Source organism: Meriones unguiculatus, chromosome 11 (genome assembly GCF_030254825.1).
Source record: "Meriones unguiculatus strain TT.TT164.6M chromosome 11, Bangor_MerUng_6.1, whole genome shotgun sequence".
Lineage (NCBI taxonomy): Eukaryota > Metazoa > Chordata > Mammalia > Rodentia > Muridae > Meriones > Meriones unguiculatus.
Genome location: NC_083359.1, coordinates 53633584 through 53775789, shown reverse-complemented (window position 1 = coordinate 53775789; position 142206 = coordinate 53633584). Strand labels below are relative to the sequence as shown.

Sequence of the window (142206 nt, the reverse complement as noted above, 5' to 3'; positions counted from 1 at the left end):
TGGAGTGGCAGGCTTCAAGCTCTCAGCCAGTTTGTGCTGGCTGTGATCAAGATGTAGAACTCTCAGCTCTTTCTCCAGCACCATGTCTGCCTGCACGCAGCAATGCTTCCCACAGTGAAGACAATGGACTAAGCCTCTGAACTGTAAGCCAGCCCCAATTAAATGTCTTCTTTTATAAGAGCTGCTGTGGTCATGGCGTCTCTTCACAGAAATAAAACCCTAAGTCAAGAGGGAATGTTAGTAGTCCATGGGCCTCGGACATGATGAACTCTCAAAAGGAGGGGCAGATGATCTCAGGTAAAGGATGGCAGTTTGGCTCAGAGGACAGACAGCACCTTACATATTCCATGAACCACACTGAGGTATTTCATTCATAGTCCATCCTCCATCTCATGAACTTGAAAGTGGCACAATCCTTCCCCATCCTACAGGCTAAGAGACAGAGCCACAAAGTAGCAATTTATCACACACACAGACTGGAAGCCACCAGAGGGATTGCTTGAGCACACTCATGTGTGGAGGAGGCTCTCTTTAGATGAGCAAGTCACTTTCCCTGTATTTCATATGTCCCTCTCATAGTCTCTGGAATAGGTTTGTGAACTCTGTTTGCTGAAGTCCTATCTGGAGCCCTCCTACAGCTTAGAGTTGTAACATTCCCCACCCTTAGGAGGTAGGAGTCTGGATTCCCAGGAGAAGTGCCCCAGGCATGCCATCTTGGCCATTAAGTAAGTAGCATTTAGTGTCTACTAAGGGAAGGAAAGGGGAGGTGGAGAGAGAAGCAGGTAGGCCCATCCCTGTCTCCAAGCTGGGCCATCTATACAAAGCAATGTGTATGCTTGTGTAGTGCTGGGGTCCCATGGAACTCAAAGCCTTCAACATTCTAGGTGCATGCTCTACTGCTGAGGCACACCCCAGCCCCAAAGGAGATTTGGACAAAACTTCTACAGAGCAGAGCAGGAACCATCGGACCTACTGACTAAAGCCCCCAGATGCCTACCCAGTATGTCAGAAGACACAGGACCACTAGTCCTGTGGGGATTGGGGCAGCGGTCTGCTAGCTGAGTGACTCAGGCTTGAGACCTGGCAGTGAGGAAGAAGCCATTGAGTGTGAACAGGATGTTCCCACTGTTGGCTTTGTTTGCTTCCTCTTCAGGAGATGGCCTGGGAGGCTCCTCCTCCTTTGCATTCAGGCGATTTAGCATCCACAGCACTCACAGTTTCCTCCCCTACCCTCCATTCACCTCTCAGACTTGCACTCAGGCTGCTTACTCCACACCTGCCCTGGAAGAAGTCATCAGTGAGGTGACCAGACCCATCTCATACCAGGACTGGGCAAGTCCTGGGCAAACTGAGACAGCAGGCCACCCACCCAAAGCTTCCAAGTTGTCAAGTTCAATGCTGCTTTGTCTGGACCTCCAGCTCCTCCTGACTCCCTGTTCCTCACTACTTCATCTTCTTGGCTTCTGTCCTACCTTCCCCCTTGCTCCCCTTCTCCAGTTAGCTTCTGTTCTTTGGTTGCACCATCCTGGTTCTCCAGACTCTAAAGAATCCCCAATTTGTTCTGCACTGGACATTGGGATATGATGGCCCAAGCCATGGTTCTTTGATCTTAAGAAGCTCACAAGCCAGTAAAAGAAACAGACATAGAGACCCCATGCTTGGAAGAGATACAATGAAAGCTCTATATAGAGTGCAAGTGCTTTAGGCTGAGGACCTGTTCAGACAGCATCAGGAACCATGTATATCAGGGAGACAGTAACTGGGCTGGGTTTTGATGAGTGAATAGGAGTTTACAGGGTTAGAGGTTAAGGAGAAAGGCTCTCTAGTGGGTGGGGATATGTAGGAAGAATGAGAGTGTACACAAGAGAAGTGAATGCAATTTGATGCAAGTGGACATAGGCCATAAGGGGGAGAAAGTCAATATGAGTTGATGAGGAAGGCAGGGCCAGGTCACAAAGGACCTGGTATGTCATGCCTCTATGACAAAGGTCCTGCTTGAACCTACTGCCCCTAAAAATGAAAGAAAAAGGCTGTGCTTATGTGAGTTTGATTTTGGGAACAGGGTCACCAGATTCCCAAGGCAGACTTGGTGACTCCAAAAGACACTGTTGGGAACTACTGGAACAGGTAAAGGAGCTCACTGTCAGAGCTCTGTTTTTATAGTCTCTGGTGGCCAGCTGAAACAAGAGTTGTAAGAGGTGAAAGTCAGGGTCACTTTCCCAGTGCAGCCAGTGAGTTTCAGCCTCTCCAGGGCAGTGTGCCCCCTCCATCGGTCCATCCCCTAGCCTACTCTCCTGGACATGTCCATATGTTCTTATTCAGATGTTCTCCTGGTCGCTCTCAGTCCACCTGACTACATCTGAAACAGATATCTGGGTTCTTCACAGAGCAGACCACTGAGCAGATGTTTTCCACTGGATTTGAGGTCAACTCTACAATGAACTTACAAGATGAGTTTTAGGGTTTGACTTAGGACTTTCTAGTGATCAATCATTTTATCCAACAGTTTCAAATTTCTTAAGGTCTTCTGAGAAGAAAATCTATTGCTACCACCCTCACTGGTCAGTTGGAAAGTGATCGTATGCTCTGAGCACATGCAGCAATACAGGGACAAATCTTTGACCCCGTTCCAAGGGTGAGCCCCACTTTCAAGAACTGTTCTCCCTGATCCTGCCAGAAGATCCTCTCAGTGGCCTGCCTGCCCTGCCAGTCTAACCAACAACCTCACCAACCACTGCTCCAGTCTGGTTGCTAAGGGACACCTTCCCATTTACTCAGGCTCTGTGGGATGGCTTTGTTGCCATGGCAATGCATCAATCTGGAGAGGGAGAGGGAGAACGTACTCTTGTGTGTGGTAAGTATTGGGACTACTGCTGAATGCAGGGGTGGGGTTCTAATTTGATGATTGCCAGGGTCAACAAGACAGGTGTGTCTACTCTGTCTTAAAGCCCTCAGGGGATGCAGCTGTCATTCCACTGAAGTCTAGAGTGGCTATGCAAGGTGTGTGTGTGTGTGTGTGTGTGTGCACGAGCGCACACACGCGTGCTCACACACATGAGCACACACACATGTCAGGACATTTAGCACAACAGGAAGGCAGGATGAAACTCTTGGTACAGTGATAAAACCAAAAATCCTGAACTCAGCTATAATCAAACTGGAATGATGTTTTTCTTCAAATTATTCCCCATCTGTATACATCATTGGAAAACAATGGTCAGGGTTTAAAATGGGCTCTGTCCAGCCAGGTCCTGTTGTCCCCACTGATTATTAGACCTGAGACCACTTGGGCTAAAGCAGGTCTATCCTCAGGTCTCTGCAGTCCATCTCTGTCCTCTTTGCCAAAGACATATCTCCTCTTAGAATAAGCAGCTCTGATTGTCATTTCTTACTTCTGAAACCTTCACTGAACTCCCAAGCCTCCAGCAGATGGCTTTGCAGCTCACCCAGCCTATGGGAGTCACAGTCCTTTAAATCCTGATGTCCCAGAACATGGACATTTGAACTGTCCATTCTGCTGAAGAGAAAAATTGAGACTGAGACCTGGATAACCAAAGCAATTCTTGCATCTTCAGAGAAGACTCAGGTCTTCAGCCTTCCAAGGGTCTCTAAAGTGCTTCTGGAGACCACCTGAGAGAGAGAGAGAGAGAAAGAGAGAGAGAGAGAGAGAGAGAGAGAGAGAGTGTGTGTGTGTGTGTGTGTGTGTGTGTGTGTGTGTGTGCCAGAAGAGCTTCACAGCTGACTAAGCTTTGGCTGTTGGAAGATGTAAGCCTTCTGGGGAAAAAAGTGGAGCAAGCTTGAACTTTGGGTTTACAGAAATTATTCAAATGTGCTGCCCACACAGTCTGTGAGGGAAAGCAGTTTCCAGATTCCCCACTTCTCCTTCAGGCACCTGAGGATGCTATCCTATCTGCAGAGCAGCAGCATGTTGCTGGGAACAGAGAGGGAGGGGTTGGTCTGCTCTTCACCTTGACCCTGTGCTGCTCAGATCTGCCAAGAATCATGGCACTGCAAGGACCACTCTGGCCTCCCAGGGATATTCAAGTTCCCCCAGAATGAAGAAAGGGGATGCTGAAGGAAGGACTCCAGGAAGGGGCTGCCAGGAACACACCCATCTGAGAGCCTTTTGCTTGATCTTCTGCAAGGAGAGGGGTAAATGGGCTGCAGGGAAGGGAAGGAGCATTGATAGGCGCCAGATTTACATCTCAGAACTCACAGCAGCACCGTGAGAGAGGGGCTGTTACTGTTCCCTGTACAGACAGAAAACAAGTCAGAGCTAGAACAGGCCAAGGTCACACAGAGGTCTTGATCAGAGGGTAGCAGAATGGACGTCCCGTCTTAGCAGGAGGCCCCAGATAGTATTGCAACTACTGAGTTGTTTGGAGAGATATGTGCAAGAAAATAGGCATGGTTGAGTTGGGGATACCAAAGAGTTTGGAAGGATAGCTTTGAAAGTACACAGATGTGGAGCAGAAAAACGATACCTCAAGCTTCACATACCACTTCATATGCCCGAATGGGCATCAAGTGCCCACTGCTTACTCATGACCCAGCTGGAGCCCTGCCTGCATCAGACCATCACTCTTGCTTAGCTGACCCTTCTTCCCATTTACCTTACATGCCTTTTTCTGGGACTGTCAAGGCTCTGTGTGCCATTCTCTGGGCTCCACATAGATACCCATCTGCAGCCATTGATGCGTTTATGTAGGTTTTGTTTTGTTTTGTTTTGTGTGTGTGTGTGTGTGTGTGTTTTTTTTTTTTTAAACAAGATCTCACTAAGTAGTTCAGGCTCACTAAAAAGCCTCCAGCTCATTTTCCTCTTGCCTCAGCTTCCCTCCCATTGGGATTACAAGTGTGCCACCACACACAGCTAAGACAATGCCTCTATTTAAATATATACCACTTATTATTGGTACTGGGAATTGAACCTAGGTCATTGTGCCTGTTATGCAAGCACTCTGCCACTGAGTTACACCTCTAGCCCTTTGTATTATTTAGATACCCCGATGTGGACTCCATATGTAGACCAGACATGCTGTGAACTTTCCACCCTTATGCCTTGGCCTCCTGAGGAGCTGGGATTGCCCCCATCAGTCTCTCTAAAACACTGCCTTTAAAATGGAGTGAGTTCAGAATTCTGTATGCAACATCATGATGGAGATGGAGTGATTTGATAGTCTTGGGCCAGATAGCTGCCCTTATATTGTTTACACAGTCCTCTGGCCTCTGTGAAGTTGTGCTGGGGCAGAATAAGGCTTCTGTCCTCTGCCCCAGCCAATGTTGTCTTGACATGTGACAGTTCCTCTGTACACCTCCCCCACCCTGAGTCCCCCGTGGACAGAAAGCTAAATGAGAACAGGGGCTGAGCCCAAGGTTCCAGGATCAGTGGCATACAGCAAGAGCTTTGTAAATGTTTGTTGGGTGGACAAATGATGGTAATTATCTCCACTGCTTATTGAGTCCTTGTGAGCCAAGCCCTGGGCTAGGCCTTTAGTATATATTATCTCTGATATGCACTACAGCCACAAGAGATTGACATTAGTGTCTTTGTCCTGTAGGCTGCAAAATTAGCTCAGAAAGGCAAGATCACTTGCTGAAGATCACACAGTAATAGCAGAGAGTTCTGGGTAGGAAGACACACTTACAAAGCCTCAAGGCCCTGTCCAGCCTCGTACACTGTTCCTCCCAACCTTGGCGCTCTTTGTTCTCTTTTTTTCTGGTGGTACAAACACAGAATTCTTTGAATGTTCTAACCATCTCTCAAATCAGGTCCCTCCTCTCTCTGCTGCTGGGGCTGTCCAAGACTGCATCACTCTTCACTAGGATTGACCTCTGACTGGGGTGGATTCCCATCTCTGGCTTTGCCCCCTCCAGCAACCTTCCACTCAGCTACTGGAGAGAGCGTCCTAAGGTGAGATGCTCCACGCTGCTCCATGCTGCTCCATGTCATCCTGGTTCTCTTCCAGTACTCTCTGCTCAGACAGAGCACAGGGACTGTCCCTGGGCCACCCAGGCACTGACCTCTGCACTGCAGTAGTGTCACAATGGGCCGTGTTCTGAAGGCTCAGCTGCTATCCTGTGGCCACACTGCAGGTGGCAAAACCCTTAAGAGTTAGGGCCTGCTGGGTAGCCCCAAGGGAATAGTGGGACCTCAGTCCTATCCTCTTCTTTCTGACTTTCAAGCCCTGAGATGAGTGCCTTCAATCTTCTGCCAGTTCCCAACCATGACATAGCTTCAAAAGCAACAGTCATTTCTTCATAGACTGGAACCTCCAAATTCATGTTGTCTCTCTTTTTTTTCCATGTTCTCTTCATAAGCTGGTTGTCTTGGGTATTCATTAAAGCAACGGAAAGCAAATTTGAACATCCTCTTTGCTTTCCTTCCCCACAAGCTCCTGGAGGGTAGGGTCTGGGTTTTATTTATCTTTCTGTGCTTAGAAGCCTGGTTACTGCTTGACATGCAGAAGGTGTTCAGAAACTGTTGAGACCTTTTGACCTTACCCCCTGGCTCTCTGAAACACTACCCTTTGGCCCCATCCTCGCCAATCCTCTACATAGCCATAGTCCAGCCCTCCAACTCTCCCTCACCTTGACATAGCCTCTCTGCTCCCTGTCTTTGTCGTTGTCTCCATCCCCCTGACTCTACCTCTCCTTCTCCTACCCCCTCTCCCTTCTCTTCTTCTTGAGAGCTGTCTCACTATGTAGCCTTGGCTGGCCTGGAACTCACTTAGGAGACCAGGTTGATCTTGACCTGATCCTTTGGCCTTTTCCTCCTGTGTGCTGGGTTTCCAGGCCTGTGCCACCATGCCCTAACCCCAGGTGTTATTCACTCATTGAACAGGACAGGTATCCTCTGCCCCAAATCCAGAGGCTCTGGCTGTAAGGCACTCTTTGCAGCACTTCAGTTTGTAGCAGCCACGGCTTTATAAAGCGCTCATGCCCTGAAAAAAAAAAAAATCTATATGCCCTGGGAGAGAAGGCAGCAAGAGTGGGAAGGCCCTTTGTGGGATGTCAACCACCAATAGGTCACACTCATATGGTTGTTACCTCAAGCCTGTATCTTTCAGAAGAAAACTGTCTTCTTCCCAACATCACATTCCCAAGACAAGAGTTTGATTCAAAGCACCCTTTTCAAGGGCACCCAGGTTGTAGAAGCCATGTCTGCTAGCAGGACAGAGGACAAGTGCCTCCTTGATGTAATCCCTGCTGAGCACAGGATAAAAGGCTAGAAGGGCCCTTCATAAGAACACTGTCCTTCAACCCACCCCAGCTTTTTGTTGTGTGCTTTAAAAAAATTATCTATTTTTAGCTTATGTGTGTGTGTGTTTTGCCTGCATCAATGTGTATGTACCAGATATGTTCTTGGTGTCATGGAGCCAGAGGAGGTATCAGATCCCCCAGAAAAGGAGTTGCAGGTAGTTTTGAGCAGTCATGTGGGTGCTGGGAATTGAACCTGGGTCCTCCACAAGAGCAGCACCCCTGCGGGGGAGGAGGGTTGACCCCTGAAGTTAGATAGTGTGGGTGGAATGATGATTGACCTGGGTTCTAAACCTGACTCCCTATTGATACCTTGCAGGATTTTGGGCCTCTTCAGTCTACTTCGTGAGACTCGGTTTCCCCTTGGGTGAAATGAAAACTGAATTAGCATTAGCAATCTGGAAAGCTTCTTAGATGACTCAGTTGGCTAAAAGGACAGAGATCCTCTTCACAATGAAAGTGGGGTGCTGTGTGGGAAGGAACTCTCCCTCCAGGCTATGGAGAGGCAGAGTTGGGGGAAGGGGTTCAGGGAGATATTATCAGGTAACTGGCAATCCCACACTCCAGAAGAGAAATGAGAAGACTAGCCAAGCCCTATGCCCTGTGCTTGCATATTAGCTCTTAGGTGCTAGGCGCTGGGGGCTCGAAGTGGCACTCAGTAGGTTGGGTAGGGACATTCAGAGACCTGTCCCAGTGTGGTCCAGACCATAGGACCTCCCCCTGTGCTCTGGGCCCGCTTATGCAGGGAACAGGAAGAAGCACCGGCCCTAGTTCCCAGAGTGGGAGAAAGGGGTGGCCACCGGGACAGAGGGAGAGCAGGGGATTGGCAGCGGCTGTGGGCAGGGCCAGTTTGGACAAGGGCGGAGTCAACTTGTACACGTGAAAAACTCTGGCTGGGGCCCGGGCTTTTGCCTTCCTCCTCCTCTTACCCACCTTCCAGCACCCCTCCCTTCTCCCTCCTCCCGCAGCTCAGGTTGCCGCTTCTTTGGGGGCAACTGCTCACCTTTCCAGAGTCGGGAAGAGCCAGGGTCCCAAGTAGGGACCCCGGCGGGGCGCTGGGCGCGGGGCAGGGCACCCAAGCCTGGTAGGGCGGCCGCGGCGGGTGAGAGCCTGCTCGCCACGACCGGGACACGAGCAGAGTCCAGGCGGCGACCGGAGAGGGGCACCGTGCCGGGCAAGCTGAGCAAAGGTAAGCCGGCGGCCCTTAAAGGGGCCGTGTGCCTTTGCGCTGGAGGGAGACATTTGGGCAAAATTCCCGAGCTGCCATAGGCGACGGACAATCGACCGGTGCGCTTGTGTTTTGGGTGGGGTGGTGGGGGTGGTGAAGGATGCCCTGGGAAAGCCACTCCCAAGTTCCAGGTGCTGAGGCAGAACGCGTGCCCCGCGGGGACGGTCGGTCGGAGACTCCCTTTGGCCCCGGGCTCCATGGAACCCTACAAAAGCAAAAGTTCCCACCCAGGCACAAGCCAGACGTTAAGTGCCTTCCTTATGGGAAGGACAAGGGTCAGGAGTCCGGATAATAACGAAGGGACTCAGAAGTGTAGGGCCACATTGCTACCTCGAAGGGCTTGCTGGGCTTTAGTGAACTTTCCAGCTCCACAGGCCATTGGTAGGCCAGAGACCTGGGGAAAACTGAGGACAGGTGGCAGTCCCAGCGTTGGCTCTGTGGTGAATAGGGTCGCTAGGGAATGTATCTCTTCTCTCTTGGGGAATGTCCAGAGAAGCAATGATCCTCCTCTCTTCATCAGCTGTGGACAGTGGCTGATAGGGTGTGGAAAAGAAGGGTTGGTGGCGTGGTCTCAGAAGGCATGGTCTGACTGCTGTGTTTGGAAGACACAAATAGGACTCTGAAAACAAGGTTGTTCAGTGGCCCTGTTCCACCCTGTTGGGGGACAGGCCCCTGGCATCTGCAGGCCTTGTGGTTGTTTTTCTGCACTGAGGGGTCAACACTCCTCTAGGCCCAGTGGGTAGAACTGTGGGTGAGAGGTAGTCCTCAGAACCTTCCGAGCTTGGGCTGGCTGCTGTCGCAGCCTCTCTTTCCCATCCCAGCTCGGCTGTCAGCACCCTTCCCCAGCTTATCCAGCTGTGGGTTGTGGCCTGTGCCCTGTGATTCACAAACACTACCTGCTGACTCCCACTACTTCAGATGAGATTCAGCATAGACACACAGTACATAGTGAGGTGGGGTGGGGGCCTGGGAAGCCAAATCCTTGCATCCTAAGAACTCTTGTCTTTATCATGCCTTGGGCCTAGATATATCTTCTGGGATGTGACCAGCAGTCAGCTGTGGCTGTGGGCTAGAGAGAGGTTCCCTTTGCCCCAGCCAGGCTCTGTCTTCAATCCTTGCTATGCGCCGACCAAGGTGTCATAATAATGTCATGATATTCCATGCGTGTTAGCATCACCATTTCACTAGCCAGGGAACAGACGCTGGGATGAATGTTCCCAAGGTGATGTCAAGGTGTGACCCAGTCTACTTCTATCTGACCCCAAGCTTGCTCTCAAGCCCTGTGCCATCTCAGGAAGGAAGGATGGGGCTAGTTCTCCCATGTAATCAGGCTTCCCAGTCCTGTTCCAGGCCGAACCAGGATTTACAAGAGGGACAAATATCTGGGAAACAAGTAAATTCTTAGTCTGGGATTGTGCAGGGAGGGGATCCCTGCCCTGGGATCCAGAGGGAATGGGGCCGTGTGTCTCTACAGCCATGTGTTCTCTGCTGGCAAATCCATCCTGCTCCCGGGAGGAGGGAGGAAGAGGCCTCACTTTGTAAGGAAGAGCCTGCCTTGGGTCTTTTGATTCCTGCCTTGCTCTAGCCTTCCCTTCTCCCCCTCCTCTTTCTCCCCTCCCCCTCCGATTCCTTTACTTTCCTAACTGAGTTTGGAACCTGGAGGGAGGAAGAATAGCCAAACCTTGACCATTAACTTGAATCCACATCCTACTCCTGTTGATTCTGTGGCTCTCAGCAAAATCCTGAACTTCTTCAGTGTTCTGTGTGGAGAGGAGCAGCTTCTGATAGGGAGGGCTGTTATTGTATAACACATGGAAGCTGAGGTAATTGTGGGGTGGTAAGGCAGGATTGGTTGGGGAAGGCAATGTCTCAGGGATGCTGTGGGACTAACTCTGGGATGGAAGACAGTGAAACCCCATTAAGCCAAGGCCTTAGCTAGAAGTTTTGTCTTTGGGTGGAAAGAGAATGGGGAAGCTGAATGGAAACATGGCAGGAGGGACCATCAGTCTGCTAGGTTCACCTTTCAGGTACCAATGGGTTAGGAGCTGCAGGACTCTAGCGCTTTGGCAGGACCCTGCCCTTGGGATGAGAGGACCCTTTCCTGCTACTTAATTATTTGCAGTTACTGTTCTGCTCTGCTATCCATGAGGGACTGGCTGGCTGAGTTCCAGACCTACCTGCTTAGCCTCACTCCTTCGGGAGTAAGTCACATTTCTTCCCCAGCGTTGTGCGTCCCCCAGTTAACCCTTTCCCTCTTCATCCCTGGACCCTTCACCTTCACTCTCTAGGCATTTGCTGCTGAGCAGGCACTTTCCCATCTCAGAGGGTAGGAACATACCAAGGTTAGCACTGCTCCTACAACTGCATATGCTCACGTGCACACACACACACATACATACATACACACAAACACACAGCTCTCTGGTGGCCAGAGGCCCAGGATTACTATAGGTCTGGTGGCCAAGCCTGGCAAGAACCAGCCTGTGGTATAGCATCAGGGGGAAGGAGGGAAGATGTGAATGCATTTCAGCCTGATCTGGCTGCAGGAGCCATGTGCTTCTGATGTTCCCAAGGCCCTGTCTGCTGAGGAGGTAGGGTCAGGAGGCAAGTCTAGGTTTGGCTCTGAACTGAAAAGGCTCACAAAGCAGGACCCTGATAAGTCAGGACTCTGCCATGAAAGACATTGGCCCAAATTTTGAAAGGGACTGTGGTGATACATACCATTTTCCTGGGTAGGCACATGCTGAATATACTCTGCCCCCTTTTGATGCAGGGTCTCTCTACATAGCCCTGGCTGCCCTCAAACTCAAAATGTAGATCAGGCTGGCTTTGAACTTACAGAATTCCACTTGCCTCTACCTCCCAAATGCTGTGACTATAGATGAAGGTTCCCATGGCCAGCTGACCCTTCTTCCTTTTTTTTTTTTTTTAAAGTATGTGTATTTAAGCCAGAGATTGATATCATCAGATGTCTTCTCTATCATGCTTCACTAAAAACAAAAACAAAACAAACAAACAAAAACCACTTTTCTTTTCTTGAGACAGAGTCTTTTGCTGAGGCTGGAGCGCAGCCTTTTCCCTGTCTTTGGATTTCCCTGTTTCTGCCACCTAATGATGAGGTTAACAAGGCTGCACAGTTGTGCCTGGCTTTTCTATAGATGCTGGGGATTTGAACTTATGTCTTCTCTCTTTCCCATGAAACAGGTGAAGTAGAAAGAGTGGTCCAAAAGAATTGATTTATTTTTCTCCTTCACTATTTATAAGCACATGTCTTTTCTTGGCCGCTGGTAGAGGCCCAAGCTCAGTGCATAATCCTGCCCCAGCTCCCCATGAGCTTCAGCCTACCAACTTTAAAATGGTTCGTGTGGTTTTGAGGGTTGCAGTGAGGTCATGTCTTGCAAATGCCTTCGCCTCTTGCCTGACCTGATGTCATTATGGAGGAGTGATGGTGCATGGAGTTGCTAGACCTGCCCTTGAATCTTTGCTAAAGGCAGGATCTCAGGACTCAGTCCTCGAGGTAGGAGGAGGATTCTCTTAGAGTATTCCTTGCCTCACTTTGAACACCTGCTCTCTTATTATCACAAGATTTTCTGAGAAAGCTCCAGAATGATTTCTGCCTATACACTTTAAACCACTCCCTCTTCTGTCTGGGGAACCAAGGCTTCTTTCCTCTGGTACCAGCCACCCAGCAAAGAAAACTGTTGCAGGGTATCTAGACCTAGGGGACATAGCCATCCCTTCTATGTGCTGGTGAGATTCACTGCCTGGAAGCAGGCATGTGGCTGGAGGACAGGGTCTCCAGCCTAGGTATGGCCAGCCAGGAGGTCACAGAGCCTTTTTCTGATCTAACTGTTGAGTTTATGTGGGGTGCTGCATTCTGAGCTGATTCCCTCATGAGGCCTCATCGACAAACAAGGCAGCCAGAGGGGGACCCTCTGGTACCCAGTATCTGGTACCCTCTGTATCATGAGCTCACTTCTAGTTTCAGCTCTGCCTGCCACTCTGAGGAGTCTTGGGCAGATAAGTTTCTTTCTTAGTCTTATCTTTTGCCTTGCTAAATAGAAGGGATTTCCTTTTAAAAAATATTTATTTATTTTTATGCATGTGAGTAATCTGTTTTCACACACACCCAGAAGAACTCAGATCTCATTACAGATGGTTGTGAGCTACCATGTGGTTGGTAGGAATTGAACTCAGGACCTCTGAAAGAGCAACCAGTACTCTTAACTACTGAGCCATCTCTCCAGCCCCAGACCAGGGATTTCTAAACCCCATCAAGCCTGCTGTCTTATGCCTTCATCTTTTGTGGGTAAGCTGTGTTGTGGGGTTCCAGGAGACTCTTAGCCTTGCAACCTTCCAAATTTCATAGCTCAGAGGCTTTGCCCCACTGAAGTCTGTTTGGGCACCCAGCCCAGACTCAGAAGGGCAAGGAAACTCAAGGCCTCACCCTCAAGTCAGGTAGGAGGAGAAAAGTATTACCAAAGAAATGCTACACAGATACTCAAGGGCAGGAGCTGTGAGCTATGGCTCCTTTCAAATCTTGCCTGATTTTGAATGGTCTATGAACAAAGAATGGTTTGTTTGTTTGTTTTGAGTCAGGGTCTTATGTATCCGAATGCTGGCCTCTAACTCACAATATAGCCCAGGGCAACCTCGAAATTCTAATCCTCCTTTCTCTTGGCATGTGTCACCATTTACAGTTTCTGCAGTACTGGGATTGAACCCAAAGCCTTATGCACACTAGGGCAAGAACTCTACCCACTGAACTATATCTCCAGGCCTGCTTTGGCTTCTCAAGACAGCATCTTGTTATGTAGCCCTGGCTCTCTGGGAACTTGCTATGTAGACTAGATTTGCCTCAAACTTGTGGTAATCCTCCTATCTCTCATTCATGAGTACTAGCATTAGAGGTATGCACTGCCACTCCAGGCCTAAGAGTAGCTTTTATATATATTTTTTAAGTGGTTGGGGAAAAAATATTCTTCTCCAAAGAAGAGAATAATATTTTATGGCACTTAAATTTATAAAATTGAGATCTTAGTGTCTTTAAGTAAAAGTTTCCTAGAGCACAGTATACTCCTTCCTTCACTAGGGTGGCATTACACGGCTGCCGAAGAGAACATAACCCATAGGCCTGGGGATAGTGGCTTTTTCTTACGGGAAAACCTTGCTGACCCTTGCTCAAAGTAATCATGCTGTTCTCTAAGCCTTGCACTAAATCATTCTGGAATCTCAAGCTAAAAATACTTTTTATTTACAAAGAGATATTGCTGCTTTCTTACAAGGTAAGCAGTAAGTGTTCATTATGGAAATGTTAGAAGGCACAGATGAGAAGAAATGAAAACCACTCACAACTGTAGAGCCCAGCTGACCACCGTTGCCATTTTGACCAATTGCTTGATTTCCATCTGCTGTGATGATGTTTACATGTACACGCCGGGGTGATGTTTCTGTACCCTGACATGCACCGTCCCCAGGTTGTACACTGCTGCCCTTTTCACTTGAAAATACCTCTCTAACTAGACTCATGGGAGATATTCGGCCAGAGGTTCCTGGTACATAGCTGGTCCTGCGTACCGGAGGCCCAGGGTTTGGAGAGTCTGAGAGTCATCAGCACGCGGGTTGTGGTTTCTACCCCAGGAGAGGATGAAATCACCCAGGAAATCTGTTGTTGAGGGGAAGAGCAAAGGGCCAAAGAGGGAACTAAGGAGTGTGCTGCCATTTAAGGACAGGTGAAGAAGTGAGTTCACTAGATGTGGGGAAGGGAAGTTGTGAGGGGGAAGATGTGAAGGAGACCCAGGCAGCTGAGTAGTTATTGAGACCAAGCAGCAGAGGCAAAGGACAGGAGAGGGCCTGGAGCTGAGCATGTGCTTGTGAACCCGGTGAGCAGAAGGGAGCCCTCAAGGGGCCATGCCCTGGCTGGTGAGTGATGCTGACAGGGATATTTAGAGAACAGTGGAAGAGCCAGGGCTGCCCAGAGGGTCTCTAGAAGAGGCATGGAGGAGTGGGAAATGGCCCTAGGTCAGGGTGGTCACCCTGGCCAGTGTGGAGGATAGGCCATGTGGAATGCAAGGAGAAGAGAGGATAATGTAATTACCCAAAGCCTGGGCTAGCCAGGAGAGCCTCATGGAGTCAGTGGGAGTGACACACTATTGTTTCAGACCAGCCACTCCGATGGGAACAAGGAGACTGGAAGAGTGACCCGGCAGAATGTGGCTAGGGGTTAGTGTGGGCCAGGCTGGTAGGACTCTGGTTAAAAGAAGTCAGGAAATTCCCCTTATACACACACTCCCTGTTAGTTGGAACTCTGAGGTCCCCTGAGACACTAGTATTTAAAGGCCCCTTCAGTTCTAAAGTTAGGCATGGATACAAAAATGTGAGATGTGACAGGCTACCACAGGAAGCTGAAGGGGACTGAACTTGTCCTATATTTCTGCTGTTTGTTGTGACGGTGGTGGCACAGTCTGCATGTGGAAGTCAGGGAGACAGCTTTCAGGATTCTTTCAGGATTTAAGAAAACCCCAGATAAGGTTGTAGAATTTAGATATTTTATTTTTATTTTATATTCCTTGGTGTTTTGCCTGCCTGTATATCTGTGTGAGATATTCAGAGATATATAGAGCCCTGGGACTGGAGTTACATACATGTGTGAGCTGCTATAGCAGTGCTGGAAACTGAACCTGGGTCCTCTGGAAGAGCAGCCAGTAATCTTAACCGATGAGCCACATCTCCAGCTCCAAATTTAGATTGTTTTAAAATATATATACAGATTTCTTTTTAATTGGGTAATATGAATTGGGCATATTTTGAGGACACAATGTGATGTTTTGTTATATGTATACGTACACATATACAGAAATAATGATGGAATCTGGGTTTTATCATTTACTGTGGGAATGCTTTGCAGAGTTTCTCACAGCTAGTTCTAGTCTCCATCCAATGCACAAAAGCAGGATCTACTCATCCCGATCCAACTCTGTTCTACTGGCTCTCCTTTCTCCTGTTATCCCTCTCCCAGCCTCTGGCATCCACCATTCTGTTGTTTGGTTCTGTGAGAGCAGCTTTCTGTTTGTCTCTGTGCCTGACTTAGTGCTCTGGCCATGATCATATCCACTTGGTTTATTCATGGCATAAATGGCAAGGTTTCCTTCTTATAGCGTTCCCAATAAAAAAACCATTCATGTGTCCTGGGTGCTTGGCTGTCATTTTTCATGGGCGTTGAGAGTAAGGCTGCAGTGAGGTAGCTCTCCTCAGATTTTCCTTCCTCTGGGTATATGCACAGGTTTCTGGTTGCCTGAAAGATGTAGGAAGGGTACCAGCCCTTGACTACCTGTGGTAGAGTGTACTGGAGCTCAGAGTTGACCACAGTATTGTCTTTGTCCTTGAGGAGTCTAATGTTTGTGTATATCTAAGAAGAAAGACGCTTCAAGCCTCTGTGAGTGGATGGCTCAGTGGGTTCCTTGGCCACTTGTTTATTTTTCCTGAGGAGTTGCCGAGTCTGGGCACTGCTGTGTGTATATAAGGCAATAGGTAAACACAAAAAGTTAGGTCCTGTTCTTTGTCCTGAAGGATGTCAGGTCTGGCTCCGAGTATGTGCGGCGGGAGAGAGCCTCTCATTTTACCTGGAGGAAGGAGGTGTGCTCATATAAAGCTTCCCCCGTGGGTGGCATCAAGGGGAAAAATGAGGAAGGACATTCCAGAAGGCTCTGTGTGCAGATCAATGGCGTGTGAGTGTGGCAAGTTCAATCAACTGAATAGCTGATTGAAGGGCTGAGAGATGACTCTCAAAAGACAAGAGGGTAGCACACAGCTTTGATCCCAACACTCAGGAGACAGAGGCAGGAGGAGCTCTTGTGAGTTCAAGGCCAGCCTGGCCTATATAGTGAGCTCCAGGACTGCATAGAGAGACTCTGAAAGAAAAAAAGGAGGAAGAGGAGACAAGGGATCCAGAAACCAGAGGCCTGTACACTGGACCCTGGAGTTTGTATTTCCTGTAAGGGCTGAGCTCACTTGAGGGATTTTCAGCATGTTAGGGCATCATGTTAGAAGCATAGTGAGGTTGAGCAAAGGTGCCCATCACCTTGGAGCATTACCTCTACTTACAGGCAAGACTAAGACTTAAGGTGCCGTCCAGGTTGCACTGCCAGTATATGTATGTTCTTTGACACAGATGGCGAACTTGGTTAGTAGGGCTCATGCATGTGTCTGTCACCATAAGATCTTTCTGATCAGAATGAAATGCTGTATACTTGGCCACTGAGCTACATCTAGCACCAAAACAAAACAGATGATGCTACAGGGCCCAGAGCCCAACACGTGGCCTGCTGACCTGGCTTCCTGTAGGTTTTGCCCAGCTTGGCCCCAGAAAGCCTTCTTCTGCTTCCTGCATTCCAGAATCTGTAGGAATGTTCTCTGAGTTCAGTCATTGTCCACAGCATCTGTTCCTTGGCAGGGTGACCACAAGCCTGTCTGTCCTCCTCAGTTCTGGCCATCCTGAAGGCCCCAGGCCTACAGCCTTTCTCATTCAGCTTGGACACGGTGTCAGTGAGGAGGGTTCTGGCTGCTGCCATTGCCCCAGGCAGCAAGGGCAGCCAGCTTCCCTGTGCCCCATTCTCCAGCAGGGTCAAGTGGCGGGCAGAGGCAATGAGATCTGCCAGCTCCCTAAAGTACAGCCTTCCTTGAAGGTGAATGTGTCTGAGGCCCTGCTTATGACGTCTGCAAACTTGGTCAGCCATTGCCTCTAGTTCTTTGAAATTCCCCCAAGGAACACAGTGGCTAAGTGCCTGAGCTAGGGACAAGATGGGGAAGTAGAGGGTATCAGGGTTGACAAAACTGAACCCTCAAGGTACTGAAAGCACTGCACAAAGCCTGCTAAGTGTAGAGCCTTATGGAGCATGGCAGTTGAGATGGAAGGTCAGTCAGGAAGGCCTAGATATCCTGACAGGCTGAGTAATTGCACTGATGTTCAGGTAGGAGGCCCCAGAGTGCCTGGAAGGAGTTTACAGAGAGGATTCTCAGGGCTGGCCTCTGAAGTTAAAAAGTGATTCCCACCCTGCTCTCAGCTTCTACCTAGAGCCCTGTGTGTTCTGCCAACCACCTCAGCCTCCATGTTCTCCAGGCCATGGTGCCAAGCTCAGGACACAGATAAAAGATACCTGACATCGAAGGATAATAGGTTAAATGTACCCTACACTTAGACCATGGGTTCCTGCAGCTGGCCTGAGCTGCTGTGTGACACTTGCTTCCTTCTAAGAGGGACTTAAGGACTGGAGAGATGGCTTAGAGGTTAAGAGCATTGGTTGTACTTCCAGAGGTCCTGAGTTCAATTCTCAGCAACCACATGGTGTCTCATAGCCATCTAGAATGAGATCTGGTGTCCTCTTCTGGCATGCAGACACATGTGCAGGCAGAATGTTATATACATAATAAATAAATCTTTAAAAAAAAGAGGTGCATAAGACCTGTCCCATCTGGCCCTGCTCTGTGTGACCTGCAGAGCTGTCTAAGGCAAGACCTGTCTCCCTAGTTTTCTCTCTCTTCCAGTTTACTGAGCTGCCTGCCCCCAATGCCTGCCAGGTTGTCCCAGCGGCTGGGCCAGTGGGGAGAGGCAGTGGACGGGGCTGTGCTGAAGCAGCAGCACTGAGTCGCTGTGAGTTGCACCATGTTCCATGAATGATGCAGAGCCACTCAGACTCTCCACTCAGAAGTCATCTGATATCAGCACTCACCCACTCCATCTAACCTCTGGTGTTTCCACCCAAAACTAAGTTCCCAAGACTCCTATACCTGCCAGGGACTTCCATGCTTCTGACTGCTCAGCCACATGTCCTTGACTGCTTTCTCACCCTCCCAGCCACTACTTCCCTCCTCCACTGCCGCCATGCCTGGCCTAGACTACCAGTTCTCACTTGAGTCTCTGCTGGAGCTGCCTGACAGGGATACTTGCCCACATACAGTCTGTTATTAACATGGCAGCCAGAGGGAGTCCAGGCATCAGTGGGATCTTGCCACTCGTCTGCTCACACCCTCCCCTACACTGAGATCCCAGCATGACCCCCCCCTCTAATACTACTCAAAAATTGAGCACTCAGGTCTGTGCCCCCGTCCCCATCTGCTCCCGTCATACTCTGCTCTGAACTTCTGAGGTTGGTTCCACTTTCTTAGGGAGCTCTTTCTTTTTAATAATTTATTTTTTATTTTATGTGCATCCATGTTTTTGCCAGCATGTACGTCTGTGTGAGGGTGCCAGATCCCTTAGAACTGGAGTTAAAGACAGTTGTGAGCTGGCACATGGGTGCTGGAAATTGAACCCAGGTCCTCTGGAAGAGCAACCAATGTTCTTAATGCTGAGCCATCTCTGCAGCCTCAGGGAGCTCTTTCTGATCACCCTGTTTAAACTTAGACCTCTTCAGCTAGCCCTCGTCCCACTGGATTCTCCTCCTTTATTGCACTTGTTGCCATCACCACCCTACCTATTTAATGGCTGCACATCTTACCCAGGAGAAGGTACAAGGCTGACGTGTGGCTCAGTGGTAGAATGCTTACCTGACTGTTGATTGAGGTTTTGCAACCTAGGTTTCAGCAAGGGGACAGTATGGGGAAGGACCTCAGCTAGAAGGGAGAGGTGATGTGGTCATCATCATGCACTCGACAACTTGGAAACTTCTGCCTCCATTTGAGTAGGTTCATCCCTTCTTGCAGTCTGTGGGTACTGACTAAAGCTCTCTATAAATACCATTCCCTTCCTCACTGGCTCCCCTCTGGCCTCAGAGTCTGGCCTTTCTTTTGTTCTCATGGTATACAGTGGCCTAGCAAGGCCTCTCTATCCCTCTGGCTCCTCCTCCCTTCCCCTGTGACAGCCTTATCTCTGGCACCAACAGGAAGTGCTGGCAGCTGTAGTGTGCCTAAGAGACCAGGAGGCTTTACCTGAGTAGGAGGTAGGAGGTGGGCTAGATAGGGTCTGCCCACTCAGCCCACAGCTCTAGAGGGGCCTCTGCTGTGATCTCCCCCATGCCACCCTACTGGGTGGCACCCCTACTCCACACTTCTCTTCCCCTGGCACCAGTTGCACGGGACAGACCCAGATGGCTCTTTGGTCTGGGGACAAAGGCCACACTGTGCCTGGCCCTGGGCGGGGGCCTCAAGCTGGGTCACACTGGGCCTTTCTGTCCCTAGTTGGGGATGACAGGCAGACAGCACCAAGGTGACAGGCCCTTTTCCTGTCACCCTTCCCCCTCAGCCCCCAACTCTGAGGAGCTGATTCTCCCAAGGCAAGAGTGACAGAGCATCTTGTGTCTTGAGCTGGGGAACAACAAACCATTCACTGCCCCGACTGCCCTGTCACACCCAAGACCCTATTGGGTTCAATGCCCTAATTGTCCCTAGCAGAGAGACATAGCCACTCTCTGCTCTGGTCACTATTTCTGCTGCCTGCTCTCATGTCCCATCAGGAAGTCTATCCTTACGTCCAACCTCCATTCCTCATGCTGTAGTGACAACCATTTCCTCTTGGCCACTTTTCTAGCAGAGAGAACATCTGGTCACTCTTGCTACGCAGTAGCCCCACACAGACTGCTCAGGTCAAGCCTTGAGCCTAGAACCTGGGTTCCAGTCTGCATTTCTAGTGTTTCCTCTCTGTTCCTCCCTTCATGCCATCCTAGGCCAGATACTGGCTCTTTGCCCCTAACTGATCCCTAGAGCAGATGGGATTTTGGCTCGGTCCTTGTCTTGAAGAAATTATCCACCCTGAACAAAAAGCCAGGGTGTAAATCATGGCAGCTCCTGAGGGGTCCCTGAGCCAGCTGCCCATCACACCATTCCATAAACCCACACTGTAGCATGGTCTTATGAGAAAGCTGTGTTCTAAACACGGGGCTGGTCCCCTCCTAGTAGAGCTGGAACTATGAGCAGCCAAGTGCGTGTGTCCCTTGCGTTCCTAGAATGTGCCCTATGTCCCCTCGGAAAGCTGCGGTGGTGCTCACGGACGTGAGTACCTTGTTCCCCTTGGCTTGCGCCTAGAGCTTGAGACATGTAGACATGTGTTCCCCAGTCAGAGAAGGTCTCCTATGTGGCTCCTGCCACTGGGTCTGTCTCCTTCCTGCATCCTCTGAGCTTCGAGGGCTCCCCTTCTGGCCCATAGGGCAGTTAGGAAGGATGGTCTGACAGTCAGCCCTCACCTGAACCCCAGATGTTGGCAACCATATCTCCACTTGCCGATTATTGGAGACTTTGTTTTAAAAATATATCTTCTTCCTGTCTTGAAGGGACAGGCCTGTAATCCTAGAAAGACTGAGGCAGGAGGACTGGAACTTCGAAGCTAGCCAGGGCTACATTGAAATACCTATTGCAAAAGAAGAACGAGCTAGAACCATGACTTGCTGCATGCACTTCCAGAGGGCCTGAGTTCAGGTCCCAGAACCCATTTCAGACACCTCACAAATGCCCTGTAATTTCAACTCCAGAGAATCCAACTCCCTCTTCTGGCCCCCAGGGGCACCTGCATACATGTGACATATATATATAATTTGGAGGCAGCATTTCCCTTGCCTACCACTTGCAAGGCCCCGGATTCAATCCCAAGTAGTTCCCCAGAACCCAGTTCCAGAAGCTGGCAGTTTGAATTTTTTCTGATGTTTCTGGTCACTCCAGCATTCGGCACTCCTGGACAGCAATGAACATGCACACAGAGTGACTGCTGCCCTCCACTCTTGCTGGGAATGAGAGTTAGCAGACAGGATGTGACAAGTCTTCCTGTCACTGGACCCATCTGTCCTGTTACTCTCACAGAGCCTCTGTGGGTCCTTTCAACTAGATGCCATACACAAGGGCATGTAGCAGGGTGGTTGTCTTCTGGGAGCTCCTTGGGAGTGGGGATCTTGCTTAGTTACTGTCACCCAGTATCCAATACCATGCGCTCCACCCTAGGTATGTCAGGCTGAACTGACTTGAACTGCAAGCTCCTCAGCAGAGGAGGGCTCAGCTGGCAGCATAGACCAGAGCCTTCTGCTTGGAAAAGCACAGGCCGGAGTCAGGAGAGCCTGAGGGCCCAGCTCAGCTGTGGTAGGGGCAGCTAGGAGCATAGAGCTCCAAGGAGCAGACCTTTTCCAAGCTCACGGAGGACGGAGGATATGATCATTAAGCAAAGCAAACATGTTACTGACCCATAATCCTTTAAACCAGGAGGATTCAGGAGGGGCCTGGTTGCCTTGGCAACTGGGTACTAGCCAGCCACAGGCCTGAGCATCTTCCAGAAGTGGGTTATAAGTAGGCCCGGGGAAGGATGCACATGGCCCCTCCCAAACAGGGTTGGTCCTCCTGATGCCTTTCTGGCCAGGATGGGTACCTAAGGGGATTATGTAGACAGGGTGTGGTCTCTGTAGCCCCACTGCAGGTAACGACAGTGGAGGGCCCAGCGGGGTGGGGATGTGGCTGTGAATGAGTGCTTATGAAGCCCGTGGAGGGTGAGGACTATGGGGAAAACATGGTGGCACAATCCTTTAATTACAGCACTCGGGAGGCTGAGGCAGGAGTATCTCTTGTAAGTTCTAAGCCAGCCTGATTTATAGAATGACTTCTAGGCCAGGCAGAGATAAACAGTGAGACTCAAAATAGAGATAGAGGAGGGAGAGAGGGTGGGAACGAAGCACCCACCTGTGGAAAGCAGCTGTAACATTTGTGGTGCCACCCGGAGGCCGGCACCTAGAGGGCAATAGAAGAGGGCAGCTCCCACCCCACCCCACTGTGTCCTCAGCCCAGGGCACCCAGGCCTGCTCAAAGGACTAAGGCAAGGGAGAGGCCAGGAGCTCAGGCTTCCCTTTTCCTGGGCTGGCTGTGTTTCCCACGCTGTTCCTGGCTTGTACACTGCAGCTGGAGCAGAGGTAGGGCTGAGATGTGTGCTTGTTCTCCCTTGATCTCCTTCCTAAGGGTCTGGGATGAGCCACAGAGGGGAGTGCTGGTAACTCAGGTACCATGGAGTTTGAAACCTGTTGACAAGTGGCTGGTGGCCACCCCCCAATTAGGCTCTTTCTAAAAGAGCAGATGTCCTGCTAGCAGAGGCCCATCTAGTTCTGGAATCCTGCTCCCTAGAGATCTCCAGATCACCCCACCTCCACCCCAGCTGAAAGCTGAATGTCTGGAGTGGCCTCTTGCTAACCTGTAGCTGCTACACCCAGGAATGCTGTGGCATCAGGGGAGGGAAGATTCGCAGAAAGAAGGTAGCTAGCTGACTCACTGGAGGAAGGAACAGAGTGCGATCCTGCTATCCTGGAGCTGAGGCTCTGGTCAGGATGACCTAAGCGTGCCATGGGCTGAGCCTAGCTCCCATGGTTAATACCATGGAGTGGTCACATCATCTGATTGTCTCCTCTCTGTCCCAGGACCTATCAAGGGCCCTTGCTGATCATGAACAAGATGAAGAACTTCAAGCGAAGGCTTTCCCTGTCTGTGCCCCGCCCAGAGACCATTGAGGAATCCTTGGCTGAGTTAACCGAGCAGTTCAACCAGCTCCACACCCAGAGGAATGAGGGTGAGGGTCAGGCCCACCTAGCTCCTTCCCACCCAGACTCCCTGTGACCCCTGCTGACTAGCTGTCCATTCCATTAGGGAGAAGGGCCCAGGAGCCCTGGGCTGTCAACTGTGGAGTGGGAGGTAGGGACTGACATCTGTCCCACCCAGACATGCCACTCAGTTTTGTGCACTATAACCAAGCATGTTCTCCCCCACAGATGGCCAGGATGAGCCTGGGCAGCTGTCCCCTGGCATGCAGTATCAGCAACGGCAGAGCCAGCGCCGCTTCTCCATGGAGGTGAGGGTGCCCCTTCCAGGCTCCATGGTCAGACGTGTCCACAGCATTATCCATAGCAGGGTGATTCCTGTAGAGCCTCCCACTCAGGGCTCAAATTGGAGCTGCTCATTGTAGGGTTTCAGAGAGAATATATATCAAGTGCTAGAACATTCCTGATTCTTGTTCACAGACAACTTGACTGTGCCAGGTATAGAAAAAAAAATGTGCTTACAAAATTACATTGTCTGTAAAAGCATGACATTCATGTTCTAAAGTGAGTGCTACAGTGGCCCAGAGAGGTAAAGGAACCTTCTAAAAGTCACATGGTAATCGTCTACCCTTCAGGTAGCTGTGAGCCTGAGATCATGACCTGTGGCTTGGCCCTACCCTATATGGACCGTAGATCCAGAATGAGAGACAAAGGCCTTCTGGGGCCAACATGGAGTTTTTCCCATCCCATCTGCTTCCTCAGGACCTCAACAAGAGGCTCTCTCTACCCATGGATATCCGCTTGCCCCAGGAATTCCTGCAGAAGCTGCAGCTGGAGAGCCCAGGGCTGCCTAAGCCACTCACCCGCATGTCCCGCCGTGCCTCCCTGGTGAGTCCAAGGAGGGTCAGACTTTGCTGAGTGTGAGACACCAACCAGTATGTGTAGAGCACTGCTGCCCTTGCTCATTCTAGCTGAAGTCTAAAGTAGTTTCCAGAAAGATTCCTATGCCTCTAGCGCCACCTGCTGGCCTCCATGGATTCCAATAAATGGTCTTTCAAAGTCAATGACACACCTGGGTATGGGGCTAAATAGCCCCCAAGTCCCCTGGGAGCGGGGCTCCCAGGTTAAGGCCGATAAAACAGTGTTATGACTCATGTCTGTACTCCCAGCATTCCTTGGGAGGCTGTTACAGGCATGCCAAGAATTCAAGGCCAGCCTGGGCTATATAGTTCCAGGCCTACCTAGAATATACTAGAAGATTGTCTCAAAAACAAACAAACAGACAGACAGACAAACAAACAAACAAACAAAAACAAAACCCCAGGAGGATCCAGATAGGGTTCAGGTTGTGTTTCACTGTACAGAGATGTGGTTCAAGATTCTCCCTGGACTTGCCATTGTAGGCATGTATTTAGTCATCCCCAGATTAGCTGCTGTGTACATCCACAAATTCACTAATGGGAGCAAGGGATAAAGAGTGGTCAGACTTCCCTACCCGTAGGTTTTGATGGACAGAGATAGGCACAACTGTGGAGTCAATCACAACTATGTATCCAGGGGTTTGGAAAACACTGATTAAGAAAGCATTTTCCTAGTTAATGAGAAAATTAAAATTCTACCCCCTAGCCCTCCCAAAAACATAAGCAAACCAAAACTCTTAGCTATGGTCATCTATTCCTGGTAGAAGGCCACACGAATGTTATATAGCACACGAATGTTATGTAATGCTTAATAAAAATGAAAGACCACCTCCCTAATAAAACAAACAACAAGAAGCCAACAACAAAGAAACAAACAAAAAGACCCATCAGCTGCTTCTCCCCAGTCACATATTTCCAGGTCCCAACTACCAGTTTCTAGGAGCCTCTCTGGTGGCTGGGTCTCAGAAGTCTAGTTAACATTCCTCCTATCCTGAGCTAGAAGAAATGAACCAATGAGAGACTAGAGAAGTGGACTCTTGAAGTGGACCCCCACATAGTGCAGAATGACAGGCCCACCCTGAAGGAACCAGTTACCTGAGCAAGTGAGCCAAGCAGGCAGGAAGGTGGGCAGCGGGGCAGGCAGTGAGGTGAGCAGCAGGCAGACAGGCAGGTGGGCAGCAGGCAATGAGGTTGGCAGCAGGCAGGCAGTGAGGTGGGTACAGTGAGGTGGGCAGTGGGCAGGCAGTGAGGTGGGCAGCAGGCAGGGAATGAGGTGGGCAATGGGCAGGCAGTGAGGTGGGCAACAGGCAGACAGTGAGGTGGGCAGTGCAGCTCAGCATGTTCATTTCCGACTCACGGAGGAAGGAGCTCTGTTTCCAGGGGACCCTCAACTCTTACAAGAATGAAGGGAGAGGAGAAAAAGAAGGGTCTGATGCTCCTCACTGGAGCTGATAGGCTTGGTTCCTCTCTGTTCTTTGGGGGTGTCTTATTTCCTAAAGACCGGGAGGGAACATGGACTAGAAGGCTCTGCCTGGGCTTCGCATCTCACAGTCTCCCGTGTCTCCTTCCCAGTCAGATATCGGCTTTGGGAAACTGGAAACATATGTGAAGCTCGACAAACTGGGGGAGGTAAGAGACCAGTGTTGCTCTCTGGGCAGCACGTGGGGTGGTTTTGACTCTGTTCTGCCAGTCACGGTTCCTAATCATAAGAGTCACACTGTCCTGCCAGGCAGCCTGGCCTAGCCTCCGGCAGCTGCTGTTAAGTTCCCTGATCTTGAATGAGGCCTTGAGGACAGAGGTCTCTGCTCAGAGTCTAGTCTTTTCTTCCCCCTCTTTTCAAGTAGTTATGGCCTAGATTTGATTCCTAATTCCTCCATTTGCTAGCTCCATGATTGTAGCACGTCCCATTGACCTCTCTTTAGTTTCATTCTCTGTCAAAGGATGAAAAACTATTCTATGGTTGGGGGGACTGTGGGGTACCAGAGGAAGCTTGTGTGTAGTTCCTAGTGCCTGGCACAAAGCAAGCGATATTAAAGTGCCTCTGCAAGCACTGTGCCAGGCTTTGTGGCCTGGGGTGGGTGTGGGTTTGTGAAGGGGAAGAATGTCATCTCTCAAGAGCCATATCACCGTGATCTAAGAGCAAGGCTGTGTTATAAATAATCTTAAGAGGAGCAGCAGAATGGGAAGAGAGGAATGAGCAGCCTGTTCAAGCTAGGGGGTTGATAGGGATACTTCAAGAGAAAGCCAATTTTGGAGCAAACAGAATTTGAACAGAGGGAGTAGGGCACCCAGCTTGACTCCTAGCCCAAGCAGAAACATAAAGGGTGGGGCTGGGAGGAAAGGATGAGCAGGATGCTTTGGGACTGACCAGGTCTGCTCTGTCCTAGGGTACCTACGCCACTGTCTTCAAGGGGCGCAGCAAGCTGACGGAAAACCTTGTGGCCCTGAAGGAGATCCGGCTGGAGCATGAGGAGGGAGCACCCTGCACTGCTATTCGAGAGGGTATAATGTCCGGGTCTGCGCCCTGGGCATCTGTGATGAGGGGCCTCAGCAACCTGAACCTGGTGGGAGCCTGGGTGGAGGGCCATTTCAGGCCCCAGGAAGGGATAGCAGGAGGTATTGGTGGGCCTGGGGACCTAGGTGGGCCTGTCTCCCCAGTGTCTCTGCTGAAGGACCTGAAACATGCCAATATTGTGACCCTGCATGACCTCATTCACACAGATCGATCCCTCACCCTGGTGTTTGAGTACCTGGTGAGCTGGACTGGGGCTAGCAGCCTCTTCCCCTGTGGTGGGTGAAGTGGGGTAGGGAAGAGAGGGAGGGAGGGAGTGGGAGGGTTGGGGGAGGCAAGGGAAGGACTCCAGCCTTTGTTTGTCCAATTAAGTTCTGATGCAGAAGTGGGCCAAGGGTTCAGAGCCAGGGCCTGTGCCACCAGCAGGCTCAGGCTCAGACTGGAGAGGACTTCCTTTCAGCCTGGGTCTGGACCACTGGCCAGGCAAGGGAGAGGACTGAACTGGTCTGTCTGTTCCAGGACAGTGACCTGAAACAGTATCTAGACCACTGTGGAAACCTCATGAACATGCACAATGTCAAGGTGAGAGGCTATAGGGGAGGGACCTCATCATGGCAGCCATCTGCCATAAAGCCCAGTGTCCGGATGCTCTTCTTGCGCACTGGCTGCCGAGGTTACTTGGAGCTTCAAATGCAGGCAGGAGGGAGAGGCCACTCTGCCAGTCTAGAAGCCATTCTGAGAACCCCAACCAAGAACACAGACTTAACCGTCCACTTCTGTCCAGCTACGGGTACAGAGCCTCCTCTAGCTCTGAACATCAAGGCGCGTTACCTGCCAGAGTGAAAGGAGGCTTCCGGGAAGCCGGGAGGGTAGATGACCAGCTCTGGTGACTAAGACCCAAGCACATACTTCCCTCCTACGGGACCCTTACTTGTCATACCTAGAGACTGCTCCAGCATCCTGGCACTCACAGCCTCCCCTCTCCATACCTGGCCTCTGCCCCCATATGTGGTTCCCTGGGGTGTACAGGTCCCAGGTGGCCTGCAGGGTGGGCAACAGAAGCAGGCAGCTCTCCTAGGGACTTCCGCCCCCCCATTCCTCTCCAGCATGAGAAAGAGACGCAGGGCCTCCCACATGGGGTCTAGTCCCACCACGCTTCTCATTTCTGTTCTCTTCGCCAGATTTTCATGTTCCAGCTGCTCCGGGGCCTGGCCTACTGCCACCGCCGTAAGATTCTGCACCGGGACCTGAAGCCTCAGAACCTGCTCATCAATGAAAGGGGCGAGCTGAAGCTGGCTGACTTTGGTGAGGCTGGTGCCAAGGTTAGGGAAAGGGTTGGCAGGTGGCTCTGACCCTTGGGTGCATAGCCTCCTCAGGACATAGGGATTCTGGGGAGAGGATATCTGAGCACCTGACCCTTCAGGACCCTTCGGCAGAGGTTCAGTGACATGTCTGTTCCTAGGCCTGGCCCGGGCCAAATCAGTGCCTACAAAGACCTATTCCAATGAGGTGGTGACCCTCTGGTACAGGCCCCCAGATGTGCTGCTGGGATCCACAGAGTACTCCACCCCCATTGACATGTGGTGAGTGTGCAGCAGAGAGGAGTAAAAGAGGCTGTCCATCCATATCTGTATACTGTCCAGGGAGAGCCTGGCCTTGCTCACAGCTCCACTGGCCCCTGCTGCCGTGTGTTAGCAAATTCTCCCTCCGAGCTTATGGCGCCTCTGATGCTATACTTCTGAAATGCTTCCCCAGGGGTGGAGTGGGACTTACCAGAAGGTAGATGAGTCCCCTCCCCTAAAACACCTCGAAAGGACATACTATTTTGTTGTTAAAATTGACAAATGTATGATTTGCTGTAAAATGAAAACCAACTCGACTTTAAAGCCAGCATGAGTGTCTGGCTGAGCCCAAGGCTCCCCAGAGAGAGTAAGTATCTCTTCCTGCTTAGCAGAGTTAAGAGGATCCAGAGCTCGCAAAGAGGGTCCTGAGTGGGAGTCTGGAGCTCTTTAAGCCCCAGATGTGACCTCTCAGGTTGTGTTAGCGTCTCATTGGATCCCTCATATAACAGCCTTGGGGTAGGTAGTGGGGGATGCGCCCTGGAATCACCACCGCCCTTGCTTCCGCAGGGGCGTGGGCTGCATCCTTTATGAGATGGCCACCGGGAAGCCTCTCTTCCCAGGCTCTACTGTCAAGGAGGAGTTACACCTCATCTTCCGGCTTCTGGGTTAGTAGTTTTCTTCTGTACGCTCCACCTCGCCGTCAGGGGGCGCCAGAACTCTGTCCAACCAGGAGCACCGAGGCCTAGGCAGGTTGGGGACCAGCTACTCTCTATATCTGCCTCAGCCCTTCACTCATACTTCTTACGCGGCCCGTGTCTTCTGTAGGGACTCCTACAGAAGAGTCATGGCCGGGGGTGACATCCATCTCCGAGTTTCGAGCCTACAACTTCCCCCAATACCTGCCACAGCCGCTGCTCAGCCACGCTCCCAGGTATTCCCTTGCCAGAACCCCTCACTCCCTACTGTGATCTCCCTCCCAGAGGTTCGGGTCCCTAGCCTGCCCCTTTCTGCGCCTGTGCCAGCGCCTCCTCCTTGCAGGTTGGATACTGAAGGCATCAACCTCCTGACCAGCCTCCTCCTGGTGAGTTTCCTCCCATCCTACCCAGGGAGCGACAACTAAAGCAAGCCAGGCCGGTAGCACAGATACTGCCTGCGATTCCAAAGCCCAAGAGGGGTACTAGTCTCTGTGCTTGGCACCCAGGGCCTGGTTGGGCATTTTCTGGGGACAGAAGGCTCAGTTTTCTCAACTGTATAGTGAATATCAGTTCATTTTTTAGATGATGCTGGAGTACACCAAGCTTATGGGGGTGGTACAGTGTCTACGTGGGAGCAAGCACAGGATAAAGGGCAGCTAATGGTGCTGTCTGCTAATAGCACTGATAATTCGAGTGATGATTGCCATGGCCCTCTCAAGTATACTCATCCCAAGATGCAGTCAGTCTCCCAGGAAGCTCTGGTGTCTGAAGCCTGGTATCCTAAGGCCTGAGAATGCCTGGTTTGGGTCAGATGGGGCCTTCTCCCACCTTGGCCATCTAACTTAGCACAGGAGTCCCATTTTCTAGAACGTTCTCCAGCAGGACCCAAGAGCCTACCCTGTGCCTTTCAGTACGAATCCAAGAGTCGCATGTCGGCGGAGGCAGCCCTAAATCACCCCTACTTCCAGTCTCTGGGAGAACGTGTACACCAGCTCGAAGACAGTAGGTGTCCAAGGGGTCAGCGCCGGCCGGAAGCAGGAAAAGGGTTAGGGTATAGGTGGGGCTATAGCAGAGGCTGCAGCCTTGCTGGGGTGTCTTGGACACTTGGCTTCCCCTTCACAGTTCTCATTTGGAGCTAAGGAGGTAGATTCTGTCTGAGGTGTGTGTTCTTCCTGGATGAGTCTTGACTGGAGGGCACCTCACCTCCAGGGATTTAGTGGAAGTGGGGATGGTGGGTACAGGAGCAGAGTGACACCACCTAAGTCTCACTGGCCCTCTTCTCTTGCCCAGCTGCCTCCATCTTTTCCCTGAAGGAGATCCAGCTCCAAAAGGACCCAGGCTATCGTGGCCTGGGCTTCCAGCACCCAGGTAAGGACCACATGCCCTCCCTAAACCCTTTGCTAGAAGCAGCCAAGCAGACTACCCCTTCCCCAGTAGGGACTTTCTGTTGAGAAAGAGATGGGCCTGGGGTTTGCCCTTGGGATGGGGAGTCAACACTCCCACATACACCTTATGGGAAGGTCCTCTCTCACCTACCCCCACCCAGGTGAACACTGCCTTTTACAGTTGGTCCTGGCAAGGGTGTGTCCCATCCCTCATGTAGTCTCTGTAAAGACCTTGAGCTCCTGGACAGTCCAGATGATTTTGTCCCCAGCAGAGCCAATAGCCTTGGACCCGACAGTAATTCCCGTCCATTGTCTCAGTAGTTTTTAAAACACCCTGTGATGTTGGTACTATACCTGTCCTCTACTGAGGCTCCTAGAGGTTAAGTCACAATTTCACGCAGCTCTCAAGCAACAGAGATGATACCTGAATGCAAAGACATGCTTTTGCTCCTTGGATCACAGCTTGTGAAGGACAAGTGTCCTATCCCTCTATTCCTTCCTGTTCCCCATCTCCGTTCTCCAGGGCGAGGGAAGAGCCGGCGGCAGAGCATCTTCTGAGCCGTGCCCACCCTGCTGCAGCTCAAGGGATGAGAGGCCACGAGGAACACAAATTCAGGAAGTATGGGGCCTATGTGGCCATCAGAGGGCTGAAAAATGAACGCCTGTGGCTAGTCTGGAGGAGCACTTGGCAGCCCTGTTGGTAGCACTTGCTTCCTTTCCTTGCTTGCCACACCTCTGTGATGGCCTCTATCTGGACACCAACCCCTTTGTCACCCTTGTGGAATGGAGGCATGAGCTGCTTCCCTGAGAGGAAGGGAAGGGAAAGGAGGGACCTAGGACCCTTTCCCAGCTGAAGTGCAGGAGAATGTTGGGGTCCTGGATGGCTCATCGGCTTGACTGACCCCTTTCTTATCCCTTGGATGTTTGCTTCACCTTCTTCCCCTCTAAGAACAAGGGATACGGCACCTTACCTGGCACCCTGGAATTGTGCCCATGTGTGTGCTAACCCTACACAAAGTCAGACATCCCTGGAGTATCAGGAAAAGTAGTATCCCATCTTGTCACCATCTCCACCATGCTATGGTCCCCTCCTTGCCAGAAGCCCTTGTACCCTCTGGCTTGAACCAAAGCTAAAAAGTCAGCATGCTGCCCATGCAGCAGGAGGTAGTCTGGTACTCCCAGATGTACTCCTGCCACCTCAGCTACCCTCTGCCCATCCCCCAGTCTGGAAAGGGTTGCCTTAAACTGGCAGGTGGTAGAACGTACACTGTCCTTGGAGCTCTGACCTAGTACCTATGTTCTTCTTCCCTAACCACTCCTGCGGGTGTTATCATCCCTGAGGGCTGATAAGTCAGCCCTGTCTCAGGGTCCTGAGGCTGGCACTCAGATATGCCAGGTCACCCTGACACTGGTACCAGGGTGGCCTTGGGTCTTTAGGGCTCGTGCAGCCTTTTCCCCATCCCCCGCCTCCTTCTTAGCCCTACCCACTTGACCCTGGCACCAGCCTTTACAGAGGGGTTCATGAGAGGAAGTTGTGTTGGCATCACAGCCTGAGCTGGAGAAAGGTGATGGCAACAGGTCTGATACTGAGAGCACCATCCTGCATCCCCTGGAGAAGACACCTTTCCTCAGCACTCCTCTCATGTCTCCCCAACACTTGGCTGAACTTGAAGGACAAAGGCCAAGGGGAGGTCAAGCCCATGTTTTCTCCACAGGTCCCGTGCCCATCCCAACCCCTTAGAGCCTGGGTTTTCCCTAACCCCCTTCCCCACTGACTGTGAATGTCCTGTGACTCAGAGCAAAGACAGAGAATATATTTAATTCATGTTGTACAGAAAGCCGTGAGCAGTCTCATTCAGAAAAGGTGACTGACAGAACAATGCCAAAGATAGAGGGCTAAAGACTCTAAATGTCTTGCTTATACATATATAGAAACCATTAAAGAGAGACTGGTCTGCACATCTCTGAACATGCCCTGGGCTGGGGGTGAGGGGATTCTGGTACCTTCTCTGCTACGTTTGAGGCTACATCAACTCTGGTAAGACACACTAAGGGTCATGGGTGTTCTGTGTCAGGTTGTGCCTGTGAGGTGGAACCACTGAGAAGAACCCAGAGAGTCCTGAGGGGCGTGGGCTCTGGTTTCCATGGATCACTCTGCTTTGCCAAGACTACATGGTTCCTTGACTTCTTGGGATGGGAGGACACACAGATAAAAAAGAGAGCTGGGCAAGATATAGTGATGTATGCCTTTAATCCCAATACTAAGGAAGCAGAGACAGGTCTATCTCTCTCTTTTTCTCTCTGTCTCTACTCCCACATACACCTCTGTGTGTGCATATGTGTGAGTGAGAGAGAGAGAGAGAGAGAGAGCGAGTTATAAATTGGTATTGAAATGGCCAAGACCAGAGCAATGGCAGGTGCTTACCTAAATAATTCTTGAAGCCACCGCATGCTGCTCTCAAACGCCTCATATCTGGCCTTCCTGTCTCACAGATCTTAGAATGCTGAGACTCCAGCTGTTCTCCAATTCATTGCTCAAAATTCTTCCAAGACCAGACAGAATGCCAAGCCCTAAGGAATGCCCCCTGGCCTTTCCTGTTCTGTAGCCTTGTACTTGAGGGGGTTCCTGCTTCCTCACCAAAGCCATGGAAGTTGGGTGGGCCAGGGCTTGGTCCCATCTCCTACACTGGTCCCTATCAATGATCAAAGTGCAGAACCTTTCAAATAACAGTTACCACTTCCTATAAGGGAAAGGCCAGGAAACACACAGGCTGGGATCCAGTGAGACGGTGGTGACTACATGAAGCCTGGACACTAAGCTGCCTGCCCTCTGCCCTCTGCCTTCTATCCTCTGCCCACCTGCAATGCCCAGACCCATCTCAGCAAATCTCCACCACAACCTCTCTCTTTGATCACATATGTAAACAATGGAGTCCCCAGGGATGAAGTAACTGGCCTCAGGTCACATCACAAATTAGAAACCTAAGTCTGAGGACGTGGCTTAGTGGCAGAGGCCTAGCCTACCATGGCACAAAATCCTTAAGTTCTGTGAACCCTGGCGTTCTACCGTCAGAACAAGAAAAAACAAATCAACAACAAAAACCTTCCTAGAATTCCAGAGCCCTAGGTCTTTGTGCCACCCAACCCTCCTTGATTCTTAAAGAGAAGAGGGTAGAGAGCAAGGAACAGGTAAACAGGCCAGTGTAGATGCAGCTTCCTGGAGCAGCACCGTAGAGGTCAACATTTGTCACACTGTGTGGGCCTACTGTGTGCAAATGCCCCTGCATCTTCCAGAACCCTCCTGTGCAGCTGTCCTTGTGCTGTGGCTCTGGTTGTGGAGATACAGGGAGAAATGTCTGGGTCAGGGAACCTTCACACTAGAAAGCTCTGGGGAGGGGGGCCATCTACACTCAGCAGGACAGAACAGGCTTAGGTCAGCTCAGGAGAGATGGTGGCTCTTGAAAGGAGAGCTGGATATGGGAGCGAGGCAGGGCTGAGTGACAAGCTATGAGATGCCAGGGCTGATGGGCTGCAGGAGCCACTGCTAGTGCCCTAGGGACCAAGCTCGAGTCACAGGCCAGCCCAGGCCCTGGAGCTCTGTTTCCTGGGTACCCAGAAGTCATTTCCTGATGATTTGCAACTGTCCTAAACAGAAGCCTTTCTGCTGGAGTCCCTGCTGAGTCATTGTCCCCTCTGGCATCACATTTACTGTCCTCCGTGTTGGGTCAGGAATGCCCAGAGCCCCATCTGACCTTCCCTTCCCCATGCCCACTTACAGCTGCTAACCAGAAGGTCCCTGTTGATGGCTGCAGTGCAGGGCCCACACGCTCACTGATGGGACCTAGGGTTAGCTCTCCCTTGTCCCACTCCTCCAGGTACCCTGGACCTCTCCCATAGAATCCATCTTCAGGCCCCATCAGCCTTCTAAGCCAGAAGCCTCTTGGGCCTCATTCCTCCTCACAGACTCAGACACCCTTCTTCTTCATGTCTTCATAACCACAATCACAGGGAGGTTCTAGAAGATACAGGTGCTCCTGCACCTGGTCCTGAAGTCTGGAGCTGGAGGTCAGGGCTTAGGCCTGGCAAACCACCCTTCACTCCTCTTGAGCCTTTTGGCCAGTCAGCTGTCAGCACTTTTGTGAGACATTCCTGTTGTATAAAATTAAAATGAGTATTGGGCTAAATAAAGTTTATTATTATTTTATTAGCCCTATAATTATTGTGCCAGTATTATTTAACCTGATATCACAAATAATAAGACACAGACACCTGTTAGAGTTTATAATTGCCTTATTTAGCTTGGGCCAGCCAGATATTTCACCTATGCTGTCTCAATAACCTCACCGTCCATCTCCCAGCTCCCATCCAATGCCATCTGCCTTACTCCTTCTCATCTATAATCCCATAGTACTTGCTTATATTCTTCATCTGGGCCTTTTCACACCATTATTGGAGTCCTTCCTCTCAGGCCACATGTTTTTTTTCTCCACACTAACTCATCATGGCTTCCTCCCACTTCTCTTCCCATCTGTCTGTCTCCCATGAGTTTCTTGAACCCAAAGCCTGGGAACCTTAGGCATGCCTACCCAACTCTGCCCTGCCCAGGTATAGGCCTTTAATCAACGAATCAGGTATGTCTTTGGCTGGTTTACAAAACAAGGATAGGTGCAACTAGATCTTGAGGGCCAGCATTAGAATTAGAACCGCCCCTCCCCCCACCTGCCCCTTCTTTCTTCTTTGAAGCAGGTTGACTGCTTATGCTCCATTTTTCTTCACCTTTCTTTGGACACTTGCTTCCAATTTGAGACTGCACAACCCCCTTTTAGCTCTCTCTGTGCAAAGCAAATCAGCAGCAAAAGCATTGCTCACAGCCTCCATGCCTAGCCCTGTGCTGGGTACCAGGACAGGTACAAGACAATCCTCCTTTCTTCTGAAAGCTCAGACCTGCAGGCAAGGCCAAAGTAGCCTTTCTTCAAACACACTTTTGCCAGGCACTGTGTGCCAGGCAGTGTGCTTGGCTTTATACAGCAGTGAGCTAACAGGGAAACAAGCTTTGCCCAGCTGGACACAGAGGCCAGAAGTTCAACAAGATGACCTAAAGCATCATCAGGAGATAGGAGGTCAGGGGCTGTCATGCTAGAGTGGCCAGAGGTCTCTGATGGAGTTAGGGTAGCTAGGAATACTAAGGGAGGATACCACGTGGACGATACAACTATCAGCTCAGGATGTAACCTCTGATTGGAGGTTGGGGGGAGGCAGGGTTGCCTTCAGGACACCTTTTTTACTGTCCCATTGCAGTGCAGAAGTTGCTCTTCAGTGATGCTGACCTCTAACAATTACAGCCAATTTCCCAGCCCCAGCCCAAGAGCTCTCCTGTCTTGAGAGTTTCTCTGTTAAACAAATTGATCCATTATTTTTAAATTCAATTTCATTCAAGTTCCTGGGAAATAGGTAGAATGAAACCAGATTCTGGGCCAAATATCACATGATCATCAGTCCAGCTCCCGCTGCAGCCTCTGTCCCTCTCAGAAACCTCATGAGCTGGGCCCTCCACTGCCAGAGTTTCTGTGGCACTCTTGTCTTCCATGCTCCCACAAGAATGACCCACAAGCTCTACTTCCTCCAAGTGAGAGCTTTTTTAGCCCAAACTTTCAGATGGTTCCATATTCCTCCCACAAACAGTTCCAAAGGCGTAAGAACCGCACAGTCAGGCTCAGCACAGCAGTAAGCACACTTCTCTATATCAGTTTTCTGTCTTAGTTTCTATTCTCATTGCAGTGGTAAGATACACTCAAGCACACCCACACAATAGTAATAATTAACTTGTTTAAAGTACCCTGCCAAAGGAACATCAATGAGGAATGGATTTTATTTCTGCTCACAGCTCAAGGACCAGTCCAGCACAGCAGAAACCTGGAGCAGGCTAGTCACATCCCACCCAGTCATGAAGCTGACGATGAATGCATATGCTCACTTTGCTTTCTCCTGACTATACAGTCGAGCACCCAAACTCTTTTTTAGGATGGGTCCTCACACCTCAGGTAATCACAGGTATGCCTAGAGGCTAAATAATCCCTTGAAAGTCTACCTGGAGGCTTGCCTCCCAGGTGACTCCAGAGCAGTGGCTCTCAACCTTCCTAACACTTCAACCCTCTAACACCTCATGTTGAGGTGATCTTCAACCGTAAATTTATTTTCATTGCGACTTCAGAACAGTAATTTTGCAAGTGTTATGAATCATGATGTAAATATCTGTGTTTTCTAATGGTCTTGGGCAACCCCTATGGAAAGGTGGTTAGACCCACCCCCCAAAGGGGTCATAACCTACAGGTTAAAAACTGCTGTTCTAGCGAGTGACAAGATGACAACACTAACCATCACAACAGTAATGTAACCCAGATGGGTGGAGTGGCAGAGGTTATAGTGCCAGCTACTTGACAATGCAGAGGCAAAATTCAGCTAGACCGGACAACATAGACCTTGTCTCTAAACTAACTAGCCCAACCCAGAGCCTTCCCCAAGGAAGTAGCCAGTAGCTGTTAACTCTCTATTCATCCCACCTCAAATCCCAAGAAACCTCAAATGTCAAGTATAGATCCTTTCAGCACCTTCCTGATGATGTCAGCATGTGACCTAGTGGGCATTGGCTGCACAGCCAAGAGAATACCTGTCCCTGCTCCCTGCTGGACTGTAAACGTAACATCCAGCACCTTCTCCTCCCCAAGTGTGTCCGTAGTGCCTTTATTCTCTATCGCGCCTCCTGGTTACCTGCCAGGCAGTGCCACATGGCATGGGTCCATTTGGCCCTGCTTGCTCTAAAGAGCTCCATCGCTTGTGGTTTCAGGCTGTGGTTTTTGCCTCTTCTCATGAGGTTTCAGTCTTTAGGGGATGAGGAGGTGCCCATTAGTCACTCTTTTATAACTTCCTGGCCTGGATATAGACCATTGATGGAGTAAGTACTTAGCATTTGTAAAGCCATGGGTCCCTTCCACCACCACCACCACCACCACATCCCTTCAGATGTAACGGAAACTTTTGGTAATGCCTGTACGTTCCCTTCAGGAGGACTTATGGGAAACAGAATTGTGAATCTAGGGATACAACAGATTCAAGTCCCCACCTCTACCACCAGTGCCTCCAGCTGAGTCAGTGTGGGCTCCTGAGCATGACCTCTCTGGGCCTTCATTTCCTTCTCTGTGAAACAGGGAGTAGTGGTGCTCTTCCCAAAGTGTTGAGAGGGGCACGTAGAGGACTCCATGAAGCAGGGGCTTGCTACCACCCCACTGCATGTTGTTACCCCTTCTCTACGCCAGGAACTCCAGCGTGCTTCCTTCCCAGGGCATCCCAGCCCAGGAATTAAAGTTAGAAACTTTTCTTTCATTCCTCACCTGTGGTATGATCTCAGTATGAATGTATTAAATAGAATCTATTTAAAATATCTAATAAGGTTTTAAAAGATGACTAGCTGAGAGAATTTTTTTTTGGCTTTTTTTTTTTGAGACAGGATTTCTCTGTGTAGCCTTGGCTGTCCCTGAACTCACTCTGTAGACCAGGCTTGGCCTTGAACTCACAAAGATCTGCCTGCCTCTGCCTCCCAAGTGCTGGTTTTAAAGGCGCGTACCATGACTGCCTGAGAGGATTTTTTTAAATTTAAATTTTGTTTTATATGTATGAGTGTTTTACCTGCATATTTTACCTGTCAGCAATTGCATGTCAGGTGCTTGTGGAAGCCAAAAGAGGGCAATGGATCCCCCTGGAATGAGAGCTGCCATGTAGGTTCTAGGAATGGAAACTGGGTACTAGGAAGGACAGCCCAACTAACTAGCCCAACCCAGAGCCTTCCCCAAGGAAGCTGAGATAGCTGAGCTATCTCACCAGCCCCGGATAGGTGTTTGTCTTGAATTGTTTTCCAAGACCTTTGATTGTGGCTGAAGTAAACATAGAAAGGGAATTCAAGACAAACAATGAGCATTGGGTCCTAGATTCCTCAGTGTAGCCTGGCTGCCTTCTGAGGGAGTGAGCACTCCATCTCCGAGAGACTTTTTAGCTGGGCACCTTGCTGTTGTCCAAACTGTTTGAGAAGCTGAGGTAGATGGATCGCTTGAACCCAGCGGCTAACTGGGCAACACGGGTAACTCCTATCTGAAAAGGAAAAAGAAAGAAGGAAGAAAGGAAGGAAGCAAGGAAGCAAGGAAGGAAAGAGAGAGAAGAGAAAAAAGAAAGAAGAAACCCAAGCAACAATACTTTGGCTCAAAGCATTCTTCAAAACACTAGAAGTTAAAAAAAAAAAAAAATAAGCACAGGGTTCTTTCCTTATAGAACCCAGTCTAAGCAAGGAGAAACAGCCAGTTCAGAAATGACAAACGTGGCTCTAGGTTGGGTGTTGCGTCTGCATTTCACAGATTCGCATAGAGATAACCACAGAGGGAGCCATTATTTCCGAGGACTCAGCCCCACACACAGTACCTGCAGGTGTTTCCAGTCTCCTAAACTGAATTGGACTTCCACCTCTAGGCTCAAAGGTGTCTGAAAGTCTATATTAATTAACATAAACAGGAAGCATCTGCTATACTGAGGACCTGTTGGAACCCACTTGCCAAGCAGGCCTCCCTCTCAAACAGCATGCCGGGGCCCCACACAGGAATCCACCCTCCTTGCCAGGCTCCCTCCCAGAGCAGCATGCTGGGGCCTCATTCCCTTGGACTCAGCTTTCTTTAAACTTCATTGTGCTCTCTTGGTTCACATTCTATGGCCACAGGTGTTCCTAGTTACAGGGAGGCTCTGGGGAGCTTCAGCGCTTGCTGCCGGCTGGCCTGTTGGCCTTAGTAATCAGCTGTGCCCACTCCTCACCACAATGCCCTTGCCCTGCCCTCTTCATGTGCTCCACCTCTTGAGGAAGAGGCCACCTTCCTCAAGCTTTTGCATCCCTTGCCTGGATGCCCTATCCACCCTCTGCAGCACCTCTATCCCAGCTGCTACTCACTGAGCTTTGGTCAGGCTCCTCGAACATGCTGGAACTCATCCCTACTGTGAAAATGGACTCTAGATGCCTGATTGCTCAGGAAATGTTAGGGATGGAACCCAAGGCCTTATCATGCTGAGTGTATGCTCTATCACTGACATACTAACATACAACCCTAGTTCCTGAAACTGGGCCCCAGATGCCTTCAGAATGCCCTCCCTGACATACCAACCTGTCCCTCCCTATACTGGGCAAGAACCCAGGGACTTGCACATACTAGGAACGTGTTCTACCACTGAGCTACACTTTGATGCTTTTAACTTAATTTTTAATTACCATGCAAAGTAACATATTTATTCTTTGCATGTATGTGTGTGGTGGATGTATGCCCACCTGCTTGTTTGTGTATGGTGCATATGTATTTACCAGATGTCAACATTGTCTTTATCTTAATTGCTCTCACCTTATTTTTTGAAGCAGGGTCTCTCACTGATTAGCTACACTGACTGGCCAATAGACTAGAGATTAGACTCTGCCTGTGGTTGTGTCCCTTACCCTACTGCCCACCCCCACCCAGTGCCAAGGGCTGACCCTGGCTTCTTATCTGAGTGCCCGAGATCGCAACTCAGGTCTTCATCCATATGCTGTGTCTCTCCAACCTTGACAGCGTTTTCTTTTTTAAGATTATTTTTGCTTTATGTTGTATGGATGTCTTACCTGCATGTTTGCCTACATACCATGTGTATGCAGTGTCTTCAGAGACCACAAGTGGGCATCAAATTCCCTGGAACTGTAGTTACAAACAGTTCTGGGTTGCCATGTGGGTGCTGAGAATCAAACATGGGAAAAGTAGCCAGTGCTCTTAACTGTTGAGCTGTCTCTCCACCGTCAGCTTTTTGTTTTCATACATACTTGTTTTAGATGCTCTCACTACCTCTCCCCACCTCCCAGTTTATACCAGTCCACTCCCAGAATTTCCCTTTTCCGCTTTTACACTGCATGTCTTCAGTTACTCTCCCCTATTGTAAAGCCTCCCTCCACACTTCGTGGGCTCCTTTTTAGTTTCATGACAGCTGCTTGCACTCCCTTCTACATAAACACAAATACAAAAATGAGAGGAAAATATGGAACACTTCCTGGGTTTGCGTGTCATCCTTGCATAGGGGCCATGCTAATCTTCTCTGTCTCATTCCACGTTCACTACGGTGCTGCCAAAGTGAGCACTTCGGCATTTAATGAGCTGTTTCCCCATCTCCTTCCCTCAAACATGTATTAAACTCCCCTCTGCTAGGAAGCTCTCCTTGGTGTTACATCCTCCAGCAATGCTGGTTGCCACAAAGTCTCCTCAAGTATACACAACTCAAGCATCACAGAACTTAGGAGAGAAATAGCACTTCTAGGGGGCCCTTATATAGATATTCTATGTCTGTTGTGGTCTGCCCCTGGCCCTCAAGGTTTCAGTTCAAGGGTCTCTCTTGGACTAACCTACCTGAGCTGAAGAGGATATGCTCTCTACTTGGCTGTGATCTTCCTCAGGTGAGCCCTTCCCCTAAGGCCTTTGCTAAGATAGCAGTACTACTTGAGGACTAAGTAACTCCTTTGTAAGTACCAAGGTGCTTTAATGCACAGTATTCCAGTCTTGATTCAAAAACTTGCCAAGGGCAGAAAAGGCAGGTATAATGACTCCTTTCAATGAATTTGGAAATAGACCTGGAGCATTAGCTCCCTGTATATGGTGAATAAAGCAAAACCACGAGCTACATCTACCTGCTGAGTCCTGTTTTCCTCAGTCACATACTTGGAACTGTTCTGTCTGCCAGTTTAGGTTTTAATACCGTCCAATGTTGGCTGAGAGCACTGTCCTCAGGGCTGGCAGGGGAACCAGAATAAGCAGATTTGACTTCTAATCTGGCTCACACATCTGTTGAGAACGCTGTCAAACTGGGGAAGCTGAGCGGTGCTTCCAGCCTCTGCCTGCCCTGCTTGCTGTCACTATCACTGAGGTGCACCCCTCCCTCCTCTGGGAGCCCAAAGTTGACCCCAGGGTGAGGGGTATCCCAGGAGAATGGCAGCCTATTGACAGGCGGATGTTTTCTCTCCTCCACCTTGTTCAGACCCCAGTCTATTGTGTGTGCCAAGAGCAGGACGTCACCAAGTCTCCTGGCAAGTTCTCAGCAGAGTTGGGGAACATTTCCGGAGAGGAGTGACCCATTATGAATGCTGAGGTTTTCAAGAGCTCTGCCATTCCTTTGGGTTGGCTGGGCTGCAGGAATCTAGAAGGACAACAATGGAGACTGAAAAACCTTCAAAGTTGAAGGTTCCAAGGATCTTGAGAGACCAAGGATTTACCCAAGAGGTCTCCCAGGCTGGGCCTGAAGCCCATGAGGGGCCTGGGAATAGGAAGTGGAGGGTCTGGCAGGGAGGTGGTAGGCAAATAGTTGCACAGCTGGGGACATCAAGAGAGTCAGAATTGCATTGTGTTTTATTCATAATTCCTGACCCCTCACCTGAGGATGGGAAAGGACCTATCACCTTCAAAAATCCACTGACTCCATCCCAGAGGAAATGGAAATTCAGAATTGTTTTTGGAACAGCTCAGTGTTTGCCGGTGGGTGAGTAATGTACACTGCTGTTAACTGGCTCACAGCTGTTCCTCCCCCTGCCAGAAAAAGTATGCATGCTGGTGCCTCTCTTTGTCATGCTGGGTTGAGGTGTGTGTGTCTGGGTGATTAGTCCCACTGTGAGGATTAGCTCACAGCAAGACAAAAAAATTGGGAAATACCTATTTTATATAGAAAAATAGAGGTTAAGAATGTCCAGATCACACTGAGATTTGAACCCAAGTCTGTGACACTCTAAAGTATACATCCTAAGCAAGTTACTCAAAATTCTAGTACATAAGACATAATTTGATGATGGCATAGCACAAAAGATTTCTGAGCTCCGTTCCCTTGTCCTGGGTGGGGGCAGAGATCTCTGCAATGCACTTAATTCACAGGGATGACTCGGAAGCGATTACATCACAAGTTGTTAAGAAACCTCAGCCATAATGAACAGCCTGCTCAGAGAACACGAGAACCCCTAGATTGCTGCTAGGCCTCAGGACCTTTGCCTAGAGAAGCATTTGGTCCTCTGAGCCAGTTTTTGTTGTTGTTTGTCAATTTGACACAAACCTAGACATATATGGTAACAGAAAATCTCAATTGAAGAAATGTCCCCCCCACATCAGATTGGCCTACTGTTTGGCCTTTTTCTTTTCTTCTCTTTCCTTTTCTTTTCTTTCTTTTTTTTATTTCCTTCCTTCCTTCCTTCCTTCCTTCCTTTCTTTCTTTCTTTCTTTCTTTCTTTCCTTCTTTCGTCTTTTCTTTTTTCTTTCTTTTTTTAAAATTTTTTTTGGTTGATGGCTGATGTAGAAGGGTCCAGCTCACTATGTCCTGGAGTGAATAAAAAAGCAAAATGAGCAAGCCAGTACATTTTCTTGTGGTTTCTGCTTTGGTTCCTGCCCTGACTTCCCTTGGTGGTGGAGTGACCTGAGCTGTAAACTGAAATAAACCCTTTCCTCCCCAAGTTGCTTTTGGCCACAGTGTTTTATCACAGCAGTACAAATCTTAATTAAGGCATTCTCAGTACATAATAGGACTGGTCATTTCACACAGATTCCCTGCCCCCTCCTGCAAAAGAGACACCTACACAAAAAAGTAAAGAGAAGTTCACTCATGTGGAGACTTCTGTTGTGCTGACTGGCTCCCTGCCATGAGGGGAGGCTTGGGGGCAGAGCTACTGCAAGGCCTGGGAGCACACTCGTCAGAACCAAGTATGCAAGACTCTCCTGCTTTCCACTGTCTGAGAATATACTATGAATATACAGCCCTAGGCCCCACCTCCAGCTCCCAGTGACAGAAGGACAGGGAGGTGAGTGTGACTCTCCTTTTAAGATTCCTCCTTTGGCAATTCCAAAATAAATGGAAACATGAGAAGGAGAAGAACCAGGAATGGAATAGCTTTGGGGCGCGGAGGATGAGGCATCTCCATAGACCCCCAAAGCTTCACTTACCCCTATGCAACTATAAAGTTGTAGAAAAGCCAACACATTGCATGAGAGTTCTATGTTTGAGCCCTGCTTGGACACTCTGCAATCTTGGGTGACTGAGCCTCACTGGGCACCAGTCCTTCACAGCCTGATGGGATAAGCTTGCCACCAATCCACACGACTGTGGCATTCTGCAAAGTGGGCATGCAGTAGTCGCCAAATGAACTAGAAGAGCTTTCTTATATGTTTTGGGAAATACCCCCAGAGGGCTTCCAGTATGTTCAATATGGTTCATGCCTACCTTTTCCTGTTGGGGAGTTGAGAGCTGTGACACAGATAGGGTGCCATGGAGCAGAGGGTCAGGTGTTAGGTTGTTTTCAGGGTTCTGAAGTAGACACCATGACGCTGGCAGGACAACTTCATGGATTAAGGGTGTAGGGTTCATACCTTCACTGGACAACTTGCTAACTGAGCCACCCTGGGCTACTTAGTCTGCCTTTCTGTTCTTCAGCATCTTATCTATAAAATATAGTATATGTACCTACCTCCTAACCCTGAAAAAGCTTGCTCACATTGAGGAATCAGTGTTAGTCATGACTGCCTATCAGTGGGAAGATTTTGAGTGTAGGTGGAGTCTTCCATAGTCTTGAGTTTCTGCTTGTGTCCTCAACACATCCAAAATCAGCCCTGGCTCTCCTGCTGACAGCTGATGATGAACAAAGATAGGAACCAGGATTCTCAGGCTGGGCTTCTCCTGATAGATCTCTGTGTGAATAAGGGCCAGAATGACCAGTGTCTCTTAAGCCAGGCTTCTGCTTCCTTAGGCTCAGCTTCTAGTGCATGGGAGGCAATGCATGGGAAGGAGACAGATTGTGAATCCCTGGATCTTTGCATCTGAAGAACTAAAGAAGGAATAGGACTCCCTACCTCTCTCTCCTGTGAATCGAAGAGGCAATAACAGTCACCCTCCTCCTCCACAGAGGGCTCCACTTGGATGGAAATCTACTCAGGCCTCCTCCCTTCTGCTCTGTTTCCCACTGAGTAGAGGCTGGGAAGGTTCCTAGGAAGGCTATGGAAGTCTCTGGGGCAAACATTATGACTTAGTCTTAAGGAACACTACAAAAGGCCATACACCCCTTCTCTCAGGTGCGTCAGCCATTCTTGGAGAGCCTCTCCCCTGAGTATAGGCCATTGGAGAAGAGTGGTACCTATTGTGGATTATGAAAGGATCTGATATGCATCCCTGGAAGAAAGGGGGTGGAGAAAAGAGGATAGGTGGAAGAAGGAGAGAAGGCAAGAAAGGGGAAGGAAGGAGAAAGTAAGAAGGGAGAGGGAAGAAGACAGGCAGCTAATGAGTGTCTGTGATCCTAGCACTTGGAAAGTGGAAGTATGAGGGTCAAGGCCAGCCTGGGCTACTAGAAACCCTGGAGAGGAGGAGGAGGGGAAGGGAAGAGAAAAAGCCTATCTTTGTTAAGTCAATATTTATAAGAAGGATTGGGCTAACTCGGTGGTAGAGGACATGTTTCCCTACAAAAGGTCTTAGATTCCATTCTCCTCTACCACCAAAAAGAAAGGGTCATCAGGCAGAGAGCCCCAGCAACTGGTGACTACAGATTGCAAGCACATCAGGCAGAACACCAAGATTACACCCTAGATACTAATACAAAGAAGACACGGAAATGAGGATTTCCGGCTGGCTCCAACACTCTTAAGCCTCTTAATTCTTCCTCTGTCTGCCAGCAGGTTAGAGGAAGCAGTAGGGTCTGGAGCCACACCCATTGCGGGAACTCTTATCTTCATTCTGAGCCATGGCCTGGCCCGCACCTGGCAGCACAGTGACTCACACTGCCAGGCCCACACAGTAGAGGAATCCAGGCCAGCAGGAAACAGGTGGCTACCCTGACACAAAGGAGACAGACACTGACTTTGTTGGAAGGTGGTAACATTTGAGCCAGCGAGACCCACCAAGGTCTCTGCCCAGAAATTGTAAGACCTCCCTTGTGGGGAGACTAGGAGATGAAAGGGAAGGCAGGGAGGCAAGCAAGAGTATCCACTGCACACGGTAGAGGCCCTGTGTAGCAGTGCAGGCCAAGGAAGCATTACCATTACCTACTGACTGCTAGAAGCAATACATGTACATCATAAAAATAAATAAATAAATAAATAAATAAATAAATAAATAAATAAATAAAGGAGCAAAACGCAAGGTTGGGTTGCAGCTCAGTTGGTAGAGTAACTGGATATGAGTGTGAAGATCTGGATTTGACCCTCAGTATCACACAAGCTGGCATGGTGGCACAGCCTGTGGTTACAGCACTTAAGAGGTAGAGGGAAGATCAGGAGTTCAAGGTTATCTTTCACATAGGAAATTCAAGAAAAACCTAGGATGCATGAGCCCTTGTCTAAAAAAGGGGCTGGGAGAGGAATAAAAAGAAATGAAAATCACTATTACTCATATGCCAAATCCCCATATTTAATCATTGTAAATAAACACTTTGATACTTTGGTTTCAAATTTTATAGGCATATAAAAAAGCTTAATCCCAGCACTCAGGAGGCAGAGGAAGGTGGACCTCTATGAATTCCAGGCCAGCCAGGACTACATAGTTAGATCCTGTCTCAGCACACACACACACACACACACACACACACTCACACACACCTTTCCCTCTCCAAGGCAGGCTCAGGGATCATTTTTGAAGATGAAGTGAGAAGATTGTCAAAGCTACAAGTTGCAGGTAAAACATTCAACAAGGCCATTGTATAAGATCAAACCAGCCAAAACCTCAACATGAATTGAGAAGAGATTTATAACATCCCACCCCTAGCTGAGAAGATATTGGCACCTGGAGGGAAATGGTTTCTGGGGGAGAGAGAGTTAAGTTTCCTTCAGGGGTGTGGCCCTCAAAGGCTATTCATTCTTTTGTAGATGGTCCTGCATCTGTGTACATAAGAAAACCATATAACTCTATGTGTTAAAAAAAAAAATAGAGCGCACATGAACTTGGCAGGAAAAAATGGTGAGGGAGTAGGGAAAGAATAGGAGAGGGGCTAACACAGGTAGATTTGATCAAATAACATCTATGTGTATGAAATTTTCAGTTAGAAAATGTATAAAGGGGCTGGAGAGACAGCTCAGTTGTTAAGAGCAGTTGCTGCTCTTCCCAAAGAGAACAAATTGATGTGAGCACTCACATCAGATGTCTCACAGCCACCTGTAATTCCAGGTCCAGGGGATCTGACACTATTTACACACATGGTACACATACATATACTAAAACACAAATAAAATAATAAAATAAAAATTTTAAATATACAAAGCAGTCTAGAGAGATTGGTTGGTCTATAAACCTTGAGGACCTGAGTTCGGGTTCCTAGCACCTATGTTAAAAGGCAGCATAGTGATACACACCTGGAAAGCTAGCCTTGTTGAATCAGTGAGCTCTAGGTTCAATGTGAGACCCTGCCTCAAAAAAATAAGATAAATAACAATATAGGAAAATACCCATTGTTGACTTCTGACCTCCATATGCATGCTTACCCAGTGTATCCAAATGTAGGTACACATACATGAACATTAAGACACATATCACACATATACGCACAATACATACTGATAGGTGTATTCATACCAGCCTGGAGTTCCAGTGACTCCAGAGGCTGAAAAGACTGAAATAGGGTTTCTCAAGTTTCATGCCACCCTATAACTCAGTGATTTATGTCTTAGCATGTAACAGGCCCTGGGCTTATCACTAATACAACATGCAAAATTATAGCTACAGTATGTAGTATAAGGGGTAGGGAGATGGCCTGGTGGGTAGCAACACTTGCTGTGCAAGCATGCAGGCTTGAGTTCAAATACCCAGGAGCCAGGTAAGAAGGCAGGCATGGCTGTGTGAGTCTATAATCCCAGCACTGGCAGCTAGGGGACAAAGCCAGGTGGATCCTGGGAGCTCTCTGGTACCAGCCTACTTAAAAAGGCAAGCCTCCAGCTCAGTAAGAGACCCTGTCTCAAGGCAATGAGGTAGGGAGCAAGAGACGAAGACATTGGACATCCTGTTGTCGCCTCTTCAGGCATATGCACAGATCGTACAGGTATGTATATCCACAGATAACACACACATTTATCACACATGCACAGAACTAGGACAATATGTACTGTAAAAGCAGTATGTATTTTTATTTGTTTTGTTCTGCAGTGCTGGTGATGCACCCAGGACCAGTGTTCTGTCACTGAGCTGCAACCCCTGATCTTATGGACATATTTGTGTAGCAAAATTCATATTTCATATTCATATTCAATATTATGATATACCAGTTGAGCATCCCTAAACTGAAGATCCAAAATACTCCACAATCTGGAACTTTGGGAGGGAGCACTGATATGACTTTATAAGTGGAAAAGTCCACACCTGCCCTCACGTGCCAGGTTGCAATTAAAACGCAAGTGCAATAAAATTCTGTATAAAATTATCTTCAGGCTAGGAATATAGGTCAGTGGTGGAATGTGTGATCAGTCTGTGCAATACTTTGGGTTCATTTTCCATCATCAGCAATAATAATAATAAGTAGGAGGAGAAATAGCAGCAGCAGCCACCACTGCTTTCAGGCAATGTGTGTAAAGTGTACATTAAACATAAATAAAGCAGAGATCCACCTGCTGCCACATGACACAAACATGGACACACAGGCACACAGAGGCCCACCTGCTGCCATGCAACACAGTATAGGAGGAGGAAGACATCCAGAAACCCACCCACTGTCATGCCATGCTGCCTGGGCAGGGAAAGAAGCACAGCCTGCAGCCGTGCCGCATGGTCAGAGGAGGTCACCCAGAGGCCTGCTAGCCACATGGCCTGCCTGCAGCAGGAGCTACTACAACATGCAAGTATGTGATGGACAGATGGGAGAGAAAGAGAAGCAGAACAGTTTGAGCATTATGAAGAGAGGTGGAATTAGAGACACAAGGATGTTGAGGAATAGCCTGTTGTGGGTGGTCAGTCCTGCCCTGAGGCCAAGGTGAAGTCCCAGCTTGTACTGTGGCTAACAGTCATGTCTGGGTCCTTGGCCGTGCAGGGGTCCGTGTTGATGTCTGTGGCTTATATTATCACTAGAAACCACGGGTATGTCTCTGTTCTGGGCAGCTGCCCAGCACCACGTAGATGTCCAAGGGCTGTGCAGAACTGGCCCCATTTCTCACTGGCTGCAGCGGGCCCTGCACATCACCTATGCAGCATAGTGGAGCTAGCCCTGATGTCGCAGGCAGAGGTAAGTAAGCCAGCCTGGAGGGTATGAGAGTGAGAAAGCTGGCCCAGCTCCTTGCCAGATGGAGCACTTGGGAAAGTGGGCCCTGTGCCTTAACTGGGCAGCACAATGGAGCTGCCTCTGGTGGTGTGGGTGCAGGTGAGCTGACTGAGGGCATGAGGGTGGGAGAACCGACCCTACCCCTGGCCAGAGGCAGCATTGAGTGGGCTAGCCAAGGCAGTGCTGGAGAGCTTGCTCTGGTGGTGAGAATAAGGAAGAGCTAGCAGGCTGACCAGCTCAGCTGCCACCCAGTCCCAGATCCAGGGCTTTGACTTGGCTCACCCTAAAATCTACATCATATGAACTGTTAGAATGTGTGAAAGGGCTGGTCCTGCAGATCTAAAGCTTCAGTATCTCCATGACACAGGGCAAAAACAGGATAACTGGGAGGAGTTCTGGTGAGGATCCAGTACTGATGGTGTGGCAGAAGCCAGATGCCTTGAACCAGACCAATAACACATTGTAATGAACATTTGCAAGTGAAGGTGTGTAGACAGAGAGCCAAACTGTGGGATACACTGCAGTTTCCATGATGATATGTTTTCTATGTTTTGTTTTCTGTTTGTTTGTTTTTTATTTTCTTTTCAGGGGGAGGTTGTAAGGGCAGAAGGCAGATGTGAAGGGATAGGGAAATGTGTGGGACTGGGGTTCATAATGTGAAACTTTATACAGAGAATTGATAAAAACTTGAAAGAAAAATATAAGTAAGCTGAGATCTCACCCACAAGGCATCTTCTTGGATATGTTTGTTGATATTCTAAAATACATATAAAAAAGTTTAAATTTGAAACCCTTCTGGTTCTAAACATTACTTTAAGGCATATTCAACCTATATATATTAAAATAGTTTCTGAATTTAGAGTGTATTTAGATTAATATATAAATTATTTAAAAATAATATACTTAGCAGAATATTTGTGCTTTTAAATAGTGACTTAGGAGGGACAGAGGAGATGGCTCATCACTAACCCAGAGAAACTGTGTTCAGTTCTCGGCACCACATGGTGGCTCACAACTACCTGTAACTCCAGTTCCAGGGGATCTGATGTTCTCTTCTGACCTCCTCAAGCATGCATGCATACGCTGCACAGACATGCATGCAGGCAAAACATTCATAGACACATTAAAAACCAAAACAAAAAACAAAAACGTGCTGGAGAGATGGCTCAGTGGTTAAGGGCTCTGTCTGCCATTCCAGACACCCTAAGTTCAATTCCCAGCAACCAAATGGTGGCTCACAACCGTCTATACACTCCACTGCCGTCTTCTGGCGTGCAGGTGTGTACGTGCACATGGAGCATTCAAAACTAAATAAATAACATTTTAAAACAAACAAACAAATGAACAAAAAAGCCCAGCAACTTGATCTCAGGATTCTCATTTTTAAAAGTCTAGAACAGTGTCTTCAGCAGATGTTTTAAACCAAAAGTATTCAGCTATCCAAATTACCATTCAGGTTGGGTGTAGTGACACACACATATAACCAGCACTCTGGAGGCTGAGCCAGGAAGATGGAGACTTTGAGGCCAGCCAGGCAGCAGCATTGTTTTTCAGCCTGTGGGCTTCAGCCCCTTTGGGAGTTGAATGACCATTTCACAGAGGTTGCTTATACTGCATACCAGATATTCACATTACAATTTACGACAGTAGCAAAATTACAGTTATGCAGTAGCAACAAAAATAATGTTACGGCTGGGGATCACCACAAAATGAGGATTAGAGGGTCACAGCATTAGGAAGCGTGAGAACCACTGAGCCAGTGCCATGTGGTGTGACTGTTAAAAATAAAAATCAAATTTAAAAATTGCTATTTAAGTATAAGGGTAGAGAAACACCACTTTGAGGCCTGCAGGCTGATTGGCCTAAAGATAGTATGGCAAAAATGAGATCTCTAATAAGATGAACAGACAAAGAAGACAAGAAAAAGGGGAAAGACAAGCTAGGCCTGAGCATCAGAGAGTGGGTGATGGCCCAGCCAAAGCACAGAGCAGGAAAACACTAAGCGTAAAGGAAAGCAGAGGGTGGGGCTCTGTGCGATGGGTCAGGAGAGAGGGGCCCACCTCAGAGTTCAGGCTTGAGTAGTTTCTCTCTGTGGGTGGGATGTCTCAGAAGCAGTTAGGGCTTAGTTCTTGAGGGGCTTAATCCAATCATTGAATTAATAGATTAAGGGACTGTCTTAGCCACTGTTCTATTGCTATGAAGAGACAACATGACCAAGGAAAGTCTTGTGAAAGCATTTAATTGGAGGCTTGTTCACAGTTTCAGAGGTTTAGACCATCATCATCATGGTAGGGAGCACAGCAGCATGCAGGCAGGTGCTAGAGCAGTAGCTAATGGCTACATCCTGATCCACAGGCAGGGAGCAAGACTGGATCTGGTGTGGGCTTTTGAAACCTCAAAGCCCACCGCCCAGTGACCTTCTTTCTCCAACAAGGCCACACCTCCTTATCCTTCTAATCCTATCAAACAGTTTCACTCCCTGGTGACTAAACATTCAAGTATATGAGCCTATGGGAGCCATTCTCATTCAAAGCTCCACAGGGATCAATGGGTTAATAGGGAGGGCATCTGACAATGAAGTCTCCTATAAAAGCTTGGCCAAATGTGTCATGTTCTCGTCTTACCACATTCTGCACTGTGCTACCTGAGAACTCTGCCAGTAGACCACAACAGGTACAGCCCTGACCATGGGCCAGAACTGTGAGCCAAAGCAACCTCCTCTATTTTATAGCCTACCCGCCTGGTAGCCTGTTATTAGCAATAAAAATTATTCTAAGAAACTGAGGAAATAGCTGAGGTACGTAATAAAAAAGAATAGAAAAGAAAGGCATCTCACCTACCCTGTATTTTTTTTTAAGTAACATTTATATTTAATCTTCTAACCATAATCAGGTCTTTCATGCTTTGCTAATGGGTTGGTTCTAGAAGTTTAAATCCATCTCATCATTTACATTTTTGTGAATGTTAATGTAAATATTGATTATTGTAAAGCCATCTATAGTCTATCACCCATTTCCTTTTTTCTGTTTCCTTGGTGTTTCATAGCTTCAAATTGTCATGGTATAGAATTGGCTCCCAAAATCTCTCTCTCTCTCTCTCTCACTCACACACAAATACATCATATCCATAAAATAAAAAAGTAAAGTGTAAAACCTTTAGGAGTAGTGGTGCATGTCTATAATCCTAAAACGTAAATGATGGAGGCAGGAAAATGGCAAGTTTTAAGGTCATCCTCAACTACATGGTGAATATAAGGCCAGCCTGGGTTGTGAGACCCTGTCTCAAACAAACAAATAAATGAGATTCAAGTGTGCTGCTTGAATCAACAAAGACAATTAACATTTATTTTAATTTTATTTGGAGTAACTAAATAAAGACAGCTATCTAGTCACAGTGGCAGTGGGGGCTGCTGTTTGGCTGATGCATGTGAGCTCAACTTTAATTCTTACTCACGAATCAATGCAGAATGCTTAAATGTGAGAAGCCAGGGCACAGCAGCCTGGGCATGTTTTGGAGACCTGTAAGTTGCCCCTAGAGTACTGGTTCTCAATCTTCCTAACATTGCGACCCGTTAATACAGTTCTTCATGTTATGATGATCCCCAACCACAAAATTATTTTTGTTGCTACTCCATATCTGTAATTTTGATACTGTTTAAGTTACTGTGTTTTCTGATGGTCTTAGGGGACCCCCATGGAAGGAGTGTTCAACACAGCCCCCCCACCCCCTCCATCTCCCCACAAAGGGGCCTCAAGAACCGCTGCCCTGGAGTAAGCAGCAAGAGTTGAGAGCAGTTGGGAAACAGGGTGGGTGGGATGGGCAGGACTTGCTTTGGAAGCTCTTCTGTTCTGATATATTTTTAACCATGTGCATACATGATGTCGATATTAAAATGAAGGAACACTATGAGACAGAGGTGAAGGCGGAGGTGAGAGCTTGGGGCTGTAGCTGAGCCTGGAGGCCAGATTCAGATGAATCACACACCAGACTCAGGAAAGGCCAGGTCAGGCAGAAAAGTAGCTCTGGAAGACACTAGCCAAGCAAATGCTCCGATGAGGACACTGACTGAGCAAATGCTCTGATTTTCACAAGGAGACAGAAGATATTTCTGGAAACTATAGACCAAGTGGCTCAATATAGAATCCTGGCAAAATTCTTGCACAGATTATTAAACAGATGGTTTGGGAGTGTTTGGAGTTTATTTTTATTTATACTCTGCCTCACTCCAAAAAGAGGATTTTGCAGTAGTTTATAGTGATATACACAGTACAACAAGTCAGAAAAATTAGTGAGAACAGGGTCTAAAAAAAGCTACATATGCACTTTGATGGGGGGGTGAAGCAGGAGAATAGCCATGTGTTCAAATGTGGCCTAGGCTACATAAGGAGATGGAAGGACAGAAGAAAGGAAGGAAGGAAGGAAGGAAGGAAGGAAGGAAGGAAGGAAGGAAGGAAGGAAGGAAGGAAGGAAGGCAAGAAAGAAGGACCAAGTGTGGTGCTTTATGCCTACAACCTCAACAGATCACAAGTTCAAAATCATTTTTGGCTACATAGAGAGTTTGAGGCCAACCTGGGCTACATGAGGTCCTATTTAAAAAAAAAAAATGAAGGGTGTGTAGTCATGCTATGACATGGAGAACCCTTCAAAACATGCTGAGCAAGATAAACTAGGCATTAAAAGCTGCATATTATTTGATTCCATTTATATGAAATTCTCAGAACAGGATGTGAGAAATAGTTAAGTCAACAAAATGATTGCAACTCAAACAGGAGGCTTGGAGTCTGAATCACTGGTACCTATGTAAAAAGCCAGGTACTGTAATGCATACCTGTAATGTCACACAGAGGCAGAGGCAAGAGGATCCTGGGACTTATTTGTCAGTCAGCCCAGCTGAATCAGGAAGCTCTAGGTATAGTGAGAGGCTGTGTCTCAAAAAGGAAGAGTTACTGAAATGAAGAAAATACCACACATCAATGTCTGTCCTACACACACACACACACACACACACACACACACACACACACACACACACAGATACTCCAAAACCATGCAAATCCACAGAGACAGAAAGTATGGCTAGGCAGTGGTAATGAATCACACAATCTTGCAAATATAACAAAATTTATTGGACTAGACACTTTAAAATTTTGTGGTATGTGAATTACCTGAAGCCAAAACAGTCAATCAGTCAATCAATCAATCAATCAAACAAACAAAAACAAACAAGCCTACCACTGGAGTGGGGGAGGAGAAAGACAGAAAATAAAGACAATTAAATTGATATACAGCATATAGATCATAAAATTCTATGCAAGTAATGAATATGGTCCATAACTTTGACTATCTGAAGTTTGACTATCTACAAGCTTGGAAAATAGCATAAGTTAAATGATTCCCAGAATCCTTTAGTTAAACACTGACTGGTTGCTCAAGGGATCACAGCTTTCTCTGCTCCTAATGCCCAATAGAAATCTTTCTGTGTGCTTTTATAAAGAGGACCCATTACAGTGACATCCCTAAAACTCCAGGGTTCACACAGCTCTGTCCTGGGGTCACTCAAATGAGACATAAATCCCAGGCATAGTTCACTGAAGACATTTACTAAGGAACTTCAATGGTGTGAGATCCACACCAGACCTCCTACAGCTTAGGTCTATAACCTTAGCAGCAGCTACTACTAGTGGTTCTCAACATTATGATTCATAACAAAAGCAAAATTACAGTTATGAAGTAGCAATGAGATAATTTTATGATTGAGGGTCACCACAACACGAGGAGCTATATTAAAGGGTCACAGGGTTAGGAAGGTTGAAAAAACGCTGGCCCTAGACCCTTGCATAGGAGCCTCACAAAGCCCCAAAAGTAAGACCCATGGAGCATCCCCTGACCATCACAGTAAAAAGGAAAAGGGTGACTTAGGGCCACTTACTCAGTCTTGAACACTCTCGGGGACCTCACTGGTGTCATACACAGCATAGAAACCATACTGGGATTTGAGACACAGGTTTGAAGGCCAGCTGTCAAAGGATCTATTCAGAAAGAAGAGAACTGCTGACAAATTCTTGCAGCTTTTTGCCACACCTGTGGCTTGTTAACTTGCAGCTGGGAGAAGCTGACTCCTAACATTCCCAGCTCCTCTAGAATGGCCCCCAACAGGCAGTCTTAGGGTATTGCCATGATGCCATTTTGTTGTACATTCAAGGACACAGATCTCTGAGCAAAGATCTGGCTTCTTCAGGAGGCCTGCCTATGGGATAAAAATGTCAATGTAAGTGTTCTAGTCCCCAAATATTGAATATATGTGTGTGTGTGTGTGTGTGTGTGTGTGTGTGTGTGTGTATGTGTGTATTTCATTATAGACTATCTAGTGTCTTCTCAAACCTTCTACATTGGAGTTCCTTAAAGCCAGTCACCGTTGTGAAGATCTCTAGGTGTATCAAATCAAGGGCTGGGCTCCATTATAAAGGCTCTAGCACAAAGCCTATACAGTTCAATAGCAGGATGGTTACACAAAGAAAGTCAGCTTCATCCAGTTTCCAGCGTAGACAGGATACTTGTCTATGTTCTGCTCTATAGTTTATAATTCTAGGATTAAATGAATGGCCTCTTTTAAAATTGCCGTTTTTATATAAACAGCAGTGAAGCAATAAAGCAAGACGCCCACAGGCTCTTCAAAATACAACCTAACTCTAAGACAAGAGCAAGCTGCCCTACCCAAGTGCATGGGAGCCAGAGAGACAACTAGCTTCCTCTATCCCTGGGCCGTAGCTAAGATCCGTGAAATGCAGTGAGTCACCAGCTGGCCTAAGGCTTACTAAATCCATTGGTCCATGTCTAATTTCATTAACGAAACAGAGAAAGTCTGTCTGCTCCTTTTAACTTCCACCTGTTATGACTGGCTGAACACCTTAGGCAGAACAAAGGTTAATACTAAGGAGAAGAGATACAGAAGCCAAAAGCCAATGGACATATAGCCAAATAGATACACAGAAGATTTGTGCCAAACATTGCTCAATATCTCCTTGCTTCTGCCACTTTGGGGGCCATTAGTCACCACTCTCTAACTTTTGTTTTATGTCTCTTGTTAGATTGGTTGGTTTGTGTGTTCGTGGTATATGCATTTGCATGTGTTAGGGTGAACACGTGAGTGGGTGGGTCCATGTATGTGTATGGAGGCCAGAGGTGTTTTCTTTTTGCTCTAAGACAAGGCCTCACACTATAGGTCAGGTTGGCCTAGAATTCATTGTGAAGCTTCAAACTTACAATAATCCCACTGCCTCAGCCTCCTGAGTTGCTGGGATTACAGCTGTAGGCATGACGCTCATCCTCTCTGAGGGTTTGATATTCTTAGAAGTTCTGTGTCTTCCTGACTCCTCAGTTCCAAGTCAAACTAATGTTCACTGGAGGGTTTTCAACGTACTTTAGATGGAGACCAGATGCCACCAATCATGTCCCCAATACATCAGGCAAAAGGAAATTAATACCTACAAGGATATATGTGGGAAATAGCCATAAAAAGTAACCTTTGTACCCTTTAAGATTAAGGAGGAAGAACTCTCTGAGGTATGAAGTGACAAGGGTTCTCATGGGGACTATTCTAGTTTGTTTCTGTTTCTGTGATAGGCACCATGACCAAAACCAGTTTGAGAAGGGAAGGGTTCATTTTACCTTCCAGTTTATTGTCCATCACTGAGGGAAGCTGAGGCAAGAACTGAAAGTACAGCCCCTGAAGGAATGAATGCTGCTTCCTGGCTTGCTTCCGCTGGCTTACTCAGCCTGCCTAGACAGCCCAGCTCCACCTGCCTAGGTATGAGACACAGCGTGCTGGGTCTCATACATCCATTAGCAATGAAAAACTGAAATAAGTTTTAAAAAGACTATGCACAGAAAAACAGACACTCCATGTTTTCACATGTAAGTAAAAAGCAAAACTGTGGCCTGGGGCTAGAGGGGAGATTCAGTGGTGTCCTGAGCCTCCAGGGAGGGATGCCTATCAATGCAAAAGCAAAATTAATGTCGTAGGAATACAAAGTGGGCCAGGAAGGTGGCTCATGTGGTAAGGATGCTGATGCCCTGAGTTCAATTCCTAGACTTACGTGTTGGAGGGAGAGAATGGACTCTGGAAATCTGTCCTCTGATTTCCACACATGTGCCACAGCACAGGCATACCAGCATCCTCCCCAACATAAATGTAATATAACTAAAAAGAAAAAAAAAAGAACAAAACAGAGAGCTTATTGTCCCTTGTGAAGGAAAGACAAGTCAGGAACTCAACACAGAAGCCTGCAACTGAGGCAGAACTGTATAGAACATTGCTTACTGGCTTGCTCAGCTAGCTTGCTTGGTTGGCCTGGACCAGGCTGGCCTCAAACTTCCCTCTAAAATGCCTGCTGCTAGCCTCCTAAATGCTAGGATTAAAGACATGCATCCCTATGCATAGCCTTCAGCTTGCTTTTTCTTTCAACCAGGACTACCTGCCCAGGTACCCTCTCACATCAATCATCAGCCAAGAAAATATCCCACATTCTTGCCTATAGGTCAATCTCACCTGAGGTTTCTTCTTCCCAGATGACCCTAGCTAGTGTCAAGTAGACAAAAAAAAAAAAAAATCAGCACAGTATGTGTGTATTGAAATATCACAGCATACTGCATAGCCATGATAATTATACAGAAATTGAAATTTTTTGATTTTTTGCATGCAAAGAAAAATCTTTAAGGAGCATTCCATAACAGGTGTGCAAATAGCTAATAAGCATAGAAGGTACTGAGCCTTCTTGAACCCAAGGGAAATGAACATTAAAAGCCTTGAGATACCAGTGCTCCTCAACAGGATAGTTAATATTAATGTGACCCTAAGTGTCAAATGTTGAGAAGGTTATGGGAACATTAGTAAGCCATGACAATCTTCACACTCACACAGCCACTTTGGTGGCAGCTGAATAGGTCTAATATTCTGACCTGGCAACTCCATCTCTGGTCAGATACTCAAAAGAATGAGAGCTGCCATCCACCAAAAGATAGGGTGTGAGTATTCAGAAGAACCTCATTTGTTGTTGAATCTACTTAGAAACAATATGAACGTCCATCAAAAGCAGAGAATGTGAGGGAATATGGTGGGTCCACAGAACAGGCTATCGCCTGGCAATGAAAAGCAACCAGATACTCTCTCCCAGACATCATTGAACACCCATTCTGGCACTTCTTGGGTGCCAGAAATGTCCTAGACTTCAGTCTGACCAGAGGTCACAGGGATGTGTATGCCTGTCAAAATTCACCCTGTGGTTTCTTTTCATACTTTGCACATTTAACGTATGCAAGTTTAACTTCACTTGAAAACAAACAAACAAGCTGAGGTAACTCTGTGGGAGAGCAATTGCCAAGTATGCACTGGGGCCCACTGGGTGGCAGAGCTGGTGAACGCCTGTAATCCCAGCACTCAGGGAGGCAGAGGCAGGTGGATCTCTGTGAATTCCCAGACAGCCTGGTGGTCTACAGAGTGAGTCCAGAACATCCAGGGCTACACAGAGAAACACTGCCTCTCCAAAAACAAACAAACAAACAAACAAAAACAAACAAACAAACAAAAGAAGCACTGGGTTCAATCACCTCAATCAAAACACAACTCCCTACCCACCAATAAATAATTAAGTTAAACATGTATGCCATGTTTTGTTTAGTTTTTTTCAAGACAGGGTTTCTCTGTGTAGCCTGGGCTGTCCTGGACTCTCTTTATAGACCAGGCTGACCTTGAACTCACAGCAATCTGCCTGCCTCTGCCTCTCTGAGTGCTGAAATTAAAGGTATTTGCCACTGCGCACAGCTTGTGTCCCATGTGTTTAGACAACAAAATAGGCCTGAAATAATTACTTGTCAGAATTTCCAGATTAAAGGCAGGAATGGTGATATATACCTATAATCCCAGTACTCAGGGGACCAAAGCAGGAGGATCTTGAGTTTGAGGTCATCCTGGGCTACCCTACAAAACCTCATCTCAAAAACAAACCAACCAAAGTCCAGGCTGGAGATGTAGATGAGTCAGTCAGTCAGTCCTGGCCTAGTGTGTGTGAAGCCTGGGTTCCAGCCCCCGCACTATATAACCAGAGAATACACCTAGAACCCCAGCTCTGGGATTCAGGTCATGCTGTCCAAACAAACAACAAACAAATCAAACAAAATAACAACAACAAAACACCCACACACTAGAATTTCGAAAACAGAGACAACAGTTGTTAGGAGCCCTGTGAGCATCCTTTCAAGAGTCACTGGCTATCGGAGTACCCCTAGGCAGCTAGATGATACGGGGACTCTATGATAAAAGAGTGACTGCAGGAAGTGAAGAGGGTGGCCTGAGAAGCAGAGTACCTAGTGTCTTCAAATAGTGATTGGCCTTGCTGAATAGTGAGATGGGAAGCAAACTTCCTCTTAAGTGGCCCTTTAAGTGGCACTGATTCAAAACCGCAGCCTCCCCCTCCCTGGCCCTAGAGGACTGCATAGACATAGCTACTGAGCCTCATCCTGTTTCTAACTCAGCAAGACCCAGAATTTGCATTTCTAGTAAGCTCTTTGGATTTGCTTCTGCTGCTAGGCCATGAAAACACTTTGCTAGCCGTTAGTGTGCCAAACCAGAGGGCTGTTTGAGATATTGTTGAATTCACTGGGACTGCTGGGGATTACTAGGGATGTAGTCCCAATAGGAGAGTGCTAGCCTAGCACACAGAAAGCCTTGGGTTCAGTCTCCAGCATTGTTTAAACCAGGTGTGGTGGTGCAGGCCTGCAACCCTAGCATCTGGGAGGTGGAAGCAGGAAGGTAAGAAGTTCAAGGTCATCCTTGGCTACTTGTTGATAAAAAGAAAAGACAAACTAGAAGGCCTGGCTTCTCACAGCAGAGAAAGGATCTTTTTTTTTTTTTAATATTTTTATTTAATATTTTATTTATTTTATGTTCATTAGTGTGAAAGTGTCAGATTCCTTGGAATTACAGACAGTTGTGAGCTTCCATGTAATTGCTGGGAATTGAACCCAGGTCCTTTGGAAGAGCTGGCAGTATTATTAACCACTGAGCCATCTCTCCAGCCCCCCAGAGAAAGGATCTTTGCTGCCTAACAACTTATGAAAGAATACTTTCTCCATCTCCCCTCCCCCCCGCACCCCGCTAAAAAGATGGGGACTGACTTCTATGCTGCACACTGTTGAGCTTTTCTCTTTATAAGAGTCGCAGCGTTCCCATTTTAGAGAAGAGTACACTGAGTCTGCATTCCTGTGATGACCAACCCCTCTGGCAACACTCCTGGACATGTTCTGGCTGAGACTGAGTGGGAATCTGCAGGTCTGGGGGTGGAATTCTGTTTCAGCGGGAGACACCATGAGACAATTCCAGAAGTCCTCCAAGGCTAGGCTGGTTGCAGTCAGTACTTTTAAACACTAGCACATACTCAGCACCAAAGAAATGCCAGATCCTGTGCAAAGGCTCTCCAAGGTGTTTTCTTTCTCTATAAGGTGTTTTTCCAATCATCTCCCCTCTTCCCACCCTTCCTGACTCCTTGGCTTCTATGGTGACTGCACCGTCCCCTTTGCCGGCAGGCTGGGCACATGGACTTCACATGGACATTTGGCGCAGGAGGCTCTCTGTGCACACACCTGCCTCTGCTCTATTTGAGTCTGTGCGTGGGAAGGTGGCCCAGCTATCAGGGTAATGTTCTTGGCATTACCTTGGCAAACTATCTCACCTGCCCCGTGCCAATTTCCCCTCCCCCATTCCCCAGCCTACAAAAGCTTTTCCACTCTGCCGCCAGCAGGGCGCTGATGTGGCAGTAGTGATGGCAGTGTTGAAGGTGTGGAAGGGGTGACCTCATGCTCCAGGTTGGCCACAGGAATGGCAAAGCATTCTGACTGACCTTGAAGAGCAGATTTTTTTTATTTTTTTATTTTTTTGATGGTGCTCCAGACAAGCCTGAGAGTCTGCAGGGCTTCGGGGTTACTTAGATGATCTTGTCAAGCCCAGTGACAAGCCCCTAAACTATAGTGTCAGTCCTTTTCTCCTTGTATTATTTTTACTTTGAAGGTTTTCAATGCTAACAACAACAGTAGCAAAACCAATCTGGGCAGTGTGGATTTGAACACTAAGGAATCTGGCAGTGGTGATGAACACAGAGGGCCGTGGCAGGGTGTGGTCAGCTCACCCCACCTCACATTGACCCCCTCCCATCCCTGTGTAAAGGACTTCAGGTTGATGCAACTCCCAGTTAAGTGCAGGATTTCATGTGGTGAAGAACTAGGAGATTCAGGCACCCAGTAAGGACCTTGTCTTCAAAGAACAGCAGCGAACAAGTCTTGAGGATGGGGTTAGGTCACCAGTCCCATGAAGGGACCCAGGAAAGTCAGAGGAGCTTCAGAGCAGGTGGCTTTGAAAAAGAACAGGCTTTTCTCTGAACTAGAAACCTTTCATTTCTATGTACTTTTCCTTCCAGTTTTTTCACACTTCAGGGAGAGAGGTGTCTGAAATTCCTCCAGAGAGCTAGGGACAACTTTCTTTCTGAAATTCCTCCAGAGACTTTCTTCTTCTTCTTCTTCTTCTTCTTCTTCTTCTTCTTCTTCTTCTTCTTCTTCTTCTTCTTCTTCTTCTTCTTCTTCTTCTTCTTCTTCTTCTTTTTGTTGTTCCTTTGTGGGTTTTTTTGAGACAGGGTTTCTCTGTGTCGCCTTGGCTGTCCTGAACTCGCTCTGTAGACAAGGCTGGCCTTGAACTGACAGCAGTCTGCCTGCTTCTGCCTCCCCAAATGCTGGGATCACACCTGATTCCCTTTTAGTTTTTTTTTATGTATATGAGTATTCTCTCTGCATTTACACCTGCAAGAAGAGGGAATCAGTTCAGTTCACATTATAGATGGTTGTGAGCCACCATGTGGTTGCCGGGAATTGAACTCATGACCTTTAGAAGAACAAACAGTGCTCTTAACCATTGAGCCATCTCTCCGGCCCTCCCTTCCAGTTTTTAATAAGGAAATTGTGTGCAAGGTCTTTTGTTTTCTTTTTTTTTTTTAAAGGCATGTGCCACCATGCCCATCTATTTTTTTTATTTTTTTAAACCTTTTTCAAAGATGTATTTATTATACAGTATTCTGCCTGCATATGGGCCTGCATGCCAGAAGAAGCCACCAGAATTCCTTGCAGATGGTTGTGAGCCACCATGTGGTTGCTGGGAATTGAACTCGGGACCTTTGAAAGAAGGTGTCAGTGCTCTTAACCTCTGAGCCATCTCTCCAGGCCCTAAGGTCTTTTGTTTTCATGAGACTTTGGATCAAACCCAAGACCTCACACACTTCAGCTAATGCTTTACTGATGAGCTACATCTCTACCTTAAATGGGCATTTCAGTACACAACAGAGGGCTGGTGGGATGGCTCAGCAGGTAAAGATGCTTGCTGACAAGTCTGAAGACCTGAGTTCCATCCCTGGAACCCACCTGATGGAAGAAGAGCAGGACCCCTGTAAGTCATCCCTGCACAGTGGCACACACCCCCATCAATTAAAATGTTCAGATACACAACATAATAAAAAATGCTGAGGCAAAAGAATTGCTCTGAGTTCAAGGGCAGCCAAGTCTTTGTCAAAAGTAATCAAGACCTGTCTTAAACAAAGCAAGCAAAAGAAGGGAACAGAATACAGCCTCTCTTCTTGGAGAACTTGTTTTAGTGGCAAGATAAGGTATGGAAATATAAAGCCAAAAGTTGTAAAGAAATTGTGCAAATAACAGCTCCCAGCTGTTTATCCAGCTCTCACTGTCCTGCTGGCAGGCAGGGCATCCTGGGAAGGGAGACACAGAGTAGGGGCAGGAAGCTAGAACTTGGGTTACTGCCCTGCAGCCCAAGAACTCAAGGGCAGTTCCAAAGAACTGAAGGCTGCTTGTGTGCTGCAGAGGCTGGCAGCAGCTGGAACAGTCCCGGATGAACACTAACACAGGAGATGTGCAGGGTGAAGGGGTGAGTCAGGCAAACTTTATCTGGGGAAGGTTCCCTAAGGAATATGAAAGAGAAAATTACCATGAGACTAGCTTTGGTGGAGATGAGGAGAAAACCATTTTATTTGAATATTTCAAATTAATTTTTACATTTTATGTATTTATTTTAGCGTGTGCGGGAGTGTGGACACATAGGTGCCACTAACATGAGTCAGTTCTCTCCTTCCACCACACATGGGTTCTAGGGATTGAACTTCTAGGGTCATCAGGCTAGGCAACAAGTGCCTTTACCCACGGAGCCGTCTCTCCAGCCCCTCAGTTTGTTTCTTTTTAGAAAGATTTTATTGTATTTTTGATTTTTTTTTTTTAAGACAGGGTTTCTCTGTATAACAGTCCTGGCTCTCCTGGAACTTAATCTGTAGAGCAGGCTGGCCTCAAACTCGAAGGACCCCCCTGCCTCTGCCTCTGAAATGCTGGGATTAAAGGCGTGCACCACCATGCCTGGGTTAATTTTTATTTCATGAATATAGATGTTTTGCCTGCATGTATGTCTTGCAACACTTGTGTGTCCATTGCCTGCTGAGGTTAGAAGAGGGACTGAGGTCACAGATGGTTGTGGGCTGCCATGTGGGTGCTGGAAAATGAACCCCTGGTCCTCTGAAAGAACAGCCAGTGCTCCTAACACCTCCAGCTCCTAGTTTGTTATTATTTTAAATACACAAGGAGGGCACACCTTGGCACTCTAAGTAACCAACACAAACTAAAACATGTATTATTTTCTTTTTGAAAAAATCATTATCATACATCAGTTATATCCAATAATGGGCTTTGTGATGACCTTTTCACATGTACATAGCGTATCACATTCACCCTCCCCATCACCCTTTCTTGTCCCCTTCCCACAGACCCCTTTCTTCTTCCCAACTGGTCCTCCTTGTGCTTTCATATCCCATGTGTGTTGATGCAATGAATTTAGTGAGGGTTACTTATAGGACCCCACGAGGGGGTTATTTACAGGAACATGGTGACTTACCTGAAGAAAATGTCTTGTCCACCTCCAGCAACCATTAGCTATTTAAAGATTCTTAAGGAGGGATGTGACCTTGAGAGCTTCCCCTCCTCACAAAAAGTAACTTTTGAGGAGATTTTAAAATAAAATGGAGCTGTAAAATGGGCATGGTGGCACATGTCTTTAATCCCAGCCCTTGGGAGGCAGAAGCAGGAAGATATCTGAGTTTGAAGCCAGCCTCATCTACAGAGTGAGTTCCAGGATAGCCAGGACTGCACAGAGAAACCTTGTCTCGAAAACCAAAAAAAAAAGTAAATAAAAAAGAAAATGGAGTTGGGGGAGACCTTAAGGTGTTACTGATCTATGCAAACATCAAGCTGCTACAGAGAGCTTGATTGTTTATTTGTTTATTTATTTATTTATTTATTTGAGGTATGGTTTCATGTACCCTAGCCAACTCTCTATATAGCTGAGGTGACCCGGAACTCCTTCCTCTACCTCTCAAGTATTGGGACTATAGGCATCTAGCTTCCTAGCTAGGGAGGCAGAATTCTTAAACTGGCCATAAAACTAACATGGGAGTGAGAGCCTTGAGGTGGGCCAAGGCCTCAGAAGCTAGCAACATCTTTTATTGGATATAGCAGCTTTTACAGGCTCATAGATGACAAATGAACTTTGTACCTGCAGAAAACTCAACCAGCTGTGTGCAGCCCAGGAGCAGTAGCCTGTTAGATGAGAAGCTTGTCTCTCTGACAGTCACCCTCTTCCAATGTAACTGTGTCCTTAAAGTCTCTATGATGACTCTCACTACAGAACTCACTCTTAAGTTCCCATCTGTGTTTTCCCCAGCTGCAGTCTAATAAGACCCCAAATAAAGTCATGTGGCTTTTTACTGTTCCTGAGCTTGAATTCTTCAAAAGGAACTAGAGAATGTGTGAAGCTGGAAAACAGAAGCCCTGAAGGAGAAATGATGAGTCCAACCTTCCTGTGACCCCTCTCATCTTCTAGACCCACTTCCTACACACATCACCTCATCCTTGCCATCTTTCCAGGCAGAAGCTTCTTCTGGCCTCTCAAGTACCTTTTGCAGAGTCTACCTCATGGCTGCTCCTCTCTCCTCAGCCCATGTCTCCACCCCACACAGTATAGCTTCCAACAGCCTCCAACTGTAAGGAGGTTGAGTACAGATTTAAGGTGCAGGGATGTTCGCCTCACTCTTGCTTACTTTCCTTTATTACTATTTTACACTAAAGCATAACTTACACAAAATAAAATGCCTACATCTTAAGTGTGCAACCCAGTAAACTTTTATGGATGTTTTTAACTGGGTAATGTGGAGGTAAAGGGAAATTTCCTCTTTCTTTTGAAAGTTTGTTAGAATAAACCAAGGAACATTAAATAGTGTAAAAACTTGAACCCCAGTATGGGTGAAATCACAGGGGTGTGATTACTACTCAGCCAATGTCACTTGCAAACTTAGGTGTCTCTTTTTCTATAGGGAAGAGATAATAGACACGTTCAGACAATTTTTAAGAGTTTTTAAGTGATTATCAGGAAGTAACTGGTTCTGGAAACAGTCTTTTGGAGTCCAAATGAACACAGAAGACCATTGTTAGCTTACAGAGAAGTACAACCAAGGGTGTTCTAGTCCCCACTCTTCCTTTTTGAGATGGATAATGGGTTCAATTTGTAATCTAGCCTTATTGCTGATAAGGGATTTCCACAGAACCTCTCCCCATGCTTAGGAAGAAGGACAAGGAAGGGTTGTTCAGGGAAGGAGGGCTGTTCAGGGAGGGCTGGGGATTTAGCTCACGGACAGAACAAGTGAGTAGCATGGAACAGATAATGCCCTGAGTTTGGTCTTTAGCATCAAATGGGGAAACAAACAAACAAAATAAAAAGAAGAAAGGAAACAGGAAGAGAAGAGAAGAGATGGGAGAATACAGGTTACAGGATCTTAATTTTGAACATTATAAAGCTTTTGATTTTTATTTAGCTCAAATTGCTCAGCTTGCCAAAAAAAAAAAAAAAAAGGCAGCATATTGGAGCTGTCAGTCTCTGAAAGTCAACAGTAACCTCTATTCAGAGCAAACTATAAAATATTCCTAGCATCCCAGACTAGTCACTGGGCTCTCTCACTGTAACCAGGGTTGTTGCCATCATGGCAGAGAAGCCAGCCAGGAAGGCAATGTCACTGGATGCAATGTGTAGAAAAATCATGAAGATTTCCAGGTTCTCTGCCTGGAGATATAAAATCCCTGTGTCCAGATGGGATGTGTGAGGTTCCCGCACCCAGATCACATGTCAGAAGGACTAACAGGTACAGAGTAGGAGGGCTGTTCTGTAAGGCTTTGGGGAACAGTCACAAGGAGCAACGTTTCAGTTTTGTGCAAGACTCATCCTACCCCGAGCTGATGCACAATGGACTGCTAGAAAATGATAAGCAGGAGCTGCAGAGATGGCTCAGCAGTTAAGAACATTGGCTGTTCTTCCAGAGGACACAGGTTCAATTCCCAGCACCCTTGTGGTGCCTTGAAATTTTTTGTAACTCTAGTTCCAGACATTGTCTTCTGACCTCCACGGGCACCAGGCATGCACACAGTGCACAGATATACATGCAGGCAAAGCATACATAAAATAAACAAATCTTTAAAAAGGTTTAAAAAATGAAAAGAAAATGGCAAGCAAATGCCATCAATAGAAATGTCTGTCAAGAACAAAGCAATCAAGCTATTACTGGGATAATGGGGAGGAGATAGGGGTCTGAACAGAGGTACCCTTCCCATCTCTAAGCTGCCATTGTTCTAGAATTTCACAGAAGTGGCGGGAGGACTCAAAAGCTAGTGATTATGATTTTTTTTTTTCCAGATGATAGCTTTTTGCTTTATTCCAAGAACTGTAAATCCCACCCTTACCGCCGTTAGGTTAGTCCACAGAGTGAATGAGTCAGAGGGACACTCTCTTGAGCCTTCCTCTGTTGCATACAGTCTAGGACTGGATGGAACAGGTATGGGGTAGCACTTTGAAGTATTGTGTCTGAAAGAGAAGTTGATTATCTCCTCTCCATGCCAAGTTGTCACGGGGGTCATCCAGCCAAACAGTTTCTGGGATCTTTCAACCCTGGTACCCCTGGGTACAAGTGGGTACAATGTCACAACTTCCACCACTATTAGGACATTTGGCAAAGGAGACACTGAAGGGTCTTACTGCTCTGCTCCTAGGTTCTGGTGCAGGCACCATATCCCTGGCTCTGTCCTGGATATGCTGCCACAGGGTCCTACGGCAAACCCTCCACCTGGCCAGGCCTTTTCACGTGGGAAGAGATCTCTGCCTGAGGATTATCTCAGCACTTCTCTCGAATCCTAGTTTTTCTGCCCTCCCCCACTGCACTGTGAAGAAGAAATAGACTCCTGCACAGAGCCAGGCCTGACTGCCCGCCACATCTGTGATGGGACAGGTGGGGTGATGCACTTCCGTCCTCAGGAGGAAAGTGGAGAATACAAACGTTTCTAGGGCTTGGGATACTTGCCTACTATGATCTAGGCCTTGGGGTCGATTCCAGAACTTAAAAGCAGCAAAACGAAAGTTTCTGGGGTGTTTGTTTCCAAATAACAATGTGCTGAACGCCTTGGGGTTCCAAATGAAAGCCACAAGAAAACAATGTAGAGATGAAACTATTTTTCTTCCATAGGGTATAGGGTGTGGGGATAGAGGGCGGCACTGGCAGACCCTCAAAGTCCACCTGCAGCACCCCCAGGACCAAGTGATGAGGATTCAGACCTCCAGGTGCAAAGTCCGCGGTGTAAGGCACACAGAGCCCTTAGCACAAGCTGGCGGGTCGCGCTTCCGGGTGGGTTCCAACCCCGGACCCTGGGGACGCGAGGCGGGGCGATCCCCGCGGCGAGACACGTGCGTCCGTGGCGCCCCGGACCGTCAGGCGTCCCCGCGCTGGCCGAGGGCGGGGCAGCCGCGCGGCGCTCCCCTCCTCTCTTCTCCTCCTCCCTCGCGGCCTCTGATCGGCGGCCGTACTCGGCCCTGGGCTCGCTGCGAGCTGCTGGCCGAACCATGGGCTGCGACGGCCGGGTGTCTGAGCTGCTCCGCCGCAACCTACAGCCCACGCTCACCTATTGGAGCGTCTTCTTCAGCTTCGGCCTGTGCATTGCTTTCCTGGGGCCCACGCTGCTGGACCTTCGCTGCCAGACGCACAGCTCGCTGCCCCAGATCTCCTGGGTCTTCTTCTCACAGCAGCTCTGCCTCCTGCTAGGCAGCGCCCTCGGGGGTGTCTTCAAGAGGACGTGAGTGTCGCGCCCGCGCGCCCCTCCCCATCCCCGCAGCTATGACCACCTGCCTAGCTGGGCTGAGTCTAGCCCAGGGGCTGCTTCCCTCCCCCACCACAAGCTCTCCCGGAAAACTCTCCCGGGACTGAAGGTGACATCTGGGCTATGTACTTGTTTCACTTACCCCCAAGAGATCTTCGAACCGTTTCGCCCTTGCTCACAGAGTCCACCAGCCAAGGCGTGATGGCAGAGATGCGTAAGAGACCCTTATTGCTCTGCTCCTCTGAGATCTTGTAGCCCCAGCGCCGGAGGTGGAATTGGCACTGAGGTGGGAGAACAGTTGGCGGTGCCAGCTCAGGGGGCAGTTCTCAGTGACAGGGCTGGCTTGTCGTTTGACCAGGAACCCCATAGGTAGCTCCACATCAGTTAACACAGGTGGTCCCTTTACCTAGGTGGTGAGGCTCCTGGGGTTTCCTAAGGGAGACAAGACATGCCTCCAACATTGGCAGCTGAGGCTGAGCCCTTAGGCCTGTGAGAGTCCCATAGCTAGGGCCAGATTGAGAGCAGTGTAGGGCCTCTCATCCATCCCCTAGCTCTGGTACCTAGGACCCCCACCTTCACCCCTCCACTTTGTTCCTCCTCCCTGGCCTCTGCCAGGACAGAGCTCTGGTCTCTCCCTGGCACTTGGAATGACACCCTTTTGGGTGCCATCTAGAGCCCCATTCTCCTGGCTAATTGTGTAAGAGTTCCCCTTAGGACTTTCTAGAAAGGCAGCAGCCTTTACTCTGGACAGCCAGGAGTAGAGAGCTAGAACTGAGGAATGAACAACTTGCATACCAAAGGCTGTTGTGTGGCCTTCCTCATTCTACTTTCTAAAAGATCGATTATCTGGATTGCAAAACAATGGTTGGGAGGTCTATTGAAAACAAACAAACAAACAAACACATAAATAAATAAGACTGTGTATAGCAGCCATTCTAGGCCGAAGGGCCAGAGGGCTCAGTCCTCCAGGTGTGCAGGGAAGATATTGTACAGGTATAAAGTGGACCCCAATCTAAGCAACCTAGAGCCTGGCATACCTCAGAAATTGGAGAGTGACTATTTTCATTTCCTCCGTATGATATGGCAAATGTATGAATTCTCAGAAGCATGTCTCCTTGTGCCTACTTGTGTTTTTTGTGAGCTTGGGATGGCTTTGGAGATACAGGAACTCTGAAGATATGTTCCTTCTAGAAAATTAATGAAAAGGAAGAGTGAGTATCTCTGAATGTCAGGGGGCTCTGTTTTTTGTTTGGGGTGCTGGGGATGGAACTCAGGTAAGCATGCATGCCAGGCAAGCTCCCTGCCTTTGGGCCACCCTCCCAGCCCTCACAGATGTTGTGCTGTGTTGTGCTCACCTTTCTGGAATTTTTTAGGAACATATGTAGCACAAACAGGAAGGAGATTGAAAATCACTCTAAGTGACAGATAGGCAAGCCTGCTTTTCTGAAATGGGGAGAGACACAAACCCAATGGGCCATCTCTCCCTGGCTTTGTTCCTCATTCTAGGTTCTTTATCTACCAGGCAACAGAGAGAGAATCCTGAAGCAGGAAACCACAGCAGTGTCAACAATAGTAACTAACCATTGTGCAAAGGGTCTATGTCAGGGCTAGGCTTAGTTCTTATATCAACCCATTTAATTTTCACCACAACCCTGCAAAGCAATGCTATTATCTCCATTTTATACACGAGGAAGCTAAGACACGGAGGGGTTAAGAAGTTAAGTTAGGTGTGGTAACCCCAGCTCTCTGGAGGCTGAGTCAGGAGGATCTTGAGTTGGAGGCCAGCCTGGACCACATAGCAAAAGCCTGTCTCAAGCAGCCAAAAATAAAGAAAAAGAGAGGAGGAGGGAAGGAGAGAGTTCCAGAATGTGGGCTGTAGGGTCTGTTGTCCCAGGTGCCTTGGCAGTGGCCCTGCCTTATGAATGCCAGCAGCTGCTCTGTAGCTGAGGCTGGAACAAGAGGTGGCTATTCCATGAGTCTTCATGGGCTGAGTATTCCTGAGCCCTGACAGTGCCTGGAAAGGCTAGGTGAGCCTCTGCGCCTCATGCTGGGATCTTCCAGAGCTAGGTAGGGCTCCTGGTGGTTTGAATTTAAATTCTGAGCTTCAGCCCTCACAGCTTCAAGACAAAATATTACCAAGAACCCTTTTGTTTGATAAAGAGCAAAGCAGGGTTCTGTGGGAAAGAGAGGAAGATCCTGAGTGTCAGCAATGATGGCCCCCCACATGGCTAACTCTGGGCAGTCTCCCCATTCCCACCCCCAAAGTGAATGGAAGCTCTGCCAGCCCTGATGTGGCTTTACCTGTCTCCATTAAAATGCTAATGTCCCTGCAAGGAAGCGCTTTTCAGCTTACCAGTCAGTGTGCCAGACTGGCACTGGAAATGGGGGATTGCCTTAACGAATCTCAAGGGCCAGCTATAGAGAGGATGGGCGGGGAGTGTCTTTCTTTAGGGTTCTACTGAGGCCCTATCTACTGCTTAGCCTCATCTGAGAGCTCTGGGCCACAGGGGCCTTCTAGACACCTCCATAAGGCAGGCATTGGAGTAGGTCATCAGAGCAACATCAGCCTTCCTCCCCTACACTTAGCTGAGTCAAAGATCTTGACCTTTAAATCAGGCCATCTGCAAACCTCCCTAGGAAAATATTGTTGAACACAAAGAGGAAATCTAGAAAAGAGACTTAGAAAGCTACCTGGCTGGCAAGGTGACCAGCCTTGTGATTTGACAAACAGGTAAAGGGTATTTAGACAAAAGGTTAGAGTTTGATTTTTCCCTCCTGGTTTTGTGGGACCTGTCTAACCACTCCAGGCAGTTGGAAAACCCCCTTATCTCTGGGACATCAGTAGATACACAATTTGAGATCATCTCCAGAGACTCCCAGCCTCCCCATGGCTTCTCACTGCTGAAGCAGTGAGAGCAGTAAGTGGCTGAGGCTTGTTGATATCTACATTTGCCAATTGACATACACTACCCTCCACCTCCTTGTATATATTTTTAAATCTAATTCCTTCTTATCTTCAAATCCCCTGCTGCCTGGACTCAGTTAAAAGCCTCTCCCCTGCAAACCCTTGTAGCAAACTGGGTCTTCATCCCCCTCCCCAGAGCCAGCCCTGTAGTCCACTTGCATCTCAAGTCATTGGTCTCTTGAAGTCCCTGGAACACACCACAAAATGTTCCCCTCTCTGGACTGGGCTCTGATTGGCTCACTTCCAGAAAGCCTTTGTTTGTCCCTTCAACAGCTTGTCTACCTTTTGGTGTATTACAAACCTGTGCCAGAATCCTACTGGGAGTTCAGCATTGGGCAGGTTCTAGTTTAAAAACATCTCAAAGCCAGGCATATCGATGTATGCCTGTAATCCCAGTCCTTGTGAGATGGAGATGGGAGGATCCTGAATTCAGAGTTATCTTCCACCACATAAGGAGTTTGAGGCCAGCCTGGGCTACTTAAGGAAACCAAACCAAACCAAACCAAACAACAATGACAAAAATTCAATACACAGAGGTACCGTGAACCCAGAAACTCTCTCTACTCCTCAGTATATATACAAGAGAAGTAAAAACATTTGTCCAGACAAAAATGCATACCTACATGTTCACAGCAACAGTACTCATAGTAAGTGGAAATAAAATAATGACCAGGTTAATAAAACGTGGCATAAATAAAGGAGCAGGCAGCCTATGGAGCCATCCTTACAGGGTATCTCATTCAGCCAAAATACTAGTCATGAAACAGCCAGTCATGAAGGACCACACAGTGTATGAGACCATTCTCGTGGGCTATCCAGTACAGAGGATCTGGACTTGGCGGGGGCAGGGGGTTGGGGAAGCCAAGTAATAAGTGGTATGAAGAAGTACATGGGGTGACTTCAATGGATATAGGGTTTCTTTCTGAGGTGAAAGAAATACTTAAAATTTGGGCTGGACACAGCAACACAAGCCCATAACCCCAGCACTTGGTAGGGTGGTTGGATAGGAGGGTGGGAGGCTGTTAAGGCAGGAGGATAGTGAGTTCTAGGCAAGCCTTGGCTAGAGTGAGATCCTATCTCACAAAAACAAATAAACAGACTTCAAAACTTAAACTATGATAATGGTCTCACTACTCACAATATGAAAAACAAAATTGATGTGTACACTTCAAACAGTTGAATTTTATAGTATAGAAACCACATATCAAAGTTTTAGTTAAAAGCATCTCAGAACTCATTCCACAAATTAATTTATTCATTCAACAAATACTTCTTGAGCCACAGCCTGTTTTAGGAGTGAGGGCTCCAGACAAGGTCCCTGCTCTTCCCAAGTGGCCATTCTGGAGTGCAGTGTGTGACACTGAAATAGGAAAGGGACAGAGAGTGGCAGAGTTGAATTGTGGTGCTCATGGTAGGTCACTTTAGGGATGTGACATTAAGATCTGGCTCCTGAGGAACAGGTCAGGCACATCAGGAAGTAAGAGAGAGGTGTTTTAGGCAAACAGACCTAAGATTTGGCTCTGGTCTGTGGCACTTTCCACATGCCCAGCACCCAGTGAGCCGTTGAGGGCAGTGCAGCCGCAGCCTGAGTCAAACAGGCAGTCCTGCCCCCGTCACCGTAGGACTGTGAACAGGCTGGCCAAAGCATCAGTATGGAGGACTGAGGTGACTGAGTTATAAGGAGCCCTCCTTGCCTCCATCAGCTGAGAGAAAATTGCTCACTGATCCTAGTTCCTGGAAGGATGGGCACTCTGTCTTCTGAGGTTGATGGGTACTGCACTGTGACTTCCACCATTTTGTCCTCCATTCCTTTCCATGGGAAAGGTGAGCAACCAGGCATCCCTGCCTTGGAGAGGGAGTTCCCAAGGAGAATGTGGTATCCCAGACCCAGGCATCATGGAATTGGGGCTTAGCAGCATTTTTCCCCAACTGGGGTCAGAGAGCGGGAATGGGCCCTACCTGTATGGAGTCATGCAGTCCTATCTCTTTTCACAGCACCAGGAAGCCAAAAACAGGTGCCCAAGGCAGGGGCACTCCAAGGTGGTCACATGTATATCTGGCAACCAGTCCTGAGAGGGGGTTAGCAGCCTACTCAAGGTCACATAGCCAAAATGGCCCAGCAGGCAATGCCACCATAGTCACAGCCAGCCTGAGGGGGGACGCTGAACCCTCCTCTCCACTCCCATTTACAACTTCATGTGGTGCCATTAATAAGTAACCTGACTATTTATCAGGCTTTCTGGCATAAGTTTCTTAAGCCTTGGAGGAAAGAGACACCTTTAACTAAGCCCAAATTCACATCTGATTTCCAGGGGAGAGCAGGCAATGGCACTCTGCCAGTCCTTGCCTCAGCTGGGGGCCAAGACCTGTACCACTCTCTTCCCATTTATACCTTACTTTCCTGTTCTTTAAAGTGAGAAGCTCCTAGTTGCTGCTACTCTAGCTGTGAAAGTGTGTGGAACCAGGAGGTGGATTCCTGGTACATATTCTTGGGGTATGGCAGGAGGAGTGGAGATAGGAGGAAGAGCTGGCATTGGTCCCTGTCATCTTCTTGCTGGCATATCCTGGGCCCTGCATTGAAGAAGCCCAGGGCTGCAAGGAAGGATGAGCACTGGAGAGGGAGCTGCCTGAGGCTTTGAGAAGGAACTCTTGCCATCTCCAATTAGTGTGGAGAAAACCAAAGCTCAGAGCGGCTAGATAGTAGAGGCTTGCCACAGGTCACATCACTGGGCAATATCAGAGGTGAGCCTTGAACCCACACATTCCACTACATTTTGATGTCAAAATGTTTTAACATTATTACTCTGTAATCCTTGGTCAGCCACATTCCTGAAAGGGGCTATTACTTCAGCCATTTAAAATAAGAAATGCATATGCTTTAGTCTGGCCCTGGAAACAACACATTATTCTAAAGAATTTCTGGACTGCCCACACACACCTGGAAGAGTGAGCTGCTGCTAAAGCACCTGGAAGAGTGAGCTGCTGGCCTACTTTATGGCCCAAGAGCCCAGAACAAATGTGTGGTCAGCCTTCCAAATTCCAGCTGCAAGCCTAGACTCCAATCATAGCCCAAGTCGTGGCAGAAGACATGGGAAAAGGATTTTCCATGTCTGCTTCCTCCTAGCCTGGGTTCACTCAGAGGTCAAATGGGCACAGGCTTGAAGTCCACCTCACAGTATTCTCATCTCTACTAAAAGTCTGTAACACTGAACGAATGTCAGTGGCTTTCAATGCACACACCATGCATTACCCATCCTTTCCTTTCCCTTACCTCCCTGTGGCTTTTTTCTTTTCTTTTTTCTTTCTTTTCTTTCTTTCTTTCTTTCTTTCTTTCTTTCTTTCCTTCCTTCCTTCCTTCCTTCCTTCCTTCCTTTCTTTCTTTCTTTCTTTCATTGTTGTTGTTGTTGTTTGTGTAGTCTTGGATGTCCTGGACTCACTTTGTAGATCAGGCTGTCCTCACAGAGATCTGCCTGCCTCAGCCTCCCAGAGTGCTGGGATTACAGGCATGCTCTCCCTCAGGATTTTGTTGCAAGCCTGAGTACTGTACTGAACCACCTCCACATAAGCCACACCTGGGATGCCCACTAAACACACACAAGGCACACAGTGTACCTACCACTCAGCCTCTCTCCCACCTCTCACCCAATTGTTTGATTTCTTCTGTATTTTTGCTTGTAGCCCAAGCTGGTGCTGATCTCTCCATCTTCCTCCTTCTGCCTCCTGGGATAATAGGCATATGTGATGTGTTAGTTCCTCAGAGTCTTTGTATATGATGTGGTAAGTGAGGCAGTGGCAATGGGTTGGGAAAGGCACACATAGGAGTGCTTCTTGCTGTCCCTGAAGTTGGTCCACAAGAGTCTGCCTGCTTGTCTTATAGTAGGAAAGGAAGTGGAAGAAGAGAGAGAGAAAGAGTAGAAAGGAGAGGTCTACCATTTTCATCAAGTTTTCTGTGGATAGGTATCCCCTCTGTACCAGGTCCAGAGGAAGAGGCAGACAAAATGTGGTATCACATTTTTAGGAAGCAGAAACACAAGTGAGTACTGCAGTATCGCAGCTGGGTAGTCAGGCTAGGAACTGTCAGAGCAGGGCCCAAGGGAGAGCTGCAAGCCTGCAGCCTGAATAGGCCACCCACACTGCAGACATCTTCAAGGCTCTTTAGCAGAGCCTTGAAGCAAGTCTACCCCCAGGTTCCAAGAGGGAACAGACAGGGTCATGAACAGAAATCTCCCCAACAGATCAGCCTGGAAATGAGAAAATAACAAAATAACGAACTGCTGCTATCAACAGAACTGTTCTGATAAAGGCTTTAATCAGATACAAGACGATGAGATGGCTGAGTGCCAGGGGCATCAGAGTCACAAGCTGGCAAAAGATAACCTCCTGCATCTCTGGGGATCTTCCCTGCTTCCCTTCCAGGTTCCCTTCTGAAACCTCAGAGGTCATTTTGCCCTACCGCTCCCTTTTTCATACTCTGAGGACATTCTTCCAGAACCTCTAGAAACTTCTTGCTGCCCAACTCTTCCCCCAGTACAGCACGTTAGCTTGTAGACTGGTCCTAAAGCACACAAGTCTCTGATCCTTTCTCTGAGCATTTGGTATTAGGAAGAATTCACTGCCAAAAGGACCTTGACACTGATCTCTCCTGGGGACAGCCCTCAGCATCCCTGTGGAGGGCTGTTCTGATGTCTGTCTGAACAGGGCTCAGAATGGTCTCAGTAGAGATGGCCCCTGGCCTGTGTCCTTGAAGAGGAGTCACTGCATTAACCAAATTCTGTGTCATGGCTTTGGTCCTGGTGGTCTGGCCCTGTCTGGAAGACAGCTCTTGTCAATTCCTGTGTGAAGGGCACATATGGCTTGTCCCTACTCTTGCCCAGCTGAAGACTTCGAGGCTCAGCCTCATCCCTGGTCCCCAGTCCTTATTTGTGGATATATGTCTCTTTTCCCTTGAGATGCTCAAAGTAGCCTCCCTGAGAGGGACAGGAATATTGCTGTGTAAAATTGCTTAAAGAGAACAAGGTTTAAGCAACATAACATGATAGTTAGGCTTTGTGAGAACCAGTGTGACATCTGGTATGCTCATGGCAGCCGTAAGAAGCCCTCGCTGTACGGAGGACAAGAGCCTACTCATCCACCTGCCTGCAACACACAGTTTGTGACCAGTTCTTTCCTGCTGGTCGCAGAACAATGAGGAGGAGGAGGAGGGGCCTTCCAGGAAGGCTCTGGGCTCCTCTGCTAACTCCAGCTCTCCCTTGCCCAGCCTGGCCCAGTCGTTATGGGCCCTCTTCACCTCTACTTTGGCCATCTCCCTGGTATTTGCTGTCATCCCTTTTTGCCATGATGTGAAGGTATTGGCCTCGGTCATAGCGCTGGCGGGCCTAGCCATGGGCTGCATCGACACCGTGGCCAACATGCAGCTGGTGAGGATATATCAGAAGGACTCAGCCTTCTTTCTTCAGGTGAGCAGCACAGTGGGAGGCTGGGTAGTAGGCTATGTGTGGGGAGCTCCCCAGGCCCTCCTGACCACTTTCTCCTCGCTGGGCCATACACCATCAGTAATGCCTGGGTTTGGGTTTCTTCACTTCTCTATGGGTCATCTCTGCCTGCCTTGTTGGCCTCTCCTAGAGAACAAAAGTTCTCTAACTAGGAAAGGCAGTGGGACTGAGGGCTTGCTGTCTGTCCTTGTCTGTCCTTCTGTCTCTCTTCTCCTCTCTTCTTCCTTTCTAGTCACCCAGTATATGTGGCAGTTACCAAATAAAGCAAGTTAAGGGAGGACAGTTTATGTTGGCTCACAGTTTAGGGAACACAGTCCATGATGATGGGGAAGGCATATGTCAGGAGTGGCTCAGTCCTTGGCACCAACCAGGAAGCAGAAAGGAAAATGCCAAGTTTTGCCTGACTGTTTCCTTTTCCTTCTTTTCGATTCAGTCTCAGACTCCAGCTGATGGTGCTGCCCATATTCAGGGTGGGTTTCCCCTCATTAGTTAGGCCTTTATGGCAATACCTTCATAGACACACCAGAGGCACTTTCTTAGTGCCCTAGGTGCTTCTTAATCCAATCAGGTTGATGAAATTGATCACCATCATGAAAGAAAACAGCACCAATGGGAATTAAGGCTGTGGAAATAAGAGGGGGAGGGAGGATTGGCCATTACTACTCCAGTTACCCCAGGAATCAAGGGTAGTGAAAGGGGGCTTTTCTCGACATTCTTCCTTCTTTCTCCTACTTCCTGAGTCTTCTGCCACCTCCAGCTCTAGGGTCAGACAGGGGCCTCCTGGATGGGGCATAAGGTAAAGGTGAGGGGAGGTGGCACCCTCTGGATGGAAATCCTGAGCCAGGCTGAGCGGTGCCCCCCCCCACCCAGGTCCTCCATTTCTTCGTGGGCTTTGGTGCTCTGCTGAGCCCCCTGATTGCTGATCCCTTCCTGTCAGAGGCCAACTGCTTTCCTGCTAATAGCACAGCCAATGCCACCTCCAGAAACTATGCATCCCGGGTCCTGAGCCAACATCATGCAGCAGCCCAACCTTGGTCAAACCAGACGATCTCCAGGCCACCCCCAAAAGATTCGACAGAGAACCACGTATCCTATGCCTTCTGGATCATGGCTCTCATCAATGTGAGTGTTACTGGTGCATGTGGGGTAGGGAGCTGGGGACAGTGTGCACCTCCCAGTCCAGCTCCATAGCACAGACTCTTCAGACCCAAGAAACATGCCAGGGTCCACTGTGTACAGGCAGGAGGGAGAAGTGACCTGTAGGAATTATTGTGACTCTGTGTTGGCAGATCACAAGAAAGGAAGGCAGCGGACATGTTTGCACAGTGACAATCAGGGTCAGCTTCCAAGTTCTCTGAGGCCTTATGAACAATCAGACCTTTTCATCCATGGCCAAGAGGCAGGTAGTGGCTTCTTTTCTAGGATCCTTTATCACTGTTGGAGATGGGTGAGTTCACGGTTTAGCCCTGCTCCTTGGGTTTCTGCTTCCTTGCAGCTGTAGAAACACCAGAGAGACTGTCCTAGTTCAGTTCTGTAACTGTGATAAAACACTCACCAAAACCAACTTGGGGGAGAAAAGGTTTGTTTCAGCTTATACTTTAGAATTCATCACCGAGGGAAGCCTGGACAGGAGCCAGCAGGCAGAAACTGAAGCAAAGGCCATGAAGGAACAGTGCTTACTGCCTTGCTCCTCATCTCCCCATGGCTTAGCCAGCTTGCTTTTATATATATATATATATATATATATATATAAATAAAAGTTATATATAATATATAAAGTTTTCTGTGGATAGGTATCCCCTCTGTACCAGAGGAAGAGGCAGACAAAATGTGGTATCACATTTTTAGGAAGCAGAAACACAAGTGAGTACTGCAGTATCGCAGCAGTATGTATATATATATATGTAAATATATATAAAAATCTAAATATATATGTAAAATATATATTATATATAATATATGTACTATATATAATATATTATAATATAATTATATATATTATATAATGTGCATTTGTGTTTTACCCACCTCTATGTGAGGGTGTCAGATCATCTTGAACTAGAGTAGTTACAGTTATGAGCTGCCATGTGGGTGCTGTGAATTGAACCTCAGTCCTCTGGGAGAGCAGCCAATGCTCTTAACCACTGAGCCATTTCTCCAGCCCCTCCAGCTTGCTTTTAAAAACAACCCAGCACTACCTGCTCAGGGGTAGCATTACCAACATCAAATATCAATCAAGAAAGTAACCCACAGACATTCCCTCAGGGCAATCTGATGGGAGCATTTTCTCTACTTAGGTTCCCTGTTTCCAGGTGACTCCTGTGTGTGTCATATTAATAAGAAACTAAACAGCACAGAGGCCCACTGAATCTGAACAGCTTAGATACTCAGGCCCCTTTTGTGTGCCTGGCCAAGTCAGTGTTGACTCTGCCTTCTACCTAGAAACCTCCAGGTGGAGCACAGGGGACATTGGGACCCTCCTACCCACCAGGTTTGGGAATGAAAGCTCAGACCATCTTAATTGCCTGTCCTCCTGGTTCTGACCTATCGGGGGATGGAAGTGAGGATATTCCAGGTGACCATAGCCTAGCTGTGGGACAGAGGCCGTGTGTGGGGCTTGCCACTTTGGCCCCATGGTCTCTCCGCAGTGAGGCCTACCCAGTCCTCCAGAGACAGCTGGCTACTGCAGTGTGGAGTGTCTACAGAGAGCACTGGAAGGGTCCTAAGCTCCCACCATAGTTGTACTGGGTGCTGAAGGGTGTCACACCTCATTGGCCTGAGGTCCTGATAGGGAGCTAGAGAGAGGCCAAGTCTTATCAGAGGTCATCACCTCCAGCCCTACAGCCCTGCTCCTAACTAGCCCTCTTTTTCCTCAGCAAGATACCGCTTTTCCCTCTGCTCTGCCCCTTTTATGCTCATGGCCACCATTTTGGCTCAAGGTAGCTTTGAAGCTGTGTCCTCTTAGGGGTCCCTGATGAGGGAAGGATCCAGCCTCAATGACACCTAGGACTCTGTATGCAGGAAGCCCTGAACAAACTCAGGCTCTGGTCTCCCCACTAAGGTGCCTACCAGAGGGGCTGCTTGCTACAAGATTTCTGGGAATTTCCTTATTTGTATCTGAACAAAAATAGCCCACCACTAGAGGAAGATAGTAGTGAATGTACTGGCTGGCTCCCTCATGCTCACACATATACACACCTGCCTGGCGTTGGCAGGCTTTCAGGGTGGCACTAGTGTCCCTGAGTAGGATTCGTATAAAAGCTGGGTGTGTTCTTGCCAGCATGCCAGCCAATCTGCTGTGAAGCCTTTCCCTTCACCCACCCTCCCTGGAAAGGCCTCCTAAGTTCCAGGCCTCAAGCCCAGCTGTTTCCCCTTGGCCTTCCCTTGGGCTTTCTGCCATTGAAGTCTCTTCCTGTTTCCCCAGTTAAGGAAGGGCTGAGTCTCCCCCATAAGGCTGACTCCCCCAGTACAGAGACATAGGTCTCTTGTCATGCAAGGGCACAGGTGTGGCATTACAGCTACCAAGGGCTATTTGAACATGCCTCTATTGTAAACTGTGAGATGGGGTATACTTTGTTTTCCAGGCTGATTTTATGCTCCTGTCTTTTGAGTAGCTGAGACTCCAGTTGTGTGGCAGCACACCCAACTGTGACCTTGACAAGCTTTTGAGTGCAGAAAAGGGCTCTCAAGATCACCAGAGGGAGCTAGGCTTGGTGGTGCATGTCTTTAATCCCAGCACTTGGGAGGCAAGAAGCTGGTGGATCTCTTGTGAGTTTGAGGCCAGCCTGGTCTACAGAGTGAGTGCAGGACAGCCAAGGCTACACAGAGAAACCATCTCACCCACCCCCACCAAAAGGATCACTGAAGAGAGGTGTCAGCATGGGGTTGGGTGGCTTTTTGTCTTCAGGCTGGTGTGAGCAGCTTTCTTAGGGTGCTCAAGGGGCTCCCTAAAAGCAGTGCACTGTCAGGTTGGGTGTCTGCCTTGCTTTCATTCCTGCCTGGCTCATTTCTGGCTTAGTCACTTAGTCACTTCTGGAACTCTCTGGTAGCTCCCTGGCCTTTCTGAACTTCACAAGCAAAGGAACCAGGTGATGGCCACAGCAGGAAGGACAGCTGTGAGACCTGATAAAGAGCTTCCTGGCAGTGAAGGTGATGAGGCCTGGGCAGGGACACCTGAGGGAGGCAGTGGCTGCTTCTCTAGGCAACCTCAGAAGTAGAAGGAGTTTCCCATTGGGCTAGGGAGCACTGTTGGGACCAAGAGGCTCAGTGTGAAGAGCAGAGAGCTGGGTAGGGGGAGGGGGAGTAGGCATTTACCCACGCCTGGTTTTCTAGCTTAGTCATCAAGTATCCTATGAGGATATGCCATGCCTTCAGCAGCTCAGAGGTAGGAACACAGCAGGCTGGAATCTGAATGCTGATGCTAGTTGTGTGGTGGGAACTTGGCATGCTCTGAGTGTCTGGTTGGGCTCCTAGGTCTCTTCCAGTTCTAACAGTATGTGGCTGTGTAATATCTTTGAGCCCCATTTGCCCCATCTGGAAAATGCATTTAAAATCTTTTCAGCACCTTTCCTCACCCCTTGGTAGTACTAGAGATAGAACCCGGGGACCTTATACTTGGTAGGCAATGTCCACTGAGCCACATCCCCTGCTCCTTAATTGCATTTTCAAAAATTACATTTGTGTGAGTATTTTGTCTGCATACAAGAGTATCTTGAGTGTACATGCATGCATATATGCATGCGTTCGTGTGTGCTTGTGTGTGCGGTGATGGTGGAGGCCAGAAAAGTGTGCCAGATCCCCTGGGACTAGGATTATAGACAACTCTGTGTGGGTACTGAGAACTAAATCTAAGTCCTCTGTAAGAACAGCAAGTGTTCTTAAGTGCTGAGCCATTTCTCCAGATTCCCACCCCCAATCATATTTTATAAAGCTGTGGCAGACAAAAATAAGCGGTACTGTGTCACAGCAGCGTTGGGAGTAAGGGTGTTAGTAGGCAGTCAGCCGGTGCCTGGCCTGAACAGAAGAGGACCCTTGTGAGTGTAGGCTTTCAAAGGCTTCTCTAATCTCCTGTGGGGACTGGATGTGGCCAGGGCCAGCAGTGCTCACACCAAGTCTATGTCTGGCTCATGGGCTGGCAAAGGCTCTTTGGTGAGGTAGGCACCTTGGACTGTGAGCCTTGCAGCATGGCCCTCCTGACCCTCTACTGCCCTCAGCTCCCAGTGCCCCTGGCTGTTCTGTTCCTGCTGTCCAAGGAGCGGCTGCTGACCTGCCCACAGCGGAAGCCACTGCTACTATCTGCAGACGAGCTTGCCCTGGAGACCCGGCCTGCTGAGAAGGAAGACACCTCCTCACTGGCCCCCAAGTTTCAGCCACACCCAGGTGCGGGCTCTTGTAATCTATTCTGGCTGCCCTAGTAACCCTACTAGGTTAGTAAGCCCAGAAGATGAACCTAGACCCCAGTGCTAGTGGTCAGAAACAATCTTTGGCCCTGGCAGTCTCAATAGGTAAGTGATGGAGCCATCTGGCTGAAAGAATAAAAAGGCACACTGGCTCCATCCTTCTCATTCTTTCCTGGGTTACCTTGGGAGGGGGCGGGTGGTTACTTGACCTCTGTGATCCTTGGTTCCACCAGGAGTGGGCAAAGAACAGCAGCTGCTCCTCACAGGTGCCTGAAAACTAGAGAAGATGGAAGCAGCAAGCAGCCCTGGCCTGACCAGGTGAGCAGAGGGGAGGGAGCAGAGGTTGACTCAGCCCTGCCCTTTTGTGCCTTGTTCAGGGCAGGAGGACCTGTTCTGTTGCCAGGGGAAGAACTTCCGGGGAGCCCCATGCTCTTTCTTCGCCATCCACATCACAGCTGCTCTGGTCCTGTTCATGACAGATGGGATGATGGTGAGCCTTCCTCCAAAGGCATGCTCTACTGAGAAGCCTCTACCCTGATAGCCAAGTCTCGCCTGGCAGGCAGAGAGAAGCACATGGAGATCCACAGGACTTCGCCTGCAGTGCGGTGAACCAGCGCCCTGCCCATCTCCCACAGTGCTCACAGCCCTTAGACACCCGACTCTGTTCTGTTTTTGCCAATTATTGTTATTGTTTTGTTAATTCTAGAAAGGGATCTGTCTGGTGTTGTTTTGTTTTATTCCCAATTCTTTGTGGCCCAAGATTTTTCAGTTTTAATTGCTTTGCTTTGTTCTGGCCAGGATCAGATGTAGCCTAGGTTGGCTTTGAACTCTTTGTCTGCCTCCCAAATGCACTGTACCCAACTGTGATCCACATTTTTGAAAGCTCACAGCTCTGCTGCCCTGTGAGAGGTCACACTATGTGAACTCTGGGGCTTCTTGGCATGTGCTACAAATGGGGCTTCACAAGTTAATGTCATAACCAAGCCACACTCCAGCCCAGGTGTCCATCCAACGGGTGACCTCTGTTTCTCTATCAAGTGCCTTTTCCAGAAACTCTTCCCTAACTTATGGCAGTCTTAAATGGCTGGGTGATTGACTGCTGAAGGAGGGGACATTCCTAAGAGAAGGCCCTATTCACATGCCCCAGCTCACAGCACACCTGGTTGACTTACACCACTCAAGGGTGGATGTGGTCCTCTCTCCTCTTTCCTTCATTTGTAAAATAAGAAGTTAAGCCTTTTGCCTGTCTTCCCAGGCCCTGCGGGGAATCCCCATAAGGACCTAGTGACATCTCTAATGCTGCTATGGTACCCATTCTGTTCTCAGCTTGGGTGTAAGTGTACTATATGATCTTAGCTCCCAGGGCATCTTGGGATAAGCCACTGCAGACAGGAACAGTTGGCCACTGCAGCCCTCCCTACTCCTGCCCCAGCTGAGGCATTAGTGTGCTAATGGAGGCTTGTTCTCTCCACTCTCCACAGGGTGCTTATTCTGCCTTTGTGTACAGTTATGCCGTGGAGAAGCCACTGTCTATTGGGCACAAGATGGCTGGTTACCTCCCCAGCCTCTTCTGGGGTTTCATCACCCTGGGCCGGTTCATTTCTATCCCCGTCTCCTCAAGAATGAGGCCAGCCACCATGGTGTTCATTAATGTGGTAAGTGGCCAAGTGGCCTCCTTTCCCTTCTTAGAAACACAGACTTTGTCTATTCCTGGCCTTACCGCTGCCCAAGACATTTTCCCAGGACTGTGCTCTCCCAGAATAGTAAGAAGGTAGAAATGGAGGAGAAATACTGGCAAAGAAAAGATGGAGAACAAAGCCCTGTCTGGGCCTGATTTTACATCCTTAAAAGAATGAGTAGAGGAGATGGTGGGTGATTACTATGGAAAGGAAAGCAGACCCCAGCTTATGTCTGATGATCAGGAGGGATGTAGGTCTCAGCCTTGGTCATCCTGTGTTTCTCATAGTGCCTCTGGCAATCTGCCTTTGGCAGCTCTCCAGGAGATTCTTAGATGGCGAGACTAGCATGTAGCTACGCAAAAGAACCTGCTTGGCTACAAACAGTCCAGATTAGTGTACTGATGTTTGTTCAGGTCTCCATCACAAAGGACTCCAGATTACAGAATCCCTTAGGTACATCTAGTTCAACCTCCCACCATAACATGGACCACTCCTGTGATATCCCTGCCGGTCTCTGCTTAAATGTCTCCAAGGATTGGAAACTCACTACTTCTCTAGGAAATTCACTGTAAGAAAACACTTCCCAAGCTGAAGAGATGCCCCAATGGTTAAGAGTACTGGCTGCTCTTTCAGAGGACCCAGGTTCAGTTCCTAGCAACCATATAGTAGCTTAACACTATCAATAAATCCAGTTCCAGAGCACTTGACACTCTCTTCTGTCCTCCACAGGCACTGTATGCATGCAGTGCACATATATGCAGGTAAAACACCCATATACATAAAATTAAAAAAACAAAACTTAAAAAAGACTTCCAAGCTAGGTGTGATGGCAGCACAACCCTACAGTCCCAGCACTTGGGAGGCAGAGGATTGAGTTCAAGGTCAGCCTGGGCTACACAGAGAGAATTTGTCTCTAAATAAATAGTAAATAAGTAAACAAAAATGCTTCTGTAGTCCAGGAGATGTTTACTTGTGCAGAATAGTTGAGAGAGGGAGGAGGTTAGATGAGGGTAGAGCTAGGCAGAAAGGTTCTCTGATGTTTTGTGGGCAGAGTAGATGGGAACTTTTTTGAGTGGAGGAGGAAGGACGTAGGATTCAAGTACTACATGGATGGGGTCCATTCCTCAGTACAGTGACATGCTTAAGGTCATAAAGAGAGAAGGGTTCAGCTGGGTGCAGTGGCATACACCTTTGATCCCAGCACTCTGGGATCCAGAGACAGGCAGATCTCTGTGAGTTCTAGATATCCTGGTCTACAAAGAAAGTCTAGGACAACCCAGGCTACACTGAGAAACCATGTCTGGGATTGTGGGGAGAGGGAGGGAGAAAGGGGGCAGAGGCAGAGGGGAGAGAAAGAAGGGTTATTTTGGCTCTCACTTTGTGATGTTCTAGTCTATGGGGTGCTGGATAGCAAAGGCTGGAATTGAGCTGGGCAAATTGTTAATGTCATAAGCCAGGAAAAAAGGCAGAGGAGAAGTAGAAGCACACGATCCCCTTCAACAATACGCCTCCAGTGACCTAAGGAACCACAGTCCTCCCAACCAATAGTTTGAAGCAGCTATAATAATCCTTTAAAGACCAAGCCTTTATCTGCGGGTCTTCTGAAATCCAAATGACAACAGAGAAACAACCTTAGAGCTGAGTATTTCATTTGCTTTTGATGATATCTTGAGCCTGACCACCCTGTGGGTTTCCCCCAGCCCACCAACCTTCCCCACCCCCAAGCCCACCAATCTCCTCTTTTCTAGTCATCAGGTTGATGTGCCCAGCACCAGAGGCTCCACCTTGACAAACACAGCTCCTCACAGCTAGGTGCAGGCACACAAAGAGGCCCTAAAGACTTTCACAGCTTTAGGAGTTCTGAGTTCCTTTGGCCACCAGGGGTCAGGATGGTTTTTAGCACCTCTTGTTAAGCAGCATCAATGTCCAGCAGTCTCCAGCAACAGCTTTGTTACTGAGTTACAGGTGATACTGCGTTTGGCAGGGGAGAGAGGGCGGTGTTTTGGGTGCTGCTAAGGATGTGCTATACCACTGAGCTATATACCAGGCCGGAAGCCAACTCCTAAATACAACTGCTGAACAGCAAAGGAGGAATGGGGTGTACAATTAGTTGCCGGGTACAGAAAACTCCAAGTTCAGTGTGAGTCACGCTGTCAGTGGTCCAGGGAATGCTGTGTATGTGGAGCAACTTTATAGGCTCTGGCCCAATGTCATGGTTGTAAGGTCAGTAAGGGTCCCTAGCATGGAGACATTTGAATCTTGTGGCTGTAGCAAATAGGATGTGGACAAAGACCCCATGAAAGAATCCCATCCATGCTTGGGAACTGAGCAGAGAGGAAGAACAAATAAACAGAGCTGTGGAGTCATCTTTGCCAAATAATATGTTGTATTTTGAGCCATAGATATATCTGTAACTTCTGCTCTTTTAATTTATTATTATTATTATTATTAGTGTGTGTGTGTGTGTGTGTGTGTGTGTGTGTGTGTGTGTGTCAGGGGGCACACATGAACCATGGTATGTGTGTGGAGGCCAGAGGACAACTTTGAAGAGTTGATTTTCTCTTTCCACTTTTATATGGTTTCCAAGGTATTATGTATAGCTGCTTGGCCTGCATGTATGTCTGTGTGCTTCTTGCATGGCTGGTGCCCACAATGGCCAGAAAGGGCATTAGACCTCCTGATATTGGAGTTACAGATGACTGTGAGCCATCACGCAGGTGCTGGGAATTAAACCCAGGTCTTCTGAAAGAACAGCCAGTGCTCTTTTAACTGTTGAGCCATCTTTCCAGCTCCTGCTTTCTGCTTTTGTTTGTTGTATTTGAGACAAGGTCTTACTACATAGCTCAAGCTACTTCTAATTCATAATCCACCTGCCTCAGACTCCTAAGCCCTAGGATTACAGGTGTACACCACTATAGCCCACTACTTTTATATTTTTACCACATCAAAGAAGTCCTTCAAGTTGCCTCTCAATGGAGAAGGGGCATGTTTATCTTCAGCCACTGTTTCTTGAGGATCTTCTGTGGGGCAGGAACAGTGTGTCTGAGGGTGAGTCTAGAATACATAATTTCTGAGGGATCTTGAGACGGAGGTAATGGGGTTCCTGTGCCTCCCTTTTCCAGTGTAAGCAAAATCCCGTAAGGTCTCCGAAGGCCCCTTCCTTTCAGCCTGCCCAGGCCTTCATCTATGATGGGAAGAGTGGGTTCTGGGCTAGTTGTGCTTTTTAAATATTTTTTTTTTATTTTTGCATAATATTTAGGTCTGTGTACTTATTGTTATCCTAGAAACAGATATACAGATACTTACCTGTAATGCTATTTGTTTTGTGGTGCTGGGGATCAAACCCAGTGCCTTGGGCACCCAGGATAAGTGTTCTAACACTAAGCTACATACATAGTCCAAACCCAGGAACATTTTCTCATCAAAGCTAGGACTTGGTGTAAAACGTGAAGTTTCTATAGAACACAGAGTGGGGCTGTAGCTTAGTGGTGGAATACTTACCAAGCATGTACCAAGCCCTGGGTTCATCTCCCACACAGAAATGTTGGAAGCTCAGCAGTTTGCATCTTTTATACCATTTCATCACGAGTCTTGGCACTTCCTTGCTAACTAAATGAAGAAAAGATAAGAAAAAGAAATAAAAAAAGAACATGACTGCTCCTAGGTATGGTGGATGAGAAGGTTTATTGTAGACAAAAGGGAGAGCATAGCCAGAGGCAGAGACATCTGGGAGAGTCCAGAGTGAACATTGCCCTGAGCTGGGCAATGCGAGGAGAGCAAGGAGGAGGAGAAGGGAAAGAGAACCAGAGGCTAGAAGGGTAAAGGGTAAACCATAAAGAAACCAGGTAACCAAAATGGCTGGATTATATAGGGAAGGGCAGCTGGGGGAAGGGCACCCCAGCCACTGGGCTGAGAAAGTTTAGGGTGGGGTTGAGATATGTCAGCCATACCCTATAGCAGGTAGGGACTAGGGGGTGCTGAGAGAACCTAGCAGCCAGGTCCACTTTGGTATGTTAAATAGGCACCTCAATTAGCCATTTGTCCCTGGTTTGAGACCTAACACTAACTACTGGTATAAAGATAAAAAACATAGGGTTTAGGGCCCCACAATCAGGGAGCACTCAGCTAGGACCTGCAGCAGGGGCTGCAGACTCCAAGCCAGGTGCTGCTCTGGTTTCCTCCCAGGTGTGTTTTGCATAGAAATCACTCAACACTTACATAAAAACATTTTTTAAAGAGCTTAAAAACTGGGTTATTGTAGTGAAAATCTGCCTGAGGGGCAGGGACCTTGCTGAGCAGGCAATCTGAGCCATCGGATTTAAGTCAAATCTAGGGGGGCACACAGCCCCTGCCACTGATCCTCTTGGGTGCTGGTGTTGGATTCCCAGAGGGTGGAGACCCAGTGACCACTACCCATCCTCATGGCTTCCTCACTCTGGATCCTAGAACTCAGGTGTCAGAGGAAGAGAACAGGAGGAGTGGGGCATTGTAGACAGCCCAGTTCCACCACCAGGAGGAGGAATGTTGATGAGAATTCAACATTCAGAGGAGACACTGGAGACCACCAATGCTTATTCCCGCGCTGTTCACTGGGTGCTGGGGGGAGAAGTTGCCACTGCGCAGGGTGCAGGCAGGTTCACCCTCCAATGCTTCCTAGGTCCCAAACTAGGAATGTTGCAGTTATCAGTGAGACCACAGGGTGGCGCATGGGCTGCACCATTCTCCTGGGGCCAGTAAAGATGCCCCTGCCTGAGCATCCTTTCCCTTTCTCCAAAATGCCCAGCTTTGCGCCCTAATTGCCTCTGCCTCTGCTGTGACAGGTGGGAGTGGTGGTGACATTCCTCCTGCTGCTTATTTTCTCCTACAATGTCATCTTCCTGTTTGTGGGGACTGCAAGCCTGGGGCTGTTTCTGAGTAGCACCTTCCCCAGTATGCTGGCCTATACCGAGGACATACTCCAGTACAAAGGTGAGTGGCAGAGGCAACATAGGAGCATGCTTCCAGCAGCTAGTAGCCAGATCCTCCCTTGCTCCCAGGTTGCTGTGGTATTCTAGGCCTGTACTTCGTTTTCACCAGGAAAATCAAAACGCCTCCTGGCATGGGTGGGAGCACACGTGTTTGGTCATGGGTGTCCTGTCCATGGCATCTCATGTGTCCTGTGTGTGTCTTTGCAGGCCACAGGGAAGCCTTGTGGCTTCCTTGTCCATTTCCTTCTCTTCCTTATGATGGCATGGTACTGTTTATGGATCTATAATTGACATAGTATCTTGTCTTGTAGAAGAAAAAAATTTTTGTGGTGGAATGAGTCATAGAATCAAGTACCTTTGAGTTTCTGGCTTCTGGATCCTCTCAGTGGGGTTCAACACCTGGCTGAGACACAACTCAATCAAGGAAAATTTCTTTTGAACTGTGATTCAGAAGCCGCCCTAGCCATGATGGGAGGGCAGAAACAGCATCAGCCAGTATCAGTGCCCATCCTGCAAACATGTCTGTGTGATAATAATGACATTATGAAGAACAGGAGACATGCTCAGGAGACACAGTCCCTTCCCCCAGCTCATCCTGGTTGCAGGGAAGGTGTCTCCCTGGGAGTCCAACGTACTTAGACTCTAAACTCAAGAGAGTCAACTAAGTGGTGAAACAATGTCCTCATGTCAGTTTTGAGAGGTTAGCTGATGTTCCAGAATGGCAATAACAAGTTCTGCAGAATGACCACTCAGCTCCATCTTCCTGTCACTTCCCATGCTCCAAGCTTACATTCTGTCTTTCTCGTTATTTACTTGCTTGGAATATTGAACAGTGCTGATCTTTCCCAATTATCTGGTCCCCTCCTCTGCCTTTGTAGGTCTGGACTGGCCTTGTTTCCCTTCAGTCTTGTCTCATCTGGCTCAGCATTATGAACCCCTGGAGTTTTATACTACAACCAGGGCCCAGGGTCCTCTGAGTGCAGAGATGGCCTGTTCTGACGGCATCTAGGTGGGATGCTGCAGAGGGTCCGCTGAAGCACAGCTGGCTGTAGCTTCCACACTAACCTGGGGTGCTCCCTTTTCCTGAAGTCTCCCAGAGCTGCCATCTAGCCACATTTGGAGTTCCTTGATGACACAGCACCTGTTTTGAGTCACCATGTTTTGGCCATAGCCACACTTGGTATGGACTGCCTCCATCTGCTCCATGATTCCTACTCCATGCCCTTCCAAGAAGCATCTGATTCCATGGAAAGGAGTCCCCCTCCCCCTTTGTGCCCCACCGACTCAGGCTGTCCCTGCTGTATGTATGACCCATCTCAGAGTTTCTGTACCTATCTATGTCCTCTCCAACATAGTCCCACAAAGGGACAAAGAGAAAGAGTGCAAGCTTGAGGTCATCGCAGGCACAAGCATCAGTCCTACCTCCATATTTGTAGGTCTGTGGCCTCAAGTGACATCATTTCTTTTCTTCTCATAGTGTTTTGGTTTTCTTGTCTGCCACATGATGGCTCAAACCTATAATACTAAATTTGGGAGGCAGAAGCAGGTAGATCTCTATATGTTCTAGGTCAGCAGGGCTACATAGTGAACCTGATCTCAAAAAAGGAGAAGCTGGATGCCGAGGGGCATGCCTGTAATCCCAGCACTCAGGAGGCAGAGGCAGGTAGATCAATGTGAGTTCAAGGACAGCCTGGTTAACAAAGTGAATCCAGGACATCCAAGTCTATACAGAGTAACCCTATCTTGGAAAAAAAAAAAAAAAACAAATTAGAAAATAAAAAAAAATGCAGGAAGAGAAAGGATGGAGGAGGAGGAGGCAGCTGCCTACCTCTTTTGAGCTGGGTTGAACATTAGTGGCAGAGTACTTGCCTTGCATGTGGAAGGCTGTGGTTTTATTCCCCAGCACCACAAAAACACCCAAAACCAATGCTGATCCCATAGGAATGCTCTGCATGGGAGAAAAATGTAAAACTCTCGATTGACTGACATTACTGGCAGCTCACAGGGCTCCCTACTTGCCTCTATAATGGCACTATACCTGGTGTACAGAAGGGCCTCAGGGTGTTTCAAAAGGGTGCACAGAACAGTTAGGAGCCCTTAGAATTCAGAGATGGGAATGAGCAGTGCTCAATTTAGAAATCTGATGGGAAGCGAGTTGCCCTGGACTGAGAAAGGAATGGAAAAGGAAAGGAAGAAGCTGAAGAAAGATGTGACAGGGTGAGGCACAATGTGCGAGCACAGGCAGAAGGACAGGGATTGGCTCGAGGGAGATAGGAAGCTGGAAGGAGGTAGAGCCCTTGGTAGATATGCCATCACTGGCTACAGTATTAACTGTAAACTCTGTATAAGCTCTGGTGTGTCCCAGGGAACCAGAAGGGCAGTCACCCTCCTGGAATACTGTCTGGTGGAGAAGGGAGGTCATCAGCTGGTGCAGTCAGAATGTGCAGGGAACAGGGACAGTCAGGGATAGAGGAGAAACTGCCATTCCAGGCATAGCGACTGTGGAAGATGTTCCCAAAGGAAATCTAAATTCAGGCACAACATGTGAGCTGGAGGAGGGAGAGAAACCTTCAGCAGGCGGGTAAAGGACCACATCTGAGACAGGCAGTGGCGACTCAGGTGATGATGATCACTGTTTATCCTGGCCGAAGGGTGGCTGGGGAGCCAGCAGTGTGAGAGATGACCCTGCAAAGCGCATAAAACATTTAGACTTGTCCTGAAGGTAGAGGGACCTGGCATCAAATGTTTGTCCTGGGCCAGCTCTCTAGAGAAGCCACAAGATGTATTTAAGGGCACATGGCAAGGGGTATTACAACTGGCCTGAGACTTTAAGTCTGATGCTAAGCTTAGGCTCTGAAGGTCTCAGAAATCCTTTCTACAGTCATACTAAGAAGAGTCCTGAGTGCCAGGCTATGCAATGATGAATGATTGAAGGTCTGAGAACCAGGAGACTTATGGACAGTAGAATAGACACATTACCAAAGTAGGCACAGGTCAAAGTCCAAGATGTCTTAGGAGACCACAGTGGTCTCTTTCACCTTCCAGAGGTGTCCCAGAATGGACTGGATTCTGATAGCTCACACCTATATCCTCAGCTTGCTCTCACCCAACCTTCCCTTCTCATTTGGCTAGGTTGTGCAACCACAGTGCTGGTGACTGGGGCAGGAATTGGCGAGATGGTCCTGCAGATGCTGGTTGGTTTGGTAGGTGGAGTCTTCTAGGGGTGGATGGGGAGTACGCCTCCAAGCAAATAAGAAGATGCAGCCAGCCACCTTTAAGTCCAAGCTGTCACTTCCTGAGTTCTGCATAGCATGCATAAACCCACTAGGCTGGGGCTTGCTGTTTCCATTTCCAAGCTGGTCAGACTCAAAAGCCAGGCCTCTGAATGTGGGATGTGGAGACCTTAATGACCAAATGCATGAATCCAAAGCAAACACGACTGTCTGGGCCTGGAGCCAGGGGTCTCACATGGGAATTCTGTTGGCTCTCAGAGCCTGGACAATATGCCCTGTTGCTGGCAGTATTCTGTATCCATCCGGCCCAGGTCCATGTCTCCCAATCTGTAGCAATGCTACCCAAGGCTCATGTCCAGTGCTTGCCCTGACCATTCCTTAGCTTTCCTTCAACATGACCATATTGCCTTTGTTTCCCAGGAAATCAAAAATTAAAACCATTACTTTCCTTGACTACCATAACACAGACACCAGTCTTTTTACAGCACAGGATCCTGAAACATAAATAAACTTAGCAGCAGCTTGCCCTATGTCAGTTGGCTTTTAGTAACAGCCAGCAATGCTGTGTGGCCTGGGTTGTCCCCCAAGCCCCTCAGAGCCATTGAAGCCTCCTTTGCTCCCTTCCAGCCTGATGGAAAGGAAGGGTTACATTTTGGATATCCTCTACATTGAAATGCTATATCTGAGGTCTGATATGGTGGGGTTTCTTTCTTTCTTTCTCTCTCTCTTAAGACAGGGTTTCTTTGTGCAGCCCTGGCTGTCTTGAAATTCACTCAGAGATCCACTTGCCTCTGCCTCCTGAGTGCTGGGATTAAAAGGCACAAGCCACCATACCTGACATGCTGTGGTTTTTTAAGTTGATGGTCTATGAAAGTTCTATTTGCTATTCTGACATGTTTTAAATTTTCCTAATAAAAAGTTAAAAGACCACACATACACACACACACCTTCTGTAATGTACCAGTTAGGCCTATGGGTATAGAAATACCTCATAGGTTTAAAATTTCAATGATCACATGGAATTTTCCAGAATGTTCTAGAACATGGAGCTGAAAGAGTACATGGGTTATAGACAGGTATGGCTTTACAGCAGGATTTATATCTTCACCAGATTTGAAACCTTGGGGAGACCTTTCCCACATTCCTGTTTCTGGTAGGATGGCCCAACTTGACTGAGAAGCTGAAAAAGGCCCAAAGCAGCCATTTTTCCCATGCACCATCATGTGGGATTTTAATGGCTATTCTGTTCCTTTCTGGCAGATCTTCCAGGCCCAGGGCAGTTATAGTTTCCTGGTCTGTGGTGTGATCTTTGGCTGCCTGGCTTTTATCTTCTACATCTTGCTCCTGTTTTTCCACAGGATACACCCTGAACTCTCATCAGGTAAGAAAAAAAGTTGTTTCTATACAGAGGGGGGAAACAGAGAGGGGGAGGGGAAAGAATGTGATTTTAACAGTCAGAAGCACTGTTCTGTTCCAAATGAAATACAAGGAAATGTTTATTTTTCTTCCCTTTCCCTTCTTCCTGCTTTACTTGTGATTGTCCACACTGGACTCTAAAGGCAACAGAGGGTAGAACAGGCTGACTCACGGCTTCTCCATTAGCAGAGGGGCATGGACTTTGAACTTGTCTTCCTGTAACCCCTTTTACAGTGGATCCTAGGGCCAAAATTCAAGAGCATGCGAGACTAGAGTCTGCCTTCCTGGCTGGAGGTTGGCCCAGCAGCTTAACTGGCCACTTCCTTGCAGTTTAGGGTTTTGACTCTTGTCCAAACTGCTTCTTCAAAAAGGAATCCTTTTGGCCAAATGGCAGAGAAGAGTTCCTTCAGGACAGAGATACTCCTAAGAACAGTCTTTCTCCTGGAGACCCGAGGCCAGGGTAGTAGCAAGGCTATTTTTTTTAACTCTGTGTCCCCTGCACAGTGACTATAGCCTTGCACCAGGCTTTTCTTAGCAGAGGGTGCCCAAGTTGACTCAGTGCTCTCTCAGTGAAAACAGGATAATTCCAGATTGAAGAACAGCTGCCCACAGCCCCCTCTCTCTCTCTAAGTAGGCGTGTTCACTCTAAATACTAAGTACAGGGCCAGAGATGGTGGCCCATGCCTTTATAATCCCAGCACTAGGGAGACAGAGACAGGTGATCTCTGTGAGTTCAAGGCCAGCCTGGTCGACAGAGAGTTCTATCTCAACAAAACACAACAAAACAAAACCAAAAATTAACTATATAACTCCAGCAAGAGAGAGGACACCCAGTCTCCCTGAACAGCCTCTGAGATGGCAGGTAGTAGCTATTGTCCAGCCTAGCTATCTGTACAGAGCCTCACTTAAAGTTATCAGTCCAAATGGTTCAGCAGGAAAGGGTGCCTGCCACCAAGACTGACACTTGAGTTCACTTCCGGGACTCACAGTGTGCAAGGAGAGAATTGACTCCTATAAATTGTCATCTGACTGCTACAAGAATACTGTGTTACACATACCCCTCCCCCCACATACAATAAAAGGAGGAAGAAGATTATGGTGACTTCAAATGGCTGACAGGTCGTTGTTCTTTTCTTTTTGTTTTTAAAAATTGTATTTATGTATATAAGTGTTCCCTCTTTCTGTAATTTGCATAACAGAAGAAGCCATCAGATCCCATTACAGGTGGTCTGAGCTACTTTATGGTTGCTAGTAATTGAACTCAGGTCCTCTGTAAAAACAACCAGTGGTCTTAACCGTTGAGCTATCTCTCCAGCTTCCCTATCCACCCCCACCTGCTTCCTTTCTTCTGGGAGACAAACAGGCTGCCCCCACACCCCACCGCTTTAGACACTAGTCTCAACCAACTTCTGCACTGCACCAGAACTTGGTCTGATTTCCCAACCCCTGCCTTGTGTTGTGTGTTTGCCCCAGAAGAGCAGAAAAACAGAAAGTTTGCTCGCTGTCAAGAGTAAACTGTTGTGGAGCAAGGTGGAGTAGCCCACATCTGCTACCTGTGCTGTTTATGTTTTCTTTCGTAGTTCTTACCCAAGACAAACCCCTTGGTGTGGAGAACTCTGAGTGCTACCAGAGGTGAAGACCTCAGCTTCCTGAACAACAGTGAGACCAAACTGACACAGGAAGCCAGGGTCGCAGAGGAGGCTTCCCTTGCTACCTTGTTTGTATCTCCCCCTTTCATACTTAGCCAAGAACTTGAGTCTTGGTCCCCGAGACTTCCCTGGACAAATCAAGCACCTGCCTGGCACTTTAGTTATCTTCATCTCTGGCTCAGACTTTAGTCTAGGACAACCACTGGAGAGGAGGAAAGACTGTGGTCACACCTCTCCACTCATCACCCCATGCATGAGCTAAACTCTGGGTTTGAGATGACTTTTAGTTGAGGTTTGAAAAAGGGCTGAAATCATAAATCATTAATCACTGCTAGATGTAGATATATTTTAAATTAATCAAAACTCTCTGGCATGTTTGAAAAGGATTATGGATTCTTCACTTACCCATGGTCCACAGTCCCTTACATTCCTCCTGCAGAAATCAGTAGTTCATCTGTCCTCAGACAGCAAAGAACATGTTGAAGTTTGCTTTGAGACCCTAGTTCACTGGGCTAACTCAGACCAGCTTTAGAAAAGTTGACTGTTAAATTTTTATTTTGAGAGCTAGTCACGTGGCCATACCTAAAACTTAAATTAATTTTTGAGACAGTGTTTTCTCTGTGTAGCCGTGGAGGTCCTGGAATTCACTCCAGGCTCAACACCAGGCTGGCCTCAAACTCACAGAGATCCGCTTGCCTCTGCCTCCCAAGTACTGGGATTAAGGGTATGTGCCACCACTGCCTAGCTTTAAAAAAAAAAAAAAAAAAAAATTTATAACTAAACAAAGATGCTCCTGACTGCTGTCACTATGTCAGTGGCATCAAGGTGGTGGCATTTCTGTGACAGAATACCGCTGGGCTCCTCTCAGCTCTTAGCCAAATGATAGTCTGAAGTCAGAAATGAAAAAAGCTACACATCATGGCTGTCCCCCTTTGGGAACAGATGATTTTTCAGGATCTCGATTCTAACAAGCAATGCTAATTGGTTCAGAAAGCACAGGGAGAATGAAATGGACATCCTGTTATTCTTTACTGAGATCCTCAACATGCAGAAGCAGGACCAAGAATTTTAGAAAAAAGCTCTGGAATTTTATACCTTTTATAGAGGAAAATTTTATACTGTGTCAAAGTTTTTTTTTCCCATATAAATCTAAGATTACTAAACAATTCAGGCCATGCAGTATACAGATAGCAGTATCAGTATGCAGAACGCAGCATCTGTCAGGAGTTCCCAGGTCAATACAGAACACAGAGGGCTAGCAATATAGAGAATGCAAGAATGCAGGCTCCCAGCCAGCACAGGGCTGGGTACAAGGCTCCAGGAGCCACTGACAAGGCTGTTACGGTGACTTCTGGAAGGAAAGAAATGTCCCGTTTTAGTCATTGGTTTATCCATGCATTCTCTGTGAACATACATGTGTTCATGTGAAAGTAAAGTGGGTTATGGTCACAAGGCTGTAGTTCACACTCCAGACACCAGCAGAGAAATCAGGTAGCAGCCTTCCAGCTGGCCCTCCCCCTCCCGCAGCATTTCCAGCTTGTTTTTGCCAGTATGGAGGCATTTCTCAAAGCACCCTACCTCACAGGAATTCTGAGAGAACTAAGAGTGGAATATCTGCTACATGTCTGACACGGGAACTGCCTACTGATAGCTCATAAGCAGCTTAGAAGCCATCCACATTTGGTACAAACTTTAAGTCAAAAACTTTAAGTGAAACACAGATGGTCTAAGCGAATCCTTTTAACTATCTTTATAAATACTTTTAAAAGTACCCAATGCTGGCCAAATTGAAATGTGCAATCTAACTATAGTGACTGACCTGGGTAAAGAGAAAGCAGTTGTATTTTTCTTGTAGTTTTTCAAGAAAACATCCTTTTTATACAGATCTAGAAAGAAAAATCACTGGTTATATCTACATTTGTGATGATTGATGTGTTAATATACAAAATAAATTAAAACAAATCTAATACTTTCCTAAAATAAAACATTTTAAGCATAGTGTTATCCATCATGAAAGCTAACTAACTGTTTATACTTAAGTTCAAATGGTCTAGTGCTCCCCAGAGACAGGTCTCTCTTAGAATTTCACATGGTGCACACACACACATACACCCCCCTCATACATGCTACATACATGACAAGTGCATATTTATGTATGTATGTATGTATGTATGTATGTATACATCTGGAAGTTTGGGCCAGTGCTAGGGATAGAATCTGGGGCTTTGTGCATTCTAGAAAAGCACTCAACACTGAGCCAAACTTTTTAGCTCTCAAGACCTTTGTCATGTCAGCGTTATGAAGTCTCCCTGTTCTCAAATTCCTCTTGCAGACTTGGAATCTAACTCATTATCAGCACTTGTTTCCTAAAGGAAGGCACAGTAACATAAAGGTGTTTGTTTGTTTTGTTGTTTTTGTTTTGTCTTTTTGAAACAGGTCTTATGAAGCACGAGATAGACTAGATCTTGCTATGTAGTTCAAATCACCTTGAACTCCTGACTCACCTATTTTTATATCACTAAGAGCTAGGATTACAGGCATGCATCACCATAGCCATTGTATGTGGGTCTGGGAATCAAACTCAAGAGTACACACAGGAGGCAGGCACTCTACCAATGGAGCTATATCCTCAGTTTACAGAGGTTTCTTAGAGAGATTGCATTTGCTCATTCAAAAGGAAAGGAAAGGAAAGGAAAGGGAAGGGAAGGGAAAGGGAAAGGAAAGGGAAAGGAAAGGGAAAGGGAAGGGAAAGAGAAAGGGAAAGGGAAGGGAAAGAGAAAGGGAAAGGGAAAGGGAAGGGAAAGGGAAAGGGAAAGGGAAAAGAAAAGGGAAAGGAAAAGGGAAAGGGAAAGGGAAAGGAAAAGGGAAAGGAAAAGGGAAAGGAAAGGAAAAGGGAAAGGAAAGGAAAGGTGCCCACATGTTCAAAGCAGAGGATTAGGAATAGTTTCAGCAGTGATTGAGAGGTCTCTGACTCATGAAGGACTGCAAGGTCAAAGTCACAGAAACAGCAAGTAAATACATATAACATGTTATAGGATGATGAGGTACTGAAAAGAAAAACCAGGGAAGGGGTCACCAATAGGGCAGCATTTGTGTTATACTGGAGCAAGCCAGGTAGGGGCTACAGCAAGGGAAAAGGCCTTGAACTGGAATGTTTTATAATCTGAGAAGCTGATGGACTAACTTCAGAGAAGGCAGTGGCAAGAAACAGGGTGGCATGCTAACAGGGTCCCAGACCACCATAACAATGTAGGTGTTTTGGGGGAACATGAGATTATCAGCAGATGGTGACATAGCATGGTTTACGTTTAAAATTGTCACTCTGGCTCTTTGAAGACTGTGGGGCTAAGCTGACATCAGCTCAGGTACTACTGCAGGCGGGAAGAGGTGACAGTGATCTCGGGCCATGCCAGAGGTGGTAAAGTGAACTCAACTTGAAGGTCAGACAGTCAGAATTTGCTAATGGACTGAGTGTGTATGAGAGAGGTGCCAGTCTCAGAAGCTTACGGCATCTGACCTGTGCCCAGGTATGAGGCCAAGTTGAGGCAGGCATGAATGGGGAAGGCTCCACTTAGCTTGAGCTATGCACACAGCACTTAACAAGCCAGCATTGAGCTGTACGTCCCTGTCCCCTAAATAAAGTAACTGCTGAAGTATCTGGAGCTCCCTAGCAGCCCTCAGTTATTCCCCTTCTGTGGCCAAACACATCCTGAAACATCTGGGAATCTGGAAGAGTGGCATCCAGCCTGGACTGGTTTGGGGTGCATATACAATAAGGCAAACTCTTCTGTGGGAAGAGCAGAAGTTCTTAATCTATGGGTCATGACCCCTTTGGGAGGTCACCCAAGACCACTGGAAAACATTTATTTCTGATGGTCTTAGGAACAGACACTGCTCCTCTAACCCAGGCCACCCATATGCAGCTATGCTCACATACAACTACCAAGAACTGTATTAAAGGGCCACAGCAATAGTTGAATATATAACATGTTATAGATTAAAAGAAGGTTGAGAACCACTTGGGTGGAGGGAGCCGTGATGATAAATTTGGCTTTTTGTATTCTGGGGATCTGAACTCAGGTTGTCAGGCTTATGCAGGAAGCACCTTTACCCAAGGAGCCATTTCCCTGGCCTACTGCATCTACTCTGTGCTCTCGCTTTGCTTCTCAACAAACTCTCACCACTTCCTTGTTTCTTTAATTCTCTGAACACCATGAACCTAGAAACACTCAGTCCAGACTGAGATTACTGGTAAAAGTTTCAACACTGGAAGCCCAGGAATACCCAAGAGTTGCTTTAGGGCCAGAGAGATGATTTGGCACTTAGCACTTCCTGCTTTCCCAGAGGACTCAGGTTCAGTTCCCAAAGCCATGTCTAATTCCAGTTCCAGGGCATCTGGTAATTTCTCCCAGTCTCTACAGGCACCGGGAACCCATGTGGTAAACTTAAGATTGGCTGTTATGTGTTATGGTGCACACTTTTAATGCTAACACTCAGAAGGCAGAGGCAGGTAGATCCCTTGTGAGGCCAGCCTGGTTTACATACTGAGTTCCAGGCCAGCCCGAACAACATAGTGAGGCCATGTCTTTTTAAAAACTGCTATGCACATCAGTTTATGATGCTATCATGGATATCAAGCCAGCTGCTAGATTTGGTAGCTAGAGCTTAAAGAGAAGTTCTGTAACTTGCAGTGTTCAAAGCCAAGGGACCAAATGAAATCATCTAGCTAGTGGTTGTAGGGACTGGGAGATTAAGCCTTGGGGATTCTTCAAAACCTAAAGGAACTGATGCAGAAAAGTAAAAATGAGAAGGGAGAGGTAGGGACTGATCCAGGAGTCAAAGTGGTTTCGGGAAGGTATGGGAAGAGAATCTCAAGAAGACGTCAGTCCTGACGAGAGGTTAACGGGACTGAGCAAGCAGTGGGCAGGTTGCGGGAGGCGCTTTGGTAAATGACACCAGTGTATTCAAAACACATGGATCAACACACATACAATCCAGGACCATGGCCAGCACCTGCCAGGACCCTGCACTGCCTCTGAAACCTTCACCATGACTGGCCGACAGGCTGTTGTACTTCTGAGTGACTCCAGATGAAGTCACTTCATGATCCTTTCAGCGCCAGGTGTTCTGTGGTGGGTATTATCACTTTGCACCGATGACCCTGCAGCTCTCAGGCACTGTCTCCTACCAGTGAAGCCAGTTTTGCTACTATATGTCTCTATAAAACACAGATGCTACTTGGAGTTAGCATGCATCTCTAACTTAGTGTCAACAGTTGGAAAGGCCAGATCAGAAATGGTGGCTTACTCAGGCTTTTCCACTGAAGGACCCGGAGCTTTGGGTATTCTAAAATGCACCCTGAATCTGTAAGAATCAAGACCATTTCTCGAATCCTCTGAGCTCAGTGTACCACTGGGTAATACATTTGAGAAGACATGCAGGAGAGCCCTCTGTTGGGTCATGTGGTTAAGCATAGCCTCAAGAGGCATCTCCCAGGGCCTGTAGCCTGCCCACCAGCCATCTGATATGCTCTTGTTACTTTCATCTGGATATGAACCTCCTTTCTCTGATGTAATCTTGTCACCTGTTAGGCCCACTTTCTCCATGATGTTTCAAGTCAATTCTAAAAAGGCTTAATTTCACTGCTAAATTAACTAGCCTCCAATTTTCTGCTCAAAAGCCATAAAAAGAAAGGGGGCTAGGGAGGCCAAGCATTGTGGTACACATCTATAACTCATGAGGCTGAGGCAGGAGGACCACAAGTTCCAAGGCTATCAAGGTCTACATTGAGAGTTCCAGACCAGCCAATGCTACATTGAGACCCTGTCTCAAAACAAAAAAAGATGGTCGAGTGGAAATACTCAAAGAGTGCTCATTGCAAAGGCTGCAATAAACACATCTGATTAGAATTGTATGACATGTCCAAAGTGTTAAATTTTAAATACACAGAACATTTCAGGGCCAGCAAGATGGCTCAGAGAGTAAAGGAGGTGCCACCAAGCCTTTGACCTAAGTCTGATCCACAGGACATGCGTGACAAAAACTGATTAAAAAAAAACTGTCCTCTGATGGACATGCGTGCACTATGGCATACTTATATACCTGAACATACACCCAGAACAAAACAAAGAACAAAAATAAAAAAAACATGTATTTCACATGACAAAGTGTTTTCAGCCCATCTGTTCTCCCTCAATTTCTTTTATGCCATCTTGACGACCTCTTCTGATCAGACTCAGGTCAAAAGCTTGGTGGCACCTCCTTTATTCTCTAAGCCATCTTGCTGGCCCTTTAAATGTTTTCATGGAGACATATCAAGCAGCTAAAGAAGGATTTCAAAGATACTCACTGAATTCTTTTCTTACCCAGTTAGTGTGGATGAAAATATCAGCAACTGCTATGATAGATGTGAGGGAGAGAGATGGAATGATCACTTCAAGCAATTTTGTTAAAAATATTTATTTTAAAAAAATACAACTGTTGTCGTATCTAGTTGCACATATATCTATTAACAGATCTCTATAGCTCTGGACTTGTAGTAATGCCGCCAGAGTGCTTTCTCAAAGTCAGCTTCCCACATACAAGCAAACCCCATCTGTCAGTTCTTACATAAAGGTTTTTTAAAAAATGCATTGTTTTCCTAAAATACACATGATCTTTATAGACGTTAACAAAGCTTTTGCATAAAGCTTAGAAGCAACATAAGTAAGGACCCCTGACGGGACCCTGGCGGTCCCTTGCAATGCCTGGAGATGGCACCCAGTGGACCCCCATCTTTTTTTTTGAACAGCAGTGCATATAAGAAAGCCCTCAAAGTGCACATGCGTCCTTTGCCCCAACTCCCTAAACTTCATGTCATTTTTGTCACTCAAATGCAGAATTCAAGACTCCACACTGGTTTTTACCAGCTTTAGAACAATGCCACCTTGTCTCTACAGTTAAGTGCTACTGTGTAGCTAGATGAATGACCCATTCTGTCCAGCTGTAAGAACAACTAATGTTAATTTTAAGAACTGTTAACAGTTACTATTTTAGTTGCTTTTTTCAGAAAAGAACAAAAAGTGATTGTAACATTTGGTGGGTCTCCTTAGTATAACCTAACCTAAACTGAGCCATATTATTAGTGGCGCCCTGGGAGTAATTCTTGGGCAGGTGTTACTCATACCTTTCTAAAGATCTACTTATACAAAGCTGTAACACTGAGTAACAGAATACAGACCTCAACATAATATAACACAGGAAGCTGCTCCTCGAAGGGCTGACTACTCTGTCAAGTCGTTTTTTACCACCTACCCCAAACTTACATATACAGGAACACACTGCCCCTTCCTGTGTAAACACACTGCAATCACTCCATGGCAGAACACATGCTTTTTACTAAATTATAGATTAACTGAATGAAAAGCAAGAGTTTGTTATTTAATATCATTTACCTTTTAAAGCATGTTCATACCTTATAGTGCACCAATTACTGGGCTGTGACTCAACCTCTTAGCACACATAATTAAAATAACTCATGGTTAATTCTCATTAATCACAATTTTATTTTTTATTTTCCCTGAGAGAGGGTCTTGTACCTCAGGTTTGTCCCGAACTTGCCAAGAATGACACCTTAACCTTCTTGATCACCCCGTCTTGATATTCCTAGTGCTAGGATCACAGGCTTCAGCCACCACTCCCAGTTTACGTAGTAATGGACTCAACCCTTGGGCTAGTATGCTAGGCAGGCACTCTACCAACTAAGCTAAAGCTCCAGTTCAGGAGGCTCATTTTAGAAAGAAGTTCTAGTAGAACTCATGGGAAATTATTAGGTTGTTCTTAAATGCAAACTTAAGCCAGATGTGGTAGGAGGTTGATACATGAAGAGACTGTTGTAACCAGCAGTTTAATGCCAGTCTGAGCAACATAAGACCCAGCTCTTAAAAACAAAACCTACTTTAGAAAGAAAGAAGAGAGAGAGAGAGAGAGAGAGAGAGAGAGAGAGAGAGAGAGAGAAAGAAAGAAAGAAAGAAAGAAAGAAAGAAAGAAAGAAAGAAAGAAAGAAAGAAAGAAAGAAAGAAAAGGCCAGTTTGGCCAATTTGACTATTTGGTGAATAAAGAGTATAACTCATTTTAACCCAAAATATTATATTTAGAACCAAGGCTGATCAGTAGCAAAATGAACTAAGTCTTCTAAAATATAAAAAATGGTATTTGTGTGTGTGTGTGTATGTATGTGTGTTCAGTATGTGTGCAGATGCCCATGGAAGCCAGAAGAGGGTGTGAGAACCTCTGGCACTGCAGAAACAGGCAGTTTTGAGCCACCTGCCATTGGGTGCTGAGAACCAAACTCTGTTCCTCTGATTAATCTGAATTACTGAAACCCCACCTCTTCTTAAATGTATTAGGCAGGCTCTCCTGTAGCTCAGGCTGGCCTCAAACTCACTATGTAACAGCCAAAGATGACCCTCAACTCCATAATCCTCCTTCTTGCACCTTCCAAGCATTAGGATTACAGGCTCATGCTACCAGTCCCAGGCAGAGTTTTCTATTTAGTCTTTTCTACCCACAAAGAGAAATGAAACTGCCAGAAGCAAAGGGAAGAACCTCAGCCACACCTGTAAGCAGGCCTCCAGGACCCAAAGATCTTGTATAAGTTTCCTGCATGTGCATTTTAGTTGACCCCCATAGTGTTCAGCAGGGAGGACTGAAAACATGCTATTCTGCCATACATGCCAGCAGCAAATGCTGTCAAACAGAGGCCACTGGCAATACTGTCCTCAGAAGGGGCTGTGTCACCTATATAACAGAAATAAGCAACAAAGAAGGAAAACAACAAGAAAAATTCCTTGTAAATGTATACTTTTCAAATTAAGAATCTATCAACTGCACTCATCTTTTAAAATCATACATTTCTACAAAGCACAGTGTGAAAAGATCAGGAGTCATTTGCATCCTAGCTGAAAGAGGCTGCCTCACAGAGCCTGGAAGGAAGACTTGTCAGGTGACCAATTTCTCCCTTTTCCAAATACTCCTAGGTTTCCAAAACTAGAAATGAAAAATAAACCTTATTTCCCTGACCCTCAATATCCTGAAGCAGAAATCAAGCAAAATATCATGAAGTGTTTCCAGTTATTAAGAACAAAAACAGCTGGGCATGTTAGGGGCAGAACTTAGGGGCAGAAGCAGAAAGATCTATGTGAGTTCAAAGCCAGCCTGGTCCACATAGCAAGCTGCGCAGCAAGAACTTGCCTCAAAAACCAAACAATAAAACAACCAACAATGCTACTATAGATCCAAGAAAGTGCCAAGTGATTTAATAGACATTTATAGCAGTCCCTCTCCTTGAAAGCTGGCAGAGTGAATGATTCTATTGGCAGGACATCTGGACCAGCTGCCAGGCACCCCATCTCTCCCTCACCCTATCAAGAAGATTCCAGGCTTTACAAGCACAGCTCATAGTCCTAACCCCTGGAGAGGTGAGAATCAGTGGGCTAGGATGGGAACAAGACAAAGCTGAGGCCATTCAGCCTGACCCGCTTTGAGGTTTCTGCTAGCTAATTTTACATATGGTTTAAAGTGTACATTAAGCCAAGAAGCCAGGAGTCCTCTACTCTTACACCCTAGATACTGCCTAAGACCTTCCCAGCCAGCCCATGAAAGCAAACAGACTGCAACATTTTAGGAGCAGGGCACAGTGGCACATGTCTGTAATTCCAGCACTTATGGAGGCAGAGACAGGCATATCTCTGTGAGTTTAAGGCCAGCCTGGTCTACAAAGTGAGCCCAAGACAGCCAAGGCTACACAGAGAAACCTTGTCTTGGAAAAAAAAAAAAAAAGAAAAAGAAAGAATGAAAACTTTTAGGAAAGATAACCTTGTGCTTAATGTGTGAACAGAAGAGAGAAGGATAAGGTGACTTTTGGAGTATGTCTAAGCACCTGGGCCCTAACATGTCAGCAACTGGTCTTTAAGGCCTATGATTCCATGCATTTAACAATGAACTGAACAAGGCACTGTCTTTAAAAAGAAACACTTGCAGGTGCAGCAGTGGGTGAGTGTTCTTTGTTAGGTTTAGAACAGATAGACTAGCATCCATCTTAGGGGATGAATACGCCTCCCTCTGAGAAAGACTCACATATCCTGGGTCAACACGGCAGTATATACATAGAAATGTCCTCAGCCAATACCTCAGAAGGACCTAAAAGATGGGCTCAATTCCAAGTTAAGTATTTCAAAGACAAGAAACTTCGTGAAACTTCCCATGTGAATTACATTTAACATTCAAGAGACTGTAGTTTTGCCAGGCATGGTGGTGCACTCAGCACTTGGGGAGGCAGAGGCAGGAGGATCACTGTGAGTTCAGGGCCAGCCTGGTCTACAAAGTGAGTCCAGGACCAAAGCCACACAGAGAAACCCTGTCTCAAGAAACCAGAAAGAGAGAGACAGACAGACAGACTGACTGACTGACTATAATCCCCAGGAATTTCCCAGTTAAAACTGTCATTTAAAGTTATGAGGGAGGAATTGCTAGGGGGATATAGTCCAGCAGTGGTCACTTATTTCACAAATGTGAAGCCCCTGGTTCTGCCCCCAGTACCACAGGATCAAGTTAAATCATGTTAGCAGACAGTTACTTCCCCACAAGCCACTCTTTAACAAGGGCTAACCACAAACAGCAGCACCTAAGAAATGGTTTCTTTTTAACAAGCTAGCCACTTGTCACATTCTGTTACAGCAACAGCGAAAGAGCATGAAGGCCTGTTAGTTTCAGATGGAGCACCCGCTGGACACTTGACAATTGACCTCTCACATATGCTGTGTTCACAGGTGAAAACATGACTCTGATAGTAACAAGTTCCCCAGAGTACAAGAGGCACCACCACCCATAAGAATCCCAGATGGAAAGTGCACCTCCAGTAAGTACTTCTGATAATAAGGGAAGTAATAGGGCAGCACCAGCACTTTGAACAGCAGACCTAGAAGAACGCTAACAACACTTTGCAGAAGCCTCTGGGAGAGTGTCTGCCAGAGACGCACCACCATGCCTGATCCTTCCCAGCAGTCTGTGCCCAACACTTAGCTGTTTTAGAAACCCTCAGACAACAGACCATGGCATCAATAGTCTTAATCCTATTGGAAATTCATTCTGAGCCCCAGGTTTCTGCTCAGGTCTGCACTTGTCTCCACACCTTCCCAAACCAAAGAATGCCACCATGGTATAATGCCTCGTTTTTGGCACAGGCAAATGACACATATGTAGTAAATAAGTGATAAACAGAAGTCATCAAGTAAGCTATTCCTTCAGATGCTTAAATGTCCCAAATGAAAAAAGCAAACTAACAAACAAACCAAAAAAAAAAAAAAAAAAAACACTTTAAAATCCAGCAAGGAAGTTGAAGCTGGTTATATAAAGTAACTTGATATAATTATGAAACTGTTGCTAAAATATAACATAAGGCCAAAGAAGTTTGTAAGGAGACTATAAAAACAAAAATGTTGGTCATGCATAATACAGGGTCAAGGTGTGTAGGAAATCTAGAAAGCATTTGGGAATGAATCCCCATGAGAAAAAATTAATGGGAAATGTGAAAAGCTATGACAAAGCTCCCAGAGAATTTCAAGCCTTTTCTAGAATTTTCCACAACCCCTTCCGCAACACACATGCAAATCTGTATTTTGGGGAATCAAATACGGAACTCTATGTTGAGTCAGTGATTCAGGACACTGTTTGCTTATAGGTACAGAGTCACCAGCTGGGGTGCGGGAAGGACTGAGCAGGACTGAATGCTACACAGAATTTATTTCTTATGCTAACCCTCATTTTCTGTGTTACAGTAGAGTATGCATTTACTTTAATAAAGTGATATATATTAATTTGTGAGAGAAATTTCTATATTGAAAAACTTTTACTGTGCCCAACATAGTAGCTACAATTCATAATCTCAGTAATTGAGATGCCAAGGCAGGAGGACTGCCAAGAGTTTGAGGCCAGCATAGTCTATAGACTAAGACCCAGTCTAAAAAAAATCAAAAAAGGAAAAACAAATCCCAGGTGTTCCAAAAGACTGACTGCTCTCCTGCAATTCCACTGAGGGCCTCTATGGTGCTTAATACATTCCCACATAAAGCTGCCTTTTCAGAATGTTAACATCAGAGGCGCAGTGAGATAGTAGTAGACTGCACACAGCACAAAGCAAGGTGAAAACAATCCCTGTCAACAGCTGGCACTAAGTCACAAATGCCAAGCCTCTGGTATGCTTGCCAGCCACTCCTGCCTTTTTTTGATATCTAAGATGGTATACAAGCCCACAAGGAATTTTCCAGTTTAATAAGAATCCAGTATTCTATACAAGTTCATGGGTTTACTTTCTCCACCGCAGTTGAAGAAGAAACAGCCAGACCTGGTGGTGCACACTTGTGAATGCCAGCATATGGGATCTGGTTCACAGCCAGCCTGGATGTCAAGAGAAAAATCCTATCTCAAACCCCAAAACAAACAAAACATAGTAGGGAAAATTATACTTGTATTTTAATTGTTAAAATGTGAAGAAAAATAAACTTATATTTTAACTCGATGAAGCTTAATGTTGGCCTTGTGAAGGCCTCTAGATTCAATTTTATATTATATACTTTTTTAAAATCAATGGAAATTTCTATTCTTATTCAAACAGACTATACCACAAGGACTGTAACATCACAACAATACTATAAGAAATCATTAAAAGATTGCTTAAGCTAAACTTGACATTTTAATTTTTGACTTAAAAAAATCAGCATAAGTAAGAGAAAAGTACAATTTAAGTGAAAACCCACCTAAGGAAGTAAATACAGCGGTGTGTGGCAATGCTCTGAGGCACTGCTCACATCGTTCTCAGTTCCACAGTGGATTCAAACCCACCACAGGGCATGAATGGACATCCAAAAAAGCCACCAGACCCTCCCACTCAGGCCTTCCCAGGACTCCAACTCTCACACCTTCAGTCACTGAATTGAGTTGAGACAGTCCAGAGCAGAAGAGAAGCTAAGTTGCCTCAGGAGGTATCTCAAACCCTGACAACCTGCTCATCTCCCTTGCTTCAGGCTACTGATGCCCAGCACCATTCGCAAGGTGCCTAGTTGTAGATGCCAGAGATGAGCTGAAGGTACAGATTCTCTCCCTGAATACAGCTGTTGACGCTAAGAATTCTATGGCTATTCAAACTAACACAAAGCTCAGACTTTTTCAGGAAGGAGGTAGTCTACAGAGAGAAATGTCTGCCTCATACACACAGCAAGGTCACAAACTGACTGACACACACGCACACAGAGTAAGCACATGCTTTGCAAATTCATTCATAGCAAGAAGAAAGCAGGTCCATGTACCCCTCCCCCATAAGGCCTCATAGTTTCTTATAAAGTTGCTCTGAGTTTTTGCTTTTTTTTTTTGAGACAAGGTCTCAGGTAGTCTAAGCAAGTCTCAAAATCACTTTGTAGCTGAGGCTATCCCTGACTCTTGATCCTCCAGCTTCCACTTCCCAAGTGCTGGGTCCACAGGCCTGCACTACCACACCCAGCCTGAGTTTAAATGGTGCCCTTGGGCCCAAGGCACCTCTGTGCCAAGATAAAAATTCTGTGAAAACAAACCAATGGCTTTTCTCCTTTAACTCAAGAAGATAAAAGATTTTTATGTTTTCAGAATTTCAAACACCTATTTAGGTCAACTTACTTATCAAGACTTACTTAGTATACACAGTGTTAAACCACTACATTACTACAAAGTGCTGCTGAGAGTAATTCCAAATATGCATGCAAACTAAATAATCCACCATGTGAAGAAAGCCCATTACAGTACCTGTTCCCATCACTCTGAACACTACCTTTCAACATTATTATTGCACATCATCGGAACACAACTTTTAGATAACCACAAGTGAACCAGTAACAGGTCTCAAACTGCCTCTCTAAAAGGCAGCTCTCTCTCGCCCTCCACAACCCAGCCAGCACACACTGCCATACTTTGCACTGAACAGCCAACGCTATGCACCTGAAAGACACCACTCTGCGTCAGTGTCATTCCGAGCCCACAGCCCCTACTTCATTCAGCTCAAGTCATGTCTAGGATGTAATGGGCAGGAGGAGGGGCATGTAATTTAATTCAGTTCTAGACTCGAGAGTCAAAATTTTCAAGATGCCACTCTGATATTAATATCAATTCAGTTTGAGAGACCTTTTATCTGTGTACATCTGGTTCTGACTTATCACACAGTATTTTACAAATGTGACAATATGCAGATGAAGGCCCCTTCTTCTCATTACTAATTTAGTAAGCAAATTCCTGTGTATGAGAATGGTCAAATGCAATCTGATCTTCCATAACTTAAACACATCTTTATCTCAAAGCTAACTGGAAAGTTTAACTCAAAGTTCAGCTTCCTGATTACATGTGAACACTGCTTCGTCCTGACCTTACATTTAAAAGGAAGCATAGTAAAGTGCGTAACAGAAGTGGACAAAAATAGTAAGAAAAAAAGAGGCCTATCATTCTGGGTGTCTTCTAGCTGGAAAATGCCATACTTCATGTCTCAGAGTATTCAACTGAACTTTTTTTTTCCCCGCCTCATCCAATATTCAGTTTTCATACCCCAACTCTATTCTCCTAAAAAAATCGTTGTTTTCCATGCTGTGTTGCATGAGTTCAAAAAAAGACCAATCAGAGCACAAATGAGATCTGTGCTGGAAGTGAGGTTCCATATTTTCACAGAACGTTCCAAAACCCACATTCAAACTGAGTTTTCAAAGTCTTATGTTGAAATAGCTCAGGGCCTGATGACAGGTTCAGACATGATCACAGGTATGATACGCCAGAGACCGAGCCAGGTAAGTGTAAACAGGATGCCTTTCTGTGGATCCATCACGTCAAAGCCTCGTGCATGGCGGCCCTCCAATCCTCCTAAGAACGGGAGTGACTCTCCTACTGCTAAGCAGCCCTATGTTGGTCATTCAGCAGAGCGCACTGAGTGCTGAACACACTACCGGTCCCCTTTAAGAAGTATTTGTATCGTTCTGAGACAGTCTCACTGCACGTATAGCCCAGGCTGGCCCTCAACCTGGCTGTTCTGCTGCCTCAGCTTCCCAAGTGCTGAGACGGCAGAAGCAGGTCATCACACTTAGCTAACAAATATTTCTCTAAGCAACAGATTCTACACATACTTTTTTCCCTTGGCCAGACAGACAGTCCTAACATCCAGGACCACCAGTGACTTTGTTCTGTGACTTTCTTGAGAAACACATCTGCTGAACCCCAATAGACCAGTATTTTTTGCACAAAGCATTAAGAAGAAAGAAAAGAGAAGAATGAACAGCAACAACAACAAAATACCTTTTAAAAAAGAAGTGCTGTGGAGCTTGGACTCCAATTAAGGCATTTTTATACGGTCCAACATTTGAGAATCCTGAAAAGGCTTTCAATAGGAAATGGAAAAACAACAGTCTATTATGAGCACTGCAGAACTATCCCTCATTTCAAACCCAATCATGTTGGATGTCTCTGTCTCTTGGTTTCTTGGTCTCTTAGTCCACAACTGCACTGGTTATGTCTTCTGCAGGTCTGGAGAAAATGGGCCAGGAGTAGAAGGTCCATCCAGGCCAGACAGAGTGAAAGGTCCATGACTGTTCAGTACAGAAGGAAACTGAGAAGAAAGAAAGCAAACGCAGATCAGCAACTTATTATTAATCAGGACATTCACTTCCTGTCCCTCTTATCCCCCCAGGGCAAAACACAAGACACCTCCTCAAAACAAAGGCAGTAACTGTGCATCATGGAAGACTATGATGTATTTTTGTGATTTGTATACACTTATCATGTGTGGGTAAGGTGGGGTGGTACACACACAAGTGCCACAGCTACAGTGTGAGATCAGAGAAGAACTCTGTGAAGGCAGCTCTCTTCTGCCACCTTTATTTGGGTTCCAGCCATCAAGCAAGCTGCCAGGCTTACACAGTGAGTGCTTTACTCACTGTGCTACCTTGGAGGCCCAAAATATTGTTGTAGCAAAAGCATACGAACAAAAATGTCTTTGTCTTAGAAGCTATTTGCAATTGATAGCTGCTGGCAAAGGGGAAATCAATTTTCTCCATGAACTGTCCCTTAGTGTATCAACCATACTCCAGGGCTGGACCCATGCCCAGGAGTAGCTGGCCAATACTAACAGACTCCATGTTGTTTGTTGTTACTGTTGTGCTTTCTGTTTTGTGATTTTTTTTTTTTTGGTCTTACTGGTTTATCCTTTGTTTTGATTTTCATTTCTTTGTTTTGTGTTGTTTTTAAGAGATAGACACACACACACACACATATATATATATATATTAGAGAGAAAGAACTTGAAGTTAGGTGGGTAGGGAAGTGAGGAGTATCTGGGAGGAGTTGGAGGATGAGCAAGAATATGATCAAACTATATTGTATTAAAATGTTTTAATGATTTTTTTTTGAAAAAAATCTGTTTGTCCTAACAATGTGAATAACTAACTATTTCCAATCTACCTCAGAGAAATGAAGACTTTAACGATATCCCGGTATACACCCTTACATTTAACCTCGAAGGTTTAATAAATCTGATAAGTGACAATACCCACTAGGGATGTTATTTAGTTATAAAGTTAATGGAGAACGTTCAACAGGAAGTCCAGAGAGTGCTCACAGGACCCGCGTATCCCTGAGAATACCTAGGCTGAAGTTGTAGGAACATCATTGGGAATGCCATAAGGCTTCAGATCATCCTAGCACTCTATTTCTTCTGGGGAAAATTACTCCCCACATAAAAAAAGTAGAAATGTAACATGGAACTTTTCTAACATCTGGTGGGGAGATAACCTAAATTCATTTCCTAAACTTTGTATTTAAAGTACTAATATAGGGCTGGCTCAACAGAAAAGGCTGATGTGTATCAATTTTGAGAGGTAAATGATAACAATATTCTCAAGACTTTCCTCTTAAAAAAAAAAGTAATTATGAGAGGGAACCTACAAACAAATAATTAAATTTTTAAGAGAAAACTTATGGGCAGAATCTGCCAGCTAGCACATGTGTGCCCAGAGTTATGCAGTGCCCATTCCTGTCCCCATCCTAGAAGGTAATGAAGCCAAAATTTTCTATCAACAAAACAATCTAGTAACATTATAGCTATCCTAGTCTTATGCAACATTTTCCTCAGGTGTTCAACAATCTATTGTGGTGCTACTTGTACAAAAGTATAGCCATAGAGTTGTATACAGTACCTATACCCAGTAAAGAAAGGGTCACTGGTTTCTATACTTACCATTCATTATTATTATTATTTTAGAGTACCTTCTCACCATCAGCAGCCTTAGACATACAGCCTGTGTTTTCACTTTGTTTATAGACACTGTAACTTGGCCTGCAATTATGTAGCTCAAACTCACTGCAATCCTCCTAGCTTAGTCTCCCAAGTGCTGAGATTACTGAGGGGCCATCTCCTCATTATTTCTAATCTTAAGCTTCACATACACACAACATAGCAGACTATACCATCATGTTTACAGAAATACAACATGGTGGCACAAAACAAAAGTCACTTTGTGATTCCCTTCTCAAAACATGTTCCCATCAACAGTAGAACATATGTGCTAGCTATGAAAGGTAGGGTGATGGGGGAGATACTGAGAATGGAGAAGTTTTAGCAGGAATGGGGGTGGGAAGGAAAGAGTAGGAGAAACAAGGGAGTGAGAGATGAACCAAAATAAGTATTTAAGTTATTTTGCTTAAGATTTATTTATTTATTCATCTATCATTTATTAGAGTATTCTGCCTACATGTACGCCTACACACCAGAAGAGGGCATCAGATCTCATTACAGGTGGTTATGAGCCACCATGTGGTTGCTGGGAATTAAACTCAGGACCTTTGGAAGAGCTGCCAGTGCTCTTAACCTCTGAGCCATATCTCCAGCCCCCTTAAAAGTTCTTAATGGAGCTGGACAGTGGTGGTGCACACCTTTAATCCCAGCACTCCGGGGCAGAGGGAGGCGACTTTCTGTGAGTCTGAGGCTGACACTGTGTAGAGAGTAAGTTTTAAGATAGCTAGGACTACAGAAAGAAACACTGTCTCGAAAACAAGCAAAAATCTTAATGGAAACCTGCTTCTTTGTAAACTAACTAAAGAATATAATATTTTTTTTTAAAGTTTGAATGAAGACACCTTGCATGGATGAATAATGCTGTTCCCAGAATTAAATAAATTCCAATTAAATAAATGCCAAGAATGGGTACTTCCTTATGAGTTGTTGGTCAGAGAGTTCTCAGAGGCCCCTCAAAACAATATGGGCTATTGCTCTTGGTTGCCCACCAGTTGCTAAGATCTATTGCTAAACACCACATACTTTGTTGCAGGTCAGAAACCAAGCTGGAACTGACCTAGAAATTTCCTCCCTGTTGGCTAGCTTTTTCATAATGCTGGAACACGGTATACAGGCCACTGGAAGTGAAAAGCCATCAGCAGTATTGCCTGGCAATGGAGCTTACATGCTTAAACAATGACCTGCCAGGCAACATGTGTCCCCTGGTATTACTGTACTATGAGTATTATGGGGGTAACCAATCACTTTTCTAATTAAGATTTAAAGCCTACACCACAGGAGGGAACTCATGCTTACTACTGTAAACCTGGTCAAAAGCCCATGGCTGAGGAGGTCATAGGCCTTCAGGGGGCCTACTGTTACTGTTTTGCTATATGGACACGCTGTCAAACAGGTAAATACTTACCTCTACACTCAGTGATGAATGCACTCTTGACCCTCATAAGAGAAGCTTTTTAAAAAAAAAAAAGAATTAGGTGTCTATGTGTGTAATTTAGTATATGTGAGTGGAGCTCCCCAAAAAAGGTGCTGGGGACTGAACTCTGGTCCTCTTCAAGAGCAGTACATACTTGTAACTGCTGAGCCACTTCTTCAGTTCCAGAGAGGCTTCTTTTTGCAGTGATTGATGGTTAATATTGCAACTCACAAATGGTCAAAGTGCATCGAACACTGTCTGTGGCGTGTACAGTCATTAATGGGACATCTACATGGCACAGACTCCAAGACTCAGAGAAGACTGTGGAAGAGGGGGCAGAAAGAATTTAAAAGACAGAGGATGAGCTAGGTATGGTGGTGCACGCCTTTAATCCCAGCCCTTGAGGAAGCAGAGGCAGGTGGATCTCTGTGAGTTCTAGGCCAGCCTGATCTCCAAAGGGAATCCAGGACAGCCAAGGCTACAGAGAGAAACCCTGTCTCAAAAAACAAAAAACAAAACAAAACAAAAAGAGCCAGAGGATGGGGAGCAGTGCCATGAAACACTGTCTTCTCACTATGACATGGTATAGTACTCATGAACTCACAGCAGCTGTGGTTACTAAGAAAAGATCAAGCAAAATCAAGCAAGTCAACATACTAGCATGTATACAGAGGAGCACAGGAGGCCCCATCCTAGCTGAGGAGCTATGATAGTTAATAGCTCTTGACTGAGGAGGATTCATTTTTTTTTCAGGGGTATAGTCCCATACCCACTCATGCACAGACAAGTAACCCTAACCAAAAAAACAAAACAAAACAACAACAAAAAGACATGAAAGCAGGAGGGAGAAGTATTGTGAAGAGGGAGGAAGAAGAGTTTCAAACAGAACAGGAGGAGGATAAGCAAGGAGAACAGGTTATGTATACATATATGTATGCAATTCTGACCAAAATGCATTAAATGTATCCTTATCATGGCTGTGTGTGCATGCATTAGTATATGTACACAGAGTGTCCAATTTACATTGGTTCAACTTAACATAGCACAAAAAAGTCACATGTATTCAACAGAAACTGTGCCTCAAACATCAGTATTTTCCTGGGCTAGCAATATGCAGTATAAAAGTTTCTTGCTATGCTGGGCAGTAACTGAGAGCCACAGCCCCCAATCACCTACTGCATCAAAAGGAAAAGTAACCACTACTCTGCAGCGGACTGTGAAATATTTATCAAATGGGAGGTGTATAACAATGACACTGGGCAGTGGGACACTACCTCTGCCCATTTCTGCATTTAACATTCCTCTATCACAGGAGGCACATTGTATAATTTACCTGGAAAAGCGTATTAGCACCTTGCAGTCTGGCTGGGCTCAGGGGAGCAAATGGGCTGAGAGTGCTCCAAAAGTGGATACTGGAGAGCAAGGGGCTTGGAGTCAGCAAGATGGGTGTCTGCAATATACAAGAAGACCACTCAAGGACATGCACCCGGATTGTGCTCCATCCTTCCAAAGATACAAGTAGAAGCTAAATACTATGTTCTCCTCCCCAAATGTCTCTATACCCCAAATTTTATCATGATGAAAAACTCAGAAGTTATTTTATAACCTCAGAAAGATAAGGGCCACAGTAATCACTTTGTAACCAAACTTTTATAGGGTCTTTCCAAACTAGAAAGCAAAATTAAATTCAGGTACAAGAGAGCACAAGTTGAGTACCTATACTATCAGACCATCTGGGATGATCTTATTCAAGATTTCTCCTAGTTGAACAAGCTAATACCTCACAGAACTAGATAAGTTGGACTACAAAGCCCACTCCACTCCTTCCCTCAGGCTCTCAGTCCCTCCTGTTTTCTCCTGATAGCAACAGTTTTAAGGGGGGTGAGGGGAGAACTTGCTTTCTTTACAAGGAGGTAAAAACAAAACAAAACAAAACAAAAAAAACTTGTAAATCAGTGACCTCTGCCATTTTTTAGAAAGGGTATCTCATAGCCCAGGCTCATCTCAAACTGGCTATGTAGCCAAGGATGACCTTTATCTTCTGATCTTCCTGCTGGGATTCTGATCTTCTGAGCGCTGGGATTCCAGGTGTGTTGGGGGGGGGGATAATGCCTGGTTTACACATTGCTGGGGATGGAACCCAGGGCTTTGAGCATGCTAGGCAAGCACTCTACCATCTGAACTATGTCCTTGGCCCAAGAGCAATGGATTTTTAAAGGTATTCTAATTAAGGTAAGAAAAAGAGTTTCTCAGGTTTATATAAAAGCTTTCTAAAACAAACCTAATTAATAGAAATTGAATTTTGCAGGTGAAAATTGTAGATATGGTTTGAAGAGTAAATGAATGCAGTCACACTTAAGAGAAAGAGCAAGCTACCTGTGAAAAGAGTGCTGGTGTAAGAGATGCTGTTGGGAGAGATGGGCTTAAGATCCCCAAGGGGCTGGGGTCACTGCCTGTGACCACAAGGGCTGGCGTCAGTTCTAACCCTTTGGGCTTCTTGGATCTTGAGTTATTTGTTTTGTCCTTTTCTGGCAAAGCTGAATCCTCATTTTTAGGCTCCAGTGACAAGTTCTCTGGAAGTTCCATTGGCTGAGAAGCCACTGATTCAATGTCTGTGTCAATGTCTGGGTTAGAACTCAATGGTGGAGAAGGTGTCCTCTGAGGCTCCTTTAGAGGAAGGGGTATGGATGGAACTGGAGAAGTAGGGTTAAAAGTGGTTGCCAGAACGGATACAGAGGCTGGGGCTTCCAGAGAAGGTAGTGTGGGAGAAACCAGTGTCTCCAAAGCTTGGATAGTTTCTTCAGAAGATGGAGAAATACTTGGGCTTGTTGAAAAGGTAACAGCAACAGGTTCAATGGGAGGCTTTTTGGCAGGCGTTGTTACAAATTTGATGACAGATGGTGTTGGCTCCTGAGCTTTTTTCTCTGCCAGTTTTTCAGCTGGATTCTCTATCTTTATTGACTTGAAAAGCTTCTTATTGGAGGTGTTCAAAGAGTTGAGAGTAAATGAAGAATACAAACCAGAGTGTATGTAGTCATTGCGACTAGACGTCTTGGCTCCAGGCTGAGGTGGCCTCTCCTTTCCTCCACTCTCAGCATCTTTGGAACTGCTGGCTTCAGTGGAATTTAAAGTTTCACAGTCTCCCTCAATCCTGCCTACCGTCAGTGGATCCATTTTCAAAATCTCTGGATAAGAGACAAACTTGTACACAAACTTCTGACCATTCACCTTTTTAATGATGTTCTGTAGGTAGAGAAGACAAGCATCCTTATACTTTTTTATAAATTACATTTCATAGATCATGAAAATTTGGGCCTAGTGAAGTACTCTATTTGAGAACTAAGCATAGTTCTTAAAAAGCTTCAAGGGGGCTGGAGAGATGGCTCAGAGGTTAAGAGCGCTGGCTGCTCTTCCAAAGGTCGCAAGTTCAATTCCCAGCAACCATATGGTGGCTCACAACCATCTAAAATGAGATCTGGTGCCCTCTTCTGGTTGTACAGGTGAACATGCAGACAGAACACTGTATACATTAAAAAAAAAAAAAAAAAAGCTTCAAAAGCATCTACATTCATCTCCCCAGGCCAAACACAGTCCTTGTTCAGAGAAATTAAAGCAGTTCAAAGCCTCATTAGCAAATGGAATAAGATATCACATAAAAGTTGACTCTCTTAATCAAATACCTGTATTAAGTCAGAACTCACTGAACTGCAATCTCAGACAGTCCCAGTGGTATAAGCCATCAGCATTCTGAGGAAGCTAAAGGGGTCTTGGAGCATGACAGCTGTGAGGTTCCTACTTTCAACTGATTCTGACCTCTGGAAAACTGGTAAGATCAACTACTGCAAGGGAGGAATAGGAAAGCAGCAGCTCCGATTCCAAAGCTATTCTTTGGAGATGTTTATTTTTCTCCAGTGCCCAGGAAAATATTCAAAGTCACAAGATACTAAAAGACATAATTTTGGGTTGAGGAGATGGCTCGGCAGGTAAGGGTATTATCTATGGAAGCCTGAAGACCCAAGTTTGACCCCACAGAATGTAAAAAGCTAAATGTGTTAGTATGGACATGTAATCCCAGCACTCCTACAGAGATGGGAGGTGGAGACAGGAGAACTACCAGGAAACTAGCCTAGAATATACAGCTCAGCAGAAGAAACAAGAGACCCTGCTTCCACAAGTACAATAGAAAGTGAGAACAGACCCTCAAAAGTTATCGTCTGGAGGACTGGAGAGACAGTTAAGAGCACTGGGTGCAGGGGTCTTTTCTGAGGCTGGTACTCCAACCAAGGACCATGCAAGGAGATAACCTAGAACCCCTGTACAGATGTAGCCCATGGCAGCTCAGTCTCCAAGTGGCTTCCCTAGAAAGGGCAACAGGGACTGTCTCTGATATGAACTCAGTGGCTGGCTCTTTGATCACCTCCGCAGGGGGGAAAAGCCTTACCAGGCCACAGTGCAGCCAGTCCTGATGAGACCTGATAGGTAGAGTGAGATGGAAGGGGAGGAGGACCTCCCCTATCGGTGGACTGAGGGAGAGGCATGAGAAGAGAAGAGGGAAGGAGAGTGGGATTGGGAGGGAATGAGGGAGAGGCTACAGCTGGGATCCAAAGTGAATAAACTGTAATTAATATAAAAAAGAAAAATTTTTTTAAATTAAAAAAAAATGAGCACTGGGTGCTACAACTGGATGTGGTAGGACACACATTTAATGCTTGTGCTCAGGAGGTAGGAACAAGTGAATCTAAGTTTGAGACCAGCTAGATCTACACAGAGAGATCCAGGACAGTCAGTACTACACAGGGACCCTCCCTGAAAATAAACAAACAAATAAATAATGTGCTGGCTGGTCTACCACACGATGTAGGTTTGAGTCCCAGCCCCAACAGGGCAACTCACAACCATCAATAACTCCAATTCCAAGGGATCTGACACCCACTTCTGGCCTCCCTGGGTACCAGGTACACAAATGGCACACAGGCATGCACACAGGCAAAACACTAACAGACATAAAATAAATAAATCTTAAAAAAAAAAAAAAGCAAAACAAAACAAAAAACCTTGTCCTTCACCTGTACCAATGTGTCATGGTACAATCATGTCATGACACCCTCCCACCCCACACCCCCAAGCCCCCATCTCTTCCTTATGCACACATAAAATAAATTTTTAAAAATTTAAGTATAAGCCAGGCATGATGGCACATGCCTTTAATCCCAGAATTTGGGAGGCAGAGGCAGGAGAACCGCTATGAGTTTGAGGCCAGCCTGGTCTACAGAGCTAGTTCCAGGGCAGCCAGAGCTACAGAATTAAACCCTGTCTCAAAAAGCCAAAAAAACAAAACAAAACAAAAAACAAAAACAACCAAAAAAAATCTGAAGAAAAAAATCAACTCAGTTTTAAATAGCTACTCGTGCTGATCTAGAACCCACAGCAACCCTTTTGCCTCAGCCTCTTGAGTGCTGAGTTATAGGTGAGCCACCAACAGCTATTCTTTAAGGTATTAATTTGTGCTCCCTAGGCTAAACTAAAACAAAAAATTCAATTTACAGATATATATGATAAAATGTTTTGTGTACATGGGTGTATGTGGGTTCCCATTTGCGACGATATTAAGCACCTGTGTGTACATGTATGAACATGTGCACGGGGGCCAAAAGCCAACAACAGAAGTTGTTCTCAATTATTTTGGTTTGTTTTTTTTGGGGGGTGGGGTGGGGATGGGGGGTGATGTTTCTTTTGAGGCAGGTTCTCTCACTGAACCAGGAGCTTGCCAATTTGTCCAGACTGACTAGCAAGCCCCAGCGATCCTCCTGTCTCTGCTGTGCAGTACTAGGATACAGGCACCTGGGTACTAGGCAGCAGACTCTGATCGTCAAGCTTCTACTACAAGCACTTTGCTAACGGAGCATTCTCCCCAGCTCCTGGCTTCTCTCTCCCTCTTTGTCCCCCCCCCCTCTCTCAATAAAGCAAGGCTTCCTGGATCTCAGGCGAACTTCACATTTGTTAAGTCATCAACTTCCAGTCCTCCTGCCTATTCCTCCTCAATGTTAGGATTATAGGCTTATGCCACAATACCCAGTTTATGCTGTGCTAGACAGTCTACCGACTAAATTACATCCCTAGCCCTATATGATAATCTTAAAATTATGACATATATAAGAGTATTTATGCTCAAGCACCTCAAATTTTCTTTTTTGTATTCCAATCTTATACTTTTTTCTTTTTTTTAAATCTATTTATCTATCTATCCATCCATCCATCCATCCAGCATTCTGCCTGCATGTGTGCCTGCATTCCAGAAGAGGGCACCAGATCTCATTATAGATGGTTGTGAACTATAATGAAGTTCCTGGGAATTGAACTCAGGCCCTTTAGAAGAACAGCCAATGCTCTGAACATCTCTCCAACCCTTATACTTTTTTTCTTTAAAGATCATCTCAGGGGCTGGAGAGATGGCTTAGTGGTTAAGAGCATGAACCTCACCTCAGTTCCCAGCACCCATGTCAGGTCACTAACAACTATAACCCCAGTTTTAAGGAGAGGGCACTGCCTCCAAGGTACACAGACATCCATGCAGGTGAAATACCCATACACATAAAATAAAAATAAGTACATACAGCAAGGTCACTCAGCAGGTAAAGGATCACCTGAGTTTGATCCCTGGAATCCATATGATGAGAGAAGAGAACCAACTCTCATAAACTGTCCTCCATTCTCTACGTGTTCATGTACATGATTAAAAAACTTTTAAGGAGTTTGCAGAAATACAAACAGAATGACTACAGCTGTTAAATCAATTGGATTAAATAAACCACATTAGTACTCAACATCAACAGAGACAAAGACTACTTCTTGTTTTGAAGTTCTCTGTATAGGGTCAGGGCAGGCATTTACCTTTACGTAGTAGTATCTCAGGGCTCTGCTGAGCTTATCATAATTCATATTAGGCTTGTTCTTGCGAATCCCCCAGAGACGAGCCACCTCCTCAGCCTGCAGAAGCTTGAACTCCCCGTTGTTAGATGTCCAGCAGATCATGTGCTCATTCTGAGGCTCCTGCAGGAGCTGAAGAAGGAACTGCCACAGAGTGATGGCACTGTCCATAGCAATGGGCTGGAAGAGTACAGAGGGTGAGATTCTCACTCAATGCTACTGGCACTGCTGGTGAGTGTTCTAGGTGTCCTGTAACACACTCCTGCAAAGTACATACTCCACCATCATTTCTCATTATTGAAAAAGGACATACAACAAATGTTAATGCTAAGACTTAAGCTAGGCAATCTGAATCCAGAGTCCACATTCTCACATATGCTATGCCACCTGGGTTTTGTTTTGACAGTGTCTCCTGTGCTCAGGTGGTCTTGAACTCAGTTCTCTTGCCTCAGCTGAGCACTGAGATTACAACTGTGTACCACTATGGCCAACTCCCTTATAAAATCTTTTTTTTTAAGATTTCATTTTTATTTTGAATTATATGTTTGAATGTGCATTTGTGGACACACATTTAGTGCCCACAGAGGCCTAAAGAGTCTCAGATCCCCTGGAGCTGGAGTGCTTGACATGAGTATTGAGAACCAAACTCGGGGCCCCAATAGCAGTATACACTCTAAACCACTGAGCTATCTCTCTCTAGGCTCCAGCTTTAGAAGTCTTAAGCATGGTCAGATATGGCTCAGCAGCAAAGCACAAGGCCTTGGATTTCATCTCCAGCATGATAGGGGAAAACAAACAAACAAACAAAAAGATGTTATATTAAACAATAATCAGCTTTCAAGAAAAATAAAGCTAGTTCCATAAATGACAGTGAGCTAAAGCCTGGAAGTCAACAGAAGGTCAGTTCTTAACCTTTACCTTTAAAGTCCTATTGTCACATTCTCTTAGACGACCAACATTTCAATGTGTAGCTAAATGAACTCACTGTGTTTATCTGACAAGACATGTGTTTCAGGGTGACCAGGAGGCTGAGGTGGAAGGAATAATTTCTTCCTAGTCCAACTGGTATTTCTCCTCCAAATAGTCAGCACCTTGGCAGGGTAGTTTACATACAAATTGGCAGCACTGGGAATTCAACAAAATGTTCCCCAGTTCAATCTGTAAATTCTGTTACCATCCACAGCCTGCAGGGTTTCTTTTTTTATTTAATTAGTGATCAGGACAACAGAACAAAAGAAAAACCCTTCAGTCCTGGGGCCTTCCCGTTCAGGTCAGAGTTTCCCAGTTCCAGCAAGCCTGCCACTGGAGCTGGCACAACCCTGGCTCCACCCACTAGACATCAGTACCCTTGCTGCTCAGAGTTTTTGCAGTCAAATCATCCCAGCTGACAACCACTCTCCCAGACAGCAGGCAAACTAGTGCTGTCTCAGAGACATTTTCTTCACAGAACTTCACCGGAAAAATTCCTTACCAGCTGCTCAACCAAATCAACATGAGTTTATTTATATGTGACAAAGTGACTGAACACCTTCCATAAAAAATGAAATCAGAAAAACCCTCCTTTCTCTAGGAATAAAAATGAGTCAGATGAGAATCTGAAGGTAAAACAATTCTATTGAAACATTACAAAGACAGGCACTCGGGAGGCAGAAGCAGGTGAATCTATGAGTTCCAGGCCAGCCTGGTCTACAGATAAGAGTTCCAGGACAGCCAGAGCTACTAGCAAGTCAGAAGACAACCCCCGATACACAATGTTCTAACCCCCAAACCCTCTAAAACACCATGTGTCATAAAAGGAACTTGCACCCCAAGTAAGTAAGCAACTGTTATAATATTAATAATAATAATAATAAAAAAAGCAGGCACACACAGGTCTCTCTCCAGAGAAAAGATAGAAACGGCCAGTAAGTACACAGGAGATTGTCCCCATCATTAATAATAGGGGTAGGAACTTGAAAACAAGGAAAAACACCACATGCCTATTATAACCAAAAAGAGCAACAATAAGCTGATAAAGACAGAAACTGAAACTCACACATTGCTATTAGAAATGTTAAAGCAATGCCTCTACAGCCACGTTTACCACATGACCAGGTACACACTTAGATAATGGAACCATATGTCCATAGAAGAACTGTATGGTGGCACATGCCTTTAATTCCAGGACTATAAGGCATCAGCAGACAGATTTCTAGGAGCTCAATGCCTGCCTGGTCAATATAGCAATTTCCAAGCCAAGCAGAAATATATTGCAAAACTATGTAACAAAACAAAAAACACAACCAGGAATGTTCATAGCAGAATTATTCATAAATCCTGAGTGGAATCAATTAAAATGTCCACCCAACTTATGAATAGAATAATAAAATATAGTACATTCATATAATGGGATATTATTCAGCCTTCAAAAGGAATCAAGAGGGATGGAAAGATGGCTCAGTTATTAAAGCACTTGCTGTACCAGCATGGGGGCCTAAATCCCCAGAATCTACATAAAACTGTAATCCCAGTGCCCCAAGGAGATGCAAGGGGCAGTTGGCTAGAGTACAAGCAAGGATGAAGATTAAGACTGACACTTAAGGCTGTCCTGGTACATCATGCTACACATGCACACAAAAACATGCATGAACACACACACACACACAAAAAAGATAAAAACAGCATTAAGTTTGAAGGGGGAGAGGGCAAAGATGATTCTGGGTAAAAGCACTTAGTGTACAAACCTGACAACATGAGCCTGTTGTCAAGAACCCACAGTGAAGAAAGAACTTGTGCCTCAGAGTTGTCCTCTGACCTGCAGACACACACACACACATGCAAACACACACACATGTACATGAGCACACACACAAGAATACACTTACTTTTTTCAAAAAAAAAAAAAAAAAGAAAGTAAGAAAGTACTGATACAGTGCGGATGAACCTTGAAAACATGACAGAAGTAAGAAGCACCAGGCACAAAGGGCCAGTGTATGGCTCCAGTGATATGTGTGCAGTGTTTAGACCAAACCATTCTACAGACAAAAGGGAGAGCAATGTGGCTGAGGGGCTGAAAGGAGAAGCATCGAGTGGAAGGGGTGGAGAGAAAGGTGGAGAATGAAAGCTCACAATCACAAGGTTTCTTTCAGCGTGACTGAAAACATTCTCAGGCAAGACTGTAGTGATTCCATTCTATGTACATTAAAAAGCATGCAACTGCATGATCTCCACGGGTGATGTCAGTTACTCTCAATGAAGATGTTTAAAACAAACAAACCCAACATAACCAGCTTACACAATTCAGGCATAAGAAGACTAAGCCTAACAACATATGACTCAGAGGACACATCAGTGAGCACCAGCTAGGAAATGTTTGGGTTTCTAGAATTTCTCTCAAGCATGAAAACACCCTCCAGTCATCTTTAGTTACCAGTTCTGACACTGTCTGAACAGACACGTTGTATGATCCAAAAGCAAAGACAGTAAAGTAACAGAAAAGAGACGCCACAATCATAGTTGATGGTGAACTGAGAAACGAATCCCAGGCTCCTTCATCAGCTATACTCTTCTACTAGAGAAACCTCTTCTCTGTCCCGCAAGAGCACTGCCAGCATTAAGCACCAGAGACTAAGTCAGAACAATTCACAAAGAGCTCCTTTCGTGCTAAGAGTCCACTACACATCTTCCCCACAGCTTCACTTAAGCAGAGTTAAAATAGTGATTATCATCTCCATTAAGTGTATATGGGGAGGGGTGATCCCTGTCATTGTTTTGAGTTTACCAAACAGAACTTTTTATCTAATGATATCTATTCTTATGGCAAGTTACTTTTATATTAGTAGTTTTCCAATATAATTTCCAATAGTTGGCAATTATATCCTACTCCAGCCTATTTAAACTACTCCAGTAAATAGGAAAGAACACATTTTAGACATCCCCTCCACATCAAGAACATATGCCTTGCCTGGTGTAGCATGCCTTTAATTCCAGCACTCAGGAGGCAGAGACAGGTGAGTTCCAGGAGGCCAGCAAGTTCCAAAAAAGACTATTACAATAAACTTTTATGTCTCAGCACTTAGGAAGCAGAAAATAAAGAGATCAAGGCCACCCTGACCTGTGTGAGACCATGCCTCAAAATAACAAAAACATACCACCAAAACTTTGTAGTACTAAGGATAAACCCAAGGTCTCAACAGCAAACATGGATTCTACTACTGAACTGCAACCTTCAACCCATGATTCAATTTCTGTGTCAGGTTATTCTTTCAATGGACTCCTAGATACACAGTTGAAACTCTTCACTTTAGCTCCTGTGAGTGAACTTCAATGATATCCCCAACTATGACAGAGAGCTAGGACTTGGCAGGGTGGCACACATCTTTAATCCAGCACTCGGAGGCAAAGGCTCTCTGTGATTTCTTGGCCAGCCCAGTCTATATAGCAGCCAGTTAGGACATGAGATGCTGTCACCCCATCCCTCAAAAAAAAAAAAAAGAACAGAAGACAAATAGAAGTGAAAACAGTCCAGGAGCATACCTATACTCCTGGCTCTCCTGAGGATGAAACAGGGAGGACTGTGAGCATGAAGCCTGGGCTACATACCAAGAGAGAGAACAGAAACACATACCATACAGAGACACCATCTAAATAAAACAATTACAGCTTCAAAAGGTTTTTTTAGAAGCATAACAGAGCCAAGAGTTAAATGGACCCAAATGAAGGACTCTCCGATCACTGACAGGTTAAACGCTGAAAAAGGTTTAACATTCAAAGACGGATCTCTACGGTACACTGAACAAGGGGGCTTTAGGAATTGGAGAGCAGCTCAGCGGTGGAGTGCCTGTCTAGTTCAGAACACAAGTTAGACGGCTAGCACTACACCTAGGCAAAGAAAACTGCTGCTACCTTTCCCCAAGGAGTGCAAGAGAAAAAGAACAGGGAGCCTGAGGTGCAGATAAGCTGATGGACACCTGCTGCAGACCCTGGTTTTGGTACTAGTTAGTAAAGTAAGGAAGAGAGGGAGGGAGGGCAAAATGAGAGCCACAAGACCCTACTCAAAGAGGATATTAAATGCATACTTTTTTCCTTTTTTGTGCTGGTGACTCAGCTCAGTACATCCCTGCCTCAAATACATAATGGTATCCCAAAACTTAAGACAATATTTCCCAAAAAATATACCCAACTCCACGTAAGCAGTTTCCGTTTTTAAATAAAACCAAGGATCAAAGAACAAAGAGTTCCTACGAGGAAAAGTCGAATCATACTGTTTTAACAAAAACACCACTGCCAGCCGGAAATACAGAAGCTCCAAGTTCTGTGCTGAGGGGAGGGGGCGGGGGGGGAAGAGATCTGACTCTAGAACGACAAACAGGCAACCGTTCTGCTGAAAGAATCTTACTTAAATGACCTAACCTTCAAATTACAACGGCTCGAGAAAGAGTCAACTGCGTCTTCTGACTTCACCCAACAAATTCCCCTTATTTTCTGCCAATACCCGTTAAGATTTCTCCCCCAAAAGATGCTTCCAATGCTTTTCAGAGGAAAAGCCTGCCACAACTGTACAGTAAGCTAGGGCTGCTGAAAAGTAGCGGGAAGAAAAAAAAAACAAAAACCTGTTGCTGGCTGGACAGCGAGCTTGGGGAAGGGAAGCACGCGACGTGAGGCCGCGCGCCCCGAGATCAAAGTGCTGGGAGACGCAAACCTCCGGCCCGTGGGCGAGCCATGAAAGCACTTTCACTTTCCAACTTCCTGCCACTTTGACAAGTTAAAACTTCCCCTCCGCCCCACCCTGGCAACAAAAACCGCTGCCACCTTCCGCCCAAGGGACTTCGCAAGACCCACCGTGGCGCGAGAAGGGCGGAGGGGGCCCGCTCCCGCACGCACCTGAGCGCCCCGGAGCTGCGCCCAAGGAGAGCGCGCCCCCAGGCCCCGCCCACCAAGCCCCAGGCCCCGCCCTGCCGCCGCCAAGCACCGCCCCTGTCGCCGCCGAGTGCACTTCCTGCCGCGCCCGCAGCCCCCGCCCGACCCGCGCTGAACCAGGCTGAGGGGCGGTGGTGTGGGACCCCGACGGGGCGTGGGTGTGTTGCTCACCAGGCAGGATGCGGGAATCCTTCTCGACCTTGAACGCGGTGCTAGACTCTGCCGCCGACCGTTCCTCGCGCTGGCAACTCAAGGACGGCGCGGCAACATCGGCGACCCCCGCGCCGGAGCCCGAGAAGGCGGTGGCGGCCGAGCCGAGCCAACCGCGTGCCTGCAGCCGCCTGCATCTCCCGCCGCCGCAAGTCTCGAACCCCGCCCTCCGCCCTCGCACACGCGGCCGGAGAGGCTGTGTGGCTAGTTGGGCTGCCAGTCGCCGGCCGCGCGCTCGACGTTCTTCACTACGACCGGACTCTCCCGTCGTTCCTCGGCCTCCGCCACTCTCAAACCCCCCCCCCCCCCCCCCCGGCAGTGCCGGGGCCCTTCCTCGACCCGCAGTCGCGCGTCACTTCCGGGGGAGGGGCCGAGCCCCGAAGCCAGTGTTTTGTTTCTGGCCCAGGGCTAGCGTACCCGTACCCCATTAGGCCGTCCAGTGCACCCACTCCCGGGTCTCCAGCTTTGCTGAGCGTTTGTCCTTCCCCGCGGGCCTAAAAGTCAGGTCTGGGGCTTTTGGGTTTGCAGCCTGGGCGAGGGCTGTGGCGGAGTAGCTGACGTGTGAGGGCGACGCCCTCTGGTTTACTAGGCGATGATCAATTATCTGACAAATGGCTTCTCTGGTGGTGTGAGGAAAGCTTTCCAATTTACTAACTTTGCTAGTTACAGGACTTGAAGTGACTTTGGTTTGGTTTGCTTTTTGCTTTTGAGACAGCATTTTAATACGTAGCTCTAGCTGGTCCTGAACTCATGAGAGATCGACTGCCTCTTAAGAATCCAGAACACAAGTTCATCATCTGTAAAGAGAGCCTAATCTTAAAGACCAAAGAAAGAGTGCAGAAATCACCGCCAAATTCACAGGTTCGCAATATGATTCTCAGTATGTTGAGAGTTCCAATCTAGCCCGGATTTCATACTGAGACCATGTCTCCCCACCCCACCAGACAAATGAGTGTGTTATTTATTTAGGCTTTTTGAGACAGTTTCTGTAGTTTAGGCTGCCATGGAATTGACTGTGCAGTTCAGGTTGGTCTTGAACACTTCAGCAATCCTGTCTCAGCATCTCCAGTGCTAGGATATTAAGCACAAGCCAGATCATACAAATTTGGTTCATTTTTGGAAACGGTCTCATGAATTCCAAGCAGAGGTTGACTTTGAACTCCTGATCCTGTTTTCTCCATCTCCCAAATGATGGAATTACAAGCTTTCAAAACCATGCCTAGTTTCATATATAATTGTTAAAAATATATCTGTATGATTTTATTTTATGATAGTTTTATTTTTTGAGAATTTCATACATGCATACAATGTATTTCAATCATTTGCCTTCCCTCACCCCTCCAACTTCTCCCAGATGCCCCTATGTGCCCCTCTCAATTCCATATCCTTTTTTGTTCTTAGGTAAGTGTTGTCCATATATGCATGGTGTGAGGCCATCCACTGGAGCAGAGTCAGCTACCAGAGACCCATCCCTAAAGAAAATGACTCATTCTCCTAGCATCCATCAAAGGCCAATGGCTTTTCAGCCAGGGTGGGGCTTCTATGCCCTGTTGATTCTGGAATGTACCTAAGCTGCTTTCTTCTGTACAGATCTTTAACAGGCAGCCATGGCTGCTGTGAATTCATGAGTGCAGTGGTCATGTCCAGAAGAGTCCAGTCATCCCTGACCTCAGGCGCTTACAATCATTCCACCTTCTCGTCCTCAATGTTCCCTGAGTCTTGAATGGATGTCACATGATATAGATGTCCCATTTATGGCAGAGTACTCCACAGACATTAGTTTTTTACACTTTGACCAGTTGTGACTGGTATCCTTGACAAAAGGAAGTTTCTCTGATGAGGGTGATAGTTGCAGTAATCTATTGATTTAATGATAAGTATTCACAAGGCAGTCTGATACTTTGTCCACGAACCAAAATAATAGTAGTAGATTTACTTCTAAGCCTGCGAGCTCCCCAGCTGGTGAATCTTGACCAAACTTAAAGTAATAAGCATGAGTTACCTACTGCAGAGAGGAGCTTAAGCCCAACCAGAAAGCAGTTGGTTGCTACCGTAATATTCATGGCACTATTGCACCCATAGGTATGTCTTGCTGAGCCAGTTATTACTATGTCTCACAGGATTGACTGCTGGGTATTATTACTTCCTCAGAAACCCGCACAGCACCTTCCAGTATTATGAAAGTTATTCAACAAGGAGGAAACTTCCTGGTCAGTCCCTGCCCAAGGAAGCCAGAGACGGTGTCAGATCCCAGATCCCCTAGAGCTGGAGTTACAGGCAGTTTTAAGCTACCCACATGGGTGCTGAGAACCTAACTCAGGCCCACTGGACCATGTACTCCTAACCACTAGGCCATCTCTCCAGCACTTCATACCTAGAATTCTTTTTTTTTTAATTTTGTTTTTTTCTTATCAGTTCATACCTAGAATTCTTAAGGAGCCAAGTCACAAGTGGTACAGGAAACTACTTGAAATAGTAGTCAAAGGGATGTTGGGCCATTAATAAACTGACTGCTGAACAAAATTCTGAAGAGACAGATTGTGATCTTCTGTTTAACAGCCAGACAGGTCAGTGTCTGAGTTTCTGGTTTTCCTGGCTGTCTGCTAGCTGTGTCGCTTTCAATAAGCTGCTTGACTTTTCTGATCTTTTTAGGTTATGCATATTATCAGAAGATGAAAATGTGAAACATTACTGAAGAATTAAATGAAGGACATGTTTTCTAGATGGTACAAAGTAGACTCAGTAAATGGTGATGTTTTTACCTATCACTTCTCCCCTACAATTGAACTCATGGCAAAAATTGATTGAGCACACTGTATGAATGCAATCCTCTCATCCTTTTGTGAACTTTTGGAAGAAAATTACTTCCTGTGTCTCTAACCTTCCTCTTAACAACAGGTAACTAAGACACACGGAGGTAACAGCCTGTAAGAGCAACTTGACTAAAAGCTGTTAGTTTTTGAAACTAATTTTGGAGCTAAGTATGGTGGCACATGTCTGTAATCCCAGCACTCAGGAGGCAGAAGCAGGAGAACCATAAACCGAAGGCCAGCCTATTCTTCATAATGAGTTCCACATAGGGAATTCCTGTCTCAAAACAACAACCAAAACAGGCCCAAAAACCTAATTTGGGCAAGTTAGACATGATGGTGCATGCCTGTAACCCCAGAGGCACAGGCAGAAGGACTGCAAGACTGAGGAAACCCTGGCTTAAGAGAGAGTTCTAGGCCACTTTGACCTACACAGCAAGACTTGTCTAAACAGACCTAAAAATTAAAAAAGAAATTTTTTTCTTAAAGAATATAAATATGGGCTGGAGAGATGGCTCAGAGGTTAAGAGCACTGTCTGTACTTCCAAAGGTCCTGAGTTCAATTCCCAGCAAACACATGGTGGCTCACAACCATCTATAATGAAATCTGGTACCCTCTTCTGTTGTGCAGGCAGAATACTGTAAAATATAATAAATAAATCTTTAAAAAATATATATATATATTTTTTCATTCAGAAGTTTTAGGTCTAGTGTGATGGTACACAGTTGTAAGATCAACTACTTAGGAACCTGAGGCAAGAGGATCACAAGTTAGAAGTTTGCCTGAGAGATGTAGTTGAGACACTGTCTGAAAATCAGTTTTCTCCAAATGGAATGTAGCTCAGTAGTAGAACACATGTTGACATGCGTGAGGCCCTGAGTTCTTTCCCTGGTTTGTGTGTGTGTAGCCACCTTGACCTCTATTCTATTTTTTCCCTAACAACTTCTTAGAAACTGAGGAGGAAAATAAGAATTACTAAGATAGACTGTATATATCCATTGGAAAGATTCACTTATAAAGAAGCTTGATTTAAGACAGTTAAAGTACCATAGCAAGAGCAGTAAAGGAGTGTGGAGACCTGCCTGCTGTGCCTGAACCAACAGGAAACATCTGGCTCAGCCTGGGGCCAGAAGTTGTGTCACAGCCCTTTACACTGAGCTTATAGTACTATCACTTACAGTGTATTTTTGGAAAAAGCCTGCTTTGGGAGTTCTGACATTAGTCATAGCAAGCCTGTCTGCTTTTAAATTAACTATTTTTTTTTTAAATGCAATACATGTTGACAGCAGAGAAACTGGGGAAAAGTGAACTTCCAATCAGAACCAGACAGAAGTTGGGAAACTCAGTAATGTACCTGGTTTTCCCACTCAGGAATCTGTAAATAGAGACTCTCCACAGTTTCCTCATAAGACACATGGGTCTTGTGCTTTTGCTAAACCTCATTATGATTGGTCAACCCCAAACACTGCTGTTTTGTTACCTGTTTTGGCCATTTTCCATCTTAGCCTCAGCTACTTTAGGGCTACCTTAGTTCAAATGAATTTAATGTTACTAGAACATTAAATGTTTGGCCCATCCCTCAGTTGTTTGCCATTGCACTCATTCCAGCCTAAGGACCCACCCTTGATTTACCTTTCCTTTCCCAGAAACACCTCGTCAGGATCATTCTTCTGAAGATGATGTCCCTTCCCTTGTTTGTATTCCACTGCCCTGTTGTTACCTCAGTTAGTTTCCTACATTTCTAAAGAAATGTCTCCTTGATTCTGACAGAAGTAAACATGGAGGCTGGGTGTGGTGGCACTCTTCTTTAATCCCAGCACTCAGAAAGCAAAAGCAGGTAGACCTCTCTGAGTTCAAGAGCAGCTTTGTCTACAAAGAACTCCAAGCCAGCCAGGGCTACATAGTAAGACCCTGTCTCAAAAAAACAAAACAACAAAGTAGCCATTTTGTTCCTTGCAGTGTCTTTAAGTCAGCAGGATACCAAAACCGCCAGGAGAGAATTTCAAAGCAAATTCATTTATGCCTGATCCACACAAAAATAAAGACCAGAGAGCCCTGGTCTCTCCCTCTGAGGCTCCCTACACTCAGAGCTTGATCCTCCTGAGAGAATGCCTTTCTGGACATACTTTGAACTTCTTTAAAAAGAAGAGACTCAAAACTGGGTGTGATGGTTCACAATTGTAATGCTAGTACTTAGGAAGTAGAAGCAGGAGGATCAGGAGTTCAAGGCCAGCCTGAGCTACACAATGAGTTTGAGGCCAGCCTGGCCATCATAAGATCCTGAAAAGGAAAATAAAAGGAAGGGAAAGAGGGAGGGAGGAGAAGAAAGAAGAGAGGAAAGATGGGAGGAAGAAGAGGTTCATACCTTTCACTTCTTGGTTATGGTTAGAGTAAAAGGAAAAGTTAGTAAAATTTTGTTTTGAGCCTTAATAAATGATATTGTAGACATTGTATGTGTGTGAATTAATATCTTTGAAGAGTTATTATTGAAAATAATTGCTGAGTATTTGTAAAATGAACCTGGTGGGTGGCATCTGCAAACTCCATAGCCAGGTCCAAAACTTTGCCAAGTAAAACCAATAAAAAGATGTTTAGAGAGATCTTTCACCAACAATATTACTCTGGGCAAGGAAGTTTTTTCCTCGTTAAGATAATTCAGAAAGTATTCAGGGTTCAGAGAAAATCTCCATAGAAAGGTCTTTTAACAAGGTACTGTGGCCTCTATGAGGTAAGCCCAGACACTATCTTCCAGCCCACAGTGTGCATCATTTGCAGAGGACTTGACAAGGCATGAGTTTCCACAGTTACATGCCTGGGGCATAGTCATGACCTAAGACTAATTGCTTCACAAACACAGCTAGGAATAGAACATCATATGAGTTGAATCTTGGTCTCTACACTTAGTCTTCTTGCTTCTTACTCCACTATTTTTAACGAATAATAATTGTATTAGTCTGATAATATAGACTAATTCTGGGCTTATACAAACTGATGTAGAAATGGGAACTTACCACTCTTGTTTCCAATTGTGTCTTGGAAAGATGCTCCTTAACTGATAAAAACTCTTGAATTCCAGTTTTGGGTCACAGTTGAAGATTCTGGCTAGAGAGTGCTACTCCTTGCAGGGTTCATATTTCTCTGAATTTTAAGCTAGAAGGGTTTCCCCTCTGTAAAACCTTTTGAAAAGATTATTTTATGTGTATGAATGTTTTGCCTACATGTAAGTTCATGCACCATGTACAATGACTGGTACCCAAGAAAGTCAAAAGAGGGTATCGGATCCTCCAGGACTGGAATAACAGATGGTTATGAGCCATCATAGGGGTGCTGAGAATTAAACCCATGTCCTCTGTAAGAACAGCCAGTGCTCTTAACCACTGAGCCAGATTTCCAGCTTCCATCTAGTATATCTTCAAAGCAATGGCTGTAAGGCTTTTCTTCTTCAGTTAGAATTAATTTGAGGGGCTGGAGAGATGGCTCAGCCATTAAAAGCAATTGCTTCTCTTCTAGAGGGCCTGAGTTTAGTTCCCAGCATCCAAGTCAGGGGGCTCACAACTATCTGTAAATCCAGCTTCAAGTTACCTGATGCCTCTGGCCTCCATGAGCACCTGTACTCACATGCACATACCTACACACATATGCATAATTTTAAATGAATCAAAATAAATATTTTTTTAAGATAAAAGTAATTTGAGAACCACCAAGATAGGACCTTATGCTGTCACTACAGAAGATAGACCAATTCTTTTTTTCTAAAAAATAAATAAATAAAATTTAATTTAGGCTTCTTTACAGGTTCAGAGGAGATATTATATATAGATATAGATTACACATATTACATATAAGATATAGCTATATACCTAATATATATATTAATTATGGTGGGAAGCATGGTGGCATGCAGGCAAGCCATGGTGCTGGAGAAGTCACTGGCTCAGGGGTAAAGTGCCTTTGCTGCTCTTTCAGGAGACCCAGGTTTAGTTGCCAATATCCACAAGCACAACCAATTCTAACCAGTGCCAATGGATCTGGTACCCTCTTCTGCCCTTCATGGGCACTTCATGCATGTAGTACACATACATACAGGCAAAACACCCACACACAAAAGAAAAATAACTAAGAATATTTTTAAAGTTGGGTAGTAGTGATGCATGCCTTTAATCCCAGCACCCAGGAGGCAGAGGGAGGTATATCTCGTTTTTTTAAGATTTATTTTTATTTATTATGTGTACAATGTTCTGCGTGCATGTGTGTCTCCACACTAGAAGAGGGTACCAGCTATCATTACAGATGGTTGGGAGCCATCATGTGGTTGCTGAGGGTTGAACTCAGGACCTCTGGAAGAGCAGCCAATGCTCTTAACCTCTGAGCCATCTCTCCATCCCAAGGCATATCTCTGAGATTGAGGCCATCCTAATTTACAGAGTAAGTTTCAGGATACCCATGGCTACACAGAAAAACCATGTATGTATGTGTCTGTGTGTGCCTGCATGTGCGCGTGCGCGTGTGCATATGCATGCACATGTTGGGAGAGTTGAAGGAATTGGAGCATTAGGGAGCTGGGAAGCTGGATTGTTGAAATCCTTGTAAGCATAAAGGCCTGAGTTCAGATGCCTTGCAGCCGTATGAACAGCAGTGCATGTGTCTAATTCCGGCACTGTAGAGCAGGTCTGGGTAGAGACTGGCACATCCCTGGAGCCTTGTGGCCATCTAGTTCAGCCAAGCAATGAATTCCATTGCTAGGTTCAATGAGAAATGCTTTCTTAAAAAAAAATTCCATTGCTAGGTTCAATGAGAAATGCTTTCTTAAAAAAAAAAAATTAAGTTGTTTTTTTATTTTTTTATTTTATATACATTGGCGTTTTGCCTACATATATGCCTTTATGAGGGTGTCAGATCCCCTGGAACTGGAGTTACAGGCAGTCGTGAGCTGAGAATTGAACCTAGGATCTCTGGAAGAGCAGCCAGTGCTCTTAACCTCTAAGCCATCTCTCACAGCTTGAGAGATGGCTCCAAGAGATGTTTTCTTATTAGATGAAGAGAAATCAGTGCTAGAGGAAGACATACACATGTTGACCTCTGTTTCATATACATAGGTATGGACAAACACATACATAGGTATGCATGGGCACACACATACACACAGTCATAAATCAGATCACAAAATTATGGATGCTGGCAAATTCTCAAATCAACAATTTTTGCAAAGCTGGAGCGTCAGGAGAACAGTGGTGGCGTTCCATCGACGTCCCACAGCTTGAGACACAGACATCACTGACCAGCTCAAGGCAGTCAGGCAGCAGGAATTTCCTTGTGTTCAGTGGAAGGCTTTGTGTTCCAATCCTGCCCTCAGCTGATTGGCTGAGACTCACACATTAAGAAGGGCAATCTCCTGTGCTTAGCTGCTAAATAAATGTCTCAGCTGAAATACCTTCACTGAGACACTGAGAATATTACTTGACCAAATATCTGGGTAGTCTATTCAGAAACATAAAATGAATCATTATATTCTTTGTGTATATGTGTGTTGGATGTGAGTGTGTATATGGTGGAGGCATGTGAGTCTATGGTTGTGGGTACCTTTGCCCCTGTGTGCTCAGTCAGAGGCCAAAGGAGAACAGTTGTCTTCCTCTATTACTCTCCACTGTATTACTTTGAGACAGTGTCTCTCTCTAAACCTGAAGCCCACCATTTAGGCTAAGCTGGCTGGCTAGTGAGTTCTTACAATCTGCCTGTCTGTGCCTCCCAGTGCTGGGGTTATGGGCATGTGCAGCCATGCCTGGCTTTTACATCGGTGCCTGGGATTCACTCTCTTACCTACTGAGTCATTCCCCAACTCACCATCATATCCTTAGAGTCAGGTGATGATCACTGACAAGGCCTGATCCTATTTGTGAACTAGGACACTGCCAGATGGGTAAGCTTCTGGAACTCTGGATAGAAAGTCAAGGCTGTCTTTGGTATCTGGTCTGGTTAACTTATCCCAATTCCTGACCATATCACAGGATTTGCATAGTCCTGTTACTCTTCACAACTTTTTTTTAAACGATTTTATTTATTTATTTATTATGTATATACCAGATCTTATTATGCACCAGAACTCATTATAGATGGCTGTGAGCCACCATGTGGTTGCTGGGAATTGAACTCAGGACCTTGGGAAGAGCAGTTAGTGCTCTTAACCTCTGAGCCATCTCTCCAGCCCTCTTCTTCTTCTTTTAATTTTTATATTAAGAAAACTATAAGAAAGGTATAGGAAAATGTTACCTATATAATTCATAGATACTTCTAAAATAAGCAGTTCTTTCTATAGTACACCAAAACAAAAGCCACAAATTCTTTTTCAAAAATGTGAAACCACTTACCACTCCCACAGCATAATTGTTTCCCCTTCTCCCTGGTTTCGCTTTCTGTGGTTTGTTACCCACAGTCACCCACAGTTCAAAAACATGAATGGACTATTCTAGAAGTAGATAATCCTGAGAAATTTGCTGCTTTTCTGATTAGTGTGAAGATATCTTGGGTTATCCTGCCCCATCTCACCTGAAACATAAGCCTTGGTCCAGAATTTCCACAAGGTATATGCTACCTGCCTATGGGAGCTGAGACCACATCCACACTTTTCCTATGGCATATAGTTACAATTGTTTATTTTAGTAGTTACTTTTGTTACTGTCATTGTGCCTAGCTTAGGAATTAAATTTCACATATAATCTATACTTGGGAAAAGAGTATATATCATACTGTACTGGTACAGTACTACCTGCAGTTTCAGGAATGCACTGGGCTTATTCACATCTTTTGTGAAGACAGCTGTTGTATTACTGAACTCAGTCTAAAGGTCAGGAAACCCCACAATAAACTATGTGTCATGCAAAGGCCAAAGTAGCCTCAATGTTAGTCTAGGCGGCTAATAGGAGTGTCAGGCTGAGGTTGCCCTTCTTGCTCAGCATTTCACCAATCCATTCATTGTGTTTGCTCAGTCGTGCATTCAACCAAGGCTCCTGCAAGTAAATATTGAGCTGGATATGGAGCAATGCAGCAATGACTGAGATGCAGGCTTCTCACTAGAAAAGCTTGGAAGGGAGCTGGTGGCTGATACCCTGCTTGGGCTTCTGCTCTCTTGTTAGCATTACTTTCCCCAGGAAATTGTCAAGGTCCCCACGGGCCCAAGCTGGTCCAGGGACTATCTATACACTCAGCTAGTTCTGTGCCACTGGCACACCATCATTGCTCATTCTGTGATGGTATTCGTGAACGCCCTTGGTTGCAGACATCCAAGAAGGTAGGGACTACGTCCTTGTCTTCACCCTGTCACACGGTGGTGGCTTAACAAATTTCTGTGTTAAAATATGTATGACAAGTTTCTGCCTAATAGTCACCATAGCAGTGTGTGTATGATACAGGCAGACAAAGGGAGTGAACAACTTCAGGGAGCCAAGAAAGGAGGTGGTCCAGCTGAGAGCTGGAGAATAAACAGGACTTCTGGGAGCAGAGGCAAGGCAGAAGATTTTTCCATGGAAAGAATGTACTAAGTGCAAAAGCACAGAGGTGACAATGAGCAAAATTTGCTTGAGTGGCAGAAAGCAGCTCATTGTGATTAGGGCAGGGTTTGAGTTGGGGAAGTAGGGTTAGCATGTGGAAGCAATGGATGGAGCCATATGTGGCTCTTGTGCTATGTGCAGAAGTCTGACCACATAGGCATCTAGCCAAGCATAATGGTATATGCCTGTGATCCCAGCAATGGAAAGGTATAGGCAGGATTATAACTTCAAAGTCATCTTTGGCTGTGTATTGAACTTGGGACCAGCTTGGGGTAGATGAGAGATGCTGTCTTAAAAATGATAAAGAGGTGGCGTTAGGGGAGGAAGCGGAGCAGTGTGAAGTCTCTTAAAAGTCCTTGGCTCACCATGGTCAACCAGCCATAAGAAAATCCACAGGAGGGATACAGGGATGGAGAATCAAGGTCTTGCTATATAACCCAGGGTGGCCTGTAGGTTTTAAATTTTATTTTTGTGTATGAATATTCTGTTTGCATAGAAGTCTCTGCAGGACGCTCATGACTGGTTCCTCATGGAAGCCAGAAGAGGGTATCAGATATCCTGAACTGGAGTTACAGAGAGTTGTGAGCCACCATGTGGGTGCTTGGAATCAAACCTGTGCCCTCTGAAAGAGCAGGACTTTTAACCTGTGCTTTTAACTTCTCTTCATCCCTATTGGGCTGGTCATTTTACTGAAGCATGAAGGATGAGTGAATATACATACTATCAGCTGAAGCACTCAGATTCTTCACAGTTCATTAAGTAGGAAAAAAAAAAGCTCTAAACTTGTTTGTTTTTTTTTTTTTCAAGACTTGTTTTGTTTTTTTTTTTTTTTCAAGACAGGGTTTCTCTGGCTGCCCTGGAACTTGGTCTGCAGACCAGGTTGGTCTTGAACTCAGAGATCTGCTTGCCTCTGCCTCCTGAGTGCTGGTATTAAAAGGCATGCTTTTAATCATTTCCCACCCCCGCTGGGAAAAGACTTTTATCTGGGTTGGTTTGTTTGAGACAGGGTTTTGCTTTGTAGCCCAACTGACCTCTGGAGTTCAGTCCTCCTGCCTCAGCCCATGGAATTACAGGCATGCACTTTATTCCTTTATTCTTTATTCCTGTCTTAAAACATCTTCCTATATCTGTGGTGTCCTCATTCCCTCAACTTCATGGTATCATTGGCTGCCTGTGAAAAACAACTCCATTGCTTTTCTGATTAGTGTGAAGAGTGATCTGGGGGTGTGGAGAAGGGGCTTTTGAGGGCTGGGTATGTGATTTCTCATGTTCCACACACTCTGAGCATTTTTGGCCCTTTGGCCTTCGCTGCAGAGCCTTAGGTAGCCCCCTGCACCTCTGCGGGAAAAGCCCTTGGTTTCTAGGGTCAGGTTGATTACAGGAACCTGGCAGTCCTGTCACTGTTGCCTGAAGGGCTGTCTGCAGTTGTGACATTCAGACATCCAATACTGTCACCAGAACACCCTGCATATTTAGAGGCTGCTCAACATGACCTGGAACAATATTGCTTGACCTCAGTCTGCTCTTGCTGGAACTTGGCTTTGTGTAGATGGCCATATGTTTGTAAATGGGGTGTTGATCGCTCAACTTCATCTCTATAGACTTTAGCAAATTGACAGCCCATATATCACAATCTTTAATTACATCATAGTTATCACTTCCTATATGTTACCCTCTGTGATCCCTGGGCTGGTCAGTAGCAACTGGCTATTCATAGAGGCACCTGGGTTCTGGGAAGGGTATTCTGCTTGGGAAGACTGAGATCATAATAGGAACACTTCAGAGTCTTTGTTAAAAGAGCACATGTTGGGACTGGAGCAGTGGCTCAGCAGTTAAGAACACTGACTGCTCTTCCAGAGGACCTGGGTTCAATTCTCATACACCAACATGGCAGCTCACAACTATCTGTAACTCCAGTTCTAAGGGATCTCATGACCTCTTCTGGCCTCTATAGGCACCAGTCATGTACATGATACATAGACATACATACATGCAAGCAGACCATGCATACACATTAAAAAAAAAAGAAAGAAGGAAAAAGAAAACAGCACACATGTACTTCATTCTGCAGAAAGGAATCTACAGGCAGGCACTGTAGTTTTGTTCTGAGTTAACCTTCAATCTTGACATCATCCAATCATCCAAACACTGGCCTCAGGGGGCTGGAGAGATGGCTCAGTGGTTAAGAGCACTGTCTGCTCTTCCTAAAGACCTGGGTTCAATTCCCAGCACCCACATGGCAGCTCAGAACTGTCTGTAACACCAGGCCTGACACCCTCACACCAATGCACATAAAATAAAAAAAATTAAATTAAAAAAAACAAACAAAACAAAACAAAACTACTGGCCTCAGAAGAAATGCAAAAATCAGAGGCCAACCCTCTGTGTATGTGCCAACCCTCCCCTGTCACAAAGAAGATGGTGAGGAAAGGATACCATAAATGTCAGAGACAAGACTGAGCACCTGACCAGAAGGCAAAACTAAGTTTTGGAATGGCTGATTGCTTTCCCTATATAATCTGCTAGTAAGGATAAGGTGGAAGACAGACCTTTCAGGTGCCAATTCACTGTCTTCTTAGATCTCAGCCCTCTGGATAAGTTATGGTTTAAATATTCAATATCTGATTTTCTTTTCCAGACAAGGTTTCTCTGTGTAGGCCTGGCTGTCCTGGAACTGGCTCTGTAGACCAGGCTGGCCTCAAACTCCCAGAGATTTGCCTGCCTCTGTCTCCCAAGTGCTGGGATTAAAGGTGTGTGCCACCACTGCTGGGCTAAATTTCAGATTTCTACCCATGTCAGGGTGCATAGATCATTAGATTCTTACAGAGCAAGGACAGCATTTCATGCTATCCTACAGTACCTTGCATCTTTAGCCCACCAGGTCCTTGGGGCACAGCGATGGCTGGCCAACCTACTGAATTGCAGTCAAGCAGGGAGATTTTTAAAGGTCCCATGCAATTAAAACAAACAAACTACCTTTACATTTTTAATATTAGATTTGTAGAAAAGGTCTAAGATATTGCAAAGGCTTTCTGTATACATATCACCTCTGCTGAATGCTCGGGCTGACCTGGAGCTCTCTGTCCTCCTGCTTCTACCTCCCAAGTGCTGGCTAGGATTTTAGGCATATGCCCTTGTGCCTGGCTTGTTGGAGATTTTACTTTCATGACTCTTCATGGCTGATTCAGCTAAAAGCCCATCTCCAGTGCTCTGGCCTAGGTTTCAACATATCCTCCTGAGGCATCTACCCTACTCAGATATCACTGCAATAAAATACCAAGAAGTCTATCACCTGTAGTTTGTGGAATACCCTTCCCAGAACCCAGGTGCCTCTATGAATAGCCAGTTGTTACTGACCAGCCCAGGGATCACAGAGGGTAGCATATAGGAAGTGATAACTATGATGTAATTAAAGACTGCGATACATGGGCTGTCAATTTGCTAAAGTCTATAGAGATGAAGTTGAGCGATCAACACCCCATTTACAAACATATGGCCATCTACACAAAGCCAAGTTCCAGCAAGAGCAGACTGAGGTCAAGCAATATTGTTCCAGGTCATGTTGAGCAGCCTCTAAATATGCAGGGTGTTCTGGTGTTCTGGATGTCTGAAAGTCACAACTGCAGACAGCCCTTCAGGCAACAGTGACAGGACTGCCAGGTTCCTGTAATCAACCTGACCCTAGAAACCAAGGGCTTTTCCCGCAGAGGTGCAGGGGGCTACCTAAGGCTCTGCAGCGAAGGCCAAAGGGCCAAAAATGCTCAGAGTGTGTGGAACATGAGAAATCACATATCCATCCCTCAAAAGCCCCTTCTCCACACCCCCAGATCACTCTGTCCCTTATCTGAAACATACATGGGCCCAGCACCAACAGGCAGGGGAAGCTATGTCTGGATTCTCCTCCATCATCCAAAAGAAATCACATTCTCTCCTCCCCTAAACTCTGCCTGCATCTGCAACTCACCAACTGCCTGACACATCTCTGCATTAAAGTTATCTCAGCTTTTTCCTCTCCACCCTTCCCCCATGAAATGCCCAGGCCTGCAATCATAGTGAAAGGGCTAGTTAGCTCATGTATGAGACCACATCCTACCTGCTAGCCATAGTCCCCCTTCTTCCTGACTCACTGCCCTTCCTCTTTCTCAGTAAGTTGGGAGTTAGTGTATGTCATATGAGGAATGTGGTTCATGGCTACAGAAGACCTCAGTTACCTATGTTAGAAGGTAACATGTCCCAGTTATTCAGAACTTGTGCTGAAATGCTACTCTTTGCCTAAGTTTCCTGCTCCCTAAGGATCCATTCTTTGTAAACCCCACTGAGAAGGGAGGACTCCAGCGAGAAAACAATCTTTGGCTCTAGGGGACTGGTTCTGATCTGACAGCCAGGCACGGTGATAACTGACCAACCAACGGTTATTTTCTTTGTTATCCCACCCCACCCCACCACCCTTCTCACACACACACACACACACACACACACACACACACACACACACACACACAAAACTTATGCATGCAGGCACATGCACTCAAAGCCTCTGGGATAGGCCCTCAGTTCTCTGTTAGTGTGGGGGAAACGAGGTAGATAAGATACATATATAAATGAAAATTATCATCTTGAACTTGAATCAGCAGTCATGATATATCTTATGTTTAATAAAAAGTTTCTAAGGGGTAGGGATATATCTCCAGGGATTGAATGCTTGCCTAGCATGTGAAAGACCCTGGGTTTAATCCCCAATGCTACCAAAACTTTTTTATTTATTTTTTATTTTTTTAATATATGGAGCTGGAGAGAGAGAAAGAGAGAGAGAGAATGTGTATGTGTTCAACAGTTAAGAGTACTGGCTGGGGCTGGAGAGATGGCTCAGAGGTTAAGAGCATTGGCTGCTCTTCCAAGGGTCATGAGTTCAATTCCCAGCAACCACATGGTGGCTCACAACCATCTATAATGAGATCTGGTGCCTTCTTCTGGTGTGCAGGTGTACATGCAAACACACATTGTATACATAATAAATAAATAAATCTTAAAAAAAAAAAAGAGTACTGGCTGCTTTTCCTGAAGATCAGATTTGATTCCTAGAACCTGCAGAACAGTTCATAATTAGCTGAAACTAGTTCCAAGAGATCTGACACCATCTTCTGGCCTCTGCTGGCACAGCAGGCATATAGTGGATGAATATACACTCAGGCAAAACACAAGAATTTTCTTTGTTTTGAGACAGAACCTCTGTGTAACCTTAGCTACCCTGGAACTCACTCTGTAGTCCAGGCTGGCCTTGCACTAAGAGCTCCACCTCTGCCTCCTGAGTATTAGTATTAAAGGTCTGTGCCACCACGCCTGGCTGACACAGTGGCTCCCACCTGTAATCTCAGAAGTTTGGAAGTGGAAATAGGAAGGTCAAAGAGTTCAAAGACAGCCTTTGATAATTAGTTAGGCTCTGTCTCAAGCAAACAGAAACAGTTTCAGCTTTGTCCACTGAAAAGGCCCTAAACCAAAGATGAATTTAGTCATAGCAAACATCCCCAACGCCTATTTACGGTTCCAGTGGCAACGACAGTCACCATGAGAAGAAGTTTTTCATTCCAGGTCTGTGAGATGAGTGTGGATGCCAGTGTGTGCTAAAATGTAAATAAATGTGCA

General features: G+C 46.4%; 4 protein-coding genes and 1 non-coding gene across 15 annotated transcripts; 3 read left to right on the top strand and 2 right to left on the bottom strand.

The window, feature by feature from the left end:
- The first annotated feature begins 8129 nt into the window (after window positions 1-8129).
- On the top strand, window positions 8130-31889 carry Cdk18 (cyclin dependent kinase 18). Of its 3 annotated transcripts, XM_021636398.2 has the most exons (16): window positions 8132-8446; window positions 22861-23009; window positions 23209-23288; window positions 23740-23865; window positions 25470-25526; window positions 26285-26399; window positions 26556-26650; window positions 26929-26991; window positions 27591-27714; window positions 27872-27992; window positions 28539-28636; window positions 28797-28902; window positions 29010-29052; window positions 29578-29668; window positions 29957-30034; window positions 30575-31889. In XM_021636398.2, exons 2-16 carry the CDS (start codon window positions 22886-22888, stop codon window positions 30607-30609), a joined length of 1356 nt encoding a protein of 451 aa, XP_021492073.1. In that variant the 5' UTR covers window positions 8132-8446; window positions 22861-22885; the 3' UTR covers window positions 30610-31889. The 3 variants fall into 3 exon arrangements, 1 of the variants encoding a protein (XP_021492073.1); XR_009584547.1 differs by lacking the exon at window positions 30575-31889 and having other exon boundaries at window positions 8130-8446; window positions 28994-29052; window positions 29957-30003; XR_002476389.2 differs by lacking the exons at window positions 29010-29052; window positions 30575-31889 and having other exon boundaries at window positions 8131-8446; window positions 29957-30040.
- Window positions 24344-24635, top strand: LOC110548267 (NADH dehydrogenase [ubiquinone] 1 alpha subcomplex subunit 1-like). The gene is given in 1 exon segment (XM_060365041.1): window positions 24344-24635. A coding segment is annotated over 1 exon segment (213 nt). The 3' UTR covers window positions 24557-24635.
- An 8242-nt stretch (window positions 31890-40131) lies between the features above and the next one.
- Window positions 40132-40236, bottom strand: LOC132646657 (U6 spliceosomal RNA). Its single transcript, XR_009584905.1, has one exon. It is a non-coding gene; the product is annotated as a U6 spliceosomal RNA (small nuclear RNA).
- A 26929-nt stretch (window positions 40237-67165) lies between these two features.
- Mfsd4a (major facilitator superfamily domain containing 4A) lies at window positions 67166-106983 on the top strand. 6 transcript variants are annotated; one of them, XM_060364257.1, is made up of 11 exons: window positions 67170-67603; window positions 75850-76048; window positions 76955-77206; window positions 81298-81463; window positions 81861-81973; window positions 82965-83138; window positions 87983-88130; window positions 91262-91332; window positions 92623-92743; window positions 105236-105324; window positions 106147-106282. In XM_060364257.1, exons 1-10 carry the CDS (start codon window positions 67374-67376, stop codon window positions 105295-105297), a joined length of 1536 nt encoding a protein of 511 aa, XP_060220240.1. In that variant the 5' UTR covers window positions 67170-67373; the 3' UTR covers window positions 105298-105324; window positions 106147-106282. The 6 variants fall into 6 exon arrangements, with proteins under 6 accessions (XP_060220242.1, XP_060220240.1, XP_060220238.1 ...); XM_060364256.1 differs by lacking the exon at window positions 106147-106282 and adding an exon at window positions 106789-106983 and having other exon boundaries at window positions 67171-67603; XM_060364255.1 differs by lacking the exon at window positions 106147-106282 and having other exon boundaries at window positions 105236-105788.
- Window positions 100871-126479, bottom strand: Elk4 (ETS transcription factor ELK4). Of its 4 annotated transcripts, none has more exons than XM_021636401.2 (5): window positions 126170-126479; window positions 120065-120280; window positions 115550-116416; window positions 114507-114623; window positions 100871-110076 (listed from the first exon to the last, which is right to left on the bottom strand). In XM_021636401.2, the coding sequence occupies exons 2-5, from the start codon at window positions 120269-120271 to the stop codon at window positions 109978-109980; spliced, it is 1290 nt and encodes a 429-aa protein (XP_021492076.1). In that variant the 5' UTR covers window positions 120272-120280; window positions 126170-126479; the 3' UTR covers window positions 100871-109977. The 4 variants fall into 4 exon arrangements, with proteins under 4 accessions (XP_021492076.1, XP_021492077.1, XP_060220243.1 ...); XM_021636402.2 differs by lacking the exon at window positions 126170-126479 and adding an exon at window positions 125963-125997; XM_060364260.1 differs by lacking the exon at window positions 126170-126479 and adding an exon at window positions 125921-125996.
- Window positions 126480-142206: the final 15727 nt, after the last annotated feature.

Excerpts from the sequence above, each read along its gene's own strand:
- Cdk18 (XM_021636398.2), top strand. The coding sequence starts at position 22,886 with ATGAACAAGATGAAGAACTTCAAGCGAAGGCTTTCCCTGTCTGTGCCC. Across the intron at positions 26,992-27,590 it reads TGAACATGCACAATGTCAAG|ATTTTCATGTTCCAGCTGCT; the intron begins GTGAGAGGCTAT and ends TCTCTTCGCCAG. Across the intron at positions 29,669-29,956 it reads TGTACACCAGCTCGAAGACA|CTGCCTCCATCTTTTCCCTG; the intron begins GTAGGTGTCCAA and ends TCTCTTGCCCAG.
- Mfsd4a (XM_060364256.1), top strand. The coding sequence starts at position 67,374 with ATGGGCTGCGACGGCCGGGTGTCTGAGCTGCTCCGCCGCAACCTACAG. Across the intron at positions 67,604-75,849 it reads GGGGGTGTCTTCAAGAGGAC|CCTGGCCCAGTCGTTATGGG; the intron begins GTGAGTGTCGCG and ends TCCCTTGCCCAG. Across the intron at positions 83,139-87,982 it reads CCATGGTGTTCATTAATGTG|GTGGGAGTGGTGGTGACATT; the intron begins GTAAGTGGCCAA and ends CTGCTGTGACAG.
- Elk4 (XM_021636401.2), bottom strand. The coding sequence starts at position 120,271 with ATGGACAGTGCCATCACTCTGTGGCAGTTCCTTCTTCAGCTCCTGCAG. Across the intron at positions 116,417-120,064 it reads TGAGATACTACTACGTAAAG|AACATCATTAAAAAGGTGAA; the intron begins GTAAATGCCTGC and ends CTCTACCTACAG. Across the intron at positions 110,077-114,506 it reads GTGCTAATACGCTTTTCCAG|TTTCCTTCTGTACTGAACAG; the intron begins GTAAATTATACA and ends CTTTCTTCTCAG.